Source organism: Sciurus vulgaris (genome assembly GCF_902686455.1).
Source record: "Sciurus vulgaris genome assembly, chromosome: 17".
In the NCBI taxonomy this organism is placed as follows: Eukaryota; Metazoa; Chordata; class Mammalia; order Rodentia; family Sciuridae; genus Sciurus; species Sciurus vulgaris.
In genome coordinates this window covers 1,908,029-2,024,024 of record NC_136478.1, presented here as the reverse complement: position 1 = coordinate 2,024,024, position 115,996 = coordinate 1,908,029, and the positions used below count along the sequence as shown (strand labels likewise).

Below are 115,996 nucleotides of genomic sequence, written 5' to 3'. Positions count from 1 at the left end.
TTTATAGCACCATGAAATTCCTGGAGAAAACACTGGATGAACTGAAATGAAGAAGATGCGTTCTTTCTACTTTACGTGGGTTATCTCGGGGGAGTTACGAGCACATGACTCATGCCGGATGTGTGCACACAAATACACAAGTCGCAATGCCGCCATTCCGAACGCCCGTCACTGGATTAGCTGTTAAACTGACCTTCTGAGTCACGTGAAACGCCTCCCGCACCGCTCAAGCGCTGACTTTACATGTTTATTTGTATACGAATTGAAACCAGTCACAGAGACACCTCCATATTGCCGACAGAAGCATGCCATCCTTAACGAGGTGCGGTGCTGGCACTCCAGGGCCTCCGCCTGCCTGGCCAGCATCCTCCTGCCTCAGCCTCTGCAGCAGCCGCAGGGAGCTGGGACACAAGCCGCCTCAGTGCTGCCCCAGCGTAATCACTATACTTCCAGCCACTCGGTTATTTTCTGAGAACTGTGGAGACACGTGGTTTTATACTAAGGTCGGAATGAGAGGTTAGGGGTAGAATTAAAACAGCTTTGCCAACGCAGACTTGGGTGTTTCAAGAACACAAAGAGTAGCCCTCACCTGCCACTACCACACCCTCTGGCAATGAACCTGAGGCCCGAGGGAAGGAAGATAAAATCCTGGCCTCCCTCCTCCCACCTCCGTCTGCCAGATATTGATCTTTTTTTTTTTTTTTCTCCTCTTGCATTTGGAACAGTCGTTCAGCCAGAGAAAGGAAAAACCCATTTCTTGCAAAGTAGCAATTAAGCCAAGAAAGCACTTACCAGTCCATACTTACCAGTCAATCGTAAGAGTTCAGAAATCAAAATCAACCCGCAGCCAGTTCCTCACCCCACCCCCTTCGGAAGGGGTCGGGACCCAGGGGCCCTGTACCCGAGCTGCATCCCCAATCCCTCTTTTTGTTGTTGTTGCTGTTGTCGTTTTGACAGGGTCTTGTTAAATTGCCAGGCTGACCCAGCCCTTTCAATCCTCCTACTCCTGCCTCGGCCTCCTGCGTAGCTGGGGTGGCAACGCATGCCCTACCACACCTGACGAAAAATAAAAAGACCTTAATTGGCTTTATTTTTTTTATTCTGAAATCAGGCGATACTTCGTTTCACAAAAAATAATGTGCTCCGCCAAGCCAAGTAAGAGGTTTTTATAGAAAAGCTAAAGAAAGCAGAAACAACAGAACAAAACTCAGATTGCTCACGTCGAGCTTATTTGCCTTGAGGACAACAGAAAGGTGACTCCTTCGCTGGGTGTGGTGACGCACACCCTGATTCCAGCAACTCAGGAGGCTGAGGCAGGAAAACTGCAGTTCAAGCCCGGCCTCGGCGATTGATCAGGACCTGCCTCTACATGATAACAAGGACCAGGGACGCAGCGCAGTGATAGAGCGCGCCTGGGCTCAATCCCCAGGATCAAGAAAACAAAAAACAAACGAACAAAAGACCTCTTAAAAGGGAGGGAGAGTTGAAGCCCAGCGTAGTGGCAGAGGCCTGGTAATCCCGGTACTCAGGAGGCTGAGGCAGGAGGATGGCAGGTTCAAGGTCAGCCTCAGCAATCAGCAAGGCCCCAAGCAACTTGGTGAGGCCCTATTTCAAAATAAAAAGGCCGGGAATGTGGTCCGGTGGTTACGTGCCCTGGGCTCAATTCCTGGTAGCAAAGAAAGAAGGAGAGACAGGGCGAGGCGTTCCTCGGTGGTGGCGCGCCTGCCCGGTGCGGGAGCCCGGGTCCATTCCCGACACCTCCCCCGCCACAGAGGGACCGGCTGCCCGCCGTCAGACCGCGACCACTGGCGTCGCAGGTGGCTGGCTTTGCTTCCGCAGGTTCCCCCAGGTCAGAGGCGCACCTGGGCCCGGACCTGGGCCCGGCCCGTGCGCCCTGCAGGCAGCTTCGCGGAACAGCTCGGGGCGGCTTCGGGGAGGCCAGAGGGGGGCCGGCCCGGGCGCCTGCGGTGTCGGCGCGCAGCCACGCGGGCGAGCGGCCGCCCGCGCCCTTCCCTCCAGCACCTGGCCTCCCACGGCGGGGACCCCTAGGGGGTCACCCGAGGGCCACCGGGGCCAGACGTCCAGCGCGCGGAGCGGCCGGGGCGGGCGCCGCCCACTCGGGCCAGGGCGACACGTGGCGGTCGGGGGCCGGCGGTCGGGGGCCGGCGTCCGCGGCCCCGCCCCCGCGCCGCGCCAGGCCCGCGACTTCCGCCACGCCCGTCATGGCGGCGTCCCCCGCCCGGCCCCGCCCCGCCCCCGGTGACGCGGCGTGGGTCACCTGACCCGGCTGCGGGCCGAGGAGACACAAGGGAAGTCGCCGTCGCCGGAGCCGGACCCGCCGCCGCCGAGCCCCGGGCCTCCAGCGCCATGCCGTCGGAGAAGACCTTCAAGCAGCGCCGCACCTTCGGTGGGAGCCCGCGTCTCGTGGGCGGTGGGCCGGGGTGGGTGGGGGTCGGGGCCGCAGAGGCTGTGGGGTCGCGGGGGCAGTGGAGGCCGCGAGGGTAGGGGGTCGTGCGGGCGGCGCGGGCCGCAGGGCCGGGGTCGTGGGAGTCGCGGGGGTCGCGGGGCTCCTGGGGCTCCTGGGGGCCGCCGCCACCCCGCGCCCGCCGGGCGCGCGAGTCCCTCTTTCCGCCCCGGACTCAAGCGGGCAGGCAGGGCGGCCCGGGCAGAAGGCCGGCGTCAGCCTCCAAGCATCGGGCCCTCCTCGGCAGCAGGACCGCGAGGCCTCAGGGCCGGGGGGACAGGTGACCCGGCGACCCGCGGACGAAGCAGCGCAAGGCGCGCGCCCGTGCGGGCTGGCCCGACACCTGCCGCCTCCCCCGGGACGGGCAGCGGCGCCCGGCCCTCGAGGCCGCTCTGCCCTGCAGGTGGAAGGCGGGCCGGGTCGACAGTGCGCCCGGGCGGGTGTTGGAAATGGGGAGCAGGCAGCCCGGGCGCCGGCTTCCCGAGTGTGGTCTCGCTCCCTTTTCCTGCGGGGCGCTCCGGCTTCTTGGTAAGAAGTCTGCTTTGCAGGCCCTGTTCCGCCAGGACGGGCGGAGGATGCACACTCGTCGTGAGCCGCCCAGAATAAGGGAGGCTGGAGGCTGGAGGCTGAGAGCCACGCCAGAGTCCGCCAGCCCCGGGTGGGCCGCGCTTCCATTCGTGCTGCCCCTGGGAAGCGCTGAGAGCAGAAGGCCACACCCGGGACACTGCGCAGCTCCCGCTCCTGCCCTCCGTCCTCGGCTTGTGAGGCTGCCGAGAACTCGGGGCGCATCTCCAGGGCCCCCGGAATAGCTCACCTCCGCCCTGCTGCTGGCCTCCAGCGCTTCACTGACGTCTGTAGGCAGGACTGAGGTGGCGGCCCTCCCGTCGTGAAGGGAGACAGGTGACAAAGGGCTGTCACAGCGCGGAGGAGAGGGGCGAGAGCATTGCGCCGGTGCCTCTGACCGCGGGGTGTGCTGGGGAGCCCTCGCTTCCCCTGCGTCCCAGGAGAAGATGCTCACCGCAGGCGCAGTGCCTCCATGCCGCCCGTCTTTCCACCTGGGGGCTCTCGTCCCGGTCCCTTCTTCCTTCTTTTCCCACCCACCGTTAATGGATGTGACCTTCTGTCCGTTTTTTGTGGTGCTGGGGGTTGAACCCAGGGCTCTCTGCCACTGAGCCACGCCCCAGCCGTTTTTATTTTGTATTTTGAGAGAGGCTCCCTAAGTTGCCCAGGCTGGTCTGGAACTTGTGGTCCTGCGTGGGGCCTTGACCCTGAAAGTCACTGGGATTGCAGTCCCCCATCCTCACCCTGGCCCCTTTATTTTTGGTGCTGGGGATTGAGCACCATTGATTTTTGGAACCCTCTAGGTGAGGGCTCCCCCATGAGCTCGTCCCCAGTCCTAGAGCCTATTTTTTTAAAGACCCTTGTTATGTCTTCCTTTCTCTACTTACCCAAATAGACTTGTTTGCTGGTGTTTCTTGAAAAATCCCCTCTGCCTGAATGTTTCCACTTGTGTTTTCCCCACTTCTTATTGGTGCATTGTAGTTGTACATAGTGGTGGGATTCACGCAGTATGACAGTAGAATTTGGCCAAGGTCCCTCCCCAGCACTCCCCACCACCTCCCACCCGAGGTCCCTTTCCTCTGCTGATCCCCTTTTGATTTTCTTGAGATCCACCGCCAGCTTTCTTTTCCTTTTTCCTCTGTAGCTTCACCATACTGTTTTAACCCTTGACCTTCAGTTTGGCTTATCTTGCCTAATTAACATCACGATCTCTGGTTCCATTCATTTTTCCTGTGAGTGGCACGGTTTCTTCTCTTTATTCACCCGTTGGTGGACACCTAGTGTGCTGCTGTCAATGCAGGCGGGGGTGTATCACTGGTGAGATGCCTTTAATCCTTGAGGGGAGGTACTGAGGAGTGTAGCTGGTCCTGTGGTGGTTTCTTCTGAGGAACCCACACTGATTTCTGTGGTGGTGGCACTAATTTCCATCCCACCAACAGTGTAAAAGTGTTCCTTTTTCTCCAGCTCTTGTTATTATTTGTATTCCTGATTCCACTTTTAGATTATAATCTTTAAAATGTGAAATACATTCCAGAATGTTACGAGGGGGTTGTTAGAGTGAGTTGAGATTTCCCCTGGATCCTGAAGTGGTCCACACTAGTGACATGGAGGAGAGGAGGGGAGTTGTGTCTGGAAGGCTCAGTGTCCTCTCTGGGGAGGACAGATGGGAGCCCCTTCCTGGGAAGTGGACAGTGGTTTGGGTGGAAAGCTGCGAGGTCCGCTGTAAACCTGCCGTGTCCGGTAGGAATGCTTATTGGTAGGAAGCCAGGAGTTTGCCATTTCCTCGTCCACTGAAAACATGTTTATATTTAATGATTTATCTTAAACCGATTTTAAAATATCAAATGAGAGAGTAGAACAACCTCTGTGCCATACTTTAATGGCATAAATGGTCTCTATGCATGCGATTATTTCAACAGATTTTATAAAAGATGAAATTCTTTTTAAAATCCAAATGACATTGGCAGTGATCAGAGTAAATTTGTGTTGGTATAGTAAAAGCATCTTTTTTCTGGAACTACTTCCTCAAGAAATTCATAGTATCATTTAACTGCAAACACGAGAATGAATCCTGTTGAAAATTGAGGTCGTCTGGTGAGGTTTAGTTGGAAGGTTTCAGGTGGTGCTGTCTTAATCCTGGGTTCAGGCGTTGCTCTGGGATGGAGCCTGGGCCTTCCCGAGCGCTGGGCGTGGCAGAGCAGCGCCCGGCCCTCCTGCTTCTAAGTGAGGACTCTCCAGCTGTGCAGTCAGGGTCACTGAGTGTTAGCGGGACTGCCTGTGGCATGCAGAGGCTGACACATTTGTTGGGAAGTAGAAGTGGTTTGTTGAAAAGGAGGAGCAAGGTTCCTGGGAAAATGTTCAGCGGAAGGCTTTGTACTTCACGCTATGAACTCAAATAATTCAAGTATTTTCCCTTACTGTATTCCCTTTTTTTTGAACGGTTTCTTTTCTCTGAGGTGCCATATCATCGAAAAGCTGGAATTGATAAGAGAAAACCTCTCTGGACAATTTGTGGCTTGTAATGGATTCCTGTTCCAATTGAGTTATGAAAAATGAGCAGAAATTGACTTTTAAGCTGGGCACGATGGCACACGCCTGTGATCCCAGAAGCTCTGGAGACCGAGACAGGAGGATCTCAAGTCCCAAGCCAGCATCAGCAACTCGGCGAGGCTCTGTATCTGATTAAATATTAACAAAGGATTGGGGATGTGGCTCAGTGGTTAAGCACCCCTGCTTTCAATCCCTGGTACAAAAAAAAAAAAAAAAAGATTGGGCATCCTCCCAAATAAAGATCGGGCACCCCAGGGCTAACTTGTTTGGCATGTCTGCCACACACCTGGGTCCTCCCTTCAAACTAGGAGTCCCATACTCCTGGTGCTGCCATCTGCCCGGTGAGCCAGGCCCAGGACCTCTGGATTCCACGTGTGTTGCCTTTGACCTCAGGTGGGAAATGGTGTTGTGTCCACGAGTTGCAGGAAAGGTGTCTTCACTCTGCTGTGCCACAGGGAAGGACCTCTGAGCTCAGGTCTGTGACATCACCAGTAGAAACGCTGGCGCTGGACGATGCTCACGCCTCTCCCTCTCGTTGCAGAACAAAGAGTGGAAGATGTGCGCCTCATCCGAGAGCAGCATCCCACCAAGATCCCGGTAGGTCCTGGGCCGGAGAGGGCACCTGTGCACCCCACTGGACGGGGCTCTCTTCAGGCGCCTCAGACACACCCCACAGCCTAGAATCTGTCACCTCCAAGTTCCTTACCTGATCACATTCTTTTTCTTCCTGTCTTTTGCTGCCTTAATGTCACACACTTCACAAGCCAAAGAGGGACAGGGGCTAGAAATGTGGCCTTTTTTCCCGTTTGTTGCTGGGGTTGGACCCAGGGCCCACGCTGCACTCCGTCCCAGCCACTTTTTTCTTTTGGTACTGGGGATTGACCTCAGGGGCGCCGAGCCACCTCCCAAACCCTTTTTTGCATTTTACTTAGAGATAGGGTCTTGCTGAGTTGCTGAGGCTGGCTTTGAACTTGGAGTCCTCTTGCTTCAGGCTCCTGAGTCACTGGGCTGACAGGCATGGGCCAGTGCTCCTGGCCCAGTCAAACCAGCCGTTTTATTGGCAAAGAAGTCCTCACTGTCAGGCATGGCGAGGTGGCTGCTGTGGAAGGTGGGCGTGGGTCTCACCAGGACTGCTGCCCACAGGTGCCTCTGAGGAGTCTCTCCCGCTCTACAGAAGGTGGGGACCACCTGGACCATCAGACACTTCTGGTCCAATTGCTGCCTGCCTGGCAGTGTCTCGTCTGCTACGTCCTGTGGTGGCAAACCTTAACCAGCCTTCTGGGCAGGGGGTCTAGAGCAGAAATGTTCAAAAGGAACGTACCTTTGGTTTAGTCAGGCTAGGTTCCAGGCCTATACTTGAAGTTCCTAGGAGATTGTAGCTGGTTCCTAGGATTCTGGGGGAAGTCCTAGTACCCTCCTCTTAACGTGGACGAGGGTCCTGGATGTCACAAGTGTTTGTTTCATGACTCGGGTCCCTGGGGTGCCCAGTGTTGGCCAACACCCACTGCCAGCTTCTCTAGACAGTCTGAGTTTCACGTTTGACTTCCTCTCTGGTCAGTCTGTATGGAATCGAGAGGGCAGAGAAGATGAATCTAAGGGTTAGGACCTGTGGTGTACAGCACTGCAGCACAGGACACACGGCTGTTTCCCTGTGCTGGGTTGACATCTGGCTCTGTCCTCACCCCAGGAGCGAGCTCCCCATGCAAGGCGCTCCTAGAGCGAGTGGGCTTTCGCGGGTTCGAAGCCTCGCTTCGCTGGGAGAGCCTGCAGTCTGCTTGCTGGCACTTGCTAGCAGCTGGAAACCCGCGGCCCAGGCGCCCTCCAGCCTGCCCTGAAGCTGCAGCACCGGCTTCCTGGCAGAAACTCGTCTGTACGTCCACGTTTGGGATGGCTGAGCAGGTGTGAGAGCCAGACTGTCACAGGCGGTGCCTTGAGAACAGAGTGGTCAGAGCAGCTCTGGCAGCTCCCAGACCCCCCAGTGCAGAGGCTGAGCCCTGAGTGAACTGCTTCCCGGCACTTTCCAGACCCAGCCCAGGGCCTCATCCCGTGCTGTGCACATCTTCTTTCCCAAATTAGATGGTAAAGAAAAAGCAGGAGCCAAAAAGCAGCTCTGGCATTCTCAGATGAAATGTCTCCCTGAGATGGCCCAGCCTCGGCTGGCAGGGGCGCAGGAGGTGCCTCGGAGGCCCTGCCTCCCAGCCAGCAGGTGCTCCTTCAGCAGAGGCTACTGAGGTCCTGGCCTCCTCATTCTCTGACCTCTTCTGAGCCAAGACCCAAGAGTTGTGCGCTGCCTTGGCATTCTGTGACCACAGAAACCAAGGTGTGTGGCATCTACACACTGGCCTTTTCTGTGGACGTCCACTGTTTTCCCCCCTCGGGCAGTGCTGGGGATAGAACACAGGGCTGTGTGCATGCTTTTGATCACGGCAGGGGAAGGGACAGCAGCTCAAGTTGGTCTCCACATGGAGCCTGACGTGTCCCCTTTGAGCAGCTGTGTGCAGATGAGCACTTTTCCCTCCTGAAGAAACGTGTTAAGATTCCTGTCCTGGCTTCTCCACTGTCGCTGTGATGTGACAGGTGGAACCACTGTGGAAGGAGAGAGTGCCTTTGGCACTTGGTAAATGCAGGTGGTAACAAGACTCAGCGGCCCCTGTGCGGTCAGATGTTACAGCAGCTCAGAACTAAAAATGTAAACTCTCCTCATGGAAGTGTGGCAGAAACTAAAGCATTAGGATCAGGCCCAGTACGGAGCTGTTTTCTTCCCGGTGTTGTACAGCGTACTTTGGTTTTTTGTATTTTGTTTTGGTCCTGGGGATTGAACCCAGAGGTGCTCTAGCACTGAGCTACATCCCTAGCCCTTTATTTTTGAGTCTTTGCTAAGGTGTTGAGGCTGTCCTCAAATGTTGAGGCGCTCCTCCTGCCTTAGCCTCCTGAGTCGCTGGGACCACAGGTGTGTGCCTCTATACCTGTGAGGCTGAGGGTCTTTTTCTGACTAGCTGTTGATTTTGTATGGCTCCCACTTCAAGCAGAGCATCTTTCCCCACCTGGAGGTGGCCCTGTTTCCTCTTGGTACCACATCTCGGCAGAGATCAGACATGAGCTAGGAAGTGATCACTTACCCCAGGAGAGCTGTGCCAAGCCCATTCTGGCACATGCCGGCTGCCGCTGGGAAGCATCTGCCTGTCTCGCTGTTGATGGCTGATGGAACGTGACTTCTGGCTTCTCTAGGTGATAATAGAAAGATACAAGGGCGAGAAGCAGCTGCCCGTCCTGGACAAGACCAAGTTCCTCGTGCCTGACCACGTCAATATGAGCGAGCTCATCAAGATAATCAGGTATCTGTCACTTCCTGTCTCGTGCTTCACTGAGTAGCTTTGTCCATTCTTGCTTCTGAGTAAAGTCTATCGCCAGCCTAACGAGACCACTGAGCTTCTTTCCTTTTCCTCGTGTGGAGTCCCCAGTCCCTCCAATCCGTTTGCCACATCGTACAGGCAGGTTCAGCAAGGTCCATACAACAAGTGCGGATGCACTGTCACTGCATCACTCGCACAGGCTTGAGCCAGGATGTCTGTCCGTTTTCAGCCATTTTCCTCACGGCTGTTTAGATAGCAGGCCAGTTTAAAACTGGCCCTGGAAGTGTCATACGGACCATCCAGCAGGGATCATAGCTGTCTTTCTGGTGGGGGTGCAGGGGATGGAACCCAGCTAGGCATGCTGGGGGAGCTTATGCTCCAGTGGCACCCCTGCCTGCTCAGGGCTGCGGGGTGGGGCATGTGCTCAGGAAGGGCCACCTGGTCTGAGAGAGGGACGCGGATGCTGATTAGCCAGACTCGGCGCCTATGAGCTCTTCACTCCACGCTTCATTCGGTTGCGGATGGTTCACACCTGAAGGCTGATGTGTTGCTGTGTGTTCACATTGCTTTCTTTCAACAGAAGGCGCTTGCAGCTCAACGCAAACCAGGCCTTCTTCCTCTTGGTGAATGGGCACAGCATGGTGAGCGTGTCCACGCCCGTGTCCGAGGTGTACGAGAGTGAGAAGGACGAGGACGGCTTCCTGTACATGGTGTACGCCTCCCAGGAGACGTTCGGGAGCGGGTCTACACTGTAAGACGAGGGCCCTGTGTCAGCTTTCTAATTGCCAAGGAGAAAAAAGGGACGTCACCAACTGAGACTGATGAGTTCATCTAGTCACAGGCCATCGGAGCACTTGTGTTCCACCTAGGAGCTTTAGGAGTTTTTGTATTGCAAGCAGAAAAATGGAACTCCAAATGAGCACGCTCAGCTTTGGAAACTATATTATTTAACCTATAGGCATCTTGTTTTCAAATTTTAGAAGTTTAAAAATAAAACACTTTGCATCCTAAGTTGCCAGTAAAATAGACCTTCAAGTTATTTAAATGCTCTTCTTTCCCCAGTGGGAACTTGCAGTCTGAGCAGCAGCTTGCAGGGCATTCAGAGAGGTCTCCCTCAGGTTCATGGAACCTTCTCCTACAAGGGTTTCTACTCAACTAGAGCAGTCTCCCTAAGGGGACTCTGTGCACAGAACAGGGCCAGAAAGCACCCGTTTGCAGAAAGCACCTGTGCATGTGGCTCAAGGTGCCTGCACTGCAGCATGCCAAGAGTCCACGCCCCAGCAGTGCTAGACGGTTGTCCCTTGGTTTCTCCTCCCGTTGGTCAACACAGGAGATTACCACTCCTCGGCAGGGAATGGGCCTCCAACTGTAGGTACTTCAGCCCTAGTTTCTTAAAAGGCTGCAGAGAAAGGAGACATTTTCTTTGCTTTGGGTTTTCTGAGACTTCAGTCTGGTGCCTGCTTTGGTAGGGGACAAGCAGCGTGCCTGGGCACCCCTGGGATACAGCAGAAACCAGAGTAGTAGCCAGGCAGGACTGGCACTCCAGTGGCACTCAGATGCATTGTCCTTTACCGTCTGGCTTGAAGCCACAGATACCTTTTTCGTGTCAAGCGCATAATTTTAAATGTAATTCAAAGGCCCGCATGTCTTAAAGATGTTAAGTCCCAGTAGGATTCCCCCACTCTACTTGCATGTCCACTGGGAAGAAAGTGTTTGCATCCCACCTTACACACCCTCCAGGTCCAACCTGGAATAAGCCATTAGCTCTTTGTGCTGCCTGCATGGGGCTCTCTTCTCAGGAGTGTCACAGAAAGACTAGTCACCCAACTTCAGACTGTCAGGTCACAGGTAGCCCTTGTGTCTGGAGTGACTCATCAAGAAGTGTGTATCAGTGAGAAGGGAAGAGCCACTGGGCCATGCCCACTGCTTGGGCTTCTCGTCACAGGCCACCCACCCATCTGTCCACGTGGCTGTCTATTTTTACAGTATGTCAGTTCTCAAAGCCTGTTGTTCAGATTGTGTACATCATTGTACCTGGGATTCTCATAACTACTGTGTGACCAGTAAGATTCCTCTAATATTGCTTTTTTAAAAAACAACATGCTCAGAGGCAATCTTTATTCTGGGATCTTTAAGCAAATACATTTTTAAGGCACTGAGTGAATAAAGGCATCACTAACTGTCATCAATGCTCAGTTCATGGGGTCTGTCTGGGAACCAGATCGCACGCCCTTGGCACCCTTGCATGCGGAGCTTGGGCACTGTGCTATGCTGTGCTGGACGGGGTGCTCTGGTGCGGGGACACCCTCTGAGGCTCTGTGTCTGGTCCGGGGCCCGCACCAGGTCTTGCCTTCACAGACTCGATGCTCTTGGGAACCTGGGATGCACCAGCGTTGGGAGGACGGAGGGGGCGCCTGGTTTCCGTTCGAGCAGCATGGTCAGGCCCGGCTCTGCCCAGGCTGCAGCCTGCGGGCAGCGGCAGGCCTCCAGGCCAGCCAGCCCCAGCACGCCTGTGGCTCTCAAGTGTTCTCAAGCTCCGGCCTCAGGTCGCGGTCTGAGAGCATGGGGTGTGGAGGGGAGAGCGCCTTGGCCTGCTCAGTCGCCTGCTCCTGCCAGCAGGTCAGGGCCTTGTGTTAAAAACGCACCTTTTTGATAGAAAAGAGTGGATCTGAGACCAGGTGTCCACTTGTCACTCAGGGAAGGTGGAGCATTCTGAGATGAACTACGAGCTGTCTGAAAGGGTGTATGCTTTGTATTTTGGGAGAAAAGACCTGATAAAACCACTGAGACTTTTTTAGAATTTTTTTATTTTCAGTACATTAAATTTACTCATAAAAACATTCTAAAAATGTACAATTTTTTCCTTTTTAACAAAGTATAATAAAACATAAAAACCCCAAAAACAGAATACTTGACATTTACAATTCAAAATCAAATTAGCGGAATATTAAATATTTACAAAACTATATCTTTTAAAAATATTTATAAAGTTACATGCAATTTTGTAGAATTGACAAAAGAATGGCTCAAAAATGGGAGAATATTCCTTCATTCCTAAAAAGAAAGCATGTCCGGTAGAAGCTGCAAAGGTTTGAGTCTCGGCACCAACGCCTCGTCGGAAGAAGTGACGCATGTGGCCACCCTCCCTCCCCTTGATGAGCAGGGTGGTGGCTGGGCCCTGTGGCCTCCACCAGCACAGTATGTGGTTTTCTAGAGTATTGCGAGAGTGGACCAGAGACCCCATGTGGACTCAGTCCTGGACTGTTCAGCAAGAGCCTCTCAGGCCCCGTGGCTTTCAGTGTCACCTGACTTGTTCCTTGGAAATTGCCTGCACTTTGGGAAGGACAGCCAGCCCTGCTCAGGTTCCACAGGACCATCCTTAGGGGCGAGGCTGAGCAGGGAGGCCGTTTCCCTTACAAGCTTTAAGACGTGAGCAGGCAAGGCCAGCAGTTCCCAGGATGCGAGACTAGCGTCAGACAACACCAGGAAGCAACGGGCGGCGGGAGGGGCCCCCCCGGAAGAGGGCAGAAGGGCCCGGTGCACTACAGCTGTGTGGACAAGCTGACTCCCTTGGAGAGGCAGGCAGTGCTGGCTTTTTAATACCCAGTCACATATGTGCGCTCGAGAAAATGTTTTGCCTTTATTTTTATTGTAAGTGCTAGCTCCCATTTCCTCAGTGCTCTTCAGCAATTAGGAGTTTTAACGTTAAACACTTTCCAATTTTCGATATTACTATGAAATAAAAATTAGAAAATAAGGTAGAAAATTGAGTATTTTGCTTAAAAAAACAGAAAGGTTAAACAGTTCTACCCCGACACTGTTCTACTTGGATCTGTACATTCCACTGTCCCCATTCCTGGAGATAAAACAGGGTTAGAAGCTTGAGCACGTGGCAGGCTCCACGGAGCGCGGTGCCTCGCCCGCCCACCTGGTTCTGGGCTCCGGTCTCCGCGGGGTGGCTCCAGAGGGCCAGACACTGTGTCTCCTGGTGAAGTGCGAGGTGCTCCTCAGGCTGACTGACTGGTTGCTTTGGGAGGAAGAGTCATCTGCGGTGACACTGCTGGCCAAGGACGTCCAGGCAGGGCCACACGCAGGTGTGGGCTTGTGGGCTGACGGGATTCCCTCTGTGCTGCTTCTCGCTCTGGGTCTCTCAGTCCCCGACTGCACGGCCTCCTGGCGACCTCGCACCACACACTCACCTTCAAAGACCACCGGAGGTTCTCCGTGGCTGGGACACAGCCATCACAAGGTGGGGACCGACACACCGCACTCTGAATGTGAACGTCGCGCTTCAGCTGGAAGCTTCTATTTTAAGTTTTTGTTACGTTAGGGTTAACCGCTAATATTTATCAAAACAGTCCTAAGGGTAACAACAACACTTTCATTCCACTATACTGACACTAAAACAAAAACTTAAATAGGATTTTCTTCTTTTGCTATGAGACAGTTTTCAACAATTTCACTATGTTGAAATAGGATTTATTTAAAATATTTCTTTGTTTAAAAAACCAAAAAATTTTAAAAGTTTGGCTTTCAGCACATATCCAGGCCGCTGTGACGGCCTTCAGAAGTATTAAAATCGTAAACATCGATGAACACTCTAGTCTTCTTGAACACAACAGGACAAACTCCAGTCTGGTGCTCTTTAAGGCAAAGTTGTGTCAGCTCTTGATGGTTGATGCTTTGTAGTGTTGGATTAAGAGATCCGTGAAGCCTATCCTAATAGCTGTCATAAGAGGCATCACCGTCACTTCCAGAACTCTGTGTAATACTGTGTACCATGAATAGAGAAGAATACAGAGGTCTGTCAATTCTGCATTGCATAGAAATAAAACTCTACTAAAATAATACTACAAAACTCTACTAAAAGCCTTTCATAAAAAATGTAACAACTTTCTGCTTTAGTTCCCTTGAAGTCAGGAAACTGATCTAAAATTTGAAGCCTCGTATCTCAATGCCTTAAATTCTAGGACATTTCTTTTGATTTACACCAATTTTGCATGAGGCTGATTGTCCCATTTTAATACAGAATGGTCTGAATATTGTGACTTTTCTTCTCAATATTCAACTGGCAAATCCCTGGCAAGATTTTGCCGATCAGTGTTAGTATTGAAGGCTAAATAGTGTCCCGTGAGCAGAAGATTCCCTTTATCTTTGTAGCCCCTAGATGCTTCCGTTCCAGTGGTCTGAGATGTAGACGTTTATAGCAAGGGCACTAATTCCTACTTAAAACACAGGACTTCTCCCAGTCCCAGGCTGTGTCTGGTCTGTGCGCTCTCTGTCTCTCTGCCTTCTACTGAAGTTTTCCAGGCAATTGTTAACGGAATTAGCTATCAATACACAGCCTAATTAAAAAAAAAAAAAAAAAAAAAGTGACAGGAGAGCATGTCAGAGCTTTTGCTCATCAACCACAGGACTGTATTACTGTTGGAAGGCCCCTCTCAAGTGTGCACGTCAGCAGGAAGCCCTGGGGCCGGGCCCTTGGGGAGATTCGACAGCCTGCCAGCTTCGCCAAGGACGATCGGATGGAGTCGGCAGCAGCTGAGCTGCTCTTCTGCTGCAGGAGGTGTTTGTGTGGGGAGCAGATCGCAGCCACTCAATGGAGCAGTGGGGAGGGCCAGTCTCAAGCCTCCACAACGATTCCCTGGGACTTGGACCCTTAGAAATGAAGTTGAGAATGAACTGTTTCCACTTAGCATCGTTTAAATCTGTCTGCAGGAAAGGAGGACATACTGAGACCTCCTTTGTGCTCGGGCAAGCGCCAGCTGGTGCCCCCTCCCCACGTGGCCGCAGTCTGCACTGACGGGTCTCAGGAGTCTGCGGAGGTCTATGTCAGTGACATTCTTCTGTAGTGCAACCCTTAGAAATCCCAGAGATTAGTGCCTATCACTTTAGGAAAAAGCAGAACAAAGCAAAGCTGACGTTTTCCCTGACCCTGGGTGTTGAGTCCATCTGGGGGACGCCACTGGAGGACTCGGACCTGCAGTCTGACCAGATTGCACGTAGCTGCCCTGGAACTGTGTGAGCCTGGAAGATCAGCGATGCGATGTTCTTTGGGAGACAGGCGGTCTCTGCACTGCAGCCGTGGGGGGTGGGTAAGTCTCCAACACAGAGGTGCCCCTAGGCAAGTCCTGACATCAAGCTCCAGTTCAGGGTTTTGGCAATAAAGTGGGGTCTGATGCACTTCTACACTAGATTTCTATCCCGTCTAGTAAAGTAAAGCACCTTTGGATCAAAAATATGAAGCTCAACAGCAACTTGACGTCTCAGTTTTGTATTTAACTTTTCTTACGTCTCCATGGCTTAATAATGTTCTGTTGCCAGAGAAAAATATCAGTCTGTGGAGTCCAGGCTTTCTGCTGGAGGGGCATATTTCAACCTAAAAGTACCTGGAGAGAAGAAAAAGAAAAGGCGGATTTGAATCACTGCAAAATTACACAGACCGACCTGCCCCATCACTTCCAGAGCCACGAGTCAGGACTCTGGGGCTGAAAATGTGGCCCACCTGGCCTAGCCACTCCCACCCCCCACACAATGGAGGTTACAGGGATGGAGGGGCTAGAGAGGACTGGGAGGCCTGGCCAGCACCCATGGTATGCCTTAGGAGATGCAGCCCAGCTCTGGGGTGGGGCTGGGACACAGGAACCAGGTCGGGCCCACAGCCACCGCCCTGACAGCCACCGCCCTGCCCCGTGACCAGACCTCCTGAGTTACAGGTGTCGGGTTTCTACAAGCTCTCCTGGTGGTGGGGACAAACAGGCAGGTCTGTGTGCAACCTCAAAAGAAGATGCTGGAAATCTAGAGAGGGTGCTTCTCAAGGCCACACACTACATGGTCAGAGCTGGGCCCAACTCTCCCAGTCCCCAGGTCCAGCCTTCCAAAGCACAGTAAGGATAAGCGTGTAGGAAAATATATCAGACATGTGAAATTGATGACGAAAGGAAACAAAATATAAAAGCAAGCCAGGAAGGAGGGACAGCCTGACGAGATGCCACCTGCCCCCAAGGCACAGCCACACAAGCCGGGCACAAACAGCACGGGGGTCTAGACTGCCCGCCTCGTCCTAACCACCCCCATGGCTGCGCCGGCACACGGCAAGACCCAGAGCCCACTAGGCCCCAGCCAGCCTATCTTCCAGACCCGGGAGAACATGAAGTCACCTTCCAAGAACCAGCAGCAACCCTTCCAGAGCTTTGCAGGTTTATTTAAATTTTCACGCTGTTTCAAAAAGCATTTAAAAAATTACTTTCAGCTTTAAAGCAAAGAAGTTCAAGCAATTGCCTGTAATCCCAGCAACTCAGGAGCCCGAAGGAGGAGGATCTCAAGTTCAAGGCCAGCCTGGGCAATTTAGCAAGACTGTCTCAAAATGTAAAACAGGGATCAGGCTCAATCCCTAGTACCACACACACACACACACACACACACACACACACACAAAGAGGAGAGCTGACTACTGTTCCATGAAGTCAGCACCTGTATTCCTCCTGTGGTCAGCAGCGCCCTGCCAGCCACAGAGAACAGCTTTGCCGTGGGACGACCGCAGAGTCATGTGCTCACCTTGCCGGTTGAAGTCCATGGACGGCTGCTTGCAGTCCTGAGCTCGGTGCCCCGTGGCCCCACAGTTATAGCAGGACAGATTCCCACTCTTTTTGTGATTGGAACCGTTGCTGCTTCCCACCAGTCCCTGGGTCTGGTAGACCCCCGCTGTCCCAGCCATGAAGTTCTGCATTGGTGGCACAGCAAACGTGGACTGCCCGCCCAGGACGGGGTCCGGCGTCACGCTGCCGCTGTAGGGGGCGTGCACGACGGGGAAGGTGGAGCCGTAGCCACTGCTGCACATGGGGCTGAAGGGCAGGAACGGGAAGGTGAACATGGAGGGCCCGGAGAACGGGTGCTGGAAGTAGTTGGCGTAGCTGACGGTGAGGCCGCCAGAGCCGCAGCTGCCGCTGCACCCACAGGACGTGCACACGATGCAGCCGGGCGGGGGCGGCGCGGGGGCTGGGGGCGCCGGGGGCTGCTGATGGTGGTGGTGGTGGTGGTGGCTCTGACTGGAGGCGGGAGCATTTCCCGTAGAGCCACCACCACTGTAGAAACTGCTTTCGGGGACGGAGGAGAGCGCAGGGCTGGAGCTGGGGGCAGGGCAGCTGGGGAGTGAGGCCATGTTGGCGAAAGACGTGGAGGGGTGGCTGCTGGGGGAGGCAGTGTTGCTGTTGGCACAGAAGCTGCCCTGCAGGGGGCCCACGGGCACGCTGCTCACTGCGGAGAAGGCAACTTTGGTGTTGGCTGTGTACAGAGCAGTCCGGGGGTTGATTATTGCAGGGGGCACACTGATCTGCACATTGCTGGGACAGGAGGTCTGTCCAGGGACAGCAGTGTCAGCAGGGACGGAGGAGGACAGCAGCAGCTTGATGGGCGGCCGGGCCACATGCAGGACAGTGCTGGGCGTCCCTGCGGCGGCTGTGCTGGTCTCAACCGCCAGGGCTGGCTGCTGTGCCGTCTTCAGCACCCTGTCCAGAGTGGCTGCGTGCACAACTTTGGCCCTGGGCCCGAAGGAGACAGTGGGCGGCACAGAGCTGCCCTCCGAGAGTCCTGAGAGGACCTGCACGGGCGGGTGGGGCGTGGACGAGGGCAGGGCGTCCAGCACAGCACCGCCAAAGCTCTTGTCCACTTTAATGCCGCTCCTGGGGCCGGGCCCTTTGCCCCTTTCTTCCAAAGACAAGAGCGAGTGCACAGAGGATGAGAGAAGCTTCCCATCGGCACCCCCCCTGTCGGCTTTGTGCACGGAACTCAGCATTCGGATGGGTGCCAGGTGCGAGGCTGCGGGCAACAGCTGTGGGGGCAGAGGGTGGTGGCCCGCAGGGCCACAGCCAGCCTCGTTCTGCACAGGCAAGACCTGAGCCGTGGGCCGGGCGGAGCTGGAAGGGAAGTGGCTCAGCAGCATCACGGGCTTCTCCTTATCAGAGCCCTCCAAGTGCACATCCACACCTGGGGACGGAAAAGAGCGGTCAGCGCCACGCGGCCCAGGGTGGGGCGGGCAGCACAGCCGGAGTCGCGCGGGCGCCTTACGTCTGTCGTTCTCCTCGGCACTGTCCGAGCTCTCTTCCCGTGCCTGCACACCCATGGGGCTGGAGGAGGAGCTGGAATACTCGGAGGAACTGCCCTCCCGGGGCATCTGGTGCGAGGGCTGCTCCACCTCCACCCGCAGCTCTGCGGAGAAGGCACAGGTCAACCTTCAGGCTGGCACCCACACCCGCACGGGGGTTGACGGGGGGCCGACCAGCACCACCTGGAGGCGAGCCCTTTGGGACGCCCCGAGGAGGCAGGGACTACCTCTGCCAGAGTCGGACAGTCTCACCCGCACCAACTGCCCAAGGCCTCACGGGGAGGCGGGCCTCCTGCTCCTCGCAGAGCATGTGCGGGGCACCGAGCAGCACGTGCCCTCTCGTTGCCCAGGCCCTGAGAACAGCCCTGGCACCTGTGTACTCTGCCTCTCTTCTCTCGCTACTTCTACTGTGTGACGGAAAACCCGCCCCACCCTGTGAGACAACAGAGCCACCGCAAAGGCATCCGGCCCTCAGAGGGCTGGCTCCTGTGGTCAGCGTGGAGCCGGCACGGTCCAGCCTGGCAGGCCTAGCCGGGTCACTGCCTGTGCTGTCAGCTTGGCAGCTATGCATCTGGTTCTTTTGCCCAACTGTTTCGGGCAAGGCCCGCAGTCAGCTTCCCCGGCTCTCCCGCCTGCCTCCTGGGCTACATCATGCGAGTCAACACAAAACGACCAGCAGGACCATCGAATCATAAACGGCAGGCGAGCATGTGGCGTGAGCATGCCTTGCCACCTGCACGCCCACGACAGCCCAGCGCTAGGCCCTCCGCACCTGCAGCATGGCCACCACGCCCGGCCTGCACGGGCCCCACGTGGCTGGTGGGGGGCACTCGGGCCACTCCACTGCTGGTGACCAAGGTGGGGGCCGAGGAGTTCAGGCACCGCCGCTCTGACTTCTCCCTGCAAAACAAGAAGGCACAGGGACAACTTTGGTCATTGTCCCCAGACTACCCCAAGGCCTCTACTCCACGAGACACACGCTAAAGGCTGGAAGGGATTCGGTCCTCCTACCCTGCCAGAGCCACATTGCACAATTTGATTTTCTGATTCATTCATTGCTGTCATGCTATTAAGTCATTTGTCATTATCACTATTGTGCTTCTTTTGTTTTTGTGGTACTGGGGGCTGAAGGAAGGTGCTCTGCCACTGAGTTATATCCCAATCCTTTTTATTTTTTATTCTGAGACAGGGCATCACTAAGTTGCCCAGGCTGGCCTTGAACTTGGAGTCCTCCTGCCTCAGCCTCCCGAGTTGCTAGAACTTCAACAGGTGTGCACCACTGTCCCTGGCCACATTTGTACAACTTTGAAAATCGTTACTTAATGACTGAATAAGAAAGACAAAGTAACCCAAACACTAGCCTTTAACACAACTTTAAGTCCTGGCACCCTACTTAGCATGTGAGAAGCTAAAATGAACATACATTTCAAAAATAACATCACGCTTACTTTTCCAGCTCCAGTTGAGTCTTGAGTTTTTTCTTTGCTCCCATGGTGAGGGACTCGAATTTATTCAGATCTTCTTCGGTGAGGCTCAAAAACTTGCATAGGAGAAACACATGACAAAGTCGCTGAGAGTCGGGACTGGAAACAAAGGCCTCGGGGCTGAAAGTGACATGTCTGGGGCCTATGACAGATCACGCCTAGGCAGTCAACAGAGGACCTGGGCACAAGGCGTCCTCCCCTAACCGGGTATAAACTGTCCCTGCTCCACAAGCCTCTACAGCGGAGCCCATGGGCCACTGCTCACCTCCAGTGTGGATGCCCCGTGATGTGCACCACGTGGCTCTCCGCTCTCTGCAGACCACTCACCCGCATGGGTGGGCTACGTGGGCAAATGGCTGGAGAAGTCACAGTTCCAACTGCACAGAGCTGCCACTGGCAGCAGTGCCCCGCCCTCCCGAGGAGGGTCCCTCGGCACAGGCCAGCCTCTGCGGTGGGAGCGCCAGCCGGAAACGGTCCTTCCTCAAGATCACCTTCACCTCAGCCATGCAGTGGCTCGGTCAGGCAGCAAGTGCTGCAGGGTCGCGGGAGCCATCCAACAGAGCAGGACCCGGAAAGTCTCTAGCTTTCACCTCCTTCCACACCTGCTTTGTGTTCGGTCACTTCAACTCATATACTCAATCAGAAAAGTCTAAACTGATCAGTGGTCTCTCTCTCAGAGGACTGAGCCAGGCGCGCTGTACTACTGAGCCACAGCCTCAGCACTGGTTACGCTTCATTTTTTCTGAGACAGGGCCATGATAAGTTGTCCAGTCTGGCCCTAAACTTGTGATCCTCCTGCCTCAGCATCCCACGGGACTCAAATTACAGGGCTGTACCACCACCCCCAGGTAACAACATCTCATTTTTAAGATTTATGAATCCTAAACAAAGGGTATTACAAATATACTTAAAACTTGCTTTTGCTTTGTACTAAAGGTTTGATTTCTAGGTTCAATAGGAGAACGTTGGACCCATGAGACTCAGGTAACAGCTACCAACCTGTCCTGTCCAGCAGGGGGAGTTCAGAGTTCAAGTACCTTGTCTGGGTTTAATTTAGTTCAATCCATGACATCAAAACTAGAAATGCTTCAGTGAAATTTTAACAATGGAACAATACTTCTCATCAAACTTCTCTCAAAGAACCTCTAACCACTCCTCCACACCTGCCCGCTTAGCTGGCCCTGTTGGCACAGGCTGCACAGGACGTGGAAAGATGAGGGATAACTCCTGAGCAGGCCGTCTGCCTAAGGCAGGGCTCTGGATGGAACCACACTGGGCCACCCCTGCAACTACCTAGAAAGCCATCTGTTTGTTTACAACAGACCCCACTAATGCCAGGCCGTGTGACCTCGACCAAGGCCACAGTCTCCACATCACATGACCTCGAGCACACCGCGCAGCCACACAGGAGCTTGCGTACCTTCTCCATGGTGAGCTGCTTAAAGACGGGGTAGTACTTGTGCAAGCGCAGCTTCCTAAGCCAATCCAAAATTCCGTTTTGCTCCTGGGGCTGCGGGGCCTGCAGACTGGAGGGCATCAGGATGGCAGGCGGGGCGTCCACCTGGGCCCGGAAGGCCAGCGCCGAGCCTGCGCCCCCGGCATGGGAGCAGTGAGGCAAGGCCGCAGCTGCGCTGGCCGAGGGCTGCAGGTGGTGCTGAGCAGCGCTCTGGGAAGACGGGATGCCGGCCACTCCACACACGGGCCTGCAGGATAGGGGACAGGCCAGGCACAGGAACATGGCTTTCCAGACTGTGGGCGCACCAGGCGCCCGCATGCACACGGCATCCAGCCCACCGTAAACTCTAGGAAGACCAGCACCCTCTCCAACCCCAACAGCCCGCTGCCTGAGGGGAGAGCTCTGCAGGTGCCCCGCGCGCACATCGTGCACGTGTCCACCACCACCACACTTTCCAGTCGGGAAGCTGCTTTGTGACTTATGAGTAAGAGGAAGACAACTGATACGCCTACATCAACGCTGAGTACTCAGTACTCAGGACCTCAAACTTGGCCACATCTCTACCCTGGCCCTCCCTTGACACCGTTCAGGACTCTGACTGAGAAAGGCTGACCTCTAGAACCTCTAACCGCAACTGCTGGCACAGCCAGGGCCAGGGCAGGTGCCGACACAGGGCCGCCACTCACCTGCCAGACACGCCCATCACGGCCCCTACTTTGGGGAGGGAGGGGTTGCCAGGACCTGCAAGTTAGAAAAGGCACGTCAGAGAAATTCGTGGGCAAGGGCATATTTCTGTCTTGTCTTAGTCGTTTTACAGACTCACTTGGACTTTGAAGCTGTTGGGCGGGAGATGAAGTGCTGAAGAACTTCTTAACGTGGTCACTTTTCAATACGTGAGAAGGCAATGAAGCCAAGTACCTAGGAGTCGAGCAAAGTGGCTTCATCACCAAAATGGCATTAAGCAAAACGACGGGGGCGCGACCTGAGCTTCCAACTGAGAGAGACAGACGTCAGAGGAAACGAGCATGAGGGCCGTGACCCCGGCTATGCGAGCAGCCTCCTGGGCACTGGGACACCCGTGGGCGCACGTGAGGACTCAGAGGACTGCTCCTTAGGCCCTGCCTTCCTCCCAGAACGGCCTCGACAGAGGCTCTCGGGCGCACTAGGGGGTGGCGCACGCTTCAAAATTCCTTCACTCATCCCCTCAAAACCACCCAGAGGCTATTCAGAGCCTCTGAAGGGCTGATGAGAAAATCCTACAGGCAGCGGAGACGCATCAGGGCAGCCACGTGGCCAATGGCTGGCCTGAGACCCTGCGGGGCCCAGAAAGGAGCCTCTCCCACCTCAGGCCTGCTTCCAGATCCATGTGGTTCCTCTCCACGTAGAACGGATCTGGGCCCGTCAGGCACGGAATGAGCTTCTCCAAGCTCTCTTCAGGGCAGAGCTGAGATAACTGAAAGAGAAGACAGGCCAGGAGGGGTGTCAGAACCAACCGTCCCAGCAGAACTCAACCAACAAGCGCCCAGGCAGGGCCACCGAGTCCTCTGCTGGGAGAGTGGGTCTTACACCACTCTAGCTACTTTGGGGTCCTCCATCCACTTAGGGTACAGACGACACTGAAGAACATCCCCCGAGTCTGCAAAGCTTGACAATCTGCTGACCCTCCTTTCTAAAAGTCCTGCAGAGGCTGGGCTGCAAGACCACTGCTGGCCCGGCTTCACACAGGGACCACCCTCCAAGGAAAGACGGGGCGTTGATCTACCATCCACCTGTGGCCCAGTGTGAGGAAGAGGGCTGCCACACGGGCAGAGCAGAAGGTGGCTAAGATGGCCACAGTCCCACCAGCTGGGCACGGCTCCAAGTGCGGGGGAGGGCATCCTCTCTCATGAGCTCTCTTCCAAATAGGCTGGGGCAGCACGACCTCTGCACCTCCCCTGGCCCCTCTCCACCCAAGGCAAGAGGCCTCAGCCACCAAGAGAAGGGTCAGAACTGCTCCTGGCCCCTGAGACAAGCAAACACCCCCAACTTCTGGACTGAGATGAGAAAATATGTTCCTGCCTCTGCCACCAGGCCACAGGGAAGAGCCACTGCCCAGGTGGAGGGGTATGAATCCCTCACCAGCCCAGGACTCTGCTCCACACAGCACAGGGAAGCTACTGCTGGGAAGGGGCCAGAGAGCTGAGAAGGACTTGTTCTGAAGGTCCAGCACAAAGACCCATCATGCCTGGAACCAAGGCTGTGCTGGAGGAGAGTCCTCCCCTGACCCCACCACAGGTCCCAGAAGTGACGGCAGCCCACCCCCAGGAGGGGCCAAGAGCTGAGTGTGGAGAATCCCAACACCCCAGGTGACACTGGGCCAGGTGCAGTGGCCCTGCACTGGAGCTGCCTGAGGGTGACCATAGCGCACCCCAGGGCCAGGGGCTGATGGCCCCGCAGGAAAGAAGGCCCAGTGCTGCTTCCTCACCTCACGCTTGCCACACACAATGCCCCACAGCCAGAGGTGCAGGGCACAGGGAATAGCCAAGGGGGCTAACATCAAGACAGAGCTGGCCAGGCACAGTGGCCACGCCTGTGTGCCCAGCTCAGAGACTGAGGCAGGAGGACACAAGTCAAGGCCAGCCTCAGCAACTTAGGAAGACCTGTCTCAAAACAAAATTTAGAAAGGCCAAGGTTGTAGGTCAGTGGTAGAGCAACCCTGGGTCCAATCCCCAGTACCAAAAACACCAACAAAGAACACAGGGAGCAATACACTTGGTGGTAACCTAGATGTCGCTACGACCAGACCAGACTTAAACAGCCATGCTAAGCACCCAAGAGGACCTGGCAAAACAGGAAGCACCATGCACAAACAAAGGGCGACTTCAACGGAGGGTGGGGCCATGCTGGAGACGAGTAAAATGGGAAAGCGGGCACACAAAGGGGCTGAGCCCTGGGCCCAAGAGAGGGAAGAAGCCCAACAGGCTCATGCTGCCTGGGCAGGGTTAGGGACCCTCTTCAGAGATGTCAACACTAGGCAGAGACAGTCCACACTGCAACCCTGAGCTGGCAGAGTGAGGAAGGCAGAGGACTACAAGAGACGGAGAAGCCCCCAAAGCCACGGGGGGTGACAGAGCCAGCCTCGAGGAGGGCAGGAGCCCACGCAGGGCACATCGGAGGCGGTGTAGACACCCCAAGACCAGCCAATGGTCAAGGTTCCAGGGACAAAAGTGACCCCAGAGAATGTTTCTGCTGCACAACGGGAGCTGGGCACAGGAGAGGACGCGCAGGTCTCGGGAGGCGGAGGAAAGCATCCCCAGGGATGGATCCCACCCCGGAGGGAACAGGCCTGGGGTTCCCGCTGCCTGATGGGCCCAGCAGATCCACATCGCCAGCATCTGCCACTCCTGTGGGGAGGGCAGGGCCCTCAACTGAGCGTCCTCCCGCAGGGGTCGGCCTTGATCTCACAACGGAAGTGCAAGAGCCTCTCCAGAGGTGCCCTGGGTATGCTGCCCATCGCTGAAGAGGGAAGACCCGACGCTGGCCCTGGCAGCGGTCACCACCCTCACCCTGGCCAGTGCCAGAAAGCATGCTGGAGCACGTGTGTATGCAGGCAGGGTGCTTGCTAGCAGAGGCGCTTTCTGTCCAAAGGTTATTAGTTTAACCAATTTAGAAATGAAAAGGGAGAATCCCATTTGTAAGAGTCACAGAATGAGGGGCAATCTGCCTGCTCAGCCCCCTGAGCAGGACCCTCACCCTCAGTCTGTGCCCAGGAAACCTGGGTGGAAGAAACAGAAGTGCCACAGCAGCCATGCTAGGGGCAGCTTTGCCTCCTGTCCCCATAGCTGCAAGGGGCCCAGGCAGGGACTCCCTGCTTCAGCCTGTCCAAAGCAGACCCCTGACCGCTGCCCACAGGACAGAATAAGACCCCTGCAGTCCTGCTGCAGTATGAGCAGCCACTAGGAAATGAGATTCCTTTGTCATAGGAGCCCTTAATCACCTTACCTTTGAAATAAATTCAGTCACTTCTGAGGAAGATTTGGTTACTGATGTTACTGAAGAATCAGACCACAAGACCTTAAAAACAAACAAACAAACAAACCTTAAAAACAGACAGCACATACTCAGTTCACAGCACACATGTCCAGGTTTTAATGGTGGCACAGGGCTAGCAAGCATGTGGACAAAGTGGAACGTGCAGGCCGCTCCACTTGCTACCAAGAGAAGAGCCATGTGACTCAGTCCCCTAACATCACTTCCTGCTTCATTCAATTATTCGAAAAGCACCAAGTGACGCCAGCCTGGGGTCTGAGCCTACTCCCCGTGATGCGGACACACCACGGAGTTGTGGCTGTGTGCAGGTCAGGCACACTACCTCAAGGGGCCTCCTCACTATGCTGGACGCAGAATCAGCGATTCCCAAGAACTCAGCCCTTCCGCCTGAAAGCAAGCGCCCTGCTGCAGCAGGTGCTGGGGACACACGAACACCAGGAGTCCAGGCCTCAGGTCACTGGCAGAACTGGGAAGGCGGCATCTAAGTACGTCCATGACTGCAGGACTCCATGGAGGTGGGGGCGGGGCAGGGACCAGGAAAGTCAGGTGGGAAGAGTCTGGTGGGAAGACCCTCCAGGGCTGGCTGGCAGAAGCTCAGTGTGCCTAGGCGCCAAGTGTCTGCCAGGGGTGCCTTCTTCCTGCCCAGCCGGTGGCACCTGGCAGTTGGCGTCTTCCTAGGAATGGCCACTGCAGCTTCTTCAGAGAGTAGCCCGGGCTGACATGCTGGCTTCCGAGTGGCAGGACAACAGCTGCAGGGCAAGCCTCCGGGAGCGGGAGGGCGGCTGACTGAAGCCGCAAATGCAAACTCCCCCAGCCCTGCACGCTGGAGGCTCTGAAGACAGGCAACGTCCAGGGAGACACGGCACCTGCCCTGGTCCAGAGCAGAGCGCCAAGACGCCCCTGCCCTTGCACTTCGGCACAGCACCCGGGAGCGGAGCCTCCTCCCTGGCTCGAGACCGCAAGGCACACAAGCCTCTTCACCCCTGACTGTCCCCACACCACACCACACCACGCAGCCCAAGTGAGTCCAGGGAAGGAAGGGCCCGGCGCACCCAGGCCACACAGGCAGCACCAGGCACGCCACCTGCCTGCCGCCAGGAGCACGCACTCTCCTAAGTCCACCTGCCCTGGCAGATGCCCCAGAGGGAAGCTGGGCTGTAGGCTCCAGCCTCGAGTGGCACCAGGCACAGCACTGCTGCCCCAGGGCTCCTGCCCACTGTGCTCACGCTGTCTCTGGTCAGCCTCCTTCCCCGTGTTCCATGTCCACGCCACACAGATGCATCTAACCAACACAGATGTGAAATCCGACAGCCACACACCAGGCTGGCACAGAGAGTGACAATTGCTCCACATGTGACACTATGATTCTCCACTGTATCCCTGAGGTGCCCCAAGGCAGGCACCTAGCTAAGCACTGGGCATGGCCACCTCCATCTGCAGGGCTCCGCACAGCAGAGGTTCAGACCAGCCGTGCTCCCTGGAGTTGCCTCAGTCCTCACACTGGGCCTCACTGCCCACTCACCCCACAGCAACAAGGCAGGCAGCCACAGGAGGGCCATGGAGACAGAAGAGACGCAGGTCACACCAGCCGACACATGCTCAGAGACCTGTCACCCAATCCAAGACCCACCAACCACCGGCCACTGCTACTTCACACACCTCCAAGAAAATGCTGCCTGTGAATGAGGCACAAGGCTGCCCACTGCCTCCTGAGAACCTCCCCCCCGCCCCCCCCCCAAGTCACAAGCTCGGGCAGTGTCACACACAGGCCTCACTCACCTCCCCACTCCCTCTGCTTCCCTACTCTGCACCAGCACACGGCCAGCCAGAAGACCTGGGGTGGGTCACAGGCCCTGTCTACAGCTCACACTGCACCCCTGGGAGAGCAAGCGGCCCAGAACCCGACTGTCACCAGTCCCAAAGGAAAGCCGAAGCTGGCCAGCAGCAGGACCAAGCAGCCTGGAGGAGGCAGGGACTCTTGTTAAAAGCAAAAAGTGTTCTTCATGTTTCCAAAGAGCCACAGGGTCCGGGAAGAGGATGCTGTGAGGGAATAATGGCCAGAGCCTCTTCTTTTGGGACAGGGATGGAACCCAGGGGCACTTACACTATCACACATCCCCAACCAGATTTCAAGTTTTGATTTTGAGATAGGGTCTTGGCTAAGTAGCTTAGGTCCTCATTATGTTGCTGAGGCTGGTTCTGAACTCACGGTCCTCCTGCCTCAGCCTCCCCAGCTACTGGGATCACAGGTGAGTGCACCATGGTGCCTGGCTGAGCCGAGCTCTCTGAGATGCGGGCAGGAGGGCTGCAATGCCGGGAGCAGAGGCGATCCTCCACAGAGTAGAGCACAAGGCCCAAGAGCTGAAGAGGAGCCATCGACCCAAGGGGTGCACATGGGGCCACATGCAGACAGCAGGAATTCAGAGCAGGCCAGCAGAGGGGCAAAGAACGACCAGAAATCACTAAGGGAAGGTCTCCACTTGTGGACCCAAGTCTCGGGTCCACAATGTAATGGGATAGATGAAGCAGACCTGCACCAAAGCTCGCCTACTGGAAACGCATACGGCTGGGACAAGAGAGTGTCTCGGAACTTCTAGAGCACACAGGACAAGCCGCACGCAGCCCAGGGCCAGGAGCCGGAACAGGCGTGCTTCTCCACAGCAACCCCACAAGGCACCAGGCGCACAGCAGAGCTCCAACTTCCTGCAGACGATGGCCAGCCTGGAGTTCACTGCCAAGTGTCAGGCTAGGCATCTACGGAAAGCTCCCAGACAAGACAGAACGACCTCAGAGAACAAGTGGCAGTGGCACAAGGTGCAGGGTCAGGGAGAGCGGGTTCCTGGGACAGAGCTGTGAACACTCTCCAGCCACCAGTGCCTGGGCTGCAGAGGAGCTGTGGACGGTCGGGCAGGGCAGGCAAGTTGTTCTCCAGGACACCACTAATAAACCGCACCAAACCAAGCTCCGAAGACTGCCAAAGGGGGAGATGTGGCGCAGGCCCTGAAGAGGACCCCAGCTGCCATTCAGGTCACCCAGCTGTCGAGGCACATCAGAGCCACCTGGACTCTCTAAACCACACACCCGCCCACCCCCACACACGAGTCAGATAAAAAACAAAAGCTCGATTGCAAAAACAGCTGCCAGGACTCATCCTTTGCTGATAGGGTAAAACAGTCAGGAAGTTAATGTTGGTCTGAGATGCAGAATGAACTTTAATTATTGGGGGGGTACTGGGGATTGAACTCAGAGTCACTCAACCACTGAGCCACGCCCCCAGCCCTATTTTGTATTTTATTTAGCTGAGGCTGGCTTTGAACTCTCGGTCCTCCTGCCTCAGCCTCCCCAGACGCTAGGATTACAGGTGTGCACCACTGCGCCCAGCCAAAGTAAACTTTTAAAGACTGGATACAATAGCACAATCTACTGAAATGCCCAGGAACTTAACAAGGGCTGGGCCTTGTTTTGTTTCATTTTCTTTTTACCTGTGCTGGGAATTGAACCCCCTTGCATATACATGGCAGGTGCCCTCCCACTAAGCTACACCTACGGCCCTTTTTATTTTGAGGCAGGGTCTCGCCAAGTGGCCCAGGCTTCCCTCCTGCAAGTTCTGACTGGCCCTTCTCCTCAAGTCAAGGCGGGGTACCACCCGGCCACACCGCGGGTGTCAGAGAAGCTGGGGCCCCTCCGCAGTCTCTCCCCCTTTTCAACACGAACAGCAAGTGGAGCTTCTCTCAGCAGTTCTAGCTCTTTCATTCTCTTTTTCCTGTGGTACTAGGAATCGAACTCAGAGCCCCATGCGACCCAGGCAGGCACTCCACCACCAAACTGCACCCCAGCCTACGCTCTTTCATTTTCTTCATGGTGCTCTGGAGAAGGTGGTAACATGTAGTTACTTCACACATGCAGCTATGGATTCAATATTCAAGACATTCTACCACCCACTTTCTGCATACTGGTTGGTGTCCTCAGTAACTATTAATTACAACTTCAGGCAGACAAAGCCAACCTTGCAGGAAAGAGGAGACTCAATTCCTATTCGAGGTAGACAGGTATACGTTTTTTAATTAATTTTTTATTTGTTCTAGTTAGTCGCACATGATGGGTGAGTGCATTATACACCTGGCAGATCACACACAAATGCAGTGGGGCGATCTAAAATCTGTTACTTACATCTTCCCACAAACAGCACCTCTTCTTTTGTGTTGGTGACACAGCAAGGCTGGGGGCAGTGGCACAGGGCAGCTGCTTCTCCCCAAGTGAAGACCCTCACAGAGGAAGGTGCTTTGACTCTTCTTGGCGTCACCAGACTCCACCTCATAGACCATGGCAAGCACTCCTGATGAAGCACCCTTACTGTTCTGACCCAGGATAACAGCTGTTTATCTCCACTCACAAAGGATGGTTTTTTGAAACTACAATTTACTTAATTTTCATTAGTGGGAGTTCTTTTGACTAAAGCAAAATTCTAATTCTTTAAGCAATTTTGAAAGAGTTTTGAGCTAGGTAGCACGTAATCCCAGAAACTCAGGAGGCTGAGGCAAGAGGATTGCAAGTTCGAGGCCAGCCTTAGCCACTTCGTGAGACCCTGCCTCAAAATAAAATAAAATAGATTTATAAAAGGGTTGGGGGTCAGGAGCAGCAGCGCACACTTGTAACCCCAGTGACTCTGAGGCTGAAGCAGGAGAATCAAGAGTTCAAAGTCAGCCTCAGGAACAGAGAGGTGCTAAGCAACTCAGTGAGACCCTGCATCTAAATAAAATACAAAACAGGGGACTGGGGAGATAGCTCCGTTGGTAGAGTGCCTCACAAGCGCAAGGCCCTGGGTTCAATCCCCAGCACTGCAAAAAGAAAAAAAAAAAAAAAAAAAAAGGGCTGGGGAGGTGGCTCAGTGGTCGAGTGCCCCTGAGTTCAATCCCTGGTGCCCAAAAAGAAGGGAAAAAAAAAAGGAATGGGGGTGGGGACAGCTCAGAGGTAGAGGGCTTGCCTAGGAGTGAGGCCCAGGCTCCATTCCTGGTACCACCCCCAAGAGAGGAAAGAAAAGTTCCAAGCCACAGCTGACAGGGAACACGACAGGCAAGGTGTGCGACCTGGCATGCGGCACCGAGCACAGTGAGCAGGCCACTCCTGGAGGACCCCAGCCCCTTCTCCAGGATCCTGTGTGGAGCTCACATGGGGCGCCCTTCTCAGAAGCAGATCTGCTGTGTTCCACAGCAGCACTGCTGACTGATCGACAGCGCACACCTTCCTGCAGCGGAGAACACCCCACGTGGGGACAGAACACGATGTCTACTCATCCGTCTCCTGGAGAGATGGGTGCTGCTCACGGTGGTCCTGGGTGCCACCCAGAGCTGAGAAGAACACTGTGCTGGGGGGTTCTCTGTAAGGACTCGCACTGACCCCCACGTGGGGCCGCCACTCCTGCGGTCACCTGACTTCCCTGCAGTGCTGGAGATTACAGGCAGGCCTTGTACATGCCACACGAGGGCCCGAGCACCGAGCTGCGCCCGGACCTTTCGCCTTTTAAAGAGGCTGCCAGGCTATTTTCCAAAGTGCCTACACCCCTGGCCGGTGCCCCAGCCAGCCTCTTCCACCCTGGTCCTTCCAACAGCCAAGGACGCTCTCTGGTTCTGATAGCACTTCCTGATCCTGGGGTTGGGCAGTGCCCGCCTGTGTACCTGCTGTCCACCCTCTTCCTCCACTTGTTCACAACTTCTGCCTACTTTTTCCTCCTCACTGAGTTTTGAGGGTTCTTTATGTATTCGGAACGTCACCCCTTGGTGGGACTCTCTCCTAACCCTGGCTTGTCTTTTCATCCTCTTCCCACGTCACACGTCTGCACTGACAAACTGTCCCTTGGTTGGTGTCACGAGGCCACCGGCGCCTGCCTCTTGAGGCTGCAGGGCTCAGGCCCACACCCAACACACCCTTCTCTGGCAGCTGCTCTCACACCGTCCAACCTGAGGGCCTTCCTCAGAGTCTTTTCCGCATCCTGCTCCCTTGCCCTTTCCAGCAGCCGGCCTCGGCTGCGCAGTTGTGCACCGTGGAGTCAGGGAGCATGCGTCTCCACTGTGCCTCCTGTTCACAGCTACCCTGATGACCCAGCTCCACGTACAGCTCTCTTTTAACTTTTTTTGTCTCTGGGGATTGAACCCAGGGACACGCTACCACTGAGCTACGTCCCAGCCCTTTTTGAATTTTTATTTTGAGGTAAGGATTTGCTCAGTTGCTCAGGCTGGCCTTGAACCTGTGACCCCTGCCTTAGCCCCAGCCCCTGGCATTACAGGGATGTGCCACTACCCTTGTTGCACACATAGCTTTTCAATCAATTTGTCCATCACTAGAATAGAAAAACCGCACTGTTTTGGGGGATGGTCATGCCAGACGAGGGGAAGCAGAGTGTGCGGTCAGGCTGCTAAGCCAGCTGTGGCCTCTGACCTCCGCTGGCTCCCAGGGACCGGTGACCAGGTGAGATGCTGGAGGTAAACCAGCAAGTGTCCCACCCCTCCTGAGCGACGGAGCCCGCCTGCCAGAAAGGCCCGAGGGCAGGCTGTAGGCCCTGCAGGGCATGGGGGCAGCGCTGTGGGAGCAGCGGGCAGGTGTGTTCGTCTTGGTCTGTTTTGCTGTGCTGGGGACTGAATCCAGAGCTTCGCGGTGCTGGGCAGGCGCTCCACCGAATGAATGGCTGCCCGAGAAAGATGTTTGAAGATTTTGATGAATCCATGCTTCCTATGTGCCTCAAATTATATCCAACAAATGCAGTTTGGGCTGTGGACTCCTGGGACCTCTGGAGGGAAGAATCACCCTTCAAGCACGGAGTGGCTCTGCCACAGTACCAGGAGGAGGTTTCCAGGGGGCCAGCCAGGCCTTCTCCTTAAGCCCCCTCAGACTCCAGCTTCATCCTCCGGCCACCCAGCGGCAGCTCTCCTCCTCAGTCAGAAGCCCCCTCTGGGAGGAGGCGGCAAGGGGCCCACCTCTGTGACAAAGCTCAAGTCTCCCGGGAGAGGAGGACACAGGTCTGGCGCACTACGTCACCACGCCTCACACCATGTGCCCTGTGCCGTTCTCCTGGCCACAACTAACCGTCTGGTGACTTGGGAAACCACCGCCCACCGCAATCAGCAAGATGGAGGCAGCGAGCCAGCCTGCTACACACGCAGTGCATGCTGAGCCTGGCCACGACTTCCCCAGGGACCTGCAGGTGGGAGGACAGCAGCTAGGTGTGCCACATCCTCGGACACCCCAGAGCCCCAGGGCTCTCAGCCTGCTGGCCCGCACAACCTTGAGACTCGGGGATTCTGCTGGCTGAGGCTCCTGAGCCACCACAGTCTCCAAGTCCTAAGCTGAAGGAGGGTCTCCACGCATCTTGAAAGCAATTAAGTCTCATGATGCAGATCTCCCAAATCCATGGGGACCTGATCCTAAGTAACAGCCTCACAGTGCCGTGACACAGCTACGGTCTGGAACCCAGTGAGCTGCTTGCAGCATACACACTGGGCACCGACTCTGCCCTCATTCCTGGATTCCTCCACGGCCCTGCGGGCACACTTCCCTGACCAGCTGGTCGTCTGAGACCACGCGCCCAGTAGTAACAGAAGCCTGAAGCAGCACACTCGCCAGAGAAGCTTCCTAGCCTCTTTCCCAGCTGGAAGGGTCTAGCAGCTGCTTTCAGGAACAGTTCTAAAGAGAAAGATCAAAAAGTAACCTTTCTCCCCCTCTTCATCCTGCAGGTTGAGACAGGAGGCTAAGGGGACATTAGGAAGGCTAACACGGTAAACCAGGGAGCCGGGACCTGCTGCCCCCGAGGCGTACACTTCTGCATTGCTCCAACCACTTTACGGAAGGTCTCCACACCTCGCACACATTGGGTCTCAATTTTCAGAGTCCTTCGCGCCCTCCGGCCTGGTAGCAAGGGCCGCACCCCAGCAGCGCAGACTCTGCTCTGGGCCAGCACCTCCCTCCACTCCCCCAGGCCCCAGGCTTCTGAGAAGAGCAGCTTTTGTTCAGATGAATTGCAGTTTTCCTATCCCTTGAAGGAGAAAAAACTTAGCATCTTACCTCAAAGGAACAGTCAACATTTCTGTCACTGTGTGTGTGTGACAATCCCTTCAGGTCTATCTTTTCAACACTCACTGCAAAGTAAACAAAACAAAAGCAAGATTACAAAGACGAAGTGAGGCCGAGAGGCGCACGTGCTGTGGCACTGTGCTGGGGACCGCAGGACAGGCTGCCCACACTGGGCCTGTGCAGGCCCTTTCTGGGCCCAGCCTGTGCCCCAAGGCTGCAGCAGCAGCACAGGCCCAAAAGACCAGACCAAACCCAGGGAAAGGAAGAGGGGGCAGGCGGCTGGCCACAGGCTGCGTTCCCCGTCATCCACACCAGTCTGTGTCGGGGCACGCCCGGCCACCCCACTCAGTCCCAACCCGTGAGAACTGGTGCTCAACACCGGCCACAGGGACTGGGCTGCGCCTGGCCAGGGCAGGGCCCTGCTGCACGCTCCTCCTCCCATGCCAGGCCAGGAGGAGAATCGGGACTTTGAGCAAGCAAGACAAGGCTGCAGAGACCGTCGGTGGACGGCGTCACAGGGGACCCAGCCCCTGCGGCGAGTTCCAAGCCATCAAGTTATTACTCTCTTGCTTCCTCCCTTTCCAAGGTCTGCTCTCCTCAAACATAAAGCGACACCATTCAGTTATAAGCACCATTTCTTTTTTCTTTCTTTCTTCTTTTTTTTGCGGGGGAAGGTTCCAAGGATTGCAACCAGGGACGCTACATCCCCAGCCCTTTTCTATTTCTTTACTTTTTGTGACAGTGCCTCACTAAGTTGCTGAGGCCAGCCTCCAACTTGTGCTCCTCCTACCTTAGTCTCCCAAACTGAGAGATCACAGGCATGGCCACCAAGCCCAGCTTTCTGGAGCACCACTTCCACACGGGCCCACGTGCGCTCAAGACCACATGTGGTGGGGCTCCCGTACCACCCTCCCCACCACAACCTCCTGCTCCGTCGCAGGCACTGGTGTTTCTCAAGCACCCTCTGAGCTGATGCTTCCTCGGCATGAAGAGTCAGAGAATGCCTGCCTTCAGGCGGCCAGGAAAGACACGGCAAAGGAGGACGACCGTGCCAGCAGGCTTGTCCAAGCCCCTTCCTCCCTGTCAGCTCAGCCACGTGGCAGCATGCACGCAGTCAGAGCCCTGACTGACGGGCAAAAAGCATGGACCGGGACAACCACGACCCAGCAACACTCCCTGCTGGCGCACCTGGTCTGTCATGCCAGGCTGTCCAGAATCCTCTCCCAAGCCCACTCTGAGATATTGAGGGACACCAGGAATGGTGTGGACAAGCGACAGGCAGGGACACCCACAGCCCTTAAGGATTTCTTGGTCGCAGAATCCACAGAACCTGGTGTGGCCACGCCGCCCAAGACTGGCGCCACCAGTTGCAAACAGACTTTTAAACTTGATTAATCACAATGGAGTAAAACTGCACTTGCCACTCTTCGGCAGCCACAGCCACGTGCACTGGCGCTGCCCCCTGGACAGCCAGGCGTGGCATGGGGTCCTGGGCTGAGCCAAGCTGGCAGACAGCAGGCACCCTCTGCCACATTCACAGTCCACCTGGCACGCGGCCGCATTCCTCTGCACGGGCCGCCTGCCACCCCCACGGCAGGGCGGAGCTCGGCCCACAGGGCCCATGCCTGCACCCCTGTGACTTGGCCTGCAGCCCCTGCTATGCTCCAACAGCCTGACCCCCACCAACAGGCGCCGCTTGGGACCTACATCCCAGTGCTGGGGCACTGGAGAAGGAACAGCGGCCTGGGGTGGTTTTCCCCTGCTGCCTGCTTGTGGCAAGCCCCCAACTCAGCGCAGCTCTGCAGGGCAGGGGTGCACTGTGGAGAACGCTGGCCTCCCAGAGTCTAGAGCTTCACACAGCCCCTTACAGGAAGGGGCTCCTCTGCCCAAGTACGTGCGCCCTCCCTCCTCAGCATGAGGCCGCACCTGGATGCTGCCTGACCTGATGCTGACCGCCTCGGTCCCCTGGCAGGCTGCAGTTCTCGTTTCCCCAGAACAGTGCCATCACCCTGACCAAGCCATTCAGTTCACTGAGCACCGGAAAACACGCCAGTGAATTCAAGACATGCAGACGGTGTCTTCCCTGCCCCACTTGCCGGTGCTTGCCAATCCTGCCCCAGGAGTGAAGAGGAGCAGGTGCCCAGACAAGGGACAGAACCCCAAGGGAACCACTCGGGTGGAGAGGAGAGTGGAGAGGAGCCCATCCAACCTTTCAAGTGAAGGAAGCATTTCTGACCTGGCCAGAGAACAGGAGCCACAGCACCACCGAGGGGCAGCCGGACCCCCGTGCCCTGGAGGGCAAGAGAGGGGTGACGGTGGCCCACACTGGCGGGGAAGGCTGACGGTGCACACCGGGTTTCACAATGCCTAAGCACATGCGCCACTTCAGAGCCGAGAAGGCCCTTTCAGGGTGAGGCCAGGTTCCCAGCACGCGCCTCACACGCACAAGGCCTAGGCTGTCACCCGCACGAGAAAGGCAGACAGGATGAGAAGGACCACAACGAGCAAACAAAGAGCAATGCGAGAAGGTTCTTCCCACTACAAAATCTCACGTGAGAAACATGGATATAATTCTGTTTAAAAGGCAAGTGAGCCAGGCATGGTGGCCACACCTGTGATCCCTGCGGCTCGGGAGGCTGAGGCAAGAGGATGGCAAGTTCAAGCCAGCGTCAGGAACAGCGGGACGCTAAGCAACTCAGTGAGACCTGACCCTCACCTGGCTGCAGGTGTGCTCAGTGGTCAAGTGCCCCTGAGTTCAATCCCTGAAACAAAAAACAAAACATCAACAAAAAAAAAAGGGCAAATGAAAACCACTAAAAATAAAGGGTGTGAGTGCACTGAAGGCACGCCTCCCACAGTCCACGGCCTGTTCTGAAAGCCAGCACGCTGGAGTACTGCCCAAGGTGCAGCCTGCCACGGGAGGCCAGGCCAGCGCCTCGACCCCATCAAAGGCCGCGCCCACTGCAGGGCTGTGGGGTCTGCGTCAGCTCTGTGCCAATGGCCTCGCACCTTCGCTGCTGGCCAGGCAGCAGCCACACGTGGTCACTGCAGCCTGCATCTTCAGATGGGGCAAGAGGCAGCAGCAGCCTCATGTGCTGGCAGCCCAGGCTTTGGGCACAGGCCCTTGACAGCACTGCCAACGCTGGGCACACCTGCTCTGACTTGCTCTGTGCACAGGAGTGAAATGATGCAAACTCTGTCTCAGTCTTCCATAACGGCGTGAGGACTAAGAAGAGTGTTCAACTGCAGCAGCTTCACGCCCCACCCGCTTTGGTGCCAGGGATTAAACCCAGGGAGCTTGACCACTGTGCGGCATCCCAGCCCTTTTTTTCCTTCTGAGACAGACTCTCGTAAATTGCTTAGAGCCTCACTAAGTTGCCCAGGCTGGTCTCATACCTGCAATTCACCTGCCTCCACTTCCTGAGCACTAGCATCACAGGTGTGTGCCACCAGGCCCTGCAAGCTTCACGTGCTCAGAGTCCCGAAGACAACAGCCGCAGGCAGCAGCACACCACATTCAACAAAACCCGAGACACAGACGCGGGGGAGACTGCAGGGCTGCTCAGGAGACCGAGCTGAACAGCATCCAACACGATCTGCCCTGAAATCTCAACCCAATATCCTCTGTGGAGGGGTGGTCACACACGTGAGCTCACAGCCATGCTCTGGGGCCAGTTCCCACCCTCGCTTTGCCACACAGCCCCCCCTGAAATGCCTGCAGACGCAACCTAACTCGATTCTGCAGGGACAGAAGTGTCACCCAGTCAAGGCGTCTAGTCACACCCCTCCACAGGTGAACACTGGGTCAGCCTGGAGGCAAGGCCAAGGCAAGCCCATGAGCACTGCAGGCTACTACACCTGGACGCCGCTGGCCACGGCCCCGCCTGAGACCTCAGGCACCAACGACTCGCTTGCAGTTCTCAGCGGAGGAGCGGAACATTCTGAAGGCCAGACCAGAGGGCAGGCTCTGCACAGCCCAGGGCTTACAAAGGGTGTCAGGCAGCACTGACCAGGGGCATCCTGAGGTCACAGGCTGCGTCCCGCCAGGATCAGGGACTCCGCCAGCAGAGGCCTTCCTTCTCAAGTGCAAGTGGATCAACACCCTGAGGTGGAGCTCTGCCCTGGGTCTGCCAGGTGCTGTCCCCTCAGCAGCCACTGGACCCTGGGGTCCCACATCACCAACGCCATGAGCCCCCCCCAGCCTGCTTCAGCGACTGCTGTGTTTGCGGCCTCGTTTTCCTGCCTCCCTCTCAGTCACTGTTTTACTCTGATCAGTTCCACTGGATTCAAATTTGAAAAAGCAATACAGAACGTCCCCCAACACACACAGGGGCCACTTGTACCTAAGGAAAAGCACAAAACAGACCTGAGCAAGGAGTCGCCTCTCAGCAAATAGAGCCGAAGGAGGCCCCAGCAGCTCCATTGAAGCTGAGCCCACACCAGTCCACGCCCGTGCCCAGCTGACAGGCTGGAGCGCCCCACTAAAACAAACAGTGCCTCCAGTCCATGTGACACTTTTTGTGATTAGAAAATGTGTGTTTATTGTCAGCTGGAATTCCCGACTACAGGAGGCATCTCCATCAGCAGAGCCATGCCTAGGACGGCCTCGCGAACAGAGCCTGGCCTGGCAGCAGCCGGCGCTTCACCCCACACAGGGAAGGAGGGCGCCCTGCCGGAACTACAGTGAGGTTGCTGGAGCTTTCTCTTGTTTTCTGGGCAAACTTGCTTCAGAAACACCTAACTAAACATGGTCTATAAAAACACCGCGCTGGGCTAAGGTGGGCAGCAACAGAAGCCCTGGCAGCCCAAACACAGTGGCCCGTGGGGGTCCCTGGCAGGCCTAGAAGCAGCCATCCCACCACACGGGCGGACGCGCTGCTTTCTCCCCGTACTCCCACGGCATGGGGTGCTCAGACGCGTGCGGCTCACTGCAGCTGGATCTTCTGGCCAGAAAGGGAACTGCGAGAGCTGGTAGCACGCGAGTCCAGGGCTCCTGCCCTCCAGGCGGACCTCTCACTCAGGACGCAAGTGGCTGCCAGACAGGCTCGGGCCGGCCTCCACCCCAGGCAAGGCAGAGGACGACAAGTCCAGACGGCACTGCAGAAGCCTGGAAAACCGGACTGCAACAGGATCGACCCACAACCCTCGCAGCCAGAACCCAACGAGCAGATCACCCGCGGAGGCAGAAACGTCAGCACCCTCTGAAGGTCTTAAAGTCAGCGTCTCACACCGTCACTCTCAAGAAGATCTACAGGCGCCACCACCCGACACCCCGGGGGTCAGAACTACTAGAGCGTACGCCCATGGGCAGGGGCAAACACCTGCAAAACACACAGGCAGAGACCTGGAACATCAGACATAAAGGGCCACGTGAAAACGGCAGAACTGGAATGTTTTTCCCTTGGATGGAGGTGGAACCATGCTGGTAGGCAGCAGAGGAGGTGCGCCCGAAGGGTACAGAGCAGATCCAGGAAACACGTCAAAGGGAAGGACACCAGTGCTTCTCACTGCTGGAGAAGGGCACTTCCAACGCAGGAAAGAGAAGCCAGAAGGAGTCTGAGGCAAGGACTAAGGTCAGAGGCTCCCCACACACAAACGCACGCTGTGTGAGGCTAGAGCGTCCCTCCGCTGCAGTGGCACACCAGAGCTGGGCAGAGGGCCCCAACACCTTGCACCCCAGAAAGCAAGGAAGTGCCCAAAGGGCAGCACAGGTTCAGAGACAGAAAACGTCAGTCTGCAGGGGTTCCCACAGTCCAACCTGAAACAATACCCTCAGCAAAGGGAGACACAATAGGCAGTGCAGGCTACAACCGCTGAACAAAATGGGAAGTCTTAGAGATGCACATAAACCACCAGGGTGGACCACCATTAAGAGATGCAGAGAAGCCCACCAGGGTGGACCACCATTAAGAGATGCAGAGAAGCCCACCAGGGTGGACCACCATTAAGAGATGCAGAGAAGCCCACCAGGGTGGACCACCCAGGGCATCTGTCCCTGTTCCTTACTTGCGGTTGATGCTAGGGGATGAACTGGTTCTTCCTGGCTAACTAGGATCCTGCAGCGGTCATTCCCTCAGATCTTCAGGAATCTCTTGGTGTGGGTTTTACTGGAGTTTTCTCTGATGCTTTATTTCCACAAAGTCCTCTAAGTCACCATGTGTGGGCTAGGGGACCTGGGATCATGCCCACTAGGAAGCACAGACTGAGTCCAGTGGGAGGCCCAGCACAACAGGCATCTTGGGGAAGGTGGGTGTGGCCTGTTCTGATGCCAAACCTCAAAATAAGCATAATTAATGAAACAGGAAAGTTATTTCTAAAAGTTATGCCTAATTACTGCTGGTGTTTGGAAATCAATCTATTTTAAAAAATACCTAGGGACTAGCTACTTCAAACACCAAAAATCTACATTCTTTTTCTATCTTTTATTGGGGGGGTACTAGGGATTGAACTCAGGGGTACTCAACCACTGAGCCACGTCCCCAGTCCTATTTTGTATTTTATTTAGAGACAGGATCTCATTGAGTTGCTTAGCAACTCACTGTTGCTGAGGATAGCTTTGAACTTGTGATCCTCCTGCCTCAGCCTCCTGAGCAGCTGGGATTACAGATATACGCCACCACATCCAGTGACATTATCTTTCTTATAATTAAAATGATTTAGATAATTAGGATCATCCCAGACCAAACACGCCTGCTATGGCGCAGTCAGCCTGAAAGTTACAAACGCATTTCATGTTCTTAAAGATTTTTAAAAAATAAAGTAAGAATATGTGATCAAAGCCACATAGTTTTATTTTATCTCCAAATAAAATACAAAAAAGGATTGGGGATAAGGCCAGGGGGTTAAGTGCCCGAGTTAAATCCCCAGTACAAAAAAAAAAAAGAAGAACGCGAAGACCTGCTCTCTCCCTCCCAGAAAGACTGACGAACCGGGGCTGGGAGGCCAAGGCCAGGACCAATCTACCACCCCCAAGGCTGGTGAGTTCACACTCTCTGGGCACAACTCACCAACACTCACCCATGTGAGCAGCATCACGTTTAAAAAGACCACAAATGCTACTTCAGACTCAGGGGAAGAAACCATTCTACCACGGAGGCAGGAGAGACCCTGGAGAGCCCTCCGGGCAGAGCCTGGAGGCGCATGGCTCCCTCCGAGGCTGGGAAACGCCCGCCACCTGACTGTTCTGGCCAGGGGGACTCGCAGCAAGGCCAGTCTCCGTGCACAGTGCGGTGTTCACCCTTTATCCCGGGGGGGTTTTAGTTTCCGCCTCTCATTTTGGGGCGAATGCCTATGAGACTCATTGCTCCCCCACCGTCAGGAGGAGAGGAGCCCCGAGCATGCATTCCAACACCACAGGCCACCGTCCCCTCCCAGCCCAGCACAGCCCCGCCGAGGATCCCCAGCCACACAGTCACTGAGTCAATTCCCCTGTGTGACCACGCCGCGGCCTGCTCCTGACTTCTCCTACTCCAGGACAGGAGGCTGAACCTCGTCTGGGGAGGGCTAAGTCTTCAACTTCCAGTGGGGACAGACACCTCACTTCTCTGGAAGGGCCCCTGGGAATCCCCCTGCAAGGGCACAGGAAAGGTGGCTCTTTAGCCCCGGGGCTGGCCTGACCCTGGGCCCTGTGCACACTGGGCAAGTGCTCTGCCCCAGTAGCACCTTCAGCCCCTGTTTACCTTCATCAGACAACAGCCAGGTGTTCTTTGAATGCCTGACCATGTCCTAGTCCCCCGTTATGTACCAAGTTCCTGCTGTCTCTGACCTACCACGTGCCGCTCCGTGTCATTTCTGCGGGTGTAAATGATACAGCACTGCAGGTCCAATGTGCACTTCCCTGACAACTAAGGACATTTCTTACCTGTTACTTCAAGATCCACACCTTTTGCCTCACAGTTGCACCGACTCTCTTGGACGGTCTGCATGTGTCAGGTATGTGTGGTGTTCTGGGGTCGACAGCATGGCTACGTGTGTCCCAGTGGTCTCCCTGCTGGCTGCCCCCATCTACTTAGAATGCAACCCTTTGTCCATCTGAGACGGCCCTACCAAGAACCAGCTGTGGTCACACCCACCAACCACGTTCCTGACTACTGCATAGCTCAGGTACGCCGCAGCCCCTTGGGCACACAGCAAGCTGCCCTGTCTGCCCACATCCCCCTCTTCTGCCGCTCCCACTGTTGTATGGAACATCCCAATGCTTGAGAATGTCCGCAGAAAGGACGAATGAGAAAATTTTACACTCTGGAAATCTAAAACTGGTCACTGTGCCTTCAGTATAACTGATGATTTAGTTACGGAATTCTGCGATCAAAGTAACGTCCACTGTGAACTGGGGGAGCTTCCCACGGTCCCGGAGCACCCCATCCGCTATGGTCTGGTTCTGAGCGCCCAGCACGGGTCTCAGCCCTTGGTTCTAGACGGACGAACCACCGGCTGACACAGCCCAAGACCGAGCCCCGGGAGGAAGGTGCTGTATTGTTGCCGTGAGACGGCCAGGTGCTGGCTCTTAGCAGAAGCTGGCCAACACAGCCCACTCACATCTGCCCCAGCTGTGGGCTGAGCGTCTCTAGAGGCCACCTTCAACTCTTCCTCTGGAACACAACCCCATACAAGGGGTTGGACACACTTTCATTTTCATTTTCCTGTGAAGATCAGGAGAGTGACCGGTGGGAGAAGATAGCACAGAGGAGGAAAAAATGAGGGGGATCATGACAGGCAGCCCCACTGCAAGGGAAGCGCACCCCTGGCAGCAGGCAAAGCCAGCATCCTTGAGAGGCGGCCTGCTGGACAGGGAACCCCACCCAGGGAAGGTGCAAGGCCGCCTCCCTCGCATGTGGGGAGCTTAGCCCCCAGGAGGACCTAAAGCCAGCAGCCTGACACCCTTTCTGCACTCACTGTCCAGGAGGACCTGGTTCTGAACCCGTGGTCCCTCCGTGAGACTGGCCAGGCCCTGCGCGTGCTGGCCAGCATCCTGCTGCTGAGCTGCACCACAGCCCTTTTCATTTCTTGTTTTAGACAGGGTCTCACTCAGTTGCTGAAGCTGGCCTAGAACTTGTGATCCTCCTGCCCCAGCGTCCCAGGTAGCTGGGGCCATAGCTGTGCCTGGCCCCTGCCGATTTTGATCAGTACTCCCAAAGGCCTGGTAGCAAGACAGATCCTAGACCTAGACGAAGTTTTTGAAAGGGAATGCTACAGAAAGGCAGAATATGCCGACTCAGAGGGTGATCAGCAAGGCAGCCCATCCAGAAGTACTGCACTCGCTCTTCCAGGCATGAGCACAGGTAAACAGAAGTAGTTTGAAGCCAGCCTGTCTGAACAGGCTTCCAATGCCAGGCCACAAGCCCCTGTGGACAGACGGGCTTATCACACCATCGACAGTCCACCTGAGCAGCCTGTCAATGAGGACCACGTGAAACAGGACACAGTGGAAGGGGAAGAGAAGGCAAAAGGCACCATAACACAGCCCCACAAGCATTCCCAAAAGCCTAAGTCAGGGCACAGCAACAGAACAGGGGTGTGGGAGAGTGTGGGAGGGACCAGCAGCGTGCCACAGACAACAGGAACCAGAGCCAGATCTTGACGGCAGCCCAGGGTCTCAGCCAACAGGGCTACAGTCCTCTGTTACAAGAGTGGACTGCCATTCTGGTACTTAGGCACGGTGACACCTGCAGACAAGGAATCTCTTCAAACACCTCCCCAAACAATCCAGTGGTGGTAGCTTTCTCCCAAATGTGTTTCTTTGTTGCTTCCATGTGCTCTGGTTTAGGTATGAGGGGTCAAAAGCTCCTATGTGAGATAATGAGGAACGTTCAGAGACGGAACAATTGGCTTATGAGAGCCTTAACCCCATCAGTCATGATCTTGGGTCCAGGGGGATAGAGTCAACGGACTGTGGGCTGAACCTCTGAAACTGTGAGCCCCAAATGAATTTTCCCTTTTTTACACTGTACTTTTCAGGCTTACTGGTCACAGTGGCAAAAAAGCTGACAAACAGAAATTGGTACCAAGAAGTGGGGTTGTTCCTGTGACTAATCTGACCACGTGGTTCAGAAGCTTTTGGAATTCGTGGGAGGAATTCTTAAAAGTTGAGAAATGCAAGCTACAAAACTTTCCAATTGTTGTGAGGGGAGCTTAGTGGGCAATTCTAGTGGAGCTCAGAAAATCTGGATGCCAATAGGACTGTGGACAGTAAAGACTGGGTTCATGAGGTTCCAGAGAAGGAGGACAACTGAAAACTGGACTAAAGGCCATTCATGCTACGTTTTAGCTAAGAAGTTGTCTATATTTGCCCATGTTCTGAGACTTTCTGTGATGCTGACTTAAAGGTGATATATTAGTCGATCTGGCAGATAAATGTCAAGGCAGCATATCATTCAGGTGGTGGTATAGCATGGATTTTAGTCAAGTTTACTGTGATAATCAAAAGCAAAAACAGGCGCGGTGGCACATGTCTGTACTCACAATGGTTTGGGAGGCTGACACAGGAAGATTGTGAATTCAAAGTCAGTCTCAGCAATTCAGTGAGGCCCTCCCTAAGCAACTTAGTGAGACCCAGTCTCAAAATATAAAATAAAAAGGGTTGGGGATGTGGCTCAGTGGTTAAGCGCACCTGCATTCAATCCCTGGTACTAAAAAACCAAAACAAATGAACAAAAAAAGAGCAAAAAGCAAAGTAGAAAGACTTGAAAAATTTTGAAGTTTGGCCAGAAAAGTGGGGCTAAGGAAGTTGTGGTTGTCGAAGACTTTATAGCCACTAAAAAGATGCTAAATACTCTACCCAGAGACAATAGGCAAAATGGCTTGAGGTCATCTCAGGAATTGGCAAGACCACACTCATCTCAGGCTCGAGGGTACAAAAGTAAAAATTTCCTTGATAAGAGACCAGTGGGGCACCCTGCTTACAGAAGGTGTCCTATGAAGTCGTCACCGTGCTCAGCTGCCCAGGAACTTAGAGGCTGCTGCAGTCATGGTCCCAGGAGGCTTGGCTAATGCTCAGGATGGCAGCAGACATTGTCATCAACCACATGGTGTTGGTTCTGCAGGAATGGAGGATGCTGGAGTCGGGAGCCATGAGGCTTCTACTGAGATTTCAAAGGAGGCCTGAGAGGCCAAGTACAGCAGGGCTGGTATCTCTGCAGGCATCCCCTGAGAGGGTGCTGCATAAAGACGTGAGAAGGGATCTGATGCTGTACTGGAGACCCCTGAGACTAAGAGAGATGCCAGTAACGAGGAAGGCCTGCCAAGGAAAGCTACGGGAATCGAGCCGACACAAGCCAAGACAGAGGTCAGTCACGTGGGCTGCGATCAGCAAGGTCACAGGGGCAGAGACACACGGTCCTTTGGAGAGAACATCACAATGCCATGTGCCCCAGATACTGGATGTGGAACTACAGGACTTTGGTCTTGCTTTGCTCCCATCCCTCTTTTTATGCCTCTGTTTCTCTGTATGGAATAAAAATGTTTACTCTATACCTTTATATATCGGATATATGTGATTTGTTTTTGATTTTTACAGGGTCTCACACTGAGAGTTTGCCTCGAGTCTCACGGGAGACATTGACTGAACTTGGATGTTCGGGTAATGCTGAAACTGTTAAGACTATGGGGTGCTGAAAATGCATTAAACGTATTTTGCACTGTGAGATGGGCAAGAACTTTTGGGGGCAGGGGTGAAATGTTATGGTTTAGATGTGAGGTGTCACCCAAAAGCTCATGTATGAGACAATGCGAGAATGTTCAGAGGTGAAATGATCAGATTATGAGAGCTATAACCTTATCAGTAGATTTAAGGATTAACTGGGTGGTGAGTCTGGCCAGGCAGGGTGTTTAGGGTGTGGCTGGAAGAGACTGATCACGGGAAGGGGGCGGTGTCTGCCTTTAGGGTTTATGCTCTGTCTCTGGTGTGAGGCTCTCTGCTTCCTGTGTCGTGTCCTGAGCTGCTCTCTTCCTCCACTCTTCCATCGTGATGTTCTACCTCACCTTAGCAACAGCACTGGCTGACAGTGGACTGAGACCTCTGAAACCATGAATCCAAATAAACTTTTCCTCCTCGACACTGTACTTGTCAGGTCTGACCGGTCACAGTGGTAAAAAAATTGACTAAAACACAATGCTTCTTTAACTAGTTTAGTTCTCATGCCCAACAACAAGAAGCTACTTCAATAATCATCAAAACTAAGCCCAAAAAAGGGCCACTCTAAAAGTGGTATTACTTAAGACATACGAGAAAGATTAACCAAGGAGCCAGCACAAAATGCCCCTCCACAGTTACCCCAAACTCAGGTCTTTCACATTTGGGTACAGAAACCCTTTCCCAAAAGACTCCTGGGCTGCACTACCCAAAAAACAGTTTCACTTAAAAAAATCAAAAACCTGTGTTCTGAGAAGTCTCAGCTGAAGAATGTTCCTGAAATCTCGTCAACTTGCCACTTCCACACGGTGGGGTGTGGGGAGTCCTGGGCAGGTCACTTCTTGGGCCACTGTCACTACGCCCTGAGGAAACAATCCCTCCCCGTGCATCTTCCCAGGACAGACCAGGCCACACCTAAGCACTGCGTGGTGTACTCGGGATCTCGTCACCACAGCCCTGCACTGACTGGACATTTTGCTTCTCTGGACATGGCAGGAAAAACCACAGCCATGCGCAGTGATGAAAAACAAAGTTGGAAAGATCCTAAACAACAGCAGGGACCAAAACCTCCTCCTGCTCTCTCCGCACACAGCCAGAGACATGGCTCTTGAATTCTGAGCCTCAGGAATGTTACTGAGTTGTTACTAAGACAAACATTTTACTCAGTACTAGTAAGTACGAAGCACAGTACCACCCAGAAGGGACATAAAATTGAAAGGTTCACAGAAGCAAGGCCTGCCCTGAACTTCAAAGGGTAGGGGCAAGGGGCGCATGGACAGGCCAGGAACCTAAGAGGCAAGCGTCACACAAGATGAGACTGGGACAGGGCGGTCGGGGAGACAGGCAGCAGTGTGGTGGTATGCGGCTGTGGCTGACCCACGTGCTCTGCGCGCGTGGCCGTGGGCACAGCCGTGAACCCTCCATGCCTCATCTTCTCACCTGAACAGAAGGAACACTGGTTCCTTCTTCCCAGGACTGAGGCCCCAGACTCCTGCGCACTCACTAACCCGGGGCTTGAGCTGCAGTCAGGGCTGCCACGATTCCGCAGAGATGGCCCTGGTTACTAGGGACGACGACTGAGAGGAGCGGGGCAAGACAGGAGGCCCTGCAGGCAGCAGATGCGAAGGAAGAAGAAAAAGGAGCCAGAGGGCCTGAGTGCGGCAAGGATCATGAGAGATACCTCCAAGACCTGGGGTCTGGCTTCCCGGCTGCACTGCAACCAGGGAAGGGATGCGCTCAGCAGCGGGCTCAGGACAAGTGCATGGCAAGAGGGGCTCAGCAGAACTCCAGACCTGAGCACGCTGGACAAGACCCCTGGGAGAGGACTGGCAGAGGCAGAGGGAGCTTTTGGGCCACTAACGTCTAGGGGTAGACAGGAGGGCCTGAAAGGAAGCAGAGAGTTAAAAGGAAGGGCAGGCACAGGGCTTGCAGGAAACCAGGGGCACAGGCCAAGGGACACTTGCATGTGGGGGCTTCCCAATGTAAAAATAGGAAGGAAACCACAGGAGGGGAGGGCTGGGGGTGATCGTAACGTCAAGTAAAGACCCCCGGGTTTGTCGACGGGGCTGCTTGAGCCCTCCCTCGGAGCAGCTCAGAGGCCCAGGCACTGGCACAGGATGGGCAAGAACCTATGAAGCCAAGGAATGGCTCAAGGAATGAAAGAGATCTCGCCTGCCATCCCACGGAGAGGGAGTCACTCTGCAGAAGAGTGTAACAGGACTCACGATATCGGCAATGTGTCATGTGTAAGGATACGACCCACAACCACTTACAAGACAGAAAGCTCAAAAGACAAGCAGTCAGTTCACGGACACTACGTCCCAGACGACCCAGCTGCTGAACTTAGCAGGCCAGGGCTTGAAAGTGCTTATTAGAACTATGTTCAAGGATCTTAAAATTTTTTAAAGTGCTCCAATAAAGAAATGGATAGGGGGCTGGGGTTGTGGCTCAGTGGTAGCACTTTAGCCTAGCACATGTGAGGCACTGGGCTCGATCCTCAGCATCACATAAAAATAACCAGACAAATAAAAGGAGGGAGAGAGAGAGAGAGAGAGAGAGAGAGAGCGAGAGAGAGCGAGGAAGGAAGGAAGGGAGGGAGGGAGGGAAAGAAAGAAAGAAAGAAAGAGGGAGGAAGAAAAGAGAGAGAAAGGAACAGGATCTCAGCAGAGGAACAGAACCCAACAGAAACTCGAACTGAACAGCACAACCCCTGACGTAGTACCACCAGGCCGACCAGCAGGCTGGGACCAGAAACAGCAAGTGAGCACGCCAGCATCTCCAGAGGGGGCTAGAGAGGCCGCAGACCTGGGACTCTACCTGCTCCACACCGGTACGGGAGCCTGATGGAGAGGAGAGTCCAGAGAGCAGGACCTCAGGAGGGCTGGAAACTCCTCCAGATGTGAGAAAGACAACAGGGAAATAAAGACGAGAAGACCACACTAGGGACCCTGGAGTCAAGCCACACCCACCAGACAGAGAGAACAGCATGAGGCAGGGCCACCAGCAGCAGAGCTCTCCCTGGAGAGGCCAGAGGAGAGCGCAACACCAACGTGAAAGTTCACTCGCCCAGACCGGAACCGTCGGAAACAGAGACAATGTTTTTTTGGTTTTTTTTGTTTTTTGATATATCTGCGCAATTGAGCAGTTTAATTTTATTTTTAGTTGTCAGTGGACACAGTATCTTTATTGTATTCATTTTTTTTATTTTTATGTGGTGCTGAGGATCAAACCCAGTGTCTCACACCTGCTAGGCCAGTGCTTTACCACTGAGCCACAGCCCCAGCCCCCAGAGACAATCTTAAGTGAGTGAAAATTGGAGGGTCCGGGTCAGCAAGCTGCAGGAGACCACAGACCCTGAGCACCAGGAGGCAGAGGGTGGCACCAGCAACAGAGACTAAGATTAAAAGAGTCCCTGTACTTTCCCAGATGCACACAGAGCCCTGACTGCACCACACAGCGGAAGCACCAGGGGTAGGGGCCACTTTCCAAAGTGGACGTACACTGCCCCAGCCAATTCCACACTACCTGTATGACATTGAGGAGCAAAAAGAAGCTCCTGGAGCTGAGCAGCTCAGGTGGCTGGGCAGGAGGTTCTTGAGTTCAAAGCCAGCCTCAGCAACTTAGCGAGGCCCTGGTCTCTAAATAAAATACAAAAAAAGGGCTGGGGATGTGGCTCAGTGGTTAAGCGCCCCTGGGTTCAATCCCCGGGACAAAAACAAACAAAAAGAAGTGCCTGGTAATTCAACAGTTGGCACTTTCGAGTGGTACCAACTGTCTCAGTGCCCACTGGAGATCACAGCTCTTGAGGTTCCCACACTTCAGCGCCCTGGAGAGCCTGAAAAGCTAGAGGAGTACACTGTGCCCAGCGTCAGCACAGCCGGCCTCGTGGGACCCATTCCACTGGGCCACAGGGGCCCGAGTGTGGCATGAGTAACCTCACTCCTGAGCCTGATAGGCAAACTGAGGAACCAGTCACTCAAACAGCTGTGTTCTTCGGCTCAGATGAGAATCCCTGGCTGAGGAAGGTTGTGAATCGCCAGTTCAAAAATCAGCAAGCACTGCCCACCATGCACAAGACCCTGGGTTCATCCTCAGCACTGCAAAAAAATTTAAAAATTGAAAAAAATTTTCTAATGAAAAATGAAAATAATAACTATAGTAAAATGAAGTTTAGTAGAACTCACTGCAAAATGCTTTGACCTCTCCTTTGTGTGTTATTCAGTACAAACACTGAACAAAGAGAAAGAGCCACTGGCACTGCAAGCCCCTCAGCTCCCACCACACACGGCAACCCCACGCAGCCAGAGGATACTGCTGGCATGCGGCCCCAGAGTCCACGCTTAAGTCCTGCCTCGCTGGGACTGTGCTCTGGTCAGGGTGGGGTTGATCCAGATGTTTGGGGTACAGGCTCCAGGCTATTGCTGCCACAACCACGCCGCGTAACAAAGCAAGAACCTCCCAACACCCCAGTGTTAAGGTGGACCAAGTAAGCACCTACGGACACACGTGCTGAACCACCGAGCCTGGGAATCCAGGGCTTCCAAGAAATAGCAGGGGGCCGGGGAGCGCAGAGCCCCAGCTGTGCTGCCAAGGGCTGGGGCTGGCAGCTGGACACCAGGAGCAAGGTCCCAGCTGCTCTGGGTCCCAAGAACAAAGCCGCAGAGTGTCCTCCCTGTGGCATTCTCAAGAGTCTCCTCCTCAGCCAGACAATCTGAGCTTCACTGACGGCAGCACGGGGACAGGAGCTGGGAAACTCGACTCCCAGTCTGCAAGGCTCCCTGACACGTCCGCTCCGGCACAGGCGCTGAGTGAGACGTGGCTCTGCAGCAGCAGCCACTTGATGCTGGGCGCCCTCCGCATGGTAAGGAGCACGGGGAAAAGTCACAGCTCCCCCAAATGTGAGCTGAGAGCACAGGCTCTGGGCTTGCCTCCCAGTTTCCCTGTGACTTGGCTCTCGTCCGTAAAGTGGGGTGACGACCGCCTCACAGACTAGAAACAAGCACATGACCAGGGGTACCGGGGTATCAGGAAGGTGACGGAAGTCAGCAGTGCAGCAATGCCAGTTCCCAACTGGCTCCCTGCACTTCCACAGGTAAGAAGTTCAAAAGTCTGACCACCACCTTGTAAGTCAAGTCTATCGTTTCACTCTTCCAAAGAAGCAGAGAGAAACCAAAGAAGAAGTGAAACCCAGAAAAAGCAGGGAGGAATCCCACCAGCAGAAAACCACACATCCTAGAGTTGCTCCAGTCTCGCAGGAATGGTGACTGAGGACAGCAAGGGTGACTCAGAAGACCAGGTTCTTCTGGGCCAGGACCTGAGGCTGGCAAGGGGAGGATGCTGTGGGGGCCAGCAGCTCCAAGCATCTCTGTGGAGGGACATGACAGTCTCACTACCACTGGCCGCCTGCTCCCGCCCTGTCGCAGCTGGCATCAGGACCAACTCAGCCACAAAGCATTCACAAGTGCATGGCACGTGTCAGCCATGTGTGTTGAAACTATTTATCTTTAAAAAGTAAAACACCCACTATGGTACAGAAGCAGCCACCCTCCAATTTAGAGGCCACACTACTGCTGGCAGGGCAGGCTCACCCCACAGCAGCCCTTGGCCCAAGAGGGCACAGGTAGGAGGAAGCAGGGCAGAGTGGGCCAGTCCCGGGCTGGGAGTGCATCTCCATCACCAGGATAAGGAGATGGAAGACTCTCTCAGGAGGGACGGTAACTAAGACAACTGGGAACAAAGGGCTAGGATGTGGCTTGGGGCAGAGCACCTGCCTGGCACATGCAAGGCCCCACGTTCCACCCTCAGCACCACAGAGAGATGAATAAAGGGAAGAAACACACACAGCCCCCCAGGTTCCAGGGCCAGTGGGCATCGCATACCTCACGGGCTGCCCCAGGCCACAGCTCACACCCTGCCGCGTGCCCACACAACAGAACGTGGGCACCTTCAGGGGCTGGCTCTCCGTGATCGGTGGGCACAGGGCTCTGTAGAAACACAGGGTTCACCAAGCTGCCGTGAGATGCAACGCCAGGGAGCAACAGGCAGGCACAGGAGGGACAGCGTGGAGAAGCGGGCAGCCCTGCCTACCACAGCATGAGATGCACAGGAGACACACACACTTATAAGTGGCAGTAGGGCTGTAGGACGCAGGACTCAATCAGGATGCGCCTCCTCGTCCCCCCTCAGTTCTGCTCAGATCCCGGGGGCTGTGTCGATTCCGCCTGGTCCCAGGAATCGCCTTCACTCTCGCAGGCACCTATCTACCGCACAGCCAGTTATTGTAGAACAGCTTGACTCTGTGACTCTCCAAAGGCTGCAGAAGTCACACACAGCACCACAAGGACCAAAGGCCTCATGTGGAACGCCCACACCTACGGCCCCACCGGCCACTGAGCTGCATACCACAGGGGCCACAGGGCACAAGAGTCCAGCAGCACCAAGTCCAGGCAGAGGGAGAAGATAACAGCACGTATGGCAGGAGGTGCCAGGTGCCACACTCTGGGGCCACTCAAGGGACGGCACTGCCCAGAATCCAGGGCTTCTGGGGTGGGAAGGGAAGGAACTGGATAACGTTTACAGTTTCCTCTTAACAAATACCCATAATGCTCATGAATCACTTGCAAAACCACAGAAACTCGCCTTCCTGAGCCCAGCACAGCTGAATGACCCGAAGGGCCGGAGCAGCGTACCACCCAGCGCCCGCGCCTGCAGGAGCCCAGTGACCCACCTTTGCCGTGCTTCCCCACGGGCCTCTTGGGCAGCGCCTCCTCCGTGGAATGTGCTGAGGTGTGCAGTGCCTTCTCCAGGCTGTTGCTGACGCCGTGGAGCGGGGCCTCTGTCCGCGGAGCCATCTGAGGGAAGAGACAGGACTGTCTTACTTTCTCCCGTTCAGTCGGGGTGCAATGGCGTTCGCTCCTGTTTCAGAGGCATGCACGTGCGCCTTTGTTTCAGCTTTTCTATAAAACGTGAACTACGACTGTAACGATAAGTACTTCCTAAGAAAGACAGAACTTTCACTCCCTGTTCCTCTGCACCAAAATTAAAGCAGCCCAGCAGAGGGGGCCTGTCCTGTTCAGCGGCTCATCACACACGACGGAAATCCCACAGCCCACTGAATTATATGCCTCCATCCGAAGCAAAACCTGGTTTTTGTATTTCTTCTACGACGCTGATGACACTGCCCTCTGCAAACCTGAACGACGCGAGCCGCCTGCAGGAGGAGGAGCAGCAGGCAGCTGCCCGGCCTCTGTCAGGCAGCGCACGTGATCCTTCAGGACTGAAAGCAAAGTCCCACAGGGAAACCCTTCCCAGGGCAGGAGGCGCCCCCGCGTCTCTAGTACTGAAAACTTGCCAATGTCCTCAGTGCCCACAGACGGAGACTGAAGACACACTGCAGGTCACCTACAGAGGGGCTGCGGCAGGCCCCCGAGAAGGGGCACGCTGAAAGCTTCCGACGCTCACAGCGAAGCATGACAGCAGCCAGGGAATGTGGTGCTGCCCGGTCCCCGCTTCTCCTAGACTCAAGTCAACAGGCCCGGCTGCCACTGTGGACTGGACAGCGAGCACAGAAGCCCACAGCCACATCACGCAGGCTTGCTCTGCCCCAGCCTAGCAAAGGCCTGCTGGGCTGCTGGTCGGGGCTCTGCCCACAGGCGCCCAAGGCGGCTCAAGACCCTCCGAGAAGGCAGCACATCACAGATCAGGCAATTTTTAAGTTCACAGACTCCATAAAATAAATTATGGACACCCAGCCTCCTCCAGGAAGCCATTATCTTTGGATAATACTGCCCAGCATTATCATGAAAGTTAAGATTTTAGTGGCTTCCATAGGTAACCTGACGGGATGGGTTCCCTTCAGTTCAGTGGTGCTCGCTCCCCGACCACTGGCTGAACACTCCAAAGGTGAGAGCTTTCCTGGGAACCAGGAAGACAGAGTGAGCACCAGCAGGATACCAGTGCCACCCCAGGACCGCCGGGGTTCACTCCAAGCAGGAAACATGGGCCTGGGGGACCTCAACTTCACAGCAACCAACCACAGGGCACCTGGCCACCACCTCCAGACTCCCCTGCCCACGGGGAGTAGAGTACCAACGCCGGGTCTCAAAGAAGGGTGACAACCAGGCCAGTGTGGCTGGCCAGCAGTGAAGCGCCCACCCCAGACCAGGAAATTCCTGGGTCCAGACTACCTTACCCAGGAGTAAAAACTGACCCTGACCCTGACCCTGACTCCAGGCCTGAGTGGTGGCCTTTGACCCTACTGGGCACCAAGCCCTGAGGCACAGGGACACCCACCAGTGTCCACACACCCACCAGTCAGGAGCTTTGGGAGGCTGTTCCTTGTGCTTTGTGCACAATGCCAACCTGCGGTCAGGCTGGGACCCAGGCGCAGGCTTCACATGGCGTCAGTTTGCCGGCAGGGACAGCAGGAAGTGCTCCCTGAGGATCGACAGGAAGAGCCCAAGGTCCCCACCACAGCCAGGAGCCCAGGGGAAGCTGCAAGCTGCCCGATCAAACCACAAGCTCCCCTCTGCCGCGAGGCAGTAGAGGAAACACAGTACAACTGCAGCCCCTGGAGCCACGGGTGTTTTCCTCAGTGCTTTCCCCAAAGCGGTTCTTCTTGGTTGTGCACATGTTCCATGTTCATTCTTTCCAGCCCGGCCTTCATCTTCCTCTGCTCCTTTGTTTACATTAAAAGCTGCCTTCGCTTGCGTTTCCCAGAAATGCTGTTTTGGGTTATTTTTGGTCAGACTAATTTGCCCACGTGACCCACGGAGCTCAACTCAGATGCTCTCTGACTCACGCTCGCCCACACAGCCCGTCAGCGACTGGAGGTGCAGGCGACAGGCCTGATGGGTTCCGATGCTGCCTTCCGCTCCTGCGCAGAGGCCAACAGCACATTCCACCGACAAAGTCGGACTCCACCTTGCTGGATTTCCCCCACTAGCTCCCAATTCTCTGAGTAAACCTCCTGCTTCATTTCCAAGTGAACAGCCCACATGGGGCCCTGCACCACTGCCAGCCCTCTTATCTCCAGGGTGGCCTCCCTGTGGCCCACCCAGGCCCTGCCGCCTGGCCCACTGCTCACCCTCTTCCCAGGAGAATGCCGCGTCCCACCTGCCTTGGTCTCTGCACTAGCTGTCCCTGCCTTCACATCCAAATCCAGCAGGAACTCCCGGGTCCAGCCAGGGCAGGGGTTAGGTTTTGTATGCTGCAGGATCCCAAACTTAGAACAGGCCTGTGATGAGGCAGGTGCCAATCTCTCTGTATAATACACACCATCCAATTTAATCAGGATGAACAAAGAAGCACCTCTATTTCAAAGTCAAGTTTCTATAAGCTGGATCAACAACACAGACAAGGCATCAGGAGGACCCAACATGAAGCAACACCTGGGCACGCAGGGCACATTCCATCCTGTGGTTCCAGGGCTGCCACACCTGAGGTGCCTGACAGGAATACGGTCCAGGCACCTGGGCTCCACAGCTCACCCATCGTCACAGCTGTGGAGATGAGCGGCTGCCCCAGCCTCCAGGTGCAGAGTGCCTCCGGCGGCAGGTGAGGCACAGGCTCCTGGTCAGGTCTGGGGGCCACGGTTCTGCATCTCCAACTACTCCAGGTGAACTAGAGCATGATGGCCACACAGGCACTCAGAGCAGGGTCCAGTGCAGCCCAGTGCCCTGCAGGATCCTAAGGCTGTCCACCACCCTCAGACATTACACCCTCTAGAAAGCCCTGGACACCCATGAAAAAAGAACGCTACATGGGTTTTGTCAAAGCTTCGTGTTTAAAATTCACTTTAATGTTTGTGAACCAGAAGCACGGTTTTTAGAAATTCAATTTTTAACAATCGATTTCATTTTTAAATAGAACATGCTAATAGACACTGACCACAAGAAATAACCTGACCAGGGCCAGGGCCTCCAAAGCCTGGTACCCCTCTACCAACAGGCACCAGGAGGCCCCTGGAGGACAGCAACAGGCTGCCAGAGCAGGGTCTCAGCTTTCTACTGTGCCAACACCCTGCAGTCTTCCGAGGACACCTACTGACCCCTCCCCACAAACAGTTTCAGAGCCTTGATACGTGAATTGCAAACACAGACAATGAGGCTGAAAACAATTACTCGAGCTTCTCTACCACTGGGAGCAAGTCCATGGTCACCTGCGAGGAGCACTGGGCCACACCTCACTCTGCTGTGACCCCAAGATGCATGTGACCCTGCTATAACAAGTCACAGGCACTACTGGGACTGCTGTGGGTTTGTCTGCTTTCCTAATTGCAGGAAACGCTTAATGTCCAGTTACAGGCTACTAGAGACAGCAAAGCTGTGGCCAGCACCCACCCCCACAGCTGGAGCCCCTGCTCAGGGCAGGGCAGTCTCCAGGCCCCAGGTGTCACAGCAGGTTGGCCTTGCTTGGAAACATCCCAGTTAGTCTTGGAAGCCACCAGCACTTCTTCCATCAGGGTTGGCTGCCCTAGTGCACTCCCACAGCAGAAGCCCTCCCCCAGCCCACACCCTGGCCTCTCCCCTCCCCATGAGCACCGGTCACTGGGCTGGACACAAGCACTGTCACAGAGTGAGCTCCGATAGGAACATCCTGCAGTTCTAGAGTCTGGCATGTGCCAGGCAGCGGGGGAGGGTGGCGGTTCAGTGGTGAGCGCTTGCCTGGCACGTGTGAGGCACTGGGTTCAATCCCCAGCACCACATATACATAAATAAATAAAATAAAGGCACTGTGTCCATCTACAACTAAAAAAAATACGTTAAAAAAATGCATGTGGGTTCTTCTTGTTTTTGTTTTGATACCTGTAAACAGCTCTTTACTATCAACTGCACTGGGTTCAAACTTGATGTAATTTTTATAACTTCCAGGCTCTTTTTTGTTTATTTTTTTCTTTTTTTCTTTTTTTTTTTGCAGTTCTTGGAATTGAACCAGGGGTGCTCTACCCCAGGGCGACATCCCCAGTTCCTGTTTTAAATTTTATTTTGAGACAAGGTCTAAGTTGTCCAGATAAGCTTTGAACTTGGCATCCTATTTTTATCCTTTCAAGCAGAAAGTCTTATTTTCCATTATTCTCTAGTTCAGGTTTTCAACTGGGAGCAGTTTTGGCCCTGAGGGGACATCTGGAGACACCTCGGTGGTCTTAACCGGAGACAGGTATTCTACTACGTACTGAGGAGAAAGCCAGGGATGCTGTCAGCCTCCTAGGCAGCCACACACACAGAGGGGGCAGAAGCCCACCCCTGGTGCTGGCCAAAGCCATGTAGGCAAAGCAGTCTCCACTCTCCCAACTGCAGCCAAGTCCAGCCCAAGCCCAAGTATCCACAGGCAGGTCTGTCCCAGCTGCAGCATGCCCAGTCAGTCCCCCACAAGGAGCGCAGAGCCACCCCAATTGAAACTGCAGCGTGTGCCTGCCCACTGAACTCTTGAAGGTGGACCCTGACATGTACCCTTCCTGATCCACCAACTGCACCTGAAGGACAGCAGGCAGAAGGAGGACAGGTAATGCACATCAAGTGCACAAACAGGGTCAAGCAAACCCTGGTGAAGCAGCAGCCACCGCTCGTGGCAGGCAAACCTGGCTATACTGCAAGGTTAGACAAGAAACCGAAGGGATGGACACTGCTCCCAGGCCACCCTGTCCACAAGACGGGCTCTCTATGGGAGGACCACCACCAGAATGCCTGGGAACATCAACACAGGGACCAAATGAAAAAGTGCCAGATTCCGTCCTCACACTCCAAGTGACATGTGCGCAAGGTCACTCGAGAGCACTGTCTCGCTGTGGAACAGTGGGAACAGGTGCCATCATGCAGCTAGTCCAACAGAATAACACCCACACGCTGGACCACCAGACAGCTGTGAAGAGGGGAGAAAGCCCGGAGCCAGCTGAAGAGATGGAGAAGACCCAGCGTTCAGGCCGTCTCCAAGTAGCAGGCTCGAGACAGGAAGACACTGCCAGCCGCCACAGAGGGCGATCGCTGAAAAGCCCCGCGGGGCAAGCACGCTCCGCACAGCTCCTGCCTCCCGTGCACGTGTCCACGTAGCCCGAGCAACTGCTATGTATGCACGTTGAACTATCCCTGTGCCAGAAAAACACCAAACCCAGTTCCTCGCTCTCTCCAAGCCTATGTGACACTGAATACAGACGCCTGGTCCTGCCCCCTTGGTGGCATGGCAGACTACACCCCAGGGCCTGCAGGGCACAGGACGGTGCTGGCCGGGGCCTTCCTCACACACGCCTCACATTCCCCCACCCTGAGCCCAGGTGTAGTGGTACCTACCTCTCAGGGTTCAGTGAGGATGACCTAAAACACATTTATGCTACCTTCTGAACTGGAAAGCAGCAAGCACGCATGCCTGCTGCAATCACCAGCACCCCGGTGCTCGGGACAGCTGAAGCTACAGGAGGCCCACCACGGCCTGCAACCTCTATGCTGGCAGGGCAGCAGACTCCTGGCCCCCCAGCCTCCCACCTGTCCTTGTGTGGCCCAGGGGCTTGAGCAGGGCTCCAAACAGCTACCTAGGGTCCCATGTTCCTATAATGGGATGCAGAGGACTCTCTTCCTTCAGGCAGACCCACTTAAAAACAGCTGCACCACCCAGGCACAGCGGTGCACGCCTGTAATCCTAACAACTTGGGAAAACCACAAGTTCAAAGCCAGCCTCAGCAACTCAGCAAGGCCCTAAGCAACTCACCAAGACCCTATCTCTCAATAAAATACAGAAAAGGGTTAGGGATGTGGCTCAGTGATTAAGTGTCCCTGAGTTCAATCCCTGGTACGTTAAAAATTTTAAAAATTCAAAAAGTATTCAAAAATAAAAAAGCTATCTGTCCCATGACTAGTGATATAGCCTGAAAAACCAGCTACTTGACCAACAGTCCAAGTCGAAGCCCAGTCACAGGTGGTGGTCTCACCCTCAGCTGGCAGCCGTGAGCTGGAGCCACTCAGCAGAGGCTTCCACTACCACGGGCCCCACCCTCTGAGCCCACTTGAGGAACCCCTGTGGGCACGGGTTGTGTGCAAGGAGATCACCTCACCTGTAACAGGCAGGAGCATCAACACCCTGGCTGAAAACAGCCACGTTCATAAGCAAGCTGACCTCCATGTCATCAGACTGCACACTACAATCTTTTAAAAACGACTCCCAACAGTCGGGCATGCTCACAGTGAGGGAGAAGGGGAGCACCTTGGGCCTGCGCACGCACGCGCACTGGGAAGAGATGAGAGTGAGCCAAAACATCAGGAGAACCGCCCTCCAGGAGACTTTTACTTTGTATTTTTCTGTTTTCCTACCTTTCTACAAAGAACAATTGCTACTTTTTACAATTAGGAAAAAAGCTAGAGATGAAGCGCACCTTTCTCAGAGCAAGTGGCAGGGGGCACACCCTGTGCTCCTCCCCTTGCTGCTCCCCACCAAGCTGCAAGCTGTGGCCTGGGGAAGCCACTGAGTAGAGCCCTGAGGCAGGGAGCTGGGGGCACCCGCCACCCAGACCAAGCCAGCAGCCAAAGCCACCGACTGCAACCTGTGCTCCGAGTCACCCACCCATGTCGACAGGCTTCCAAGTCCACGTAAAAAATAAATAAATAGATACACAGAAAAGTGATTTGTAAGCACTTTACTAAATAGTCATTATGTGTCTCTAAAAATCTGAACAAGAAAACAGACGGTTTTACTAGTGAAAGCTATTTGCTGACTCAGGCCAACTAGAGCCAAGGCTGACCAAAACAGACCTTCCCCGTAAAGTCCTTCCCTTTACTACTTCTGCAGTTCTGCTCCTTACAGAGAACAGGACAGAGCCAGAGATGGCCAGGCTAGCACCCACAGAGGTGCTAGTGCAGAGGGACTCTGCCCAGGCCCCGTCTGAGTGCTGTGGCTGCAGCCCCAGGACACCCCTCCAGACCCTCTGCAGAAGCAGCAGGGGTAGAGCGGGGGCAGCCGCACACCCGACCCCCTGCAGCGGGCTGATCAAGGCTTCCATCTATGTGGGACGATGGGAGAGATCTTCACAGACAGGCCCACCTCAGGACTGAAGAACGGGCCTGAGGAGGACCATCAGCAGAGGCCCCAGCCCAGCACTCACATGTGACCACAGCAGGCGACCAGCCTCTCCACCCGTGTCCCCACATCTGTAGCATAGCAGCTACAGCAGCCAGCACAGGACATGGCCCTAAGGGACAGGGCACCTGCTCCATCAACTGCTACACAACTCCAGGCAGGGACACCACAAGGACGGAAGCAAGGAGGAAGGGCCTGCCCAGGGCACCACAGCCCCCCATTCACCACTTCAGGATCCTGTTTCCTACTCCCAGAGGGGACAAGGGCAGAAGAAAGCTCGACCATTGTCTGCTAGGCAACACGGGACGGTAAGCGGGCGCATAGGCAGTGTGGGACCAAGGGACACTGTGGTACGACACTGCGGGCCCACCACAGAGGCCCCACGTCAAGGGAAGTGTGGCAACAGGATCATGCGCCACCCAGAATGACCGCAGCAGGGCTTCCCAGAAAGCCAAGCACCTTCCCCGAGACTGGTGACAGTACGGACGGACTGCGCACATCTGTCACCCTACAGTGCTGCCAGAGCCTTTCCTTCCCCTCTCCTTCCCTTCCCTGGCTGCCTGCCGGCCTCTCTCCCTGAGATGGGGTCTCACCATGCTGCCCAGGCTGGCCCTGAAGCTGCCGGCTCACACAATCCTCCTACCTGAGCCTCCCACATAGCTGGGACTTCAGGCACATACCAGCCATCGCACCCAGCACAGAAGTATGTTCAAATACTGGGGTTGCCTGGAGAAAGTAGCTGAAGCATAGTAAATAAATGATGTGTGATGATCTGTTTGGTTTCCAGTATCAGACTAGACTGCCTGAGAAGGACCACTCAAACAGCCAGCTCGCTAAAGCACATGCTTACGGCCTCTGGGGACACTGCCCCCAACACAGAACAATGTCCCTCGGGTTCCCAGGAGCTAGCAAGACTGCTCCACGCCCGTGGAACACCCAGAGCAGCCAGACAACCATGCCCAGTCATTCCAATCCTTTTGCGCTCCACCACAGAGGTCGGGGCAGGCAAGAGGGTGCTCCACCTAAGGCCTCCAAAAAGCAGCACGTGTCCCTGACGAGACCCTCCCCCACAGGTCTACCCGCATGGCGACCCTCCTCATCACCGAGCACAACAACCAACTCATCCAGTCTCCAAATGGACCCTCTGACTCGGAGGCCTGGGGCACCTTGCCACTCTCTCTGTGAGGCCCCCCGCAGCAGGGGAGAAGTCCCTTCCTCGGGGAGGGTCAGTCCCTCTTAGAACATGGGGGCATTTTCAGCATAGCACGCGGGGCATAAGAGCAGCTGGCACCGCCACAGTAATGCCAGTGGCTGTGCCAACCCTCTCACAGCTGTCCACAGCAAACCCAACAGGGCCAAGAGCAAGCAAAGCTGGGGGCTGCACCCAGTGGGCACGTCAGAAGAACGAGCAGAGGGCGAGGGAGCCCGCGGGCTCAGAGACCACCGCAGCCACACAGTGTGGCCTCCTTCCCTTCTGCAAGGGACACCCAATTCTGCCTGTGAGCCCTGAGGAGGGGGCAAAGCACAGTATGGACAGAGCCGTCGGGAAGGACTGGAGACCAGCCCCCCAGTCACCACCGCTGAGGCCAGCAGGACAAGAGCAAGGCCCACAGTGCCCACCTCACGTGGCTCCCAGGTCCAAGTCACAAGTCACACTTCCCGACACACGAACAAACCAAAACTCGACCCACACGCAGAGAAGAGCTGCTGGAGACCAGCCCGACGAGTCACGTGGGGACAGCAAGCCAGGGCCACTTGCGGCTGCAGCAGTGCAGGACGGACTTTAGAGTGGAAACTGCACCACGAGGACATCCACCAAGGGGCGCCAGCGACAGCAGCGCCCCTGTGAAAACAGAGCCAGCAAGGCCGGAGAGGCGCAGCCCAGGAGCCCATCTGAAGGAGTGGGGGACTCATGGGCTTGGCCAAGGGTGCACGCCCACACCATAGCCCAGGGCACCCAGGCAGAAGCCAGCCAGGGCTGGGGCTCCACGGTCACAGCTCCTGAGTTCAGAGGCACCTGGACGCAGCAGAATCAAGCTCTCGCATACCCGAAGTAGACAGAACCTAAGTCCGACCAGACAGCAGCACATGACCCAGGAGACAATAAGGTGCCTGTGTCTAAGGCCAGCTACAGCTGCACAGTTGTTAGAAAGAGCTAGAAGAAAAAGTCATCAACCCAAATCCTGCATCCGTGACAACATTCTCCACAACACAGGCAAAAGCAAAACATTTCCTGAGAAAAGGAAACCAGGACTCTCTTGCCAGCACACCAAGTGCTCCGGAAGCAAGAGGGAGGTTCAAAACGAGAGGGTGCGGTGGCAGGCGCCTCCAGTGAGGAGAGAGGGTGGGATGACAGTAGGGGGCAAATGCAGGCCGCACTCCCTTCACCTCGAAAAACGTGTTCTCACAAGCCCACCCTGAGAACGGCCTGCAGGCAGGTGTGGTCAGCTCAGGCCAGAAGGGAAGCGGGCAGAGAGGTAGAATGGAATCCCATGATCTCGCGAAAGGAAGTTTCTGGAGGAGACAAGACCAATAAACAGTGGAAGAAGCAAAGGAGGAAAAAATTCCTGATGGGGCGAAGGTGGGGACTGAGTGGGAAATGGGTGGCCTGACACTCTAGTCTGACAAAGCTTTGTGTCACGAAGGTCAAGCAGCAAAGCACGCTCCACGACCCATCTCAAACAAGCACGTTTCCCCAGATCCAAGCTCTACCTTCAGTGAGACAACTGCAGAACCCTGGAGCCCATGTGAGCAGCGGCCAGCGGCCGAACCCTGTGCGACTCCTGCCACGGAGAGCTGGCACCCTCCCCTCCCTGACTCAGAACGTCCCTCTCACATCTCCCGTGAAGTGACTTAGGTACCCAGCAATCTTGGCCACTTCCCAACGCCTGTCTCTGCTGAGCTATGTCCCTGCACTCACTGCTAGAACGGGGATACAATCAACCCAAGTAGCTGTTGGGGAGCCCACCAACCCCCGAGCTTGGGGACCTGCGTGCAGAGAGCAACCTGTCCCAGCTGCCCGCCCCTCACACCCACTCCTAGGAAGAGGAAAGCCCCACGCACCTCTTTGCTTCCCCAAGGGCCAGCCTGGCGAGGTCCCACGCCCAGGTGCCAAGGGCATGGGGCTGGCAGCTGCCCTCCACACCAGCAGCCAGGACAGATGCCACACAGGGCTCCTGGCACCTTCCCACTGCACTCCCAGGTCCTGCCATGAGCTGCCAGGGCTGGACAGCGCTGCCCCGCGACTGCACGGTCACCTGGCTGCGGAGAGGCTAAGGGGGTTGCTGCTCCTCCTCCCCCAACAGCAGCACTGCTCCCCAGCCTCCCACGACCCGCCTCCATTAATTCACCGTGGTGGGTGAAGGACCTAGGGATACAGATTCTTCCTAGTGACTCTACTGATACCTTTACGTAAAAGTCCCAAATAATTAGGCAATGGTTCCACAATGCTCCTTCTCACGATTCACCTGGAGCCAGTATCTGAAGTACGGGAGAAACCTAGGCTAAGCCTTCGCTGAAATGACTGACAGTTCAGTTCACTGCCATCGCACAGAAAGCCAAAGCGTCTGGGCTCGCCATGATTTAAGGTTTTGTAAGCATTAAAAGAACATGACACAAAACAAACTTACTTTTAGAGCTACAACCATTTACTGCATAGAAATGAACCAATCCCTACACAGCCCACCGGAGCCACGCCTCCCAAGCATCCCAGCACTACAGGACTTGCCCACCACCTCAGGCACGTGAGGCCATATAGCACACCTGGCAGTTTCTCCCAATGGAAGCTTCTGCAGGCTTGGGGGTTTTTTGGTTTGTTTGTTTTGGATTTTTTGGTACTGGGGATTGAACCCAGGGGCACATAGCCACTGAGCCACATTCCCAGGCATTGTTACGTTTTATTTAGAGACAGGGTCTAAGTTACCATGGCCTCACTAAGTTGTCGAGGCTGGCACTGAACTTGTGATCCTCCCACCTCAGCCTCCTGAGTCCCTGGAATTACAGGCGTGTGCACTGTACCCTGCTTGCAGGCCTGCTTTAGAAACATCTACTTTAAAGTTAAAAACTGGTGGCATTCAGATGTTAGAGCACACGAGCACATGAAGCTATGTAACAGCAGGACCAGCATGCACAAAGTGATGGTCTGACAAAGTGTTGGCCACAGGTGCTGCTTTCACACAGGCCTTCCCACAGTGTCTGGCCCTCCTCCTGCTGGCAGTACCTGACACTTGAGGCACAGCCCAGAGCACAGGGACCACTGGGTACGCGGGACCAGGAGAGTTGAGGTCTGGGCTCATGATGGAGGAAGATATCTGTGCTCACACAGCACATGGACTGAGGGCAAGGACCAGTGAAGCAGGCATGGGGGAGCATCTGCAAAGGATCAGGGCCCAGCAAAGAGGGACAGGGAAGAGCGGGAACTGCAGGTGCAGGCAGGGGCGCGCAGAGACCCGCACAACTTCCTGAGAACTGTGGCCAGGAGGCAGCATCACAGGCATCTCACCAGGCCACCCCTGTGATTCCAGGGACTGCGGGGAGGGTGAGAGTGGGCCAGGGCACCGGGCAGGCACAAAGGCCAGACCCAGGCCAGGGCCAGAAGCTGGGCATGTCACTGGCATTTCTAAAACAAGTGAAGGCACCAAAGTTTGGAGGTGACTGAATTAAAAAATCCAACAGAGCAGCTACAAAGTTGTTCCTTACAGACTTCATCACTGAAATCAGCTGATTCGAAAGGGAGATGTGACCCCTTGCTCACATTCCAACATGGGCCGGATCGGGTTGGGGTCACGCCTGCTCCTGAACACTATTTTAATCCATGTCGGCTCCCTGGCAGAATGCCCCAAGGCTCATTGCGCCTACAAAGAAGCATGCCACACATGTGACCGTCACGCAAGTATGGATGGGGAGGGAAGGCGGGGAGGGAAGAGAGGGTCTGAGGGTCTGATGCACTGGCTGGGGCCAGGACAGTGCTGACAAAACAAGCCTGTATGCTGCTCAGGACCTGGGCACACTGCACACTCAGGAGAAGACAAGCCACGCAGAAGGCCTGGCTGAGGGGCACGGGCAGCGTGGGCTGAGGGAGCTGGCCTCTGCAGACACTCAGCTCGGGCTCTGGCTGGACACAGGATTTTTTTTTTTTTTTTTTTTTTTTTTTTACTAGGGATTGAACCCAGGGATGCTTAACCACAAAGCCACATCCCCAGTACTTTTTTTTATATTTTATAAAAGACAGAGTCTTGCTAAGGTGCTTAGGGCCTCACTAAGTTGCTGAGGCTGGCTTTGAACTTGGGATCCTCTTGCCTCTGCCTCCCGTGTCACTGGGATTACAGGTACGAGCCATCGCACCCAGCCACATGGATGTGTTTTAATTCATGCTGGGACTGGCAAAATCACAGGTGAAAATATCACTAATTATAAAGCAAAAAGGAAGAGAAGTGTGAGGAACACCACCATCCAAAGTACAGGAAAGCAGACTAGAAACGAGACGAGCATCCAGAGATGCTGGAGGAAAACCAGCTGCCGCCAGAAGCCACCTGCAGCCACAGGTTTTCTTTGGTGCAGAAGAAAACCCAAAAGCCTCCCCAGGGACTCCACTGTGCAGCAAGCCCAAGAAAGGTGGGGACTGAGAAGCATCCAGCGACCCAACCAGTCAGAATCCAGGCACACCCAGGATGGGCACACGTGACAGGAGGCAGCACCAGCCCTGGGGGGGCTCAAGAGATGGCATGGGGCACAGGGAGGGTCACCTGGCAGGAAAACATCAAGCCAGACTCGCACCTCATGACAAGCAAACTCCAGACAGACCCACTTCCGTGAAGAGGCAGGCACACAACCCTGGCGCACGGAGCACACAGGAGGACGAGCTGCATGGCACGCACATGCAGAGTGTGCATTCTGCAAGAGTGCCAGCGTGTGATGGACCCTGCACATGCCACAGAGCCCAGAGTCACTCAGAAACACTGGCAAATATGACATTAAAAAGTGCATGTCAAATCACAAGACAAGAGAGCAGGAAAGGAGTCCTCGAAACCGTGCCATCTCTGCAGAACTTCAAGAGCTCTGCCGCACGAAGACCAGAGCCAGCAGAGGTGACCAGGGGAACCTTCAATGTCACTCCTAAGGGGATGAAGGAGCCAGTCCTACCCCCACTGAATGGCAGTGCTGCAGAGGGGAGACCCTCAGCCACCTGCACCTCCTCACGGCTCCACTTCTGGTCCCTACTCAAGATGATACGTGGGTCCTCAGCTGCATCCCGTCCTCGGCCACCCCGTCATCTGTCACGGAGGGGCATGCTCATGACACACAAAGGTCATCATGCTGTTTCTAACAGGAAGACTGGAGCAATGTCCATGGGCTGAGTCAATCACATCCACGCAGCAGGACGAGAACACTCCTCAGAGATGGACCCAGAATACTTGAGATGTTCAGCAGACCGCCACAGAGGAAAGAGGAGAAAGCATGTGTGAAGGAGGACACACGGTCTCTCTGGGACATTCTGTAAGGACTATGCTGTCTGCAAAAAGGAGACTGGACAGCTGGGGTGAGGGCAAGAACCTGTACTTCTCCTGGCAGTTCTGAGGACTGAGCCCAGGGGTGCTCGACCACTGAGCATCAGTCCTTTTATTCTTAGGATCTGGCTAAATTGCTGAGGCTGACCTCAAAGACTCGACCCTCCTACCTCAGCCTCCTGAGTCACTGAGATACAGGTGTGGCCACCACACACCCAGCTAGAAACCTTGTTTTAAGTGCACAATTAAAACCACCCAAGCCCAGGTAAAGGACCAGAATGTGCCTGACCTAAAATGCCCAGGTGCCCTCCCAGCTCTCACGGGCGGGGGTTTCTATCCAGTACCCTTTCATGCTCCGCAGTTTCTTAACTGACCACATGATCGACCTAGAAGATCTCTAAAGAGACTACTGAATTCCCTTTAAAAGGAGCTGCTTTAGCCAAAGAGGTCAGACAACAAAGGGGGTTCCAGGAGAAGGGGGCAACTGAGGGTGGGAACTGGGGGTGGACCGGGCATCCTGGGTGTTCAGAAGAGCGTGTGAAGACACCTTGTGTCTGGCATGCGTACACCACGTCGTGTTACATCTGCGTGACCACCACCAGAATGCACCAACTCACCTGGATGTCGGAGCGAGGGGGAGGCACCTGGGGGAGCCGTGAACACATTCATGGGCCAGGCAGAAAAACAGTGGAGGTCAAAGACTGGTGAGGGGAGGAAGAGGGAAACAGGAAACAGCAAGTCTGGACATCTAACTCTGCACTGTTCCTGAGGAAACAGGACGGAACCAAAACAGAGGCAGGGGACCAGCCTTAGATAGGAATAGCAGAAGAGGGCTAGAAGCCATTGCAAGGACAGGGTTTCCTAGGAGCCTGCAGAACGTCCATAAGATCTGGAGCAGGAACAAGTGGGTGCACAGTGCCAAGAGCATGCCCCCCAACCTCTCTGCCCCGGGGACCCCTGGGTGCCACACTTTAGCCCAGGCCTCTCCACAATGCCCTGTCACAAACTACCCACAGCAGTCAGAGACTGACGGCTGGAAAGGTACTGTTTTGCCTTGGTCCAGTCACTGCCTTAGGTAATTGCAGACCTTTTAACCCAGAACAAGATGGAAACTGCTAAGAACTCACCTGTTTTATTAGTTTTTGAGCATCCCTTCACTTTTGATAAGGCGGAGTTTCTACAAAGGAACAGGTCTCTCCACAATCAAAACATCTGCAGAGACTGGAGGAAAAATCACTCTGAAAAGTCTAAAGATCACTCTAAAAGTGATCTCTAAACTATGCAAGTCAAGACTAAAGTCCAAAGTCAGCCTCCTCCAGTGATCTAACTCATGGCCACAGCCACAGTTCCCATTCCCCAGCAAGGCCACCGCCAGAACCACTGCATGCCCTAGTCAAGGTCTGGTTCTAAAACCTAATCCCATCCACAGGGGATACGGAAATGGAAATTATTTTTCCCAGGCCTAATGAATAGTTAGTGGGATCTATCTCATCTCTAAAAAGAGTCACAGTCTCAACTCAACAAACAGGGCAAAACCAAGCCAGGTAAACGGTGGGCTTCGACAATGGCAGCACGTTTATTTGCTTCCCTGTGCAAATGGCCCGTTACTCATGTAAGTGATGCAAACTTCCTGTCTTCACACGCAACACTCCAGAACACATTGCAAACTAGGAGCCAGTGCCTGCTGCGGGGGAGGCGAGTGCAGATGGGCTCACATGGAAGTCAGCAGCCTGACTCAATGTGAGGGCAAAGGGCAGCAGTTAAATGGTCACATGGTCCAAAACATCGTGTGGCAAAGGCAAGGCTCTGCAGCTCCAAGACAGGAGCAGGTTTTGCCTTCAACAAGAAAGCAACTAAAGCTGCACTCAAGGATGTTCAAAGGCCTACGCCATGTGCCTCACTCTGAAGGCAGGACAGTATTTAGACCTCTGAAGACATCCCCTCCTGTGCAGCCCCAAGTGAGGCGGTGCAGGCAGAGCAGACGGGGCACACAGACCAAGGTCAGGAACTGCCCGAGAAGCACACATTCACGCTGGAGACAGCAAGTGCAGTTCCCACTCCCCTTCAGCCATCAGCAGCAACCTCAGCTGCTGCAGACGACGTCCACTCAGATGGAATGCCAGGTGGCCTGTGGCTGTAAGCAACAGGGTCAGAGCCAAGGAGAAACCCATGAAGCCACGTATGCTTCACACGAGAGCCACAGGACAAACTGTCCAACGCTCCACCTTTGAACTGCAAGGTTTGAGAGCTCATGAGAGCGAGTGTAAGTTCTGCAGCCTCACACGAGATTATTAGCGGGTTTAGTCACAGTATCTGGGTAAATCCGAAATCTCCCCGGTGCCACCCTGAGGCACACATGTGTAAAGTACAGCAGAAAGTTCCAAAACCATACAACAGGACAGACACCCAAAGGGAGACCACCACCCAATGCATCGCTGCACCTTGCACTTGGAAAACCTCCTTCAGCACCTTAAAAATGCACACCGCATCCTCAGGAGAAGCAAGTGTAGCTCAGTAGGCACAGGGTCTGGAAGCGAGGACCTGGGCCTGGCCTGCACCTCCTGCAGTGTGCTCTGCCACCTCTCGCCGTGTGCAAGACACGCTCAGGACAGAATCACACGGCATCTGCCCAGCCTGCCAGGCAGCAGTGGATCACAAAGGTTCCTTCCTAAGGACAGTCACATGCCGGCAGCATCCAGGGTGATTTGTGGAGGTAAAAGGGAGTCAGTCACAAGGAAAAACCTAAAATGAAGCATTCGAGAAACCAAACGTGCACCACTGAGGAATGATAAGCAAAGCGTGTGTGAACGTGTGCAGAGCAGCACTCAGCCCAGAGAGCAGCGAGGCGCCGACACGCCATCATGCAGAAGGCCGTGACGCCAGGTGCTAGCGGCCAGCCACACGTGAGCCAATACGCAAAATTCCATTTAATAAAATCATCAGAAAAAACAGCGCCACGGGGAAGACGGCGACCAGTGGCTGCCAGGGAGTGGGGTGGGGCAGGGGAACGGGTACCAGGGTCCCACTGTGGTGACGCAGCTGATCTGAGGCTGCACAGTGGACGCAGACACCCCGACTACACTAAAGGCTCAGACTCACTCGCCACCACTGGCACCAGGGACGCCTACCGAGACCCCATTTCAAGTTGCTTCCCGATCTCTGGCTTTCCATGTAGATAAAATGAAAAGATTAGTAGTGGTGGGTCTACCCAGACCTCCTGCAGGGCAGGCGCCCTGGGGCCCGTCTGAGGGAAGCACACAGCAGCCCGCAGACAGCACTGCACATCACCTCCATCCACCACCAGTCTTACTGTTGGGTTTTCCTTTCTGCAAGTAAAATGTCTGTTTAGTCAAACTCCCTACACTTCTAAACTTCTTTTAGAAGTTCTTGAAACAACAGCATTTTTAAAGAAAAATAGTAAAGTTTGGAGAAGCAACTGCAAATAATGAATATCCAGTTAGAAGAAATAAAAATTTAAATAAGACAAAGAACTTAAGAAGCAATCCACATCTTTACCTCTAAAAGAAAAGGCAAAATAAATAATAAAGAAAAGAAAAGGCACAGCATCCAGGCTCTGAGTTCAAGACAAAACAGCAGCTTACAAAAGAACGCAAGGAGGCCGCTTCCTCAAGGGATAGGTGCACAGGATCTGAGGCCAAGACTCCAGTGCTAGATGTCACCTGCCTCGCCTACTCCAAGCAACGAGGCTCGAGGCTCGACTGCTAGGCCTCGAGGAGCAGGAGTGGCCTGGCCGGCAGTAGTTCCCAGGGGCAATAAGGGTACAGGGGCAACCAGAAACCACGCTTGTTTTGAAACAGGTCATTATAACCTTCATTATCAAAGGTCAAGTAGGATTCTCCAACTTTCCAGAGATGAAGCAAAAGAACCATCAAAAGCAACGCTTCAAGAATCAGTGCAGACGACATTGACACTCACAGCAAGACAGACATTCTGACCTATGCCAAGCGACCTCTGAAAAAGTGAACTCACAGCTGGGGCAGTCAGGGAGAAGAGGGAAGCATCCAGGGAACATCTGCTGGGTTTCACACCTGTCACCTCAAGGCAGGCCTCTCCACTGCCACAGGGAGTCGCTGAGAGGCGGAGCTTTCCGGCAAAGGTCACAAAAGCTGGTAAACTCAGCGCTCAGGGGCTCCAGGGGGAAGTTGTTAAGGAGGAACAGATTAGCCCCTCACCTCATCAAAGGGACTCCTGCTTGAAAGGCACTCTTGAAAGACATTTTTGTTCTAGATTGTCTTCACTGCCCCGCAGGAGAAACCACCCTCCACTGCCTTCTACAAAAAGTGATGCGACTGTGCACACACACACTCCTTCCAGGGGCACCACCAGTGCCCGGCACCAACACGGACTAACAGCGAGGGGATGGCCACTGAGTGCCCAGAGTCCATGGGCGAGAAACAACTCCTGGCACCTCCAAGACGACAGAGCTTACTACCAACATTTCCTAGGGCCCCGCTTCTCCTGTTCATATGGTGGAACATTTTTCTGCCCAACACACAGCATGGAATCTAGGAACCAAACCTAAAAGGAAAGCCATAGTCTCAGGGAGAAGTGTCACCAAAACGATTCAACAGCGATAAAACCGACCCACGGACCACAACCACTTCCTAGAGGAAGACGGGGGAAAGCAAAACCACAAGCTCAGGCTCAGAGGACTCACAAGACCCACACTCACTGACAGTCCTCCACAAAGGCTGTCATGTCAGGAGCTCAAAGAGGTTGCAAAGGGCACTGCGCAGACTGGCCCTGACTGCCCCCACCTCCAAAGAAATCCAGTGTGTATCTAAGCACACGCCACCCCTGGTCAGAGAAGCCTTTTCTCTAGCAGCAGAATTTTGGCACCAGGCTACAGGGGGCTGATAAAAATGGTATGAGCCCCAAATACTTTGTATTGAAGCACTTTTGAAACATTTAAAGAAAAAGTCTGCGTTTGTGAGTGGATGACGGGCACTGCCCTTCCTGTTCAACTGGAGGCCATAGGTCTGTAAGTTAACCTAAGACCCCTGGGTCCGCCTGGGTTTCCTCTCCAGGACAAGGTGCGTGCCAATTATAACTGCTGCTCAGGAAGAAGTCCCGGCTCCAAAAATCTCTGTCACAGATCTCTTGACAACCAGACACACACACCTACAGCACGCGCGCACTCACACATATACACAAGGCACGCACACACGTTTACCCGCGCGCACATCGTATTCCTAGTATTCGCGCGCGCACACGCGGACCTACCAGGACCTGCGTGCACGCCCGCCGCGGACACCTGTGCGGGGCAGGACCAGCGGAAGGGACCAGGCCCCACTGCAACCAAGGTTCTAGCGCCTTCTCAGCTCTACCTCGCCCCGACTACTGGCTGCGGACCCGAATCCTTCCTTTTCTGGTAATAAACACCAGATTTGGAGAAACCAAGGCCACACGATGTATTGTTATCTGTCACCCAAGAGCCCGATTAAGGGGACAAAGGCCTTATCTCGTTTCCAGCCAATGATGTGAAACAGGACAAAGGGGCCAGGAACTCTGACCGCAGGCGCCGGTCACGGTGCCAGAGGGCAACCAGTGTTTGGGATGCGGGCTTGGGATAAGGCCTTGAGATTCGAGGTGAGGGCTGGGTAGAGACTTAGGGTCCCGGGTGGGGGCCAGAGGTGGGACCTTAGGGTGAGGTCTTGGGCACACATCTGGGGGTGGGGTAGGGGTCGGTTAGAGCCTGGGGTACAGACATAGAACACAGGGTGCGGGCTTGGGTACAAACTCAGGGTGTCCCTTTCCAGTGCTCACCACCACCCCTGAGACGGGCATGCACGCACCTTGTGGCAGGCCGGACATGTGGGCAGAGCGCCGCCGGGACCGGGAGCGCTCTTGCTTCCAGGACCCCCGCCGCCGCCGCCGCCGCCGCCGCTCAAGCTGCTCTGGATCTGCGTGAGTTCCTGCCGCAGGACCTGCTTCTGATGGAAACTGAAGGCCGGGTGATTGGAGGCCATGGTGAAGAGCAGCAGGAACTCATCGCCAGTGCGGCCCTCGTTCAGCTGCAGCCCGTAGTTGTGGATGATGGAGTCGATGTGCGTGAGCGTGCGGTAGAGCACGCCCGCCGCCTCGCGCTGCTCCGAGCCCAGCAGCGCCAGCGACACCAGCAGCTTGCTGCGCACCACCTCGTCCGTCAGGTTGGTAAGGCTGCCCAGGTCGGCCGGGTTGTTGGCCTTGATCTCCGAGTCGCGCAGCGAGTGGTAGTCCTTGCGCGCCAGGTCTTCGAGGCACGAGCCGAGGAAGCGCAGCTCCAGCGGGATGCACAGGTCCAGCAGGCCGCACAGGAACTCCACACGCTGCGGCGACGGCAGCTCCGAGAACCAGCGGTACACGCCGTCCCTCTGCAGCGGGCAGCGCTTCTCCACCATGCTGCCTCCCGCGCCGCGCCGCGACCCGGGGCCGGGGGCCGCGCGGGGGCGGCCGGAGGGTGCAGGGGGCCGCGGCCGGGGGGCGCCGGGGCCGGGGGCGCGCGTGCCGGGGCCGGGGCCGGCGCTGGGGCTGGGGCTGGGTGAGGCCGGGCGGGCGCCGCGGGCCGCGCCGGCGCCGGGGCGGGGGCGGGGGCGGGGGCGGGGGCCGGGCGCGCGCGGGCCGGGCGAGCCCCCCGCCAGGGGCCGGTGGGCGGGCGCGCGCGGGCCGGGGGGGCCCGGGGCGGCCGGGACCGGGGCGGCCGGGGGCGGCGAGAGGCCTCGGGCCCCCCGCTCACGGGGAGGCTCCCTGCCCGCGCCCGTCCCCAGTGGCGGCCGGTGCGCGGCGGCGGCGGCTGCTCCTCGTCGTCGTCGTCGCCCGGGAGGCGGCCGCCCCCATCTCCCCCCGCGCCGCAGGGTCTGTCACTGCGGGCCGCCCCCCGACGGAGCCGCCCCGGCCATGCCGCCGCCCGCGCCTGCGCCCAGGCCGGCCGTTAACCCGGGCCGCGCGGCGTCGCCGCCTCGGAGCGCGGGCCGCGGGCCGCTGCGGGCTCGCGGGCGCGGCGGAGGGATCCGGCCGCAGCCGCCGCTCCGCTCGACGCTGCCGCGGACGGATCGGGCCGAGCGCGGCCGCCGGGCCGTCGGAGCCGAGGAGCAGCGCGCTCGCGCACGGCGGCGGCGGCCAGCACAAGTGGGCGGGGTGGCCGCCTCTCGCGACAGCCCGGGCCGGCCGGGCCCGCCCCCCGCGCTGATTGGCCCGGCCTCGGGTCCTCGGCCCCGGATTGTTTCGGCCCCGCCACCCGATTCGCCTGCGCCTCGGCCACGCCTCCGCAGGGGCTGTCGATCACGTTGGAACCGCCCCCTCCCGCCCCCCGGTGGCCGGGGCCACCCGATTGGTTGGCGCAGGTCGGCGAGGCGGAAAACCCGGGGCGGATTTCTGGTCGCTTTTGTTCCCGCAGATTTGCGCGGAGCCTTGTTTTTGGGGGAAAGCCAGGAACTGGGCCTTCCTGCTTTATTCCTGAGCAGTATCCCGGGAAGGTGGCGGCCGTCTTGAAAGGGCTGCTGGAGCGGGGCTCGGGAAACCCGCGTTCCAACTCCCCGATCAGTGCCTGCTGAGCTGTGTGACCTTGGACAAGTCACTTGGCCTCTCTGAGCTCTGGGCGCCTCCCCGGAAAAATGAGGGTAATAATAACTGCCTCAGGGGTCTTGTGAGAGGGTGCTGAGCTCACAGAGGGCCGGCACCTGCATTTTTTAGGCGGCCGGCCTGCCCGGGGATGGGGTAATGGGAGGCGTAAGCCCTCTCCAAAAACCTTGACCAGATGGAGTGTATCAGTCGCCTATCAGTCCGTGTTCTTTCAGGGGCCACCTCCTCGGCCTGTGGAACAGAGAAAATGCAAACGCATGGACCAAGGGTCAGGGAGGACCTGGCAGGAAGTGGGAGAGCTCTGCTGCCATCGCCCCTGGAATTTGCATAGGCCCCGATTGCTGGCTGGGGGAAGGGAGCCCGAGTAGTCCCACCTCTCAGTCCCACAGCCTCAGGACCCCCACTTCTACCAATTCAGGTCAAAAGAGGAGGGCTTCCCTCTTGCCCTTCCCCTCCGTGTCCTTCCATGTCTTGGGGACCTAGGTGCGGCTCTCCTTTGTGGCAGCCGGATGTGCCGCCTTGGGGCACCCTCTGGGCAGAGCTACCAGGCTGGTTCTGGGGTTGGCACTGGAGATTTGTTGAGCAGTGAATGAATTCCCCCAGGGTATGGTCCAGGGTGCTGAGGACTTCTAGGGATGTTCTGTCTTGGGTCCTCAAGACGCACCTGTGTTGGGGAGGGCCTGCCGCCTCCCATCAGGCACATTTCCCAGGAGCTAGCCCAGTCCTCTGGTCAGCCCGGGGAGGAGAGGCATGGAGTCAGAGCCAGGTGGCTTCCCACATAGACCCAGGGGCCATCTGGGGTCTGCTGGGTTCTCCCCCACAGCAATGATTGGATTAATCCTTATTTTCTCGGGCCTCATTCTTTCATGTGATTCCAGAGAAGTGGTCATATTCCAAAATCTAAGATCTGAGGAAGCCCAGGAACAACTTGTCCCCTTGACAAAGGAGGCCCCTGCTGAATGGAAGTATCTTGTATCTTCTCAGTGCCAGTCTTCTCTAGTCCAGCCCCAGTAGCACCATGCACACCTGGATCCCAGTCCCAGCTCTGTGACCGGGGCCATTCATTTATTCCCTCTGAACCTCAGTTTGCTCATCTGTAAAAGGGAGCCAGGAACCTGGCTGCCAGCTGGCAGCAGTAGTCAGACATGTTGACCAGAAGTCCTCGCTACTTGGGACAGCAGAGGCCTGAGCTGTAGAACCACTGGATCAATATCCGCCCCCAGCTCCCAACTGCCTTTGTGTTAATTGTTGGGTGCCATTCACTGCTATTTAATGTCACACTGGAATGAATAGAATCCCCCCAAATTCCCTGTCCACCTGGAACCTCAGGATATGGCCTTATTTGGAAACAAGGTCTGTGCAGATGTAATTAAGGTAGGAATTAAGAATACACTGGCTTAGGAAAGGCCCTAGATTCAATGGAACTATCTTTAAAAGAGACAGAAAAGAACCTGCAGAGATGTAGGGGAAGAGGCCACTTGAAGACAGAGGCAGAGACTGGAGCCAAGGGATCCATGTGCAGGCCATCCTGAGCTGCAGGAGGCAGGACGGATCCTTCCCAGCACCTTGGGGGAGCTCGGCCTGCTCATACCTTGGCACTGGCCTCCTGGTCTCCAGAGGCGTGGAAGGTGAATCTGTGTTAAGCACCCCACTTCCTTTGCAGTCCTTTGTTAGAGCACCCACAAGAAACCAATTCAATGTCATTTCTCCCTAAATTGAAGTTTGGCTCCACTTAATTCAGCTCACAATGGACCTTAGATCTCTACCCTACAAAACCAGACTTCACTTCAGGTTTGGGGGTCTTGGAGGGTAGTGACACCCTGCTCCTGCGCACACAGGGTTGGTGGGTGGGTGGGAGGGGATGACCACGTGGACGTTTTGCCCTGAGGCCACTCATCTGTCCAGTGCCAGATCTCCTGCAGCCCAGGGCTCCTTCCCTGCCACTGGGGCTTCTGGGTTTCTCACTGCCCATCAGTACACAGGTGCGAGGTGACCCTTACTGCAGGTCCAGCTTCAGCATTTCCCCACCTCCACCTTGACCTCTGCTGCCCATCCCTCGGGAGCCACTGGCATTGTGGAGGGCTTGGGGATCCCTGGGAGGAGGCCGAGAGGGCCTGGTCAGAAGGTGTGCCACCCCCCCATGCCAGTGCCTGCAGGACGGGGAGGGGGCTGTGTGTGCAGACGGAGCGCCCCCTGCCCCCAGCCTGACTGGGACTGTCGAGGCAACTGTGCTGACAGGACTGGGCCCTTGTCCTTGGAGCATGACCTAATCCAGGGCCACCATGTCTGTCTGCATCTTTATTCCTTGGCTTCCTCTGGACATAGACTGTGGGGGCGAAGGGGGAAGTGTCCCTTTCACAAGGCCAGAATCCAGCATAGCTTATTTTACTTTTGAAAGAGAAGACACAAATTCACCCAGACAATTATTTTACAACAGAGTCATGACACACATGCACAGGGTTGCCTCTGGTGTCTGAATTGGGGATTCTGACTCAGATGGCCGCAGGAGGTGATGACCAGGAGGGACTGCAAACCAGCCTACTGTGCCCAAGCGCAAAGTGCTTCCCCTACACCAGTCTCGCTTGTCCTCTAACTCAGAATCCAGCCCAGGAGGAGGAATGTGGAGGCCCGGGGTGACCTGGGGTCCATCACGTGCCCGGAGAGGACACGAGGAAGCTCCCTGCACAAGCTGCTACTGACTTCTGGGTGCATCCTCGGGGAGTGGCCTCCCAGGGATCCCCCTTTCCCACGGCCTACACCCGGCTCTGCTGTGGTGGAGACGGCTCTGGGATCCAATGACCCCAAAGTGAAGACTCTCATTCCATGCCTCATGGTCCCACCATCCCATACAACAGGTCCTGTTTCCTACATCCTTATTCTTATTTTATGCATGGAGTGGTCAAGGCTCGGCCCAGGCCATGCTGTCGGCTCCTATTGGAACCCGAACCTGACCCACGTCAATTATCCACAGGCTCTGCCCCTCCCGGAAGAAATCACAAACAGGGCATATCGTTTATTTGCCACTGCTTCAAACTGGAGACTCCAAAGGTGTCTTGCCGGTGCCAGTTTTTCTTACCCATGATTGCTGACAAAGTCCACCTGCAGTTATAAATGGGCAGATGTCCCCAAGCATGCCAAGCCCTGGTTTCTACCAGCGACACAGTCATGCCCACAGCAGCCTGGGGTGCCTGGGGTTGGGCTAGGTGCCATCTTTCCCCAGTCAGCATCGCCTGGGCTCTTATTTAAAATGGAGACTCCTGAGCTGATCCCAGAGAAGGAGTGGTGTTCCCTGCAGACGGTGCCTTGGAATCTGCACTCTCACTGACGACCCGGGGGTCCTGACGCGCAGTTGACAGCAGCTGCTGGGCATAGCGCCCCTGCTCCAGCCCCCTCGCCTGCTTAGTTAACAGCAGCGATCTCCTCATGAACGTTAGAGTTTCCAGTGCACATGACGTGCCTACTTTACAGGTGGCGAGCAGAGGCTTAGCAAGGATAAGCCGCTGACGGAGGCCACCAGCCAGTGGCTCTGGTTCCCACCACAGGGTCCGCAGCCTCAGTTGTGCTGTGTGCTTGTGGTTCCTCATATGCCATGTCTCCTGTGCCACAACCAAGGTGTCCTCCGAAGGTCAGCAGGCGTTTCCTGTGCTCTGCCTTGCGTGGGTCTGTCTATTTTTCCTTTTTATTATAGAAAATTCCAAACATGCCCCAAAGGTAGGAATCGGTGTGGTGACCCTTCCTGCCGGCATGGGGCAGCTTCTACAGAGGTAGTATGGGTTTTAGAGCCAGGATGGCGCTGTGTGGCCAGTAGGACCAACCCCTCCCCTGGCCGTCCTCCCACCTCCCTGGCCAGACGTGGCTGGGCCGCAGGTGCACACTCCAGTAGACCCAAGGTGAAACGGCCACTCCCTTGTCATCTGCTGGTCCCACTCCCACTTGTATCAAGCATTTTCAAGTAAATAAGTTACAGATTTAAAAACCTATATAAATTATCACTGTTTTGTTTGTTTACAAGGTAATATATGCTCCTTATAAACAGATTATACCTCACTGAAAAGTAATATAAAAAGTCACAAAAACACCTTCTCAGTCACAATTTTAAAATGTTCTAGTCAATTATATATTTATGCATACATACTTTTACGGAAAAAAATGGTAAGAATCCTAGTTACCCTATGAAAGGAAGATGCTGCTCCTTATCTGTGAACACTCTTGTGGCTTTGCGTATCCAGATGTCTTTCTACATCAGTGACTCCACATGGTGGTCCGGAGGGCAGCATGGAATCCATTGCCTGGGTGAACCATGGCCTATTTGACAATCCCCTTGTGCTGGGCATCCAGGTTGTTCTGTGCTGAGAGGGTATCAAAGGACAGCCCTGCTCACCCTGAACGGGGTGCCAGACTGAACCACACGGCCCCCTCTGCTTGCTTGCAAGGATTCAGAGAGGTACCGAGTATCAGAGCTCCGTGGGGCAGGTGGGAAGTCAGATGCCCCCACTGCCTTCCAGTGAAGCCCCTGCTATTGCTTCAAGTCTCCTGACAAGAGATACGCAGATCAAGGTGCGAGTGCAAAACACATTCCAAAGTCAGATACTGCGCTTTTTGAGCAGCAAGGTGTAACTCCGAAATGCTGAAACCTTCCTCTTAGACAAGCACATCAGAGAGCAGCAAATCCAATCCTTCCAAGTAGCTATGCAGAAACTAATACTTTTGTTACAATGAAACCCTGAATACTAGGAAACGCATGCAGTGAACTCCTCTAAAGCTGTCTCTGTCTCTAGAAGCTGGTGTGGGCAACCTGGTGTGTGCTGTAGGCTGCGAAGTCCTTGTGCCTCTAGGTGGGCTGATATCTGGAAATAGCCCCTGCCACCACATAAACTGCAGACAACAGAATTTACTACATCTAGTTCCAGCAGAAACATTTATCAAATGATAATAGGATCTCGGGTCTCTGACAGGGTCAGAGAACTAGGTGGGATGTCGCTCTGTATCTTTAAGTTGCCTGTTCATGGTTGGCTCTTTTTTCTTCTTTTTTTGGTACTGGGGATTGAACACAGGGGTGTTTTACCACTGAGTTGTACACCCAGACCTTTTGACTTTGAGACAGGGTCTCGCTAAGTTGCTTAGGGCCTGGCTAAATCGCTGAGGCTGACTGCAGACTCTGATCCTCCTGCCTCCGCCTCCCAAGTTGCTGCGATTATCCGTGTGCACCACCACACCCAGCTTTCAACTCGTTTTTTAATCAGGTTTCTGCTCACTTCCCTCCATTTCTAATTCTTTCCACGTGAGTCACATTATCCCTTTATCTGAGATTTACATTGAAAATGCTCTTCCCCATTCATCAATTGCCTTTTGAGTCTGTTGATGGTGTGTGTACCATAAAAAAGAGTCTTTAACTTTAACGTCCTTAAGTGTGTTCATCTTTTCTTTTATTACACCTGGATTGTGAGTTATGGTCAGACAATCTTTCTCCACGCCCGGTTGTAAAGGAATTAGCCCTGGCTTTCTTCTCTTTGTTCCTTTTTCTATATTTAGATACCTGATCTACCTGGCATTTACTCTTATAAGGTCTTTCCTTTCAAACTCCATCTTACGCGAGTGTACTGACTAAACCAATCAGCATGTCCTAGAGTCAGGCTGCAGGGAGTGAAGCTGGGCGGCAGGAGGCCTTAGGGGGTGGTGGGCCGAGCCAATCACAGATTAGAACTTTTGTTTAAAAAGTAGTTTCCCAGGGCTGCGGTAAACAAATGATCACAAACTGGTACTTAAACAGTGGATACCAACTCTGGATACCATGCGTCTGACACCAGGCGTCTGGGGCTGGTCTCAAGCTCCTGCTGGGGCTTGAGGGAGCACCCATCCCGCCTCCCCCAGCTCGGACATGCTGGCCATCCTTGGTGGCCCTCGGCTTGCGGATGGGTCACTGCAGGGGTCTCCACCTCTGTCCTCACCTGGCCCCCTCCTCTGTGTGTCCAAATCCCGCTGTCCCCGGGCCTTCCTGTGGAGAGGAGATAAGAAGCACCACCTTGACGGAGGGCTGGGAGCAGGGAAGAGATCCTGACCGCCCAGGTGCCCCGGCGCCGCCTGACTCGGCGGCGTCTCCGCCCTCCGCTCTGATGCCGCAGGGGTTTGGCCCGGCACCGAGCCGCGACGCAGGAGCTCACTCAGTCAAAGGAGGCGTGAGGGCCGGCCCAGTTCCCGCGCCTGCGACGTTCTCGCGATGCTGAGCAAGCACCTCCCACACGGAGCGCGTGCGGACACGCCCCCGGAGTTGCCTGGCTTTCCAGAGGGAGAGCGTCTTGGTCCCCAGCTCTCCCCCAGGGGTCCGCACACAGGAGGCAGTCTGAGCTCGCGCGGGGCTCGCTCCTCCAGTGCACAGTCCCGTGGCACAGGAGGTGCGCTGGGTATCATCCGCATGGGCAGATGACAGCCCTGGGCATGGAGCGCTGGAGACACTTGCAGAGGACAGCCAGCAAATGGCAGGGCTGGGGCTGGAGGCCGGCCGCCTCCCTGCTCCTTATGCCCAGCAGGGCCGGTTAAGGGTTTTGGCACCAAGAGCAGGAAGGGCAGAAACGCCCGTGGACAAAGTCCTTTCACACCTCATTTCCCCCTTGCAACATGTTTCGAAATCAATAGATCATTGTCCTCGCCTGTGCAGGAGGCAATCCATCTGTGGGGAAGGCTCATGGGTACTGCCCGAGTTGGGCCTCTGACCAAGGGCTCCTGGTTCCAACTCCCGCTGTTCTGTCCCCTGGCATGGCTGAAGGCGGAGGCTGCATCGGGGTGGCAAGCCCATGGGGAGGAAGGTCACCGTGGCACTGGCCACGCAGGTGAATCTTGCATCGAGGCCAGTGGCTCTCGGCCAGCTGCAGGCCCACACCAGGCAACACTGCAGCAGCTCCTCCAGACAGTCTGCAAGTAGATCGTCCCCATTACCCTCTCACAGCTGAGGAAGTGAGCCTCGGAGAGGCCACCGAGCAGCACAGAGAGCCAGAGTACCCCATTACACAACCTGTGTTCCCTGCACCCAGCCACCCTCGTGCCGCCGCGGCTCTGGGACATACCTGTGGGTAGGTGTCTGTGTAAGCTGTGTCTGGCTCCAGCTCAAGACTCTGGGGGTGGCTGCAGCCCTGACATCTCTAGACCACTGCCCCAAATGGCTCTGCGTGCCTTTCACACCTTCAGCTCTTGGCCTCCTGCTCACATGCTTTCCTGTGGGATGGCTTTTACCAGGACTCCTGCAGGAGCCTTCAGGGCTGTCACTGGCAATAACATGTCGTCGTAAGGTCACAGTGGCATGTCCCAGCGGAAGACCAGCCCAGTACACACACACCAGGGCTCCTGGAGAGCAGACCCGGGGTGCTGTCTGTCACTCTGGATTTCCAGCTGGAGAAGGATGCTGTGTACACAGTTGGAGTTTATTAAACGATTGCCAATTTTATTCTGCATCAGTTCCTGCAATGTTCTCCCAACCAAGAAGGAAGGTACTTTGTTAACTCTGCTGCTAGTGTGGTACCTCTCATCTGCCAATCTTGATTTGTCACGTATAACTCTCCTTTTACCCCAATGCTTCCAAAGTGTTTCCAAAACGTTATTAATATTTCCTTATCACATGGCAATGATCCCAGGATAGGAAAGACGAACTGGAAGAGAATTTAGTGGTCATCAGGATTAACTCCTCAGTTAGCAAATGAAAAAGCAAATTTAAAAAGCTAAAGGACTCTCAGGGCCAGCCAGCCAGCCCACTGCCTAGCCTGTGCTGGGAACTGGCTGCTGGTGCAGAAAATTATTTTTTTAAAAAACATTTTTCACTGTAGATGACACAATACATTATTTTATTGTCATGTGGTTCTGAGGCTCGAACCCAGTGCCTTGCACATCCTAGGCAAGCACTCTACCACTGAGCTACATCTCCAGCCCCCAGAAAATTACTGATGTGCTTCACAGCATCTTTGGTTTGGGATCAATCGTATGTTTGACAAGAATTCTCTGTGCTCTGGTTTGACAAGAATTCTCTGTGCTCTGGTTATGGTAGTGTTTTCCACCTGCTAGGGAAGCTCTCAGAGGGCAGGGCAGGGCGTGCTCGCTGTCAGTGACGAGCGTGTGGAAGGCAGTCAGGACGTGTTTATGAATGAGCGATCCACGACACTGGAGTTGACGCAGTACATTGTTTCCTCATCAATTCCGGTGAGATGGTCCGCTTAGGGCAGATTGTGAACTATCCTGCTTAGTTGCTTCTGGGTTTTAGTGAGGAAAGTTCTTGGCTGTAATTAACAGTAACAAACATATAGGATTTATTTTTCCTCACATGACAAGAAATCCAGAGACACGTTGCTCCTCCAGTGACGATGCTCAGTGTGTCGGGCACGGCTCATGACTCTCGACCTCGCCTCACAGGAGCAGTATGGCAGCACCTTGTGCGTTGAATCAGGAGGAGGGGAGGAAGGAATGACACCAGTGGTCGCTCCTTCTACCAGGAAAACAAATGCTCTTCTTCCCCCTGAGCAGTCCTCTCCCGAATTTCTACTTTAATCTCACGGCCAACACTTATCAATGGCCACCCACAACTGCAGAGGAGAGGAGGAAAGAGAGTGGGCCCGAGTTGGCCAATCCGAGTGACCAGCTTGCTCTCTGTGCCTCAGCCATCACCCTGAGGGAAACCTGCCCAGCTCGCCCCCAAGCTGGCCCCAAGAGGAGAATGAGACATGAGGAGCAGAGCCAGCCCAGCAGAGCCCAGCCTGGCAGGGGCATCTGGCAGGCCTCCAGCGGAGGAGTCCAGAGCCTCGGGACTGGCTCGGCTGACCTGCAGCCCTCCTGCACATGTGTGAGGACCGCCGGGCGTTTGGCGATGGTCTTCAATCCACTGCTTTTGCCGCACGGGTAACTGACAGAGCAGGCAGACTCGAGGTTCAGCCTGGGACATTTGGGAGCACTCTTTAAGGCTGACCAGGGTGTGGCCTAGAGGTCGAGGACACCAGGACACCATGCCCCTGCACAGAGCTCAGGCCTCCAGCCAGGAGCTTAACCTGTGTGCGCCGAGGACACCAGAGCCACCATGGTTTGCTGTACTTGCTTCTAAAAGGGGCACCTCACACCTTAATAAAAGCCACCGAGCCCCAGGTGTTCGGGTGGGCACCTGGGACTTAATTCTCTTCACGGCGCTGCATCTCAGAGGATGCTTCTGGCCACGTGCCAGATAACCCAGCTCGAAGGTTCGGACAATAAGGAAACCTGTTCCTGGGAAGTCCTGAGTCGGTAACTCACTGGCTCCAGGATGCCGCGGAGGAGCCCGCTCTGCCTGTCCTGACACCCTGCCTCCTCAGCGTGCCACCTCCGCCTCGGCCGCTCTCCTCATCCTCTCCAGCGACCACAGCTCTTCTAGGCCTCACCCGACATCCAGCGTGGAAGAAAGCCTGCCATTCTCATGCAGTGATTTTAAGAAACAACTCTCCCTGAAGCCCCTCTGCAGATGCCCTCCTGTCACCTGGTGATGCTTAAACCAGCCATGGGCAGGGTCTTTAGGACCACCCATGATCCATCAGGCTACCCTTCCGGGGCAGACGCCAGCCTCTCCTGAAGGCCATAGCTGTGCAGAGGGCCAGATGCCAGAACGGCCAGTGTTCTGTCTGCCGATGAGGGCCCTGTGGCAGAGAGGCTCAGTATTTGCATGAGGGACAAATGACAGTACCACATTTCTGACCCCAAATCTCTGTCCTCTCGCTCTCCTGCAGTGGGTAGGGCAGGGCTGACGCCACAGGAGTCACTGTCACCAGCCTCCTGGGAGTCGCCCTCTGTCAGGGCCCGCTTGCAGTCACAGGGTGCTGTGCGGCTGGCAGTTGCTCCTTCTCAGCCCAGGGCGTCCAGGCGCACTCCAGCACACAGTCTGCTGGCCACACCCAGCGGGTGAAAGGCGGCTAGTGGGTGGCGGGTTCTGCAGCCTCTCCCGACACCTCTCCCCTTGGCCCCGTGGGGTGGGGTTGGGCTGGCACACGCTGTCCCGTCTGCTTCCCAAGGGCTGGTGGCTGTGAGTCAGAGGCGGCAAGGGAGGCCCAGGGCCCTGGAAACTGGTGTCTGCCTTCAGTGGCTGTGTGGCCTGGATGCCGCTGGCTCTCTCCTGCCTGGCTCGCCCAGTTCTGTGTAGCAGGGCTCTGTCTACAGCACGGCTGGGCACCTCGAGGACCAGGGGCATGGAGCACCTGACCCACTGCTGGCTCCGAGAGGGGAAGACTCCAATGTCCTCACCACTGGATTTGGGCCAGGACAACTGGGCCAAGTCAAGGCTCCCTAACGAAGTTCTTGGGTTTGGCCATCTCCCCAGTTTCTCATGGCACTGGAGTGTGGCCTGAGTCGGCATGGAGGGGTGTGACCTGGATATCCCACACCCTGGCACCTTAGCGTCCTCTGCAGTGGGACTTTACGATCCCATGGGAGCAGTCTCCAAAATCTGAACACTCCTGCTTGTCCAGGACTGGAAATGAAAGTTTGAGGGACTTACCTTTCCTCCTGGCTGGACATACGGGCTCTTACTCTCACCATAACAAGTGACCACAACCTTTGTTGTTTAAAACAACACAAACTTTTTCTCTACCATCTTGGAGGGCAAGGGTCTAGAGTGTGTTCCCTGAGTTGAAAACCAAGGAGTGGGCAGCACCACCTCCGGAAGGCTCCAGAGGGGAGGACAGGCTGTGTGCTGTGTCTTCCCACCTGACTCCACCGGCATTCCTCGGCTCCTGATTCTTCTCTCCATCTTCAGTGCGCATGGCTCCAACCTGACCGTGTTCCTCTTTTAAGGATTCCTGTGATTAGATAGGGTATATCTGGACAATGCAGGACAATCTCTCCATCGAAGGAGTCTTAATTTAATTACAACTGCCATGTCCCTTTTACCAGGTGAGGGTCACGTCCACAGGTTCTGGGAATTAGGATGTGGATGTCTCTCAGACCACCTTCCGCCTGCAACAGTGGGCCCAGAGCAAGCCTGCATGGAGGTGACCAAACCTGCACACACACCCCTGCTTTCCGTACTCCAGGGTGGCACCAGGCTGGGGGCAGCTGATCTGCTGAGGACTGGGGTGCTGAGGGAGAAGGTACTAGATTATTTCTTAAGACTAGGAACAAGATCGGGCTTGCCTCACACTGCCTCTGGCTGACACTGGCTCTCTGGACATGACGGTCTAGGCAGGAACCAGAGCCACCTTGGCTGGCTCAGCAGAGAGGATTTAACATGGGTTACCTGTCGCTAGCAGGTGCTGAGGGACTGAAAAGGCGGTGGGGAACCCCTGTTGTCATGCTTGGCCATGCTGTGGATGGCCACTGCTCACCTGTCACCTGGCAGGCACAGTGGAAGAGGAGTTTCACACTGGAGTCCTGTCAGCTAGCCTGGGAGTCCTTGGAATAGAGCGACATGCAGAGGTTAAGTATCAGCTTAGTGAAGTGGGCTTGCCTTTGCTAACCCTGAGCTGGACACATGGCTGGACACAGGCCTCACACAACTCCTGCAAAGAAATTGCACAAAGCAGAAAATGCTACAAATCACGCCCAAGTGGAGCACAAGAAAATGGCCGAATCCATCGTCTTCTTCCCAGGCCACACTCCTCATCAGACACATCGCAAAGTGGAAACAAAGACTGCCATCTAGTCAGACCCACAAAGAAGACAGCCACCCAGCACCAGCACCCAAGGATTCTTCCAAAATACAGACAAAAAATGCTCTGTTTTTAACCCTAACCCCTACCCAAAATTCACACTTCATCTTGAGTTGCAAGTCTGTAACAATGGAAAGCATCACAATTAGTGGGCACTGAGAGAAGAGTGGTTCTCTCTTTCACTCAGCATTAAAAAAAATTCGCACTTTGATAACAAACACTGCATGGTACCTACATACAAACAGACCTGGAGACCAATGGTGCAGAAGAGAGGGTACAAAGGCACATCTGCAGTCATCTGATCCTGGACAAGGTGCCACAAACACGCACTGGAGAAAAGACAGCTTTTAGCAAATGGTGCAGGGACAACGGGTCATCCACATGCAGTAGAGTGAAACTAGACCCTCGTCTCTCATCCTGCTTGAAAATCAACTCAAAATGGACCAAAACCCTCAGAATTAGATAAGAAGCTATGCAACTCCTACACGAAAAACTACAGCCACCATTCCGGCTTTTGGACAATGAGTTTCTCAGTAGGACCCTAAGGTTTAGGAGATAATGCCAAGAGTTAATAAATGGGACAGCAACAAATTAAAAAGCTTCTGTTCAGCAAAGGAAACAATTAGGAATGTGAAGAGAGAACCCACTGAACGGGAGAAAATCCTTGCTACCTACTCTTCTGACAGAGCATTGATATCGGGAATATATAAAAAACTCAAAAAACTTTAAACCAAATAATCAAATGACCCAATTAACAAATGGGCAAACAAACTAAATTTCTTCTCAAAAGAAGAAATACAAATGGACAACAAATACATGAAAAAATGTTCACCATCATTAGCCATTAGGGACTGAGATTTCACCTCACTCCCATTGGAGTGGCCGTCGTGAGGAACACCAACCATAGCAGATGCTGGGGAGGACGCGGAGCAAAGCCACGCTCTCGCGCCGCGGGGGGACGTCCACCGGCAGCCTCCGTGGAAATCAGTGAGAGGTGACCCTGAAGGATCAAAGGCGCCGCCCGCAGTGACACACACACACCCATGTTCACAGCGAACGGCTCACAACAGCCACACCGCGGAACCAGCCGGGGCGTCCAGCGCTGGCTGGGTGATAGAGGACATCGGTGTATATACACCGTGGAGCTTAATCAGCCATAAAGAGAGTGAAGTCATGGCATTTGCAGGAAAATGAATAGAACTAGAGATCATTATGTTAAGCAAAAGAAGCCAAACTCAGAAGGTCAAGGGGCATGCTTTCACTCGTATGCAGAAGCTAGAGAGGAAAAGGGAAAAGAAAACTGGGGGTGGGTCTCTTGAAAATCAAAGGGGGCCCAGTCAAGGAAAGGACCTGGGTGGGAGGTGAGGGAAGGCGGGAGTGCCGGGGGAGGGGGGTCGGCCAAATCATACCGTCGTTGTGTGCATGAACCAATATGTGACAGCAAATCCCACCCCTGTGTATGACTATAAAGCATCAATTTAAAAATGGGGAAAATTCCCACCTTGACAGGGGCTTTCTGTTGTGCATAGAATATAAGAACCATGATGTGTATGCAAATTTCATACTTAAAACGAATGTGCATTCTGGGGTGTGGCAGAGCCCTGACCTGGCACAGGTGAGGCACTGGGTTTGATTCTCAGCATCCACATAAAAAATAAATAAAATAAAGATATTGTGTCCATCTACAACTAAAAAAATAAAAATAAATGCATGTACATTGTGTACGGTCACTTGGAAGTTTCTGGGGTACCCATGATCAAGACACTCAGGAGATGCTGCCCGAGGATCCTCGCTGCTGGCTGTCAGAGAAGCCCGTGTCAGATAGCGACTGCAGACACTGTGGGCACACAGTGGGGCTGCATCCTGGAACACCCACCCTGTGTGGAAGACCCCTGGGCAGAGAGTGCATTTAATGAACACCACTGAGCACCATGGCAGGCTGCAGAGCGTGGGCAGGCTGCACCCTCAAGGTGACAGAGCTGATGCCGGGTAGGGTTCACTGCTGCCGCCCAGGGACACAAGACGGACTGCCCAGGAAAGCGTCAATTCAGAATGGGTGCTCGTGGCTTTTGCAGAGTCGTGAAGTTGAGATCACAGGCCGGGGTCGGCCCACAGGCCGTGTCTCACACCACACAGGAGCGTGCTAGGGGACCGTGGCCATGTAGTGCTTGTGTACTTCTTTGTACCTGGAAGAGACTGGAGTGAAGGTGTGGGCAGCTTGTCCATTTCCTTCCAGGTGCCCTAGAATCAGAAGGCTCCGGGCTCCCCAGAACAAGGCTCCTGTGGGGTCAGGTTGGACGCAGGTGGTCTCAGAGCTTCCAACAGCCGGGCACATGGGCACATGGGGCCTCCCCCCGTGTAGAGTGCTGGTCCTGAGGACCGTGCAGGCCCCAGACGGGGCACTTCTGAGCACCCCCTCCAGCAGACCCAGGAGGTAGGAAGCAGCCTGCACAGGCGGGCAGGAGCGGTGAGTGTGTGAGCGATTAGCAGGGACTCCCTGAATTTATGTACGTCTCACCCATAATGCCAGGGACGGTGTCTTTTTACAGCTGAGTCTGTACTTTTCTCGGGTCCCAAAGGACTCCGAGGCTTGGGAGAGTTTAAAAGGAGCCATGGTGTCATTCCAAGTGTCAACGAGGTTCTTGCCTGGGCTGAGACATCTGACTTCCGGGCCTCAGCCTTCCCCATCTGCCAGTGCATAGGTGGTGGGTATGCCATGTCCAGCCCCTCCAGGAGCCTGCTGAGGGTGGCAGTGCCCAGGACCAGCGGCTCCTCCCCCAGTGTTCACGGGCCTCCCTGAGTTCCTCTTCCAGTTTCCCAGCAGCCTTAGTTTATTTGAGGTGGTTTCCTGGGGTCTCCTGGAGAAAGAAGGCTCAGCTGTGCCCAAGAGATGGCCCTGCCCTCCCTCGTGTGGAGTGCTCCCAGCTCCTGCTACGACCCAGCCTGGAAGCGATGCTGGAGCATATGACCTCCCGGGACGCTGATGAAACCAGACTCTAGCCCGAAGCAACGCACCCAGCCTGGGGTGTGGAAAGTGCAGGTCCCTGGTCCTCCGCGTGTCCTCCCCAGGCCTCTGAGAGGGCTGAGCACCACCCCAGCAGGGCCGGTGGGCCGCGCTCCCCACTGGCCTTCTCAGTCCTGCTACGGCGTTTCAGGTCACGAGACAAGGCCGTTCTTCAGGACTTCTGGAGGTCCTGACCCCAGCTCTGGGCCTCTGGGCTGGGGTGGGGGCTGTAAGGGAGGAACTTGTGGTCAGCATCACAAACAGGTGGCACTTCCCTTGGGAGGCCCTCAAAAATCGTCCCTGTCAGGTGTGTCCTCAAGGGCTGGGGTCCTCTATTCTGGAGTCAGAATGAGGGTTTGAGTCCTGGCTCCAGCACAAATAGCTGTGTGGCCCTGGGAACATCGCTCCGTCTCTCTGAGCCTCGGATTTCTAATCTGCACAATAGTGATCACCAGCACTCCTACCCCAGCGGGTTCTGCAAGGCTCAAAGCGGGACGTGCTGACATGATGGGGGCAGGTGAGTGGCGGCTACCGTCATGTTACTTGTCTGATTGTACACTCAGGGAATCAGAAACAGAGTATGCCAAGAAGAAAACCAAGGCACCAGACCCCAGGACCTGGAGCCCGCGCTCGCCGGCCTCCTGGGGTCTCCTCGCCGCCTTCCTTCTGTGCCCCGGTGCATCTGACCTGGGCTCCTTCCATGTTGATGGGGGACAGACAGGTCTGTGTGTGCTGGTTTTCTCATCATGCACCTTTTTTTTAGCCCACTTCCCTTAAACTTGAAAACAGACCAAGAGCCTGTCCTGGGTCCCGTGTTTTGCCACAGTGTGTATTTTCACACCCCCGGTCTTCACTACTGACTGCTGCCCATGCAGCCTGGCGGGAAGCGCAGTCAGCTGGGTCCCTGGACTCGGCTGGGGGTGGGGGGGGCGAGGGGCTTTGGGTCCAGGTCACTGCCAGCCTCCTTCCTTCCAATTTCAGGCCAGGCTGAACTGGGGACAAGGAAGGGGGGCACCTTCTCAGGTAGCCCCAGAGAGGGGAGGGAGGGCCCCCGGTGGCCTTGGCGATGTCTGACACTGGGCTGCCGAGCAGAGGCCTGGGCTGCAGAGTGAAGCTTTAAGCCTGGCTGTCTGGTCCGTCTGTTATGGAGCAGAAGGTTCAGGAGAGGCATCCTCAGCACCTCCGAGGCACAGGAGGGATGCCATGTCCTTCCCGGAGCTCCACTTCATGCCCGCATCTCAGGCCAGCTGCCCTTCTTCGGTGGCTGGCACCAGGGGTCAGCACTCCTGAGGGGAGGACAGGGGACTCACCGGGGGGCTTGGTGAGCTGCAGCAGGGTGGCAGCAACAGGAAGGGCTGGGCACCACTCTGACGGAGGGACTGAGGGCCGGCCGGGGATGCGGTCACTGCCGCCACTGGACTTAACCATGCCCTGTCTGGCGCCCCCAGCAGTTGACACTCGTGACCCCACCCTCTCTTGGAGGGCCTCCCTCCGGGCACACAGGGTGCCTCTGAGCACCGCCTCCCTTGTGGGGTCCCTCCAGCGGCGGGTGGGGCTCCAGAAACACGAGGGGAGGAGCCCGTCGTGGCCGGCTGATGGCTAGTGACGCTGCCCCCTTTGGAATGCTGCAGTGAAGAGGCAGCAGGCTGGGTGGGGTGTGGGGGGCGGGACCCAGCCACCCTCAGCTGGGGCTTGGGAGCAGTCAGCAACAGAGACAACTGGCTGACCATGCTGCTGGAGGCGGGGCTTATTGGACAGACCCAAGGAAGCTCACAGGCAAGGAAGGTGATGACCAGACCACAGGAACTGGGATGGGGACAGCCGAAAGGTGGGGGCAACAAGGACTAACGGGAGCCTTGGCGGGGAGGGGTTTCTGCCAGGACCAGCTTGGTCCCTCTTACGGAGGCACTCAGACCTCTGGTTGTTGGGCGCTCTGGCCAGGCTCAGGCCGCCAGGGTCCTCCCTGCAAAGGGCAGGTCCTCACAGCTGGAGCGTCTAACTGGGCTCTCCTTTCTAGACCTGGCCCTCAGGCCACGCGCGGCTGACTTGGCTCACACAGGGCTGTGGCACAGGGAGGGGCACTCAGGCAGGGGCGGGAGCGTGAGTCACTCGTGTCTACCCAGCTGAGCGCCAAGGGGAGAGGCTGGCAGGCAGAGGCGGTCGGCAGCCGTCACCCAGCAGCAGAAACCTCGACTCGCCGGAGGCTCCGGCCCTGGGAGCAGCCCCACCCAGCGCCCAGCGTTCGGTGGGTGCCCCTGGCCAGAACGGCCTTGTCTGTGTTCCTCCAGGCTCCACAAGCCTGGCCTGGAAGAATCCAGACGCTGCCGCCAGAAGACCACATGTCCGGCTTCCCGACCGCGCGGTGCACCCTGGGCAAGCCAGGCCTCTCCTCTGGGCCTTGGCTTTCTCCTTTGTTCTTGGAGATGAAGCCTCCTTGCAGGGTTATCGAAAAGCATGATGGTCAGCGCCTGGCCCTGACACGGTGCTCTGGCCACGAGGCAAGGCCTCTTCCAGGGTCCGCATCCGCTGGGACCTGGCCTGGAGCAATGTCACAGGTCCTGAGGGCCGATCCCCTCCCACTGCCCATCACCTGGATCTGGGCCATCTCCCCAGATCGGTAAAACAGACGCTGCCCTCATGGCTCGAAGCAGGCACTCTGGCTACTTAAAATTAAACCAAAGGAAGAACTGCCTGTCCCCAGTCTTGCCTTCCAAAGGAGGACACAGCTCACGCAGGGTGCTGCTGGCCCAGGAGCTCTCGCCAGCCAGGGGCTGAGGAGGCGGCAGCTTCCAAGCACCAAACAGTGCTTGATGCTGGATGTCCAGAGGGTCCAGGCCAGCCCTGGCTCGGTCAAGCATTCGAGGAGCTCAGGGTCTGTAGGTTACTCAATTCTTGGCTGGGGACAACAGAAATTCAGCCTGAATCACTGAAGAAAAACCATGTGTGTGTGTGTGTGTGTGTGTGTGTCCGTGTGCGTATGTGTGTCTGCATGTGTGTCTGTGTGTGTATGTGTGTGTCTGTCCACTTGTGTGTACGTGTGTGTCTGCATGTGCATCTCTGTGTGTGTGTGTCCGCATGTGTGTATCTGTGTGTCTATGTGTGTGTGTGTGTGTCCCCGCATATGTGTGTCTGTGTGTATGTGTGTGTCTGCGTATGTGTCTGTGGTGTCTGCGTGTGTCTCTGTGTGTGCATGTCCACGTGTGTCTGTGTGTGTGTGTCTGTGTGTGTGTCTGTATGTGTGTGTCCGCGTATGTGTGTCTGTGTGTGTCTGTGTATGTGTGTCTGTATGTGTGTGTCTGCATATGTGTGTCTGTTGTGTCGGTGTGTGTCTGTCTGTGTATGCATGTCCACGTGTGTCTGTGTGTGTGCGCGCGCACGTCTACTGCTGGGAAAAGCGACATCACATGACTTCCGAGACGGGTCCGGGAAGCCAGCGGCCATGCTGTGAGGAAGCCCACCTGCGCTCGCAGAGGACCTTCAAGTCAGGCCCGCACAGCAAGGCGCCAAGCGTCTGCTGTCAGAGCAGCGAGACCCCGAGTCTTCAGATGACCCCAGCCCCCAGGCCTGGCATCTTCTAGTGGTGGCCCCAGACCACACAGAGTAGAATGGTCACCTCGGCTGCCCTAGTGCTGACCCGCGCCAGCAGGGCTGGCGGTTTCCCCTGGCTCACCTCCGGGCGATGGTCACGCAGCCACAGCCCTGCAGAGGGTGGTGATGGAGGACTTGCGCCTTCCCTCCAACCTCCATACATTAGTCCTACAAGCGTCTGGTCCAGTGGGGTGACGGTTGCAGCCAAAACCACTTACCAGGCCAGGAGAACTGGCAGGCTGGTGAGGTGGGTGACAAGGAGGGACAAGGACAGTCCACCTTGTCAGGCCCACAGGGAGCTGGCCAGGGCGAGTTGCTAGGGCAGTGGGAAATTGTCGGGCGACGGGAAGGACATCGGCCCACGTCCATTTTGGTACGAGCAGGCCGGTCTGGGGCTTCCTGTGAACTGCTGTCAAGAGAACTGAGTTCGCTAGGGCCCAGGTGGAGAGGGGCTGGCCAGGTAGCCTAGAGGACAAGAGTCGCAGGCCTTCCCCACCAGGCGTGGGAGGATGTGTAGACAGCAGGGGAGGAGAAGGTGTCCCAGCCCTGATGCAGGTGACCTGTGCTTGCAGGGGCCCCGCACCCCTCGAGCGCCAGCCTGTACTCAGCTGCATTAGCACTCAGCACACACTGCCATTTAATGGACTGTGCCTCTTGGAGGGCAGGGACTGGGCCTCCTGGGCCACAGAGCACATCATTGTGTGCATTCTTAGGGTGATACTCTGGCTGCTGGAACAAAGGCCAAACTAGCAGTGTCTTAAACAAGATAGAAGTTTGTTCCTTTCTTGTGAAACAGCCCTCGCTTAAGCAATCCAGGTTAACAGGCTACTCTGGGTGCTCTTTTATATTTATCCTCATTGATCTGCCAACTTCAATGTGTGGTTTCCATCACAAGATCTAAGCTGGCTGCTCCAGCTCCTGCCAGCACGTCTGCATTCCGGCCAGGTAGAGGGAATATAAGGACAAGACCTGGATGTTTCACTCGGCTCTTCTGCTTACATCTAAGTGGCTGGAACTTCTTTGCATGGTCATGTTTAGCTGCAAGGGAGGCTGGGAAATGTAGTTTTCAGTCAGTGATCATGAACTCCATTGAAATTCAAGAGTTCTAAAGCTAAACAAGGGGGTAGGGGTGGGGACGCAGCTCAATGGCAGGGTGCTTGCCTAGTGTGTGAAAGGCCCAGTGCTCTATTCCTAGTGCCACCAAAAAAGGAAGAAAGAAGGGCAGCCTGGGTACTGAATGACAAGAGGCAGGCGTGGCTCAAGACACTCAAAGCCTGAGACAAGGGACGGCGACAAGAGAGGGTGGGCGGTGCGGTGGTGACGCCTTTAGACCCCACAGTCCCATTTCCAGTAGGCACGACCTTGGCTGTGCCCTTGATTAGCTCTGTGGCCTTCACTTTGAGTTCCTCACCCATTAAACAGACTCCTCTGGTTCTGAGACTGGCATCTGAGCATCTCGGAACTGGATGGTCTACCAGGAATGGCGCGTCTAGTTGGTGGTGCTTTTTACTCCAGGGGAGCCTTGCCCTGCCCCACTCCTGGGGGCTCCCAGCAGTCCTTGAGCTCCCTTGGCTCTGCCTCAGTCTCCAGATGGCCTGCTCCTTGCGTACCTCCGGTGTCTTCCCTTCCGGTGAGGGCTCCTACCGGATCCCAGACCACCCTGACTCCACGGGCGAGGTCACGTCCGAGGTCCTGGGTGTGAGGTCTCCGGGGACAGGGCTTGGCCCTGAGCGCCTTCCTGCTGCAGCGTCCCTGACTCGTCTGGATGGAGTCCACTTCCCACCCTTGCCCGTCTCTTCCTCCTGGCACGCCTGCCTGCTCTGCAAGGCATTGCTACACCAGCCATCTCGAACAGTCTGTCCCACACGGATGGGAAGGTGGCGCCCGCCAGGAATGTTCTGGGCAGCTGTTGGAAGATGAGAGGAGATGAGGGGGAGATCAGCCCAGGAGAAATCATTAACAGAGAGAAATGTCACGTGGCAGGAACTCACTCAAGCGCGTAGCGATCGGTGTCAGAGACCTCCCTGGCGCTGTTAATTCTTATTTTACTTTGTCCCTCCACTAAAACAACAATGAAAAATCATCCAGGCAAGTGTTGGCCAGTCAAGGCAAAAGACGGTGGGTGACGGAGCTCAGGTTGGGATTGCACTTTTCTCTATTTTGAGGGGAAAGAGAATGCTCAAGGCAGATAGATCCCTTGTTGCTGAGAGTCCAGATGAGTGGACAGAGGAGACAGAGGAGGCCTCGTGGGCCCCTGGCCAGGCCCTTGGCAGCCCCTGACACCGCTGGCCTAGGGCAGGAAGCTGCATGGGGTGGTTGAAAAGGCGCCGTGTGCTTGGTTTTCTTGGACCCAAGGGAGGTCGAGTCTGATGATTCTAAAGCTGGAAGGTTCTGAAGAAATTGTGTGGCTCCGTGGCTTCGAGGACCGCAGCAGCCCAGCTCTGTTTTCAATAGCAAATATTTTGTGATGCTCCTTTTATTATTATAAAGATAAAGTGAAAATCATAGAAAACATAACCCACCTGCACGCCAAAATAATAATAATGATACAGACGGAGGCTGGCACAGGCATGGCATGCAGAGGCTCAGAGACACCACAGTCCTCGCTGCTCCACCTGATTTTCCAAAATGCAGAGTGAGGCCTAGTACAGCTGCAGACTGCCCAGGAAGCTATCTTCCTGTGGTCATGTGGAGGTCGCATTCCTAGAATATCCAAAGTATGTGACAACTATGCAAAAAGCAAACAAAAAAATGGAGTTTGGTTCCAGACCATATTCTCAGGGGAATTTTTGTTGGCGTGAAGTTCTGAAACATCAGGAAGCCGAGGGACAGGAAGTCCTGGGTTCTGGGGCTGCCACACTCTCCAAACCCCTGTGAATCTCCAAAGTGGGCCCCTGGGGGCAGTGCTGCCCCTGTTGGAGACCAGTGACCTGCCCTCTGGTGGTTTAGGACCCCCAGAGTGAGGCTCAGAGAGAGTGCGGTGCAGTGTGCATCACACAGCTGTGGGCAGGACAGTGGCTTGAGGGGTCGGGATGCCGCCAGTTTAGCACAGCCTCTCCCCTCTCAGACTCCGTCCCTGCTGTCCTGCTGAGCAGGGCTGGAGGGCTGGAAAGGAGAAGCTTCTAGGTTGGTGGCCCTGTGAACCAGCATCAGGGAAGGAGGAGGGAATAAATCGACATCCACTGCAGATTAAGACAGAGAAATGTTCAGAATTGTCTTGTGCATCAGATGGGCCCGGGTCCAAGTCCCGGCTCTCCCACAAACAGGCTCTGTGCCCCTGGGCAAGTTACTCAACCTCTCTCTGAGCCTCAGGGCTCTTCTCTGTAAAATGGGTTTAATATGCACCCCCATGGTACAGGGGTGAGAGTCCTCAGTGTGGAAGACACACACGAAACCCTTCCTGGCATGATGCGGGCGTGGACCTTCCCGGGTGAGTGGAGAGGTCTACACAGTGCGTGGCTGAGGGCGGGGCCGCAGCAGAGGAAACCCTCCCGATCTTGAGTCTGGATTGTCTGCTTTAGGACTCAGCGGCGTCAAGTCCGTTTACACAGTTGTGCAACCAGCACCTCCATCTCGTTCCAGGACCTTTCCCAAGAACCCCGCGCTTCTCATCAGCCACTCCTCTCCTCCTCTGCCAGCCCCTGGCGGCCACCACCCACCGCTCCCCTGGACCCTTCCTGGACACGGTGCTCCTGAGTCCAACTCCTCCCACTCAGCCACATTCCCGAGGTCGCTGGTCCCACGGCTGGATCGGAACACGGCTCCCTTGGAAATGGGATCCCCCGCAGGGCTCCCGAGGACGGAGGCCTCCTCAGCAGGTGGACAGGTGCTCCCTCCGCCCTTCAGCGGTTACAAATAACGCTGGTTCGTTCTTCTCCTCCTTCTTCCCCGTGTGGGGATGAACACAGGCCTGCTCTCCCAGCAAGTGCTGTCCCTCCAAGCTGCCCTTTTCAAGTGTCAGCCCTGTGTGTTGCAGGATCTGAGTGACAGTGGTGGAGCCTTTGTTTGGGGTGGAAAGACCCAGACTTTGAAGAGGACGGGTCTGTGGGTTCTGGCTGTCAGGCACTGTGTGCCTTGACCTCTCTGGCCTCAGCTTCCTCCTGGAGCATGGGCATGGTCCTGGGGGCAGCCGATGTGCGGCAGGTGTCTGCTTCCCTGGACGGACCCTTCAGTGCCTCCTCACCACCTTGACCAGGGCTCAGGTGTATGACCCTGCACGTCAGCCGGGGCCCGGGGCCTGGGTGGGCCGTCCTGAGAGCCATCAGGCACCTCCTTCAGTTCCAAGGGCAGTGCCACCACGCCGGGAGCTGGGGTCAACTAAGTGTGAGCGTTCGCACCCGGGAACCAGCGAGCCTGCCCATCAGGCTGCTGTGGTGTCAATGTGAAGTACCCAAAGCTCAAGGAGACAAGGCAGGAACGTTCAGAGGTGCCAGGATGGGACTGTGGAGCCCCGACCTGATCAGGGGTTAAGTCATTTGATGGACTGATAGTGTGAAGGACTATTGTCCTAGGTGGTGACTGTAGGCAGGTGGGGTCTGGCTGGAGAAGACAGTGTGCCTTTGGGGACCATATTTTGTCCCTGGCACACCTCTCTCCCTCTCCCTCTCTCTCTCCCTCTCGCTCTCTCTCTCTCTCTGCTTCCTGGCTGCCACAAGCTGAGCAGCCATCCTCTGGTAAGAAATGAAGCCCTCGCTGACCAGCCACGGACTGAACCTCTGAAACCATGAACCCAGAAGAAACTTTCCCTCCTCTAAGTTGTTTTCATTTGGTGTTTTGGTCACAGCAACAAAGAGCTGAGTAACACGAGGGCTTAACCCAACCCACACCCCAGAGAGCCAGTTGTTAAAGATTTACCAGCACAGCATAGGTTCCAGTGTGTTCTGTCAAGCTGGCCTGAGTGGCAACAGGCCAGAGAGATCAGGAGAGGGTCAGACAGGACAGTCCAGGAGTTCAGCCCAAAGGTGCTGCCACCAACCCCACTCACCCCTGGGTGCAAGGCTGCCACCCACAACAGAATCAAAAGCAGCATGCCCTCGCCATCTTGGCCTCCCTTGGGGCCGCAGCCAGGACCCCAGGGATCTGCCGGATTGGGGGACTTCCAGGTAAAGTTTCCTTCCCAGTGAAAGTCACAACACGGAGGAGATGCCCCTCTTTCTGGATGTTGTCTGTGTCTGTCTGTCTGTCTGTCTGTCTGTCTCTCTCTCTCTCTCTCTCTCTCTCTCTCACACACACACACACACACACACACACACACACACTGCCTGAACCTGCAGAGTGGTCATGCCCCTGGGTGGAGGCAAACCTGAGAGCAGAGAGAGAGTCTGGGGTCCCAGTGGCATTGCTGCTCTGGGAACGATGTCCCGGGGCTGCCTGCTTCTGGACTGCCCCACGCGATAGTGGACACTTGCTGTTTAAGCCATTCTAGCCAAAGGCCGTGTTACTCATAGCCCAATTAATTCCGGTGCAGATGCCAGTGCGGGCAGGGAAGGGCAGGAAGTGCTTGGGCTTCCAGAGAGGACAGAGGGCACTTCAGAGAGGTGAGCCCAGGATAAGGTTCCAAGTCAGGGATGGCAGGGAAATGGGAAAGTAGAATCGGCCAAAACTGACACAAAAAGAAAACAAAAGTCTGAACAATCCTAAAACAACCAACGAGACTGAACGGCGGCTTAAAATCTCCCCACAAGGCAAAGACCAGGGCCAGTGAACCCTGCAGACGCTTGCCAGCAAACATTCAAAGTCCACAGTGTGACAGACTCTCTGGCGGAATGGGATGAGCAGGAACATCGCCACCTCATTCCTTGAGGCCAGTGTCACCTGAGGCCCCACCTGACAAGATGGTGTGAGATCTGAGAATGGTGGACCAGAACCAACCACCAGGACAGACGCAGAAGCCCTAGGTCCAGTGTCAGCAACCCCCCACTCACATGTGAAAAGCAAGGTATCATGGCAAATGCACTTTGTCCCAAGAAGCCAAAGGCACTTCAACCTCAGAGACGGTGTCTCACTCGTGACATCAGCAGTGTGTGGGAGGAGAGCATCGTGCCTACGGTGGCCATTCTTGCAGATGCCGGGAGCAGCAGCTAAACTCACATCCTTCTAGAGAACTTGGCAAGGTAAGATCAAAGTTCGACTTTCTCCATGCGATAAAGCACTCTCAGCCAAGCCAACGCCACCTCGGCCTGCGGAAATGAAGAGTGCCTGTCTCGACCCGGCGCTGCCCAGAGGACTTCCCACTGAGGAAAACTCGGGCGGGCGCAGACAGAGGCCTCAGGGCTGGTCGCTGTTCCCAGAGGATCCATCCACCCTGAGGACGTGAGTCTGCAGAAAAAACGCATTCGAAAATATCAAAAGGTCTAGCAAGGTCCGTCCCCAAGAGCCAGGGGACAGCAGCTGCAGGAGTATGAGTTAGACAAAAGCAAAGCCCACTTCAGAGTGTCCCCAGCACGATCCCGCCCAAGGCCAGCACTGGCTCAAGAATGTGGGGCGTCTAGAGTCTTGTGGTGGAGCTAAGGTTCCACCTGGTGGGGAGCAGGCTTGGGAGGGGAGCCAGCTCTGCCTGGTGTCCCCTGGGAGCCTCTGGCTTCACGCTCCTGGTTAGCCTCCCCTGGTGGCCTTCCCTGGGTCTCTTCTAAGCAATCTAGTGTGCAATCGGTCGGCTGGACACCAGGGGCTGCCTGCCTGGCTCCAGCAGTGGCAGGTCAGGGTTTCTGTGCGCCCTTGCTCCTCCTCAGTCCCGCCCCCGCCGGAGAATTTTCTGGTGGCTGGCTCCCTGCAGCACCTGCACTGAGCACCTCTCCTTCCAGACACGTGCTATTGCCTCCCCAACCACCCTGAGCCCGTGGTCATCAACAAATACATATCAACAAAAGCAATCGTGTGTTCAGGCTGCAAATTGGTGGCTCAGCCAGGGCGTGCGGGGATAGCTGTGCTCAGGATGGATCTGTGGCTGGAAGCCTGGCTGGCCTGAGGGCTCTCTCCCTCCCAGGTCTGGGGGACCTCGGCTGGGCTGTTGGCTGAGATGTCTGTCTCAATGTCCGAGTGGTGCTGGCTTCCGCAGCAGGCGTCCTGGAGAGCTGGGGACGCCGCAGCACCTGGGGGGCTGCTTCATTTGTTTGTGGTACAGGGGGTTGAACTGAGGGCACCCTACCCGAGCCATGTCCCCAGCGCTGCTTGTCTTTCACTTTGAGACAGGGTCTTCTAAGTTGTCCTGGCAGGCTGTGAGGTTGCCATCCTCCTGCCTCAGCCTCCCCCATTTCTGGGACTACAGTGCGGCCACCAAGTCCAGTTCTCAGAGTCACCTTGGCCACTGTCACAACACAACCAGATTCAAGGGACAGGAACTAGACCCCAGTTGTTGATGGGAAAAGAGGTAGAATCCCATTGTAAGTCCACGTGGGATGGGACCTTTTTGTTCAGATACACAATGTCCCCAGAAGCTGCTGTGCTGAAGGCCTGGTCCCATGGCAGTAGGTTCAGAGCCGAGACTTGCAGGAGGGGTGCGGGCTCTGCACCGATCCCCTGAGGACCATGACGGAAGGGGCCGTTGGTGGTGAGGGGCCCAGGGATGGGTCTGGCTTGGGGAGTGCATGGGGGCCCGCTCCTTGTTTGCCCCCCCCTCTCCACACTCTTCTCTCTCTGCTTCCAGGTTGCAGGAGCTGACAGCTTGGCTCACCAGCCATTCCTGCCCCGATGTCCTTCCCTCTGCAAGTCCCCGGGACTAAAGCCTCTGCGACCGTCACCAGACAAAACGCAGGCTTCCTCCTTTACGTAGTACCTCAGATTCCAGGACACGACAGGCCCTGGTGGAACACACAGTCATGCCGGTCCAGCAGGTGCTCCGCCTCAGGAGGCTGGCCTGCCAGCGGGTCTGGGGGTTCCTTCCTGGTTTGCACACGCTGCCCTCCTTTTGGGTCCTGTTATGCTTTGATCTGCTATGTCCCCAAAGCCTCATGAGCTGAAGGCCTGGTCCCCAGGGCAGCAGTGTCCAGAGGAGGGCCCTAGGTAGCGACTGGGTCACAGGGCTCTGGCCTCATCAGTGGGCTAATCCATTCACGGCTGAATGGACTCCTGTAGGCAGGTGGGCATGGGTGTAGGGAGTAGGTCCCTGGGGGTGTTTTGGGGACTATATCTCATCCCTGGTCCTTCCTCCTTCTTCTCTGCTTCCAGCTGCCATGAGCTGACAGCTGTCCTCAGCCACACTCTTCTGCATGATGCTCTGCCTCCCCTCAGGCTCAAAGCAACGGAGTGGGCAGACCATGGCTGCAACCTTTGGAGCCATGAGCCTGAATAAACCCTTCCTTCTCCACGTCACTCGTGTCAGGCGTTTTGGTCACAGTGATAAAAAGCTGCCTAACACCAGTTCTCTCCTGGCACAGAGGAAGGGAGAGAGGGACAGGGACAGAGCAAGCCCCGGGTGCTTCCCCTTACGGAGATAACTCTGTCATTGGGCCACCCCATGACCGCACCTGACCTTAATCACATCCATACTCAAAATCGAAATGAGGGTAAGTGTTTCAAGATAAGATTCCTGGGGGCCCACGGTCCAGCCTGTAGCAGGGGCAGTGAGCAGCAGCCATGGAAAACTGGGAACAGGGGCAGCCGCCATTATCACCTGCAGACCCAGGTGCGCACCCCTCTGCTGAGACTCATGCACATCACGGGACAGAAGAGGACTTGAAAGGATGAGTGAGTTCAGGATAAGCTCCTTCCACATTTAGGAATTTCCATGGATGTAGACCCTTGGGCACACAAGCCCTGGGGTCTCCTGCCTTGGCTGGCCCTTCCCTGTGGCCACTGCAATCGTGGCTCCCTGTGCCCACCCAGGCTGGCTGGGACAGCCTCGTGGTGGGAGAGCCTGGAGCGATTTGAGAAATGTCCCTGGGACTTGGAAAGCTTCTCGCAGACTCACTGACACGGCTAACTCCAGACCCCCAGCCAGGTCTTCGGGTCTGCTGAGCGAGGCCGCAGGCCACCCTGCACCTCCTCAGACTGGACCCCCGTCTTCTTCGCTGGAGATGTGGAAACAGTACGCTGTGTGAGGGGAGAGTCCCAGCCAGGCCAGCTCAGCTGCTTCTCTGTGGCACCTGATGACTTGTCATTTGACTTGTCATTTGACCTTCGCCCGGAGGGCTGGCCCCCTACCATCCACAGCCAGCCTTGCCCACCACCCACTGCAGCAGACACACAGCCATTCCCAAGGCCCAAGGTTCCATCTGCGCCCTCGGAGTCCTCGGCGTGAGCGAGGAGAGTGCAGGCCTCACTTCCTCAGGGGCACTTCTCACTCCTTCCCCGGGTGCCAGTGAGGCGGCTCCAGCCTCCAGCTGCCCACTCTGCTCCCAGCACAGATTCTGCCGCTGCCCTTTGACCTAGGAACCATTTCCCAACAGCCCGAGGACTGACCCAGAATCAGAGAAAGGCTCCCAGGAAGGCCTGTGGAATATCCGGACTGCATTTTATTGGCCTTCTCCGGGTCCGTGAACCCAACGCCACGGCCGAGCAGCATTCTGATCTGTCAGCAGCGCCCTGAGAGCAGATCGAGCAGCTTCAGCACTAAAATAACTGAAAATCATGCTCTGGGCTGCTGGCTTGGCGCAGGCTCTTGCTCAAGTGGTGAGTGTGAGCCAGAGACGGTTGTGAGGGAGGTGGAGCTGAGCGGAGCAGAGCAGGGCACCATCAGCTCCCCACTGCTGATGCTTGATCCTCAACCACAAGAGGTCCATGTTCCTGGGCCCCTTTAGCAGGCAGGAGGCGGCTCTGGGGAGGTCTAGTGACCTGCGTGGCGGGGAGCCACGGAGCAGTTTGGCCAGCCCCTGCTGCCTGCGCCTCCTGGGTACGCCCCCTCCACACCTGCCCCTTGTCCTCCTGCTTCCATTCATGTATTTCGTATTTGAAATTCAATATGCGCAAATGGGGAAGCAAAGACAGAGGGCTGCCTCTCTCCATTCAGGGACCCGGCCTTCCTTTCCAGAGGCGAAGTCTGCCGTGCCCGCGCAGGCCCAGCCGTGGTGTGCAGACCTGCCCACACACAAACGCGGGCACACCTGGACCCGTGCAGATGCCACATGGACACACGCCACCAAGGCCGGCCCAGGCCCTGGCCTGCCCTTGCTCTTCCTCCTGAACCTCTTTGGAGACGGTTGCGTTCCTCGGAAAAGCACTGCTCCTTTGCCCGAGTCCTGGGGCTTCGGATGTGGGTCCCAGGTGTGCTGTCCTCCCCTCTTGACCAGTGTGTGGGGCTGCTCTCAGCCTCACAGTGAACACAGGTGGAAGGCGGCTGCCCAGTGCCTTTGCACAGCATGCCAGTGCAGAGTCCACCAGAGGGAGGACAGCGGCACCCAGAGGATGCCGCCCCCCTGCCAGAGGTGCCATCTAACTGCGCCAAAGGGCTTTGCCTGCTGGGTGCCACCAGGACTCATTCCCATGGGGAGACCTTAAATCTACTTGGTTTTCCATTGGCTTCTTCAGAATCCAGCTTCTTAGGCCCTGGTTTGGGGGCTTGAGCCCTTCCCTAGAAACACTATTGGGAAAAGAAAGAAAGAACCCAGAGGACCGAAAACCTAGTCAATCCTTAAAACACGGACAGAGATGACTGCCTAGGCAGAGGAAGCCAGAGAAACCATAATCCAGATCCTCCAACCCGACCCTGTCTGCCAGAGTCCCCGAGACACTGAATGGTACCTCTCCTGGCAAGCCAGGAAACAGTAGCTGTCGGCATCAGCCCTGGGCCTTCCTCAGTTCCCAAGTCACCAGGGTGTGTCCCCCTCCCCTTCCACCTCAGCCAGAACAGCTGGCTCTCATCATGTGTCCCTGAGACCCACAGACCAGATGGGACAGTCGTAGGTTCTCTACCCAGTGCAGAAACTGCTACCCAGGCCAGGCTGCAGTGCCCAGTCAGCCAGGCCAGAACCTCAGCCAGACCTAGGAGCTGGGGCCTGAGCCAGCTGTCACTCCCAGGGCCTGATCATGGCGACCACGAACCGCCCTGCGGAGCCCACCCCACTCACATGGTTCCACTGATCTAAAAATTATTTATAGACCAGAACTCCACAGAAACCATTGTGTGTGCTGTTGCTGTGGCAACGGGGATGTGCAGCAACCGCCCAGCTTTCAGGGGCCAGCAGAGGCTTTGGAAGGGCAATTCCCAGCCAGGAGCCCTGATCACTCTGGCCGTCAGAGGCGTGGATGACAGCTTGTGTCCGCATGTGGGAGCCCTGGGTTGCGAGGTGCGCCTTTCCCCGCAGGGCACCACGCGGTGTAAGTCACGCCCAGGGCGTCCCAACTGGAGGTCGGGAGCCGGTTTCCCTGCCCCCCGGCTCTCGGCTTTGGGTTAAGGTTCCCCTCGAGAGGGTGGCCAAGAGCCGGGAGGGGCTGCTGACGCCGGCCGGGGTAGGTGCAAACAACCAGAGCCCGGGGGCAGAAAGATGCGGAAAAGGGATCCGGGAGACCTGGGAGGCGCTGGACAGCATCGGCTGCACATTTCACATCGATTTTGCCCTAATTGGCTTAGATGGAGAGCAGCTCAGTAGCTGTGGATTTGAGGGACAGTGAATCTGCAAATTGTCATCTATTTGCCAAACAGCCCCATGGGCTGGGCTGGGCCGTCTGTGGCCCGGATGTGCAGCACGTAGTCCCTTTCCTGCGGAGGTTTGGCATTTCCTGGGGGGCGTAGCATTTCCTGCGGGGAAGTGGCATTTCCTGGGGGCGTGGCATTCCTGTAGAGGCGTGGCATTTCCTGCAGAGGCGAGACATTTCCGGTGGGCGTGGCATTTCCTGGGGGCGTGGCATTTCCTGGGGCCGTGGCATTCCTGGGGAGGCGTGGCATTTCCTGGGGGCGTGGCATTTCCTGGGGCCGTGGCATTCCTGTAGAGGCGTGGCATTTCCTGCAGAGGCGAGACATTTCCGGAGGGCGTGGCATTTCCTGGGGGCGTGGCATTTCCTGCGGAGGCGTGGCACTGGCAGAGAGACCAAACCTGCCCCCGGGACCCAGGTGGCGTAGGCCCTGTGTTTTCTGCCATCCACAGATTGGACGTCGCCCATCTGTGCCCCTGGCCTCAGTATGCGCCCAGAAAGTAGGTCTCTGCAGAGGTACACACCACTCTAGCTGCCTATGAGTTTTACTCAGGTGTTTATGAATTCAGGGTAAAATGTGTGTTTTGGCAATGACTTTGCAGTTAATTCCCAGTTTTGATCTTGCAGAGTTTAGGCCCTTTAGACTACTGAGTCCCCTGGGTTCTGGCATAAGCTCTTTGGCCTGGGCCTCTCTGTAATCCAAAGTTGCTTTCTGCTACTTCCACTGGGGCCTGCTGTGTCTGGACACTGAGTCCTTACGTGGTGGGCACCTCCTGCTTAGAAGCCAGGGGCTGTTTCTGGGCAGCCTCAGGGAAACCTTGCCACCTGGTACCCCACAGGCAGCATGCAGGGCAGTGCTGTGGTGGTGGTGAGTGGAGGAGACTGGGTCTGTGGGAGCAGGGAAAGCAGGAGTTGCCTTGTGGCCTCAAGACTCCTGCCATCCTGCACCGGTTAGCTCTCCGTGCTGCGTAACAGACGACAGCAGACCTGAGACTCCAGACAGCATGTGGCTATCATCTCGTGGCTCTGCCGTCCGGAAGCTTGGCTGGGCCTGCTGCTGGGGCCTCACAAGGCTGTGATCGGTGCTGGCTGGGCTGCGTTCCCACCTGCAGGCACGATAGGGAAAAATCTGCTTCCAGTTTCCCTCAGGTTGCTGGCAAAATCCACTTTGTACACATACGGAGGGCCGGGTTTTATTACTGGCTGTCAGTTGAAGGCCACCCTCCGTTCCTGATGCCCCATGTCCTCTTCACGTGGTCCCTTCAAGCTTCCACAGTGCCACTGTTTACATTAAGGCCAGTGGGACAGCCAAGATGGAGTCTTGCATGATGAGATGGTCACGATGTGCTGTTTCTGTTGGTTAGAGGCACACCTCAGGCCCAGCCTCGGTGGGAGTGTGGGAGTGTGTCACACAGGAGGCTGTGCACTGTGGGTCACCTGGGATGCATGCCATGCCCATGTGGTGACAAGACTTAGATGCCTGTGGCCACTCCTGTTTCTGTTGCTGCTCTGTGACTCTAGGCAAGCCCCCGCCTTCTCTGGGCCTTGAGGTCCTCTGCAACAGAGCAGATTGGTGACGGCTCCTTAGCTTCAGCATGGATGTGCTGTTTTCAGCTCTGGTTTCAGGGATCGTGAGAATGTGCCCAGCTGCAGCTGCAAAAGCTGACCCTGACTGAGAGCTTGCACAGTCCAGTGTAGCAACAGCACCATCTGCAAGGGCGGACACTGTCCCCACTTTATGGACCAGGAGACCTAGCTCAGAGGCCCAGGGACTGGCCCATCTGCCCCTTGGAAACTCAAGCCAGGGCCCCTGCCAGGTGACCTCAGACCACACCCCTCCCATGCCTGCGCCGTCTCTTGTTGGCAGCTGCGTGGCTCTCCTGGAGTTTGACTTTCCAGTAGGAGGGGCAGCAGGACAAGATCTCCTCCTTTGACCTGGTGAAGAGCTGCAGGACTTTGTCAAGGGCCCTGGACCCTCCCTGGCCAGCCCTCCTCGCTCCACCTTGCTGCTTCCGTCAGAGCAGGTGGGGCCAGGGAGTGGAGCAGTGCGACATTCTAGGTCAGCCCCAGCCACAGCTCACCCTTGTGAACCTTGATGACACCTCATCTTGAGGAGGACAATAGTCCAGTCACAACACACAGCTATCACTACTGGAAGTGTCCCCAACACCTGCTAGGATATACGCCTGCAATGCTTTGTCGGGCTTCTCCTGGGATGTCACCATCCCGCGCACAGGGACCAGGGCTCTGCAGGAGGAAGGCGGTCCGTGCAGCTCACTCTGGAACAACCTGAGGTGTGGGCTGGTAGTGACCCTAAGGAGGGAGCCACAGGGCTGCCACCACCGCTGGGCTGAGGGTCGTCAACAAATGTCAGCAGCACTGCTTATGGTGTCCGTTCAAGGACGAATGAACACATCGTGGTCCCTGTGTGCGGAGGACCTGGTGACGCTGGTGAGCGGCTGCTCCCTGGTGAGGCTCCAGAACACGATGCTGGATGGAGAAAGCCGAAGAGACGCGGTGTCCCTCGCCTAACAGGGAGTCCAAAGACCCAGGGGAGTGGTTGGGGTGAACCAGGGGCTGCAGAGATGACCCCTGCAAAGCGGGAGCGGAGACAGGTGTGCATGCGTGTGCAAGTGTGCCTGTGAAAGGGACATGTGAGTGTGTGGGTGTGGGTATGGAGGCTGTGGGTGCAAAGGAGTGTGTGTGGTGACAGTGAAGGTGGGTGGCCCTCAGGGTCCCCGTCAGCTGGCTCTCTTGGGGCTCCTCCTGTCACAGAGCATCAGAGCACACTGCCACAGGGCCAGGCCTGGGTGGCACAGGGCCAGTGGGGTTCCTGAGGTCATCGCCCCTGAGCTGAGGGAAGGACACAGCCTGAGCACTGCAGGGTGTGAGCACCTGTCCTGAGCACCCCGTGCTCCCCGTCTGCTCGTTGAGGAACCCACCTGGTGCACTACTTGGGCTGTCCAGCAGGTGGCGCGGCCTGGGCAGTTTGCAGCAGGATGTTGGAGGTCCTGGCCAGACCCCTCTTGGTGCAGGTGGGGACTCTGAGGCTGGAGTTCTCCTTCCCCTTGCAACCATGGAACTCTTTCCCGTGTCCCATGTTTGGGGGTCCTTGCTCTGTGCTGGGGGCTGAGAACCACAGTGAGCCAATCGAATGGACTCTCTCCCAAGCTGCTCATGACGAGGGAAGAGGACACATCTGACCCTGACACACTGCTGCTCACCCAGCAGTCTGCTGTAGGCCCCAGCTTCTGCCACCTAAGCCGCAGGCTGTGCAGCTATCGCTGTGTGCCTCTCGGTCCTCCCAGACTGAACCCCCCCTCGAGAGTTCAGCCTGTTCCACCTGAGTGTTTGGGCACCCGTCCCTCCGCATGGACGGAGTGTAGGGGAGAGGGGTCTGCACACCCTGTCCACTCTGCCCCACCCCGCTCCAGCTGGGTGACCCTGGGAAAGTGCTCAGCTCCTCTGGGCCTCTTTTCCTTCACTATGAAGTGGTGGTCGTAATTGTCACAGCCACTGGGTGTTCCGTGTGACCACCTGGGTGTCAAGATGCTCTGCGGGGGTGCTGGGGCCTCCCCACACAGGGGCTCGACTGGCCTTTCCCTGTTGATGTCTTTTTTTTAGTTTTGTTGGAAGTTTGTCTTATTTATTTATTTGTATGGGGTGTGAGGATGGATCCCAGTGCCTCACGCATGCCAGGCAAGCGCTCACCACTGAGCCCCAGCCCAGCCCCATTCCCCCAGGATGTTCAGGTCAAACCCCAGTATCCACGTGACCTCATTAGGGAGTAGGTTCTCTGCAGATGTGACCAAGGAAGAAGAGGTCACGCTGCAGTAGGGTGACTCTGCCCTGACCCAGTGGCAGTGTCGTCACAAGAGGAGAGACACAGAGGTGGCCCCTGAAGGGGAAGCAGGATTAGAGTGAAGTGACCACGGTCCAGGCACAGGCAGAGCCCCCGGGAGCCAGGCCCTCCGCGAGCCTCAGAGGGGCACAGAGCCACGACGCCTTGACCTCGACTCTGATCTCCCACTGCTGTCCTGTAAGCCTCCCAGCTGTGGTTGTTTGCCACACAGCCAGCCACTGAGGGCCCCTGGCTCTGGGCTGCCTGCCTAGCTCCTGTCTCCTCTGAGGCCCCACTGGCCCGCTGGGCACCTCTGGGCTGGGGAGCGGGTGCTTCCTGCCGGGCTTACACAGCCTGTGCTGGCTGGTGCTTGCAGACCTCCAGGCGGGCGTGTGGTGCACACAGCCCACCCACCCTCCCTCCCTGGCCTGCGAGTGCCCTGTGACACTCTTGCGTGGACGCTCCAGGCCACAGCATGCTGTGAGGGCTGGCTTTGAAGTGGCGGGCCTGCACTGGAATTCCGTTGTGGTGCCCTGAAAGTGTGTAGTTGAGTTGACCTCTGAGCCCTGGTCTCTTCATCTGTACCCCGGGGCTGGGGAGACAAGCCTGGCTCACAGAGGTGCTATGAGGACAGAGCCAGACACTGCTGTCGAGCACACGGCCCACGGCAGACGCTCCAACACGCCACGTCCCAGAGGCCTTGCCGAAGCACGTGAGAAGGAGCAGAAGAGGGACAGCCACCCTGGGGGTTAAAGGTCATCAGCAGAGGGAGCTGCCGCCATCCTAGGCCGGGAGCTGAGGCCCTCGGGGGGGAACCCTCAGTGACGGAGCCACGGGAGCCATGGGGTAGGCCTCTCCCTCCGTCTCTCCTCCACTCTCTGTTCTCCTGCTCAAGCCTCGCCTCGGGAAGCCCACCTGGGAGACAGAGGGAAGAGGGTTCAGTGATGTGGGGGACAGTCCAGGCACCAGGGGGGCAGAGAAGGGAGGCTGCAGTGGAGCCTGACAGAGGGGCATGCTGGAAGGAGGGCCACCATGCCCAGCCACGTGCACATGCACCCCAGCTCTTCACAGGACACGGTTTAGTGTCCTTGCTCTCTTATCTCTGTGGGATCGTCAGACTATAAATGAAATACAAATTCTGTACCTAAATGTATATTGTCCATTCATGTGACCAGGACATGTATGTATGTGACGAAAACATGCCAGTAGCAGCAGGCAGCTGTGGACAGGGTCCTAAGGTCCTAAATAAACAGTAGTCACACAGATTTCAAAACTCCCATGACCTGGTAGATGGAACACCAGGGGCTCGTGGTGACCAACCTGTGACAGCTGGGACATCTTTTTTCCTTTCCTCTCATTACACTTTCTACTTTATGAATATTTTGCAACAAGTATGTATTATTCTCACAATGACAAAAAAGTCATTTTGCAATAAATGAACAGCGTTGCAAGGAAAAGTGGCCTTGACTGGGGGGACGAATCCCTGGGATGGATGTGCAGCATCAGGGAAGAGGCTGGACTGCAGGGCTGGGGGCCACAGGACACGAGCAGAAGAAAGCAAGACGCCTGTGGGCAGGAGGGGTGGAGCCGCGGGGGCTCTGGTGGGCAGAGCCAGCAGAAGGTGGTGGTTCCACATGCCATGCACAAAACTAGACCAACAGGGCTTCCAGCAGGGGTGGGGGTCCAGCCAGGGCCCTTTCCAGGTGAAGGAGTAGGTGGGCCAGACCTAGAGCCCAGCACTCAGTTCACAGATGGGGACACTGAGGGCAGCGGGGTCCTAGTGTAGGTGACGCATTTACTTCCTGCCATCTTACCGCCAGATGCTGGCAGGTCACGTGATAGCTGGGACCCTCAGCCGGAGGCAGCTCTTACCTGTGTGACTGGCGGCCATGTGCTGGAAGTCACCTTCCTGCCCTCTGGTCAGAGACCTCCTCCCACAGGCCTGCTGCTGAGGGTGGTGGTCTGGCCTTTGCCCTGGCACCTCACTGCCTGCCCAGGAGGTGGGCATGGATGGGCAAGGGCAGGGAGCTATGGGCAGTGGTCTCCCTGTGCAGACTGCCCAGCAGCTACAGGTCTCTGCCAGGGCTGTGATGGCTCATAGCTGGTGATGGCCAGATTGCCCTGTTACAGCCGGAAGGCTGGGGATTACAGGGCCTGGCCCTGAGTGGCCCTGCAGACCCATCCCAGCTCAGCGCTGGCCCTGATCCCCTTCCTGGTAGACCAGAAAGTCGAACATCAACCCACAGGCGGGCGGGAGACAGAGCAGGGCTCTTGTCCTCTCACAGGCCATGTGGCGCTAAGAGCCTCAAAGATCCCCCTGCTCAGAGGAGGATGAGAACAGGCCATGGGTCCTGCCTGGCACCTCCTGCCTGGTGCCCGTCGAAGCAGGAATCCCCGTGGGGTCAGGGGTGGCCAACTTAGATACAGGAAGACACCACCCTGTCCTCACCACCCCTGGTGACTGCAGTTAGGATGAGGGAGGCGCCAGTCTCAGGGACTGACCAGGCAGGCTGTGGCACTGCTGCTCAGAGGCCAGGATGGGCTTGTGTTGGCCAGAGTCGGAGTGGGGAGCTCATGTGAGCCGTCTGACCCCCCCGCTTTATGGAGGCGTCCTTGGTTGCTCAGGGTGCCACGGCTTGCCAATGGAGACTCGTGATCACTAGAGCTCGCCCCAGCACCTCTCACACTTAGGTAGCTGGCTCTACCGTGCCTTCTGCTCGTGCATTGACAGCATTATTCTGAGAAGGGATTCTTAGGCTTCATGAGAATGCCAAAGGGACCCTGGCACAGAAAGGGTCGAGGACCCTTTCTGCCAGGAGACCAGCAGCCGTGGCGAGCAGACTAGAGTGCTGTCTGTGGGGCGCCCGCCTGCGGCTCACTCTGACATCCAAACTCCACCAGCATCCAAGTGGGCACTGCTGGGCAGAACCTGGCTTCCTGAAGGGGTGCCCAGGGAAGCTGCCTGACAGCCTGATCCTGAGCCCTTGTCTTTCTGGCCCTTGTCTTCCTATCTGTAGCATGGGTTTAATCACAGAACTTGCTTGATCACATATCTGTGGGTCCATCCATCCACCCAGCCATCTACCAATTCATTTAGCATCCATCCATCCATCCATCCATCCATCCATCCATCCTCCCATCCACCCACCCACCGTCCTCCCACCCATCCATCATCCACCTATCCACCATCTCTCCATTCATTATCCACTCATCCATCCCATCCATCCGTTCATCCCTCTATCATCTACCTATTCACCTATCCATGCATCCACCCACCCATCTTATGTTTCAGTGTTTTTCCAGACCATAATAATTCCCTTAAATAGTTCAGCATCCATATAATTAATAAGATTTTAATATTTCAGAAGCACAGATTTTCTTCTGGAAGGGAAGATGACCAAGTCCTGCCTTCTTGTCTCTCCCCACTCCCCCCTGCAACTCCAGGCTGAGGGATCCCAGGCCAGGATCCCAAGGCTGTCCTATTCTTCCCGGCCCTGGTTGCTGAAGGACCCTCCGTTGCAGACAGCGCTTCAGTTGAGCGATCGTGCGCGTCTCTGCTGTGGAGTCATGAGCTCAGCCTCCCCTGGATGCCCTGCCAGCCTGTCTCCAGGGTCAAGCTCATCACCTTGGGCCAGCTGCTCCCAGAGGTAGTGAGCCTCTGGCCACTGGACGTGGCTAAGCAAAGGCTGAGGCAGGCTGCAGTGTGGGCAGGAGGGTTTACAGTAAGGAGTCACACTCGGAGCAGGCCTTGAGTTACGTCAGGGTCTGTCACCGTGGAGCCATTGATGTCTGAGGCTGTTAACTGTGGGGCTCTCCTGTGCTCTGTGGGATTTTTTTTTTTTTTTTTTTTTGCGGTGCTGGGGATCGAACCCAGGGCCTTGTACTTGGAAGGCAAGGACTCTATCAACTGAGCTATCTCCCCAGCCCCTGTGGGATGTTTTGCAATATTACTGGTCTCAGATCACTAGGTGCCAGAAGTGCCTCCACCCCCAGCAACCAGCCCAAAGTGCCACCCATCATTACCAAGTGTCCCCTGGGAAGACCAGCCCTGGTTTAGTACATCTAATGTGGCGGGATTTAGGGTCCCTTCTCTGGAAATCCTGTGATCACTCCTAATCCCCGGGAGACCTGCCCTTCCTCACCCCTGTTCACAGGACTACATCCTTGCCGTTGCTATGGGAACTGGTGATTTTCTTCGCCTCTTTCTCCTTTGCCGGCCTCTTTTATTCACTTTCCCCACCAGCCAACCCCAAGTCGGGCGCCCAGGGGACAGACACAGCAGGCCTCCCTTTCCTCTTCTCTGGATGGAGGTAGCCAGGTCTGGCCTAGAAGGGAGGATTAAGAGAGAAGATGCGGGGAAAACCCTGAGTGCCAGCTGCGCTGCCCTCCTCTTGTGGGCAGCTAGGGGTGGCAGGGGGGCTTCTCAAGGAGGACAGGCTAGGCTGTGGGGCGTGCACGGAGGTGGGTCAGCGTGAGGCTGCCCATGTCACTCGCAGCAGAAAGGACAGCGGAGCAGTCCTGGGAGCACCAGTCTTGGGCGGGGGTTGCCCCAGAGGCCCTAGGTGCCTGGGGGGTTTTAAGCACGGCAAGTAACCAATACTGGGAGTGAGAAGAGGCGAAAGTGGGGACTGGGAGAGCCACAGAGGCAGTTATAGCAGTCTAGGAACTACAGGGCGGGACTGACCGCTGCGAGGGGCGGGGTGAACAGAAGGTAAGTGGTCCTACAGAAGAGGAAGAGCCGCAGGCCTGCTGAGGCCTCCTGGGGGAGGAGCCAGGATCCTGGGGTGTGGCCAGGCCTCCTGGGGGAGGGGCCAAGTCCTGGGGTGTGGCCAGGCCTCCTGGGGGAGGGGCCAAGTCCTGGGGTGTGGCCAGGTCTGGGGGGGGGGGCAAGTCCTGGGGTGTGGTCAAGCCTCCTGGGGGAGGAGCCAGGATCCTGGGGTGTGACCAGGCCTCCTGGGAGGGGTGGAGCCTGGGTCCTGGGGTGTGGCCAGGTCTCCTGGGGGAGGGGCCAAGTCCTGGGGTGTGGTCAGGCCTCCTGGGGCAGGGGCCAAGTCCTGGGGTGTGGTCAGGCCTCCTGGGAGGGGTGGAGCCTGGATCCTGGGGTGTGGCCACGTCTCCTGGAGGAGGGGCCAAGTCCTGGGGTGTGGCCAGGCCTCCTGGGGGAGGAGCCAGGATCCTGGGGTGTGACCAGGCCTCCTGGGAGGGGTGGAGCCTGGGTCCTGGGGTGTGGCCAGGTCTCCTGGGGGAGGGGCCAAGTCCTGGGGTGTGGTCCGGCCTCCTGGGGGAGGGGCCAAGTCCCGGGGTGTGGTCAGGCCTCCTGGGAGAGGAGCCTGGATCCTGGGGTGTGGCCACGTCTCCTGGAGGAGGGGCCAAGTCCTGGGGTGTGGCCAGGCCTCCTGGGGGAGGAGCTCTACCTCCCGAGGTCAGGGATAGGTCCAGTGGGTGGGAACAGGGCTGGGGAAGGGCCAAACTGGGGAGGACCCAAGCTCAGGGTGGACAGGCCCCCTGTGTTGGAGAAGGAGACCAGTCTGCCTGAACCTCAGCTGGTGTCACAGAGCTACCTGTGTCTTTTCCTCAGAGTCTGAACCATCTGGCCAAACCAGTGCAGAGTGTGTGTCAAAGGACTGGAAACAGCCTAGTGTCCAACAGGGGCCGCCTCAACCACTTGGGGTAAACTCTCTCGGGTCACAGCCTGAGAGCTGCCCTTAGCGGGAAAAGCCAGGACGGAGGGGCTGCTGCCCTGGGTTGTCGTTCGGTGGAGAAGAGAAGGAAGTGTGACCACACGAGGTCCCATGTCCATCCAGTCCTTCTGGGAAGACGAAAAACTGGTCTCCTGAGGCTGGGAACTTTTTTCTCACCTTTTTCTTGAGCAGGTTGGGAACGGTGCCACAGGTGACAGGCCAGACTCAGGCGGAGTGCCCTCAGGTGCAGGTTTGGTCTTGGGACCTGTGACATTCTGACGCAGGCTGTCCTGGCTGAGGCAGCAGCCCATGGTGGCAATGATGACCTCAGCCGCCTCCTGTCTGCATGGCCACAAGAGGCAGCTCCACTGCCAGGTCGTGAGTTCCTCCAGGCAGCAGGAAGACCACTCTCAGGGCGCTGCCAGCTGAGCGGGCAGCACTGCTGGGCGGCGTGGCGCTGCCCTGCTGCAGAGAAGGCTGGGAGCGTCTCTCCAGCTGTGCCTCGGTGCCCTGGACAGAACCGAGCTCTGAGGAGAGAGAAGAGGTGTGGAGGGGGCAGGCGCCCCGGGCAACATCTGAAATCTGTGCTCTGCCGTGCCTGAGCCAGGGCCGTGGCTGCAGAGGACCCCTGGCAGCCCACCCGCTGCCCCTGCAGCTCCTCCTCCTGCCCCTGGCGCAGCTGCAGTCTTGGCCCCCTGGGGGCAGGATACAGACACAACTGGCAGGACGGAGGCTCAATGTGGCAGGGCTACCCTGTCCTGGCAGGAGCACAGGGGACCTGCCAGGTGACAGGTGAGATGGCAGATGGTGGCCAAGGGGGGTGCCAGTCTGAGAAGTAATGAGGTAGCTCCTTGGCAACCAGTGTTTGTGTGCTGAGAACTCAGCCCAGCCCAGCTGGCCTGGCCTCGGCCCAGGGAGTGGGGCTCGGGCCGCTGCAGCCACGTGCAGAAGGCACAACCCCACCTGCACGCAGAGGATCCTCTGATGCCCCTCTCTAAGTGCAACGCCAGTCCCAGAGCTGGCCTGTGCCTCCTGGCCAACCGAGATGTGATTCGAAAGCGGAACCTGGGTTCTGCCACCCAGAGAGCAGGAATCAGCAGGTCTGTGGGGCCAGCAGCCTGCACGCTCAGACTGGCTCCCAGGTGAGCGGACGCAGGAAATTCCTGGCTTAGATTCGCACGCAGGCACAGGTGGCAGGGGCGGTGGGGCACAGTTCTAGACCCTGCAACGTGAGGTTCCTCTGGTTCCTCTGAGGGCAGGCAGTCATGGCCCCATTTCACACACAGTGAACCTGAAGCCCAGAGACATGGAGTGCCTCTGTCCAGGCTGCACGGTCACTCGGGAGCCTGCAGTCCCAACAGATGGCCTTGGAATCCTGAGTAGACAACACCCCAAAACTGCTTTTTCCTGTCCAGTCCACAACCTACTTGAAGGCTGTTCCTCTTGTTATTCCTCCTGGACAGATAGGCTGACTGAGGCCTTGGGGACTGATGGTCACCCCAAGTCTCCGCCTTTCAACAGCAGGACCTACAGCAGTACAGTGAGGGTACTTCCTAGACACCAAACTAATAGGGATGTGTGTGGAAAGAGTGAGAGAAATTTGTTTTAAGGAATTGGATCAAGTGATGATAGAAGCCAACAGGCCCAAAATCTGCAGAGTGGGACGATGGCCAGAGACCCAGGAAAGAGTTGGTGCTCAGCTCAAGTTTGAAGGCTGTCTGCTGGCAGAACTCCTTCCTGAATCAGGCCTTCGACTGATTGGATGAGGCCCACCCATGTTATGAAGGACAGTCAGCTTTCCTCAAAGTGTGCCAACTTACATTTTAATCTTATTCCAAAATGCAGAAACATCCAGATAGTGTTTGACAAGTGCACGGATGCCGTGGCCCAGCCAAGTTGACACATGGAATTAAGCCTCACGATGCCAAGTAAATATATGTTGAGTGACTAAATGAACTGTCCTGGGCCCAGGTGGGACCCAATTGTGATAGGACAGAGTCTTCATTAACAGGAACCAAGGTGGACATGAAAGTGCTCCTGCAGGCCAAGGTTAGCACCTCCCGATGTCTCCCTCTTGTCGTGGCCTCAGTCCTGGCCTCCTATTGCAGGAAGATGAGGATAGTCCAGGGCCAGCTTAGTCACCTGTCCACTGATCTCCACAAGCAGACATGCCCAGCTCAGCAGGATGTGCCTTTCGGTTCCAGCCAGCATGGTAGTGACCTGCCTGGATGGCTGCCAGCTCTGCCTTGCCTCTGAACGCTTCCCACACCTCCTGGGGAATCGTGGAGAGCTGGTTCTCAGACATGGACCTCCAGGCTGCACTTGGCTTCCCTCTCTCCTTACATAACCTGCCACCTGGGAGAGGGCTCTGAATGCTCAGTGTGCCATAGGGCTTTGCCGCCAGGGCCCGGGCTGCCTTGGGCAGGTAGTATTTGGCAGGGGCTCTGGAGCCCCTGCCATAGAGCTGCCAGGCTGGTCTAGTCTCCCTGAACCCCAGTCTCCTCAGCTGAAAGCGTCCAGGGCCAATTCGAAGACCAGATGGGATGGTGCTGACACAGCCAGGCCATCCGGGTCATGGACACCAAGGCACAGGAGCCTGGTCCAGCCCTCTCCTCACCTGGGCCCTGGCTTCCCTGGGTCTGCGACGCTATGGGGAGGTGAGGCGGGGTCTGCTGGGGCCACACCATGGCGCTCCTCAGCAGACGTCTACCCCGCTGCTCTCTCCAGGCTCCCGCGGGTGAAGGAACCTCAGCCTAAGTGCGCTACAGGCAGCCGCATTGTGCACGCAGGGACGGCGGCCGCCTACGGGGCGTGGCCTGTGGGGGCGTGGCCTGCGGGGCGTGGCCTGGGGGCAGCCCGCCCTGCCCGCCCTGCCCTCTGCGCGCACAGGAAGCTCGGCTCCTGTGGGCATCCGACTCCTCACCTGCAGCCGCGGTCAGTGGCTGCCTGCGAGGGTGGCCTCGAGGAACCACGGAGGGGCCGCGGGGGAGGCTGGGCTGGCCCTGGGCGCGGCTCCCTGGTGTGCCACAGGGACCTCGGCCAGCGCCCGCCCTCCGAGGGGTGTCCCCCCGCGCTCGCGGGTGTTTTTAAATTAAAGTTGACACTTAATGGCATTTGATGGCATTCGGTACGGCCCTGGCTGTTGGCGCCACGCCTACTGCTTACCTGCGGAGCCCCTGAGCCGCCGCCCTGCCCTCGCGTCCGGGCCAGGGCCTCGCCTGTTCTGGGCAGCCCGTGTCTGGGCAGCGGAGTGCAGCCGTTCCCGCTCCAGACCTTCCGAGGGCGGGTCACATCCTACCAAGGAGGCCTTCCTTCCTCGCCCCGCTCACCCGGTCCGGCACTCGGATCGCCTTCGCTGAGTTTTAAGAGGTATTTCTGTTCCTGGACTTTTGGTGACAGGTGGCCCATGAGCCAAGCGTGGCCGGGTCACTGGTGCACCGGCAGTTCTCGGAGGGCAGTCGCGGAAGAAGCAACGCCCAAGTTAAACCCAAGTGCCCAGAGTCCGGAGCGCCTCCCCTTCCCCCTCGCACACACGCCCGCACAGCCGTGAACTTTGGTGTGACCCGGCCTGCAGAGCTTCGTTTAGGAGGTGGAGCAGCAACGCCGCACACACCTTGGCGTCTGACTTCTTCCTCACCGCTGCTTGGAAGATGCGTCTGCGCTGGTGAGCTCTCTCGGGCTCATTCGTGTTCGGTCTTGCGTAGTATTCCGTGGTATTCCAAGTCGAAGCTTTTGTCCTGGTACAGAGGGATGTGTAGCTTGTCCCCAGGACAGGGCAACCGCTCTTGTTGCTGCTGGGAACGTTCCAGCATCTGCCTCCCATGGACACTG

The 115,996-nt window shown here is 56.2% G+C and overlaps 2 protein-coding genes and 2 long non-coding RNA genes across 8 annotated transcripts; 2 read left to right on the top strand and 2 right to left on the bottom strand.

Annotated features, from left to right (window-relative positions):
* The first annotated feature begins 2,277 nt into the window (after positions 1-2,277).
* Positions 2,278-10,113, top strand: MAP1LC3B (microtubule associated protein 1 light chain 3 beta). Its single transcript, XM_079119646.1, has 4 exons — positions 2,278-2,407; positions 6,117-6,172; positions 8,804-8,910; positions 9,509-10,113. The coding sequence occupies exons 1-4, from the start codon at positions 2,368-2,370 to the stop codon at positions 9,681-9,683; spliced, it is 378 nt and encodes a 125-aa protein (XP_078975772.1). The 5' UTR covers positions 2,278-2,367; the 3' UTR covers positions 9,684-10,113.
* Positions 10,114-10,548: 435 nt separating this feature from the next.
* Positions 10,549-71,828, bottom strand: ZCCHC14 (zinc finger CCHC-type containing 14). 4 transcript variants are annotated; one of them, XR_013760549.1, is made up of 14 exons: positions 71,077-71,826; positions 51,421-51,544; positions 33,056-33,129; positions 24,953-25,024; positions 22,315-22,424; positions 21,795-21,889; positions 21,658-21,712; positions 20,936-21,218; positions 19,480-19,571; positions 18,804-18,931; positions 17,995-18,135; positions 16,486-17,913; positions 14,448-15,317; positions 10,549-14,408 (listed from the first exon to the last, which is right to left on the bottom strand). XR_013760549.1 is itself a non-coding variant. In XM_079119592.1 (13 exons), exons 1-13 carry the CDS (start codon positions 71,659-71,661, stop codon positions 15,262-15,264), a joined length of 3,243 nt encoding a protein of 1,080 aa, XP_078975718.1. In that variant the 5' UTR covers positions 71,662-71,828; the 3' UTR covers positions 10,549-15,261. The 4 variants fall into 4 exon arrangements, 3 of the variants coding, with proteins under 3 accessions (XP_078975718.1, XP_078975717.1, XP_078975716.1); XM_079119592.1 differs by having other exon boundaries at positions 10,549-15,317; positions 71,077-71,828; XM_079119591.1 differs by lacking the exon at positions 17,995-18,135 and having other exon boundaries at positions 10,549-15,317; positions 71,077-71,828.
* A 9,015-nt stretch (positions 71,829-80,843) lies between these two features.
* Positions 80,844-84,289, bottom strand: LOC306648462. The gene is made up of 3 exons (XR_013760384.1): positions 84,160-84,289; positions 83,334-83,634; positions 80,844-81,252 (listed from the first exon to the last, which is right to left on the bottom strand). It is a non-coding gene; the product is annotated as an uncharacterized lncRNA (long non-coding RNA).
* A 10,953-nt stretch (positions 84,290-95,242) lies between these two features.
* LOC306649030 lies at positions 95,243-101,137 on the top strand. Of its 2 annotated transcripts, none has more exons than XR_013760553.1 (4): positions 95,243-96,177; positions 96,760-97,188; positions 98,721-98,907; positions 99,242-99,378. It is a non-coding gene; the product is annotated as an uncharacterized lncRNA (long non-coding RNA). The 2 variants fall into 2 exon arrangements; XR_013760552.1 differs by lacking the exon at positions 95,243-96,177 and adding an exon at positions 101,022-101,137 and having other exon boundaries at positions 96,191-97,188; positions 99,242-100,684.
* The last annotated feature ends 14,859 nt before the right edge of the window (positions 101,138-115,996 follow it).

What these genes read in the sequence shown, in the direction of transcription:
- ZCCHC14 (XM_079119592.1), bottom strand. Translation starts at nt 71,661, where the DNA reads ATGGTGGAGAAGCGCTGCCCGCTGCAGAGGGACGGCGTGTACCGCTGG. An exon ending in ATGTTGACTGTTCCTTTGAG is followed by an intron (nt 25,025 to 33,055) that starts GTAAGATGCTAA and finishes TTTGTTTTTAAG; the next exon opens with GTCTTGTGGTCTGATTCTTC. An exon ending in GATCTGGAAGCAGGCCTGAG is followed by an intron (nt 21,890 to 22,314) that starts GTGGGAGAGGCT and finishes CTCGACTCCTAG; the next exon opens with GTACTTGGCTTCATTGCCTT.
- MAP1LC3B (XM_079119646.1), top strand. Translation starts at nt 2,368, where the DNA reads ATGCCGTCGGAGAAGACCTTCAAGCAGCGCCGCACCTTCG. An exon ending in CAAGCAGCGCCGCACCTTCG is followed by an intron (nt 2,408 to 6,116) that starts GTGGGAGCCCGC and finishes CTCTCGTTGCAG; the next exon opens with AACAAAGAGTGGAAGATGTG. An exon ending in AGCATCCCACCAAGATCCCG is followed by an intron (nt 6,173 to 8,803) that starts GTAGGTCCTGGG and finishes TGGCTTCTCTAG; the next exon opens with GTGATAATAGAAAGATACAA.